Below are 140,725 nucleotides of genomic sequence, written 5' to 3' on the forward strand. Positions count from 1 at the left end.
TAGATTTAAGGTAAGGGGCAGGAGATTTAGAGGGGATTTGAGGAAAATCTTTTTCACTCAGAGAGTGGTGGGAATCTGGAACTCGCTGTCTGAAAGGATGATAGAGGCAGGAACCCTCACAACATTTAAGATGCATTCAGATAAGCACTTGAAACGCCATAGCACACAAAACTATGGACAAAGTGCTGGAAAATGGGTTTAGAGGAGAGAGGTGTTTGGTGGCCGGCACAGACACGATGGGCCGAATGGCCTCTTTCTGTGCCGTATGACTCTGTGACATGTCTGGCTTTTATACACAACAAAGGTGACCTGGTTGCTCCACCATTTGCATCTGTAGCCTCCAGATCTGAGATATCTGCAATACACCTAAAGAAACCATTGAAACATTTATGGTGATTGTAGGGACAGTGGGCAGTCTGACCCTTTGACTCATTGACATTAATTTCTCTCACAGCACAGAGGACTCAAGGTTATAGTAAGCAAGATTGAAAGGGAAATTTTTATTTAGCTGACCCGCAGTCGCTGCTACAATCAAATGTCGATGTTAAAATCTAGTATTTCTTGAAAATTGTCAGAACTTGCCGTTTGGCAAAATGCCATTTCCAGCAGAGAAGCTGGGCAGGCAGTGTCCTCCATCACCATCGTGACTCCTGTAAACCAGCTGGCCGGGTTATGCAAGTGTTACGAAGGGCAGTTAGGTTTAAACTCCAACCAGTTTACTAATTCTGCTACTTTCACAAATAACAGGTTTAATTAACGGCCATCAATTATTTACTAAAGTATAAAGAATTTGAGGAGAAGCAGATAATAAGCACAAAGCACTGACGGTTGTGTACTCCGGACGGTTATCCACCACCCATCTCAACGTTTTCTCCAACAATAAGTAAGTACCTGTACTCGAATATTAAGTTACCAAAATGCAGAACAGATATAGGAAATCACAGCATTATAAATATTGACATTGATGTCGGTTGTCAGAAATGTATAAAGAACTGAATGTTAAAGAAGTGTTTTCCAACTAGACTTTTAATATGCTTTCATGGGATGTGGGCATTGCAGGCTAGACAAACATTTATTGCCCATCCCTAATTTCCCGTGAGATTATTGGGAAACTATGAGGAGTAGACTCAAGATTTAACAAAAATTAAATGCATTAAAAAATTAGTGACCCACAGTGTATTCAATCTTCTTTATATGAGCGGCACAGTGGCATGTCATTAGCACTGCTGCCTCACAGCCCCAGGGACCCGGGTTTAATTCCGGCCTCGGGTGACTCTGTGTGGAGTTTGCACTTTCTCTCCGTGTCAGTGTGGGTTTCCTACCACAGTCCAAAGGTGGTTGGACCTCAGAGGTGCAGGTAAGGTGGATTGTCACAAGTAGGCTTACATTAACACTGCAATGAAGTTACCATGAAAAGCCCCTAGTCGCCACATTCCGCCGCCTGTTCGGGCCCACTGAGGGAGAATTCAGAATGTTCAATTCACCTAACAGCATGCCTTTTGGGACTTATGGGAGGGAACCGGAGCACCCGGAAGAAAGCCACGCAGACACGGAGAGAACGTGCAGGCTCCGCACAGACAGTGACCCAAGCCGGGAATCACACCTGGGACCCTAGAGCCATGAAGCAGCATTGCTAACCACCATGCTACCATTACAGGGATAGGGTGGAGGTACGGGCTTAAATAGGGTGCTCTTTCCAAGGGCCTGTGTATACCCGATGGGCCGAATGGCCAACTTCTGCCTTGTAAATTCTATGATTCAATGATGTCTCTCTGGATAACCATGTTATAAATAGTGCAACATATTGCTATAGTCTTGTCTCAAATTATAATGTGGTATTTCACTCCGCAATAGGTCCTTGTTGACCTTTGCTTGTGTTATAGGTGCCTTACAAATGAAAGTTGTTGTAAGATGCATAATGACTGATTTACTGGGCATTATGATTATATTATTGGATGACTAATCCAGAGGTTTGGACTATTGTTCCCTTTAAGGTGTGCAAGCTGTGCACAGGTTGGCCTCTTAAAATTACCATGGGTGCATCAAAAAAAAATGTAAGCCTTCTGCTTTAAATCGTCCATACACTGCAAAGGAACATAGCCTATACGTTGGTCTGGACTAATGATCCTGAGACATGAGTTCAAATCACACTATGGCACCGGGGGAATTAAATTTAATGAATTAGATAAATCTGGAATAAAACTTTAGTATCAGTAATGGTAAACATTTAAATACCAGATTGTCGTAATAAAATATTTCAATACAGTCATTTAAAGAAGGAAATCCGGCATCCTTATAACCCTGAGCAAATTTGACTCCAAATCCTCAGCAATGTGGTTGCCCCTGAGTTGTTCTCTGAAATGGCTTGGCAAGCCAGCAGTTATTAAGGTGGTTCACCAGACAATTAGGGATGGGTAATAAATGCTGCCCTTGCCAGTGATGCCAGTGATAAATTCAGGCATCAAACTCAATTTTAACAGACCAAGGTGCACAGGCGTTTGACTGGCTGGTTTTATTTGTTGTCTACTCGTATGTGCTGATTACAGACCCATGTTACAGCATTTTTGCTGATGCTGTAATCCACGTGCCCCTACAAATAAGCATTGCAGTCTATCACAATTGTTCCAATATAGCCATGCAAAAATGGTTAAGAATTCATCCTTCAGGGCAGCACGGTGGTGCAGTGGGTTAGCCCTGTTGCCTCACGGCGTCGAGGTCCCAGGTTCGATCCCGGCTCTGGGTCACTGTCCGCGTGGAGTTTGCACATTCTCCCCGTGTTTGCGTGGGTTTTGCCCCCACAACCCAAAGATGTGCAGGGTCGGTGGATTGACCACGCTAAATTGCCCCTTAATTGGAAAAATGAATTGGGTACTCTAAATTTATAAAAAAAAAGAATTCATCCTTCAATGGATTGTGCTTTCATGAGGGATCTTTTTCCTCATCATTAGTTACCTAAACATTGCTAGAATTGAATACTTTCCAGCTGAGGTAAGCTATGTGAACAGTTTAAGGCATTGATGACCCTTGGGAAGGCAGAAATAGATCAGAAATGTGGCACCTGTCTAACTGCTTCTTGATAAAAAAAAATGATTAGGATGCTTTCTATCCAATACAGTAGTTTGGTGCCTCTCTTATACAGACGGGTGCCCTTTAGTTTATTCCTCTTGGGGCCCCACCAACTGGTTGAAGATAATAGCAAAAATTAAAAACCAGAGTAACATTGACAATCATTTGCATTGTGGTCACAGTTACTGAAGCAATTCTAAAATCAGCAGTCATCATTTCACAATTCTCAATGCTTACCTTCTTAGAAAGCCTCAACCTTCTCAGGCACTGCGTCTGCTACTGGAATGTTATCCCTGCACATCCTCTCCCTGGGACAATGTGTTCTGAGGCTTTGCTCCCTGCGTACGCATTTCTAATATTCATTCCATTTCTTGTATGGCAATTCAAATGATGACAGCTGCAAAAGCTGAGACAGGCACAGATCACAGGTTCACGCAGGGTTTCATGAATACTTTGTCCTTTGAGCAATAGCTTACAATAAGTTGTTTGTATACCAGTTACACGCAAGGAGGTTAGTTCATAGGTTTCTTTAATTGCGTCCTACTGTACCAGTTAGTGGCCTTAATTGGAATTTTGCCAACAGCTTCACGAAAACATTTCCAGCAGCTGAAACACAGGAAACTTTAAACCTTGGTGACTTGTTGACAGCAAACACCTGTTTGAATGCATGTGCCATTGCATTTTCCAAGTACCTTTAGGTCATCCGAAATATTTACAAAACAGAATTTCCTCTTGCCCAATACCATTCCTCTCCCCAAATCAAAGTGTACGAAAGTCACAAACACAATAAAATCAGAACAAAGCAGGAAAATAAATTACATACAAATTGAAGAAAAAAATGATATGATGTTTCTGATTCTTTGATTTATTTCAGGTTGCTAAGTTTAACCTTTCTCATTCCCTATTCATAATTCATTTGTTGACTGTACCTCCCATCTTCCCAATCTCCTGTCAAAATGGGGAAATACGCAAACTTTTCTGTTTAACTGTAACATAAGCCCTAAAGTCATCAATCTGAGAAACGAGATAAATGGCCACCAAGATTAATCACGGTTTGGGAAATTTTCAGCAGTCGTTTTATGAGTTTCCAACCTGGCTGGCTCACATCTTTGCTCAGCACCCATCAACTCGACCATGACAAATGGCAGAACAAAGTCCTGCAGAGTTTGTCATTTTATGTCCTTTGTCAGCTAATTCCTGCGAGAAACAAGAATGCCCGTATATATGAGAGCATTGCCAGTTCCAGGGCATTAGCATGTAATCCAAGCTGACACTCCGAGGCCATGAACAAAGTGTGTAGTTAAGAGATTTGTTCATTCAGGAGTCACATAAACTGAAGCACTCACTGCTTCTTCCAGCAATTCAAACGGATGTGCAAGGACCTGTGACACAATTTAAAGAAAAGCAAGCCACTGTTGGTCTTGTTTCTCTTCAGTCCACCGTTAGTGGCCATAATCTGGAATTCCCTCTCTAAACGTCACCACCCCCCCCCCCCCCCCCCCACACATCCCCACTTGTTATATCCTCTTTTGTCTGTCTGTCCTAACATCTCTTTATGTGACTCAGTGCCGAATTTAGTTTGATAATGTTCATGACAGTTGCCTTGGGATGTTGCACTATGTTAAAAATGCTGTGCAAGTGGAAATTGTTGTTAGTGCATTTCAAGGGAATCAGTTCTATGTAAAAGGTTTTGAGATTTTTGGTACGATCATTTATATAAATAAAAACCTGCCTTTTCATCTCATAATCCTATAGCATTTTTGTTAATTCATGACTTTTGAGATTTTAAAAAAAATTTAGAGTACCCAATTAATTTTTTCCAATTAAGGGACAATTTAGAGTGGCTAATCCACTTACACTGCACATCTTTGGATTGTGGGGGTGAAACCCACGCAGACACGGGGAGAATGTGCAAACTCCACACAGTGACCCAGGGCTGGGATTCAAACCCGGGTCCTCAGCGCCTTAGGCAACAGTGCTAACCACTGTGCCACCGTGATGCCTGACTTTTGAGATATCTTGATGTGAATCGATAACTTTAATCACCCACAAAAAATCTTATTGGTTACTCAAAATCACTCTTTAACCAATTGTAAAAATGCATGCATCATAGTTCCATAGTACAGATTGCATTAAACACCACAAAACAGCAAAGATCACCATGGAACTAGACCTTCTGTTCCCAAAAAATGCATTTCAACATTTATATTATGAGTTTCACCAGAATATTGATCAGTAAATATCGGTAGCAACAAATAGGGATGTGTACTTATAGTACGAGAGGAGGTGAAAAGACAAATAAGTATTGTTTTTAACTATTGAGTTGGCAAGCATAACAGCCATTTTGCGCAGATCAACACAAATGATTCATTAATGTCCTTTACAGAAAGAAACCCACTGGTCTTTCTGACTGCAATCTGCCCTATATCTGACTCCAGTTCTACGTTGTTCATTCATAGAATTATAGAATTTACAGTGCAGAAGGAGGCCATTCGGCCCATCGAGTCTGCACCAGCTCTTGGAAAGAGCACCCTACCCAAGGTCAACACCTCCACCCTATCCCCATTCCACAAATGTTGATTGATTCTTAATTGCCTGATAAACTATTCTGTTCAAGGACAATATCAACCACCAGCTCTTGCACTAATTAGGGATGACAATAAATGGCAGCCACATCCCGCAAATGAATGAATAAAAAGTTATATGTGTTTATGTTTTCATATCCTCACTTTTTTCCTCGCTTTTGTTTTCTCTTGCTGTTTAGTGCCTTCTTTCCTCCCTTTCTCCCATCCTTATGCCCTGTCTCTCATCACACATGTCGAGAATCGATCCTCAGGTTGAAAAGCAGAAAGATGGCCGTTTCCACATCTCTGCCAATTGTGTTGTAAAACCGACTAACACAAAAGGGGAGATCAGTTTGAGGTATACAAGATGATAAAAGGTATGGGATAAAGTAGACGTGGAGCGGATGCTTCCTCTTGTGGGGTATTCTAGAACGACAGGGCAGCACGGTAGTATGGTGGTTAGCATAAATGTTTCACAGCTCCAGGGTCCCAGGTTCGATTCCCGGCTGGGTCACTGTCTGTGCGGAGTCTGTACGTCCTCCCCGGGTGCTCCGGTTTCCTCCCACAGTCCAAAGATGTGCGGGTTAGGTGGATTGGCCATGCTAAATTGCCCGTAGTGTCCTAAAAAGTAAGGTTAAGGGGGGTTAAGTGGATATGTGGGTTTGAGTAGGGTGATCATTGCTCGGCACAACATCGAGGGCCGAAGGGCCTGTTCTGTGCTGTACTGTTCTATAATCTTAGGATAAGAGGTAGCAAATTTAAAACAGACTGAGGAGAAACTATATCTCTCAAAGGGTTGTGGACCTGTGGAATTTGCTACCCCAGAATGCGTTGGTTGCTGGGACAGTGAGTACATTTAAGGAGGAGTTAGACAGATTTTTAATTGGTAATCGGTTGAAGGGTTATGGAGAATGGGCAGTATTGAATGGTTGGGCCAAATGGCTAATTCTGCTCTTATATCTTATAAACTTATGAAGAATGGTCTGGGATAACTAGCCCCCTTTTTCTTCTACCTCTCTTATTCTGTGAGACGCTTCATCTCCAGTTAGTACTTGTCCTTAATTCACTGTTTTGCATTCAATAACTCACTGTGGAGATTTGCAATTGTGAATTTACTTTTTGTCAAATCTATAGCAGAGCACATTAAATTACTGCTATTAATTTATTGGATAAATTCAGCCACTCTAGCTCTTCTAGCTGGGAACTGCAGTCAATCAGAACTGCAAAGCTGTAACCCTCTCTGATCTGCACTACCTTCAAGCACAGCTTGTCTGCTGAGAGTGTGGGAACTTGTCCTTTGTAATTGAAAACATTTGAAAGAAGACGATTAACATGGTGTGACAAGTGTTGCGTTGTGAGGTGATGCTGTTTGAACCCATGAAAGCAAAAATAGTTTTTTTAGATCTTTCTACTGAGGAAGAATGGTGCAGGCAGGGTTGGGGTAGGTGAAGGTGGGTATTGCTGTTGACAAAATCCATTCAGATATGTCTCAAAGCCAGATAGAGTATGGCTTTGCTCATTATATGTTTACCAAGAGTTTCACATCAATCTGTATTTACAGGAGTGTTTTTGTGGCTTTACACAGGTTGTATTTCTATAATAATTCACAACTCTGCACGAGGTATTAAAAATGAGTTGTGAATATGTTACACTTGCCACAGGGCTCAAAATGCCATTAGTTGGATTGGGAACATGGAAGAGTTCAGTTGGCCAGGTAGGAACCTTAAATTTGTTGCACACTTATCGATCAACTATTTGTTATATTTCACTGCATTTAACTATATTTTCCATATTAGTGGTTTATTTCCTTTTATACTTGTTAAGTTAAAAGATCCTAAATATTTTGAAGAAAAATATGTTAAATACATCTATCTGAAAGTATAGATAATGTACTTTGCTCACGTTTGAAGCTGTGTTACTTTGATTTCTGCAGGTGAAATCAGCAGTCAGTTGTGCCCTTGAAATAGGATACCGGCATATAGACTGTGCTTTTGGCTACAGCAATGAACATGAAATTGGAGAAGCTCTCTGTGAAAAATTACACGCCAGTAAAGTAAGGAAGCAGGAGCGTTTGTAGTATCTTTAAAGAAATATTAATAGTAATGCAAACCCCACCACCTCATAAACCAGGAGGCAAACTTGTAAAAATTAAGAGATTTGGTACAAAAATCATGATTTTTCTTTTCAGATATAATCAATATAGCTTGACAAGTTATAAAACCTCTTTGTGGCTTATCTAATCTCTAACAGGTTTTATGAAGCTACACTTAATCCCGAAGTTTATCTATTGTTATAAAAGCAGATCCAGAGGATGATATTCAAGATTCTTGATCTCCATATACCTTCTCTCCGTTTAACTCTCTTTGTGCTTCTAATCCAAATTCAAGCGGTTTGACATTCCCAAAAGGAAAGAAATAGAGTTTCATGCTTTGATTGGTTTAGAGGTTTTGGTCACCCAAGAGTAAACTTTGCATTGTTTCCCTAGGGTAACATTGCTCAAATTCTCTCCCTTATCCTGTCAGCTGGTCTGTACACTCAGACTTTTCTGGACCCATGATTCTATTGCTGGATGAAATAGTCCATTTTACAATGTAAACACAGGATGCCCCCAGGGTACAGGTGTCACTCTCTTAGAAAAAGAACTGTAAAAATGCCAAATATAAAAGCACTTTTCATTATCAATCCCCTACCTGATAAAACTGGGACTTGGGTGTATATGCTGGTCCGAGGAAACAGAAGAGCTCCTATGTGACTGCTTAGAGACAGTGGACTGGTCCATATTTAAGAACTCAGCGACCAACTTAAATGAGTATGCCACCACCGTCACAGATTTCATCAGCAAATGCGTGGACAACTGCGTGACAAAGGAAGCAGTACGTACGTTCCCCATGGCTCAATGGCTCAAACACGAGATTGACTCCCTGCTGAAGGATATGTCTGAGGCATTCAAGTCAGGCGACCCTGACCTATACAAGAAATCCAGGTACAACCTCCGCAAAGCCACCTGAGGTGCCAAGAGAGAATACCATACCAAGCTAGAGTCACAGATCAGCGTTACACTCTTGCAGCAAGGCCGAAACAACATAACAGGCTATAAAGTGAGCAGTATCCCCCAACAGCAGTGCACTCCTCCCCGATGAACTCAATGCATTCTATGCTCGGTTCGAGCAGGAAACCAACGATCCTCTGTCGAGTGCCCCAGAAGCCCATAATTCACCCATACCCACCATCATAGCTTCCGAAGTCAGATCGGCGTTCCTGAAAATGAACCCTCGGAAGGTGACGGGTCCGGACGGCCAGGTCGTGCACTAAGAGCCTGCGCAGACCAGCTGGCAGATGTGTTCGCGGACACCTTTAACCTGCCCCTACTCCGCTCCGAGGTCCCCACCTGCTTCAAGAAGATCACCATCATACCGGTGCCAAAGAAGAACCAGGCAACATGCCTCAATGACTACCGTCCGGTAGCCCTGACTTCAGTCGTAATGAAGTGCTTTGAGAGGTTGGTCATGAAGGGCATCACCTCCATTCTCCCAGAACGCCTTGATCCACTGTAATTCACATATCGCCCCAATCCGTGCACAGCAGACGCCATCTCCCTGGCCCTACACTCATCCCGAGAATATCTCGACAACAAGGACTCCTACATCAGACTCTTATTTATTGACGACAGCTCCGCCTTCAACAACATAATCCCAGCCAAGCTCATATCAAAGCTCCAAAACCTGGGACTTGGCTCCTCATTCTGCAACTGAATCCTCAACTTTCTAACCCACAGACCACAATCAGTAAGAATAAACAACAAAACCTCCTCCACAATAGTCCTCAGTACTGGGGCCCCGCAAGGCTGCGTACTTAGTCCCCTACAATACTCCCTGTACACACACGACTGCGTGGCAAAATTTGGTTCCAACTCCATCTACAAGTTTGCTGACGATACGACCACAGTGGGCTGGATGTCGAATAACGACGAGTCAGCATTAAGGAGGGAGATAGAGAACCTAATGGAGTGGTGCAGCAACAACAATCTATCCCTCAGTGCCAGCAAAAATAAAGAGCTGGTCATTGACTTCAGGAAGCAAAGTACTGTACACACACCTGTCAGCATCAACAGGCCAAGGTGGAGATGAAATGAAATGAAAATCGCTTATTGTCACAAGTAGGCATCAAATGAAGTTACTGTGAAAAGCCCCTAGTCGCCACATTCCGGCGCCTGTTCGGGGAGGCTGTTACGGGAATTGAACCGTGCTGCTGGCGTGCCTTAGTCTGCTTTCAAAGCCAGCGATTTAGCCCTGTGCTAAACAGCCCCTATGGTTAGCAGTTTCAAATTCTTAGGAATACACATCTCCAAAAGTCTGTCCTGGTTCACCCACATCGACGCTACAACCAAGAAAGCACAATAACACCTATACTTCCTCAGGAAACTAAGGAAATTTGGTATATCCACATTAACTCTTACAAACCTTTAAAGATACACCATAGAAAGGATCCTATCTAACTGCATCACAGCCTGATCTGGCAACTGCTCGACCCAAGACCTCAAGAAACTTCACAGCCCAGTCCATCACACGAATCTGCCTCCCATCCATTGACTCCATCTGCACCTCCCACTGCCTGGAGAAGGCTGGCAGCATAATCAAAAACCCCTCCCACCCGGCTTACTCACGCTTCCAACTTCTTCCATCGGCAGGAGATACAAAAGTCTGAGAACACGCACGAACAGACTCAAAAACTGCTTCTTCCCCATTGTTACCAGACTCCTAAACAACCCTCTTATGGACTGACCTCATTATCACTATACCCCTTTATGCTTCACCCAATGCTGGTATTATCTCGTTACATTGTGTATCTTGTGTTGCCCTATTATATATTTTCTTTTATTTCCTTTTCTTTTCATGTACTTAATGATCTGTTGAGCTGCTTGCAGAAAAGTACTTTTCACTGTACCTTGGTACACGTGACAAAATGCACCGTGTGATTCTATCTGTGTCACGGTGGGACTGGTTTGGGCCTTTTGACAATACTAAAGACTAAAACAAGTTTTCTACTGCAGTAATGGCCCTGACCTTGGACCTTATTCACCTATTATCTGCACTAAATGGATGCATCTGACCAGATCATTGGGCGTGTCAGTTAGCTATTTGTAGAAAGAAATCCTGATGGTAAAATATATTTACTTTATGACATATTGGTAATCAACAGTAATCAGCGTTCAGCAATAAATTACTTCATTAGAAATAGTCTAGGTTTTTTACATCACCTTTATGCCATTTGTCCTCTAAATATTAAACGTAGGATTAAAAGATAATATTTATTCTGTATATTATATGGTGCGCTATACCACAATATTCAACATAACAACAGCATATTCATTTTAACAAGTACATGCAGCTGGTGTGGTGATAACCATACATGCCAGATGCCATTTTAAACTTTGCCCATCTAGCAGCAATGCGTTAAAATTCTATATTTTGCCTCCATGCACTTTGGAAGGGGCATTTCAGCCAGGGTTTTAACTCTTAATCATCAGCTCCTGCTGGGTGTTAGTTGAGGATTTATTTGAGCTTGGCTGTTATGGTGTCCATGGTCAAATAACCTCCAGCTTAGATTTCTCTCATGGCTTTTCTCCATTTTCAGGCAAATTTGTCAGTAACTAGAAATGGAAATTGGTCAAGGAGCCTAGGTCCTGAATTATTACCCAAAAATCTTTAAATGCAATACTAACCATAATCAAAGGCCACTGCGTACAAGTTTTATTTAAATCGCTCTTTCATGGGGAACCTTGTATGTCCTTCCCTTGCTGCATGTGGCTCATCTCTCTGGTTGAATTTTTTTTTAATTCACAGGAAGTGGGTGTTGCTGGCTAGGTCAGCATTTATTGGCCATCCCTAGTTGCCATTCAGGAACTGCCTTCTCGAACCTCTCTCGTCTCTGAGATGTAGGTGCACCCATTAGAGTAAGAAGCAGCAGGTTTATTTGGTGGTTGCCAAAAGCCAGAAGTAGACATCAAGCTTGGAGATTCTGTTTTAGCTTTTACTTTGGTGCTGAGTACTTTTAGAAATTGTGTTTTTCCTGCTTCAAACCCTCTTAACAAGTTGCTTCTCGTGCTGTGGTGCTTTTTTCACCATTAGACATTTAGCACAGCACAGAATTCCCTTAAATATTCCACTTCATCTCTGCTACAATGAGAACGATGCGAAGGAGGATTGCATGGCTTTTTGAAATATTTCAGTCATTGCCTTATACTTTTCCTTTTAAAATGTAATTCTTAGGAGTGATTGTGTGAAAGGTTCGTACAGTGAAGTCACACAATTGCCTTGGGCAGCATGGTTGAGCATAAATGTGCTGATTTGATCAGCTGTCTCACAGAGCGGTAAAATTAAGGCACACACACAATCTCATCATTTCCAATCTTTAGCTTATTAATGAGGAGGACACTAGCCAGAAGACTGTTACTTCTGCAAAAGGAAAATGGGGAGGGATTCTCTAATCCCACAGCAGAGTGCCCACACCGTCGTAAACGCGACGGCGTTTATGACGGCATGAACAGGCCGCTGCCAGGACTAATTCTGGCCCCTACAGGGGCCAGCATGGCCGCTCCAGCTGCCGATCCTGACGTGAACTGTGCGCCGTGGGATCCGCGCCAGCGTAGTGGCGCCGGTGCCAACACGTGCATGCGCAGTGGCCTCCTTCAACGCACCGGCCCCGACGCAACATGACGCGGGGCTACAGGGGCCGGCGCGTAGGAATGGAGGCCCCCAGCCAGAGAGGCCGTCCCGCCGATCGGTGGGCCCCGATCGTGGGCCAGGCCACATCGGAGGCCCCCCCGGGGTCGGACCCCCCACAAGCCGCCACCCGACCCTTCAATGCCAAGGTGCCGCCAGCTCAGAGCAGGTTAGAACGGCGGCGGCGGGACTCGTTTTCTTTTATGGCTGCTTGGCCCATCCAGGCCAGAGAATCGCGGGAGGGCCGCATGGAGCGGCCTGTGACCGGCGCCGTGTCAACCATGCCGCCGCCGATTCTACGCACTGCCAATGTCATCAGCTTGACAGTAAGACGTAGGAACAGAAGTAGACCATTCAGCCGATCGAGTCTGCTCTGCCATTCAATATCTGATGTGAAAATTCTCAACTACAGTTTCCCCCTTTATCCTGTGGGGTCGGAGTGGACTGACACGGGGCATTATTTCCGGGGGCCTGCAAGGCAGCTATGCAGCTGCGCACTGTGAACGTAAGGCCGCAGGTCGAATGGGTGTCCACCCCCAGGCCATCCCGCAGGTGACCTCTGGCCCCGGCCAACCCATCAGCAGTATGGGCACACTCCAGCGCACCCAGTGCCATCTTGTTGACTGGGATGGTGTGTGGGGGGAGTGAAGTGTTTATATGCGGCTGCAGCTTGTCAGAGTCCTAAGTGTCAATCACGGTCCTGGCGAATCCCGCACTGTTTCTCATTGGAATCGATTGTGTTCCATGTAGCGCCGGTGCTAGCCCTTCAACAGTCGCTCAAACGGTCCATGAGCAACACCAGTTTTGCTGTCGTGGAAGCCCACAAATCCTGCCCGACTTCAACATTTAGTCTCAGAAACGGAAAATCTACCCCTTGTCTATATTATGATTTGACATCAGCCTTAAACCTGAACCTGAATTCCAATGCCACATTTATAAAACAACTATTTCAATTTTTTTTAAGAGGCTGTCATTAAAAGGCAGGTTTCAGTATTTTGTTCATAGTTCCTCTATATTTTAACATTTGTTTTGAATGTAATGTTTAATGTTTTGAACACAGGTACTATAAGAATAAAATATCTCCCCGTGGTACAGGAAATATAAAACTGCCATTAGGAAATAATGTAACTGTATCCTTCAGATAGTATGGTCCCTACACTGTTGGACTGCTGGTATGAGCCAGGTCTGGATCCACTTCTAGAGAAACCATCTGGCATGGCAGGCAATGCGCCCATGACTGTTTTGACTTTGGTATTCAATGACGTTGGACAGTGTCAGCTCTCGTGGTACTCATATTGCCATGCAGTTTAAAGTGCTGAGTGTGCATTGGAGTGACAGTTCATTTTCCACAGTTTGAATGAACATTCTCCTCCTCCTATTGCAGTTCAGTGCAATTCAAAAATGATTTATTTTCAGCAATTAGTCCTTTTATTTCTTGTCACTGTTAAAATATTTTTCAATCCCCTTTAGGTTCATACGGTACTGTCCAGTGCTTTAGAGTTTACTGTCACAATGCACAAATCAATTGATCAATGCACTAGTCAGTGCCCAATCATGACATAGCCTGGACACATGTGGTATCTACTCTTTATCTCAATGATATCTGTCAGCCACAATATAAAAACACTGCTGTAAAAAGGTGCTGCACCTTTAGAAATACAATGCTGCCTTTCCTTTATGAGCTGGAACCAAATTATGTACAGGTGCAAACCTAGCTGAGCAAAAACAAATCTCCACTCCCAATGTCAGTAACTTTGACACTATCTTGAGCCCACACCATTCGAATTCTACCACATAGTAGCCAGTGAAATGCACTTTAGTGTGAAAGAACATCATTGTCTCTGTGCTCTGAGCCATGATACTGGCCTAGATCTTGTTCAGAATAGGATGAAGCCCAGCCCATCTCCACATTCCTGATCTGAATCATTTCATGAGGCTTTGACACTGGTCGATGCCACAGTTCCCACTGTTCAGTGTTGACAAGTCCCATAACAACATTCTGAACCAACTTCCAATAGAATCTATCTGTTAAGCATTCTCCAGTACCAGGGATCTATTTATTAACAGATGAAATTTTGAACAACTTTACATATCTTAATACGCTGTACCCCACGCTCAGATTCACTTTTGAGATGGAGCAGTTCAATGTGCTCACTTTCCCTGATGTGCTAGTTGAGAAATCCGCTATTGGGTTCCACAACCACTGTCTCCCGCAAACCTATCCTCAACAGTCAATATAAGATTGGCCTTTTCAGCCATCTTGTAAATAGTGTCCTAGCCATTCGCTCACCTTGCAAACTTGATGCAGAAATAGTGCACAGCAAAGCCATCCTGATCGCTGTCTTGATTACATCATTGTTCCCTCTGTATCACGCAAACTCACAAATTGTGCCACAGATTGCCATTTTTGTACCTGCAAATAGCCTGGTCCAAAAACCCAAAAAGGTAATGCACCTCAAATATTTGAACAGCCAAGTTCAGGAAGTCATGTCATGCTGCGACTGTGCAATGGCTACACAAGTGGTATTTTCCACTAACAGGATGCTGCTTCAGTCCAAAAAAAATTTTGCTGCACAGTTGTGGAACAATTATATGAATTTCAATGCCGATGCAAATCCAGTTACATAAACTGTACATCCCAGCAATTGGCTGATTAAATCAAACAGCATGTTCTTTCAGTGGTAAATAATAGGCAGAGTTCAAATGATTCAATCAGCCCAGGTTGTGGAAGCCAAAACAAAATGTTTATTGATAATTGTGATTCCGCTCCTGGGCAGCACTTGCTGAAGAACCCTGAATGTATTAATACTTACGCTAACAACCAATTTAAAGTAATCAAACGAGTTTGTAACATGGCTCATTTATGTTTGCTAAAAGCAACATACATTCATGCACAGGGATCTGTTCCCTTCAAACAAAAGGAATATTTTCAAGGCTTTGTGCCTTTTTTGAATTACCCGGGAACTTGGGAAGCCTGTAGTCCTCGTTGCTTTCTCCACGGCCAATCAGGATTCACTTATCTTGCTCAGCTCTTATCAATGATTTCAGTCTCAGTCCTTCTGTTAGGTTTCTGTTTAAAATTTAGAAGTGAGGACAAAAACAAAACTGTGTATTTTTTTTTCTAAGAGTGCCAAATGGGCGTCTGCAAATAACAGAACAAGTGAACTAATATGGAGGGATTGGGATAGACAGCAGAATTCATCCTTTCCAAACAAAACCCATCGCTGAAAGTGGCACGGTGGGGCAGTGGTTAGCTCTGCTGCCTCACGGCGCCGAGGACCCAGGCTCGATCCCAGCCCCGGGTCACTGTCCATGCGGAGTTTGCACAGTCTCCTCGTGTCTGCGTGGGTCTCACCCCGCAACCCAAAAGATGTACAGGGTAGGTGGATTGACCATGCTAAACTGACCCTTAATTGGAAAAAAATGATTGGGTTCTCTAAAGTTATATTTTTTAAAAATTCTTTCCATAGCTGCAGTTTGGGCCTGAAACAGATATTAATTTCAATAATATTTATAAAGCCACTACTTTGAGTAATCCCTGTTAAATATTAAACAGTTTAGTGACTGTCAGTGTATCCAATCTGTTCTGATGGTTGAGTCTCTTTCTACTCCACCCCACCATTCCCCCATCAGTAGGACCCCTCTCTTTTTGACTACCACTGAAGATGCTGTGTGAAGAAGAAAGACTCCTGATCTTGTGGTGTCTTTTTTCTTCCTCATTGATGGATTCCAGTCCTACTGAACCGTTGCCTCAAGCCGTACACATGCACAATGCTAAATCAAATTGCAGCTCTAACATGCAATGAAGTATGTTCAACCATGTGCCAATGTGACCCAGTGTCATATTTATTGCATGTTTCTGATAAAAGTCACGATAAGGGTGTCTCTAACCATGTTGTTTCGCCAGTATGTGGATCCATGCCTGACAAAAGAGCAAAGATGATGTATACGGCCGAACAGATTTATTGTTATCTCATTGTCCTTTTCCAGTCGATCAAGCGGAAGGATATTTTCATTACATCCAAACTTTGGAACACCAAGCATTACCCAGATGATGTGGAAGCGGCCTGCCGTAAGACGCTGGAGGACCTACAGCTCGACTACCTAGATTTGTATTTGATGCACTGGCCAATGGCATTTGAGTATGTATTAATGTATCAACCTATTCAACATTTCTCTTATGTTCCAATTTGTTCAGCCACTTCCTTGGGCGCGGTTTTCCCACCACGTTGCACCCGGCTTCGATCCCATTATGCCGGGTACATAACGGGAGAGGCCAAAAACGGGTTTCGCACCAGATGTTAGCCGTGCGCGATGCACCCGACCTGCTATGCCCAACACGATCTGGATGATCCCCTCGCTGGGAGTGATCCAGATCAATATATTTAAATTAGGCCCATTTCAAAACGCATAGCCCGTTTGAGGCTGCAACCTCCGGCTCTGGGAATTCACTGGCAGCATTGTCCTAGTCTCACATCGGCACAAGTTAGTACTGGCGCAATCCACCGGCCGTGTTGCACTCTTTCTTGAGCGCGATGCGGCCAGTGACTGCCGGGAGAGCCCGCTCGCGGGCTTTCCAGCAGTCTGCACGCCTCGCGGGATTCACCCAAGACCAACGAGGCGAATGAATCTGAATCACTTCCAGAAGGGGTGTGACCTAACAGCGTGCGCCAAAGCTGGTTTCAAACCGACTTCGGCAAATTTACCCAGCATCTACCCCCCACCGCAGCAAGGCTGTAGCCGGGTGCCATTCAGTACTGGTCCACACAAATGTGGGCCAGGTGGATCAGCACCTGGGAGTCTCCCGGACCATCGGAAATACCTGAGTGGTCAGGGCTAGTGCAGTATGGCCCTCTGGAACGTGGGCACCTTGGCACATCCCAACTGGCACCTTGGCACTGCCAACCTGGAACTGCCAATGTGCCCAGGTGGCACTGCCAAGCTGGCAAGAGCACTGCATGGGTGCCAGGGCGGCAGTGCAAGGGTGCCAGGGTGCCAAGGTGGCACCACCAAGAGCCAGGAGGCGAGGGGGCCAAGTCCATGAAAGGAGGGTGGGGGGGGTTGAAGGGTGGTGGTGTGCAGGACAGGTAAGTAAGGCCCTCAGGGAGGCTGCAGATGGTGATGGATGGGGGTCCAGGGAGGGAGGGGGTGCTGTAAGGGGGTTTGGGGGGGTCTGAAGAGGGGGAACCCCCAGGAACAGCATAGCAGGGTGTCCTCACTTTGGGGGCTGGGGTGGAGTAGTCTCCATGTGTGTGGGGGTGTGGCATTTCCTATGGGTGGGTGGTGTGGAGGACACAAGCTCACTTAGAGATCGGGGAGCCGAGGCCGCACATAGCCCTGTATTTACAACGGGGAGCTCAGTTTGCCAGAACTCCCCGTTGTAGCGAGATCTTGGAACACCATTTTTAAATGGCGTCCGAATCTCCAAGGTCCTGAAAAGAATTCCTGACCTATCTCCCAACCCAAATGCAGCATGGGAGAGTCCCCCGGCTCCTCCATGCACCCCCCACTGTCAACCACAGCCCGATCGTGCACAAAATGCCAGCTTAGCAGTGCCAGGCTGTAATCTAGGTGGCACTGCCAGGTACCGAGGAGCCAGGGCACCACCATACCCAATGAGCATGCAGCTGGGGGCCTCCAATTCTCTTGGCGACCCACAAGAGTGCCGTTCCATCTGGTCCCTGTTTGTGGGGATCAGTATCAAACTGCACTCACCGAGGCAAAGGAGTTGAATCCCAAAGCCTCAGATACATTGGGAATCTGCACATTAGAGTGAGGCTCACTGTCTCGCTCGAATATGCAGATTTGCTAAAAGGTGATCCCGCCCAGAGCAGGCAGAAAACTCCCTGAAAAACCCGCCACAAATGAATTTAGAAAATTTTGGGGAGAATGGAGCCACTGGTCTCCAAAAAGGTAGACCAGACATGATAGCCATGTTGAAGGCTCGGAGGCCATGGTCATTGGAGCCCCAGAGTGGTTGGGGACAGGGCCCAGGCAGTTCCAAGCTGGCACTGAAGGGGTGCAGGTTGGCAGTGCCAAGGGGTGGGGCCTGGAGCTATGCCCATGAAAGGCAGAGTTGAAGGGTGCGGGGGTGAAGGGGGGTTATGAAGGATAGAGTGGTTTAATGGGCCTGAAAGCTGGGGGCCTTAAAGGTGTGGGTCCTCAGCAACCCCATAACAGAGTATACTCACTTAGGGAGGGGGGCAAATGCCCCTATGTCCACGAGGATGGATAGGTGTGGGGCCAGGTCATCCTCATGTCTAGGTGGTGTGGTGGGGGGAGGGGTAAACGGGTGCCGTCACATGGACTTTTAGTGATGGGGGGAACATTGCCCCTTTGGGGTAGAGGTTTAGGAGTGTTTATCTAACGTAAAGGCTCTAAGTGCCATTTGTGGTGGGTTTTACTGGGAGTTTCTCACCGGTTCTGTCGGCGCGTTCCCCACTGCTATCTAACCACAATTAGTCATTTATTGGGGCTCTTGGAAGTTTCTCCCCAGTCAAGACCACATTTCGAATTATTTTCCTCAATAGGGAGCTGAACTTGCTGGCCAGACCGGCTCCTCAGAGATCGGGCAACCATTTTGAAATGGTGCCCTGATCTCGAAATGGGCTTCTGGGTTCCCCCACACCCTCCACCCATGGGCAATGTCACCACACACACACACACATACACACACACACACACACACGGGTATTACCCCACAACCCCTCAAGTGATGACATCCCACTGTGGGGTTGCTGAGGCCTTTCCATGCCTCCTTTCCGGGCCCCCTTCCAGGACCCCACTCTTTGCCCCCAACCTTCCAGAGGACCCCTCATACTTGACCTGCACCCCCCCCCCCCCCCCCCCCTTCCTAACATACTCCTTTCATGGGCATGGCTCTCATGGGCAAGGCTCTCCCAGGCCCTGACCCTTGGAAGTGCCACCCTGACACTGGCACCCCGACAGTGCTCCTGGCAGCTTTGCAGTAGCACTCAGGCACCTTGGCAGTGCCCAGGTGCCCACACTCCAGGGGAAGACCCAAGGTGCTACCCTACCCTGTCCCTGACCACCCAGTGGCCTCCGATGGCCTGAGCGACCCTTCGGGTGCCGTTTCCCCCGGGTTCATGTTTGTGTGGTCCAGTGCTGAACGAGGCCCAGCTAGGGAGACCATTAGATGCCGGGAGCCCAGTACATCCGGGTGAGCAGCTTAAGTGGGTCAAAGCTGACTTAGGCGCATGAGGCTTGGTCACGGCCATTGTGGGCGGGACCCAGATCATGATGCTTTGCAAAATCTTGCCAGATCTCACGAGGTGTACTGGCTGCTGGGAAGCCCATGGGAGGTTTCTCCTGGTATCTGCATAAGAACTAGGAGCATGAGTAGGCCATCTGGCCCCTTGACCCTGCTCTGCCATTCAATGAGGTTATGGCTGATCTTTTTGTGGACTCTGCTCCACTTACCCACCCGCTCACCATAACCCTTAATTCCTTTACTGTTCAAAAATCTATCTATCTTTGCTTTTAAAACATTCAACGAGGTAGTCTCAACTGCTTCACTCGGCAGGGAATTCCACAGATTTACAACCCTTCAGGTGAAGCAGTTCCTCCTCAACTCAGTCCTGAATCTGCTCCCCTTATTTGGAGGCTATGCCCCCTAGCTCTAGTTTTACCCGCCAGTGGAAGCAACCTCCCTGCTTCTATCTTATCTATTCCCTTCAGAATTTTATGTTTCAATAAGATTCCCCCCATTCTTCTAAATTCCAATGAATATAGTCCCAGTCTACTCAGTCTCTCCTCATAAACCAAACCTCTCAACTCCAGAATCAACCCAGTGAATTTCCTCTGTGCCCCCTCCAGTACCAGTACCTCCTTTATTAAGTAAGGAGACCAAAACTGTACACAGTGCTCGAGATGTGGCCTCACCAGCACCCTATAAAGCTGCAACATAACCTCCCTGTTTTTAAATTCCATCCTTCTAGCAATGAAGGACAAAATTCCATTTCCCTTTTTAATTATCTGCTGTACCTGTGATTCATGCACAAGGACACCCAGGTCCCTCTGCACAACAGCGTGCTGCAATTTTTTACCATTTAAATAATAATCCATTTTGCTGTATTCCTACCAAAATGGATGACCTCACATTTATCAACATTGTACCACACCTGCCTAACCCTTAAATTATCTATATCTCTCAGCAGACTTTCAGTGTTTTGCACACTTTGCTGTACCACTAATCTTAGTGTCATCTGCGAACTTCGACACATTACACTTGGTCCCAAACTCCAAAACATCTACATAAATTGTAAGAATTGCAGTCCCAACACTGAACCCTGAGGCACACTTCTAGCCACTGATTGCCAACCAGAAAAACACCCATTTATCCCCACTCTTTACTAGTAGATTGTGTCCGGAAAGCAGTACAGCACAACGTGAACGGTAGATACTTGGAGATCCCACTTCCAGGATCTACCTGGCTCGCCATGCATCATAATATCTAACGTGATCTCGCAAGACTTCTCGATGTGAGTGCTGCCCATTGTGGGCGGGTTCACTTTCTGGCAAATCTGCATATTGGAGTGAGGCAGCTAATCTCACAGCGTTCCCGAGATCTAACCGAGGCGTGGAATTTAAGCCCCCCCACTATGGAGACCTCAGGCAAGCACTGAGTGGTGCTGGGCTCCACAAACAGGCACCAGAAAGAGCGGTACTCGTGGAGGTCTACCAGAGAATTGGAGGCCCCCAGGTGCATGGAGGGTGGTACCCTGGCACTGCTGGTGCCACCCTGCCCCTGCCCAGGTGGCACTGACAGACGAGCACTGCCAAGGTGCCATGCTGGCATTTTTTGCGTGACAGTGATTGGGCTGGGAGGGGTGCTGTGCAGGGTGGCCCTGGGACACCCCTATAGTGAGTTGGGGCTTGGTGGTTTCATCGGGGGCTTGAGAGATTGGAACGCTATGTAAAAATAGTATCCCGATCTCTCGCTGCTCTGAGGAATTCTGGCGGGTTTTGGTGGCGGGGCTAAGTGTGGTCTCACCGAGGGAGCACCCTGCTGAGGCCCCCAATCTACTTGGTTGCGTGTTAGATAGCGGGGTGTTTCTTGGCACTCCAAGTGCTAATCTCACACTATGGGACTCTGTCCCCATTGGTAGATCGCTCCCCAAGTGTAGGATTTTCCAGTGGAAAACTCCCCAAGCACCAAAAAGATGAATGTAGGTGAATAGCGGTCTAGATTGCGCCCAAACAGCTGGCAGGAATCACCCTGCGAAACCTGCCAAAAATGACTCTTTTTTGGGAGAATTGTCCCCATATGTTGTAATCCTAAATCATAATATTTCAATCTACAATTTTCTTATCTTTTCTTATGCAGAAGATGAAAGCCTAATACAATCTCGATCAAAATACATTTAATTTTCCTCATGTTTGCTTGGGCAATAACAATCCAAAATATAAACTTCTCACACCCATCTCACATACACACTCACCCCTCTCACACACACACACATTCACTCCATTCACATACACATCCACCCCTCTCACACACACACACATTCATCCCTCACACTCACCCCTCTCACATTCATTCCTCTCACATGTATACACTCGCCCCAACACACACACACACTCACACACTCACCTCTCACACACACACTCACCACACACAAGTTCACCCCTCTCTCACACACTCAGCCCTCTCTCACAAATGCTCTGCCCTCTCACACTTACTCCTCACACGCACATTCAACGCACTCACATACACATTCACTTCTCTCTCACACACATACACGTTCATCCCTCACACTCACCCCTCTCACACTCACCCCACTGGCACACACACAGTCACCCCTTACACTCACCCCTCTCACACACCTCTCTCACACTCACCTCCCACACACACACATTCACCCCTCTCACACACCTCTTTCACACTCACCTCTCACACACACACGTGGGCAGGACGGTAGCACAAGTGGATAGCACTGTGGCTTCACAGTGCCAGGGTCCCAGGTTCGATTCCCTGCTGGGTCACTGTCTGTGCGGAGTCTGCACGTTCTCCCCATGTCTGCGTGGGTTTCCTATGGGTGCTCCGGTTTCCCCCCACAAGTCCCGAAAGACGGCAGGTTAGGTGGATTGGCCATGTTAAATTGCCCTTAGTGACCAAAAAGGTTAGATGGGGTTATTGGGTTACAGGGTTAGGGTGGAGGCGTGGGCTTGGGTAGGGTGCTCTTTCGAAGGGCCGGTGCAGACTCGATGGGCCGAATGGCCTCCTTATGGACTGTATGTTCTACGTTACCCCTCTCTCACACACATTCATCCTTCTCTCACACACATACTCACCCCTTTCACACGCACACTCACCTCTCTCACATACACACACCTTTCTCTCGCACACAAACCCTTCTTCACACACACTCATCCTTTACACATATACTCACGCCTCTCTCACACACACACTCACCCCTCCCACACACACATTCACCCCCTCTCACACACTTTTGACCCTCTCAAACACACACACATATTCACCTCTCTCATACACACACTCCCCCTCACACACACACTCACCCCTCACACACACAGCCTTCTATCACACACACACACAAACCCCTCACACACACTCCTCTCTCGCACACACACACATACACACTCAACCCTTCATACACAATCACCCTTCTCCACACACTCACTCCTCTCTCTCACACACAGATACACACAGTCACCCACTCACACATACAAAGAACAGAGAACAAAGAAAATTACAGCACAGGAACAGGCCCTTCGGCCCTCCCAGCCTGCGCCGATCCAGATCCTTTATCTAAACCTGTCACCTATTTTCCAAGGATCTACTTCCCTCTGTTCCCCGCCCGTTCATATATCTATCTAGATGCATCTTAAATGATGCTATCGTGCCCGCCTCTACCACCTCCGCTGGCAAAGCGTTCCAGGCACCCACCACCCTCTGCGTAAAAACTTCCCACACACATCTACCTTAAACTTTCCCCCTCTCACCTTGAAATCGTGACCCCTTGTAATTGACACCCCCACTCTTGGAAAAAGCTTGTTGCTATCCACCCTGTCCATTCCTCTCATAATTTTGTCGACCTCAATCAGGTCCCCCCTCAACCCCTGTCTTTCCAACGAAAACAATCCTAATCTACTCAGCCTTTCTTCATAGCTAGCACCCTCCATACCAGGCAACATCCTGGTGAACCTCCTCTGCACCCTCTCTAAAGCATCCACATCCTTCTGGTAATGTGGTGACCAGAACTGCACGCAGTATTCCAAATGTGGCCTAACCAAAGTTATATACAACTGTAACATGACCTGCCGACTCTTGTACTCAATACCCCGTCCAATGAAGGCAAGCATGCTGTATGCCTTCTTGACCACTCTATCGACCTGTGTTGCCACCTTCAGGGTACAATGGACCTGAACTCCCAGATCTCTCTGTACATCAATTTTCCCCAGGACTCTTCCATTGACCGTATAGTCAGCTCTTGAATTAGATCTTCCAAAATGCATCACCTCGCATTTGCCTGGATTGAACTCCATCTGCCATTTCTCTGCCCAACTCTCCAATCTATCTATATTTTACTGTATTCTCTGCCAGTCCTCCTCGCTATCTGCAACTCCACCAATCTTAGTATCATCTTCAAACTTGCTAATCAGACCACCTATACCTTCGTCCAGATCATTTATGTATATCAGAAACAACAGTGGTCCGAGCACGGATCCCTGTGGAATACCACTAGTCGCCTTTCACCATTTTGAGACACTCCCTTCCATCACTACTCTCTGTCTCCTATTACCCAGCCAGTTCTTTATCCATCTAGCTAGTACACCCTGAACCCCATACGACTTCACTTTTTCCATCAACCTGCCATGGGAAACTTTATCAAATGCCTTACTGAAGTCCATGTATATGACATCTACAGCCCTTCCCTCATCAATTAACTTTGTCACTTCCTCAAAGAATTCTATTAGGTTTGTAAGACATGACCTTCCCTGCGCAAAACCATGCTGCCTATCACTGATAAATCTATTTTCTTCCAAATGTGAATAGATCCTATCCCTCAGTATCTTCTCCAACAGTTTGCCTACCACTGACATCAAGCTCACAGGTCTATAATTCCCTGGGTTATCTCTGCTACCCTTCTTAAACAAAGGGACAACATTAGCAATTCTCCAGTCCTCCAGGACCTCACCCGTGTTCAAGGATGCTGCAAAGATATCTGTTAATGTTCAAAGATAATACAGATAACAACACACGTTTGCCCCTCTCTCATGCACACTCACCCGCTCACACACACACTCACTCCTCACACACATGCATACACACTCACCCTTCTCACACGCACACACACACTCCTCACACACATACACACACCTCTCATGCAGACATACACTCATTCCTCACCCACACACTCACCACTCACACACACTCACCCCTCTCTCTGACACACACGCTCACTCCTCATACACACACATTCACCCCACACACATGCCTCATAGTCCTGTATTTGGATGGGCAACAATAGTAAACATTAGGTTAGCCAGGTATCTGGATTGGACGTTTACAGTAATTGATGTGGATAATCCCTATTGTTGGGTATTTAATGCTCCAGTTTTGCTAAGACTGATCGCAGCACGCTGTAACAGAATCTTAGTTGAAAATCCACCTATTGTATGGTTCAGGGACAGTGCCTCTGTGTAAACCCCCCACCCACTTACCCTGACTCACTAAACCTCTGGAGGAGAGAGAGCTGGAGAGAGGCCTGAGATATATTGGTGCCCAAAAGCGGGTGTGTTGGGAAGCAAAGAAAGCAGTACGAGCTGGAGAGAGAGAGCCTGTCAGCAGCAAACCTGGGAGAGAAACAGGCTGTCATTGGAGGATTAGCGCCTTGCTGTAATCAGTTTCACTGACCGGTCTGATGGGCATTTTGATCAGTGGCTCCAGGGGCCATACTGAGGGGCTCTGTGGGCTGCCAGTTGGACAAGCCTGAAGTCGAGGCCATAGAACTGAGGACAGCTAGGGAGGGGAGACATGATGCCAACCCTATCTTAGCATTTGTTACTCTAGTGCTGTGCTATCAGTCAAACGACAGCAATGCTTGAGTGTGATTTAAGTGTAAATTTCAATGTAAAAATAATACTTTCGCGTAAATTAGCAGTAAGATTTCGGAACATGTTTTCCACCCAACTGTGCCTGCACAAAGGAGGAAATACGGGCAGATCAAACTGTTCTCACAACTTAGCTTCTCACTCAGTTGCAAAGCCCTATTAAAATGATCTTGGTTTGAAAGATGAGGATTACTGACTGCTGGGAGAAGATCATTTACAGATTGGGGTGTGGAGGAAGGAACGATGAGTGAGATACTTCCAGTCCAAACCCACTTGTGATCTAAACTGAGTCGCCAAAATAAGTACTGATTGAAGAAACTCTGAACTCCAGTGTGAAGGTGAACTCCACCTCCTAATTATATTGTCTTCTGTCTCTGCAGACGTGGTGACATTTTGATTCCAAAGAATGATGATGGAACAGTGCGTTATGCTAATACTGATTACAAGGATACCTGGAAGGCCATGGAAAAACTACTGGAAAAGGGATTGGTCAAGGCAATTGGCTTATCCAACTTCAATGCAAAGCAAATAGATGACATATTATCTATTGCAATTTACAGGCCCGTTGTTAACCAGGTTTGTGCCAATAACAACGTTTGCAAATTTCCCCATGTCTTCGAAAACTTTTGTCATGAAACTGACTTATAGTGATGGGCATACATTGATCACACTGTGCAGTAAAACCATAATATATGCTAGGGTCAAACGACAACTGAAGAATTACACGCAGAATGGAATAATCCGACTTCCGGTGTGCACCATGGAGTGAGTGATCACACAGAGGCAGCTCCTGCCCAAGGTTACAGAAAAGAGCTCTTTTTTGGGCGGCACGGGTTGGAATTTCGATGAAAAGGCGTAGGTGAATGTTCGAGGAGTACTTTCCCCCAGGAATAGTATGTTTCTTGGTTATCAGACCCTCAGAAACAGTGCAAGATTGGGCTGAAGCAGCAGCAGACAAAAGCCTCTGCAAGCATGCAGGCGGGGGAAGGGCCAGTTTAGAGGCCTCAAGCTGACTTGAGGGCCTTTATGAAAGCTGAATTCTAGCAGCAGAGGGAAGAACTGTGAAAAGATCTCACCAAGGCCATTGAAGAAGCGGGGACGGACTTCCGGTAGCGGTGATGCGGAGCTAAGCCGCACGTTCAGTGGCTCCCGCTATTTTCGGACTTTGGGGCTCTTTTAAGGGCTCGTAGTGGTGCTGTTTGGACTTTTCCCCATGTGGGAACACTCCTTCTCAGATTCTCCACCGGTGGATGGCCTGGACTAGGAGTGGAGCGGTCAGAAAATCGGCTTTGGAAACTTCCGGTTGCGGCTATGTGGAGCTAAGCCGCACCGCAGCTCCCGCTACTTAAGGACTTTTGGGCCGATTTCAGGGCCCCAAACGGCACTGTCTCGACGAATCCCGGTGGGGGAAGGTGTCTAGAGGAGCAGTCCCCATAATTTATGGTGCTCACCCGGAGTGGGGCAAAGGAAAAAGCTGCAGCAGCTCCCCAAGAAAAGCGGGGGAAGAAGGACAAAATGGCGGCCGGCGGAACACCCGAGGACTGGTGGAAGTGGGCGCAGGAGCAGCAAGCCTCTCTTCTGCACTGTTTTGCGGAGCTGAAGGCTGAGTTGCTGGACTCCCTGAATGCGACTACCAACAAGCTGCTTGGAACCCAGGCGGCCCAGGAGGTGTACATTCGGGAGTTGCAGCAGCAGGCCGCTGAGCGGGACGAGGAGGCCCTGGTCCTCGTGGGGAAAGTGGAGTTGCACAAGGCACTTCACAAAAAGTGGCAAGACCGCTTGGAGGAGCTGGACTTTCGCACGAGGCGAAAGAATTTGAGGATCCTGGGCCTGGCGGAGGGGCTGGAGGGGTCGGATCTCCCGTCGTACGTGACCACGATGTTGAGCTCGTTGATGGGAGCGGGGTCCTTCCATTTGCCCCTGGAGCTTGAGGGAGCTCATAGAGTGCTGGCCAGGAGGCCTAAGGCAAATGAACCCCCGCGGGCGGTGCTGGTGCGGTTCCATCGATTTAGTGACCGAGAGTGTGTGCTGCGCTGGGCCAAGAAAGAGAGGAGCAGCAAGTGGGAGAATTCGGTAGTGCGAATCTACCAGGACTGGAGTGCGGAGGTGGCTAAGTGGCGGGCCGGGTTCAACTGGTCCACACAAAGCATGCCAAGCAGGTCAGATTTGGAATGCTGCAGCCTGCGCGTCTGTGGGTGACATATAAGGACCGGGCCCATTACTTTGAGTCCCCAGGGGAGGCGTGGGCCTTTGTACAGGCGGAGAAGTTGGACTCGAACTAGGGTCTGGCGACACACTATGGCCGTTGCTGTTTTCGCTGTTGCTGTTATTCAATTTTGACACGTGCTTTTTTTAATGCTGGTTTTCTTTTTGCTGTTTCCGGGTGGGTCTGTCTGGTGGGTGTGGGGTATGTGGGGAACGTTGGGGGTATGTGCTTTATATGTTCTCTTCTGTACGTGGCTGGGGGTTGGGGTGAAACTGGATTTTGGGGAGCTGCATCAGAAGGGTGGGGTGTGGCAGTGTGAAAACGCGGGCTTTCCTCTGGTTGTCCGCGCTGCGGGGCAGGGGGAGTGGAGCTGGAGGTGGGTGTGTGGCCTCTTACTGGTTTTCTTTCCCGCACTGAAGCGGTGCCAAGGAGGTGTGGCAAGAGGGGGATGACCCCATGCCGGGAGGGGATAGGTTTTGGCGGGAGCTGCCGGATCAGCAGAAGTCAGCTGACTCACGGAAGTACCATGGAGGGTGCGTCGCGGCTAGGAGGGGTCCTAGCCTGGGGGGATTTGGGGGGGGGTACCGGGTTGCTGCTGGAATGGCCAGGAAGGAGCTGGTGTGGGCCGGGGGGGTAGAGGAGAGGCGTTATCGCCATGGGGAACGGGTCAGGCGGGGCGAGCTGGCCTGGGGCGAGCAGTCGATAAGCTATGGCTAGCCGGCAGGGGAGAGGGGCGGGTTGCCCTCTGATCCAGCTGATTACCTGGAACGTGAGGGGGCTGAATGGGCCGGTTAAGAGAACTAGGATATTTTCTCATCTGAAGGGGCTGAAGGCGGACGTGGCTATGCTCCAGGGGACCCACTTGAAGGTGGCGGACCAGGTTCGTCTGAGGAAGGGGTGGGTGGGGCAGGTTTTTCACTCAGGATTGGACGCGAAGAACCGGGGTGTGGCGATTCTGGTGGGGAAGAGGGTGGCGTTCGAGGCGGCTGAGGTGGTGTCGGACAAGGAGGGCAGATATATTATGGTGAAGGGTCGGCTGCAGGGAGAGAAGGTGGTGCTGGTTAATGTATATGCCCCGAATTGGGATGATGCCGGCTTCATGAGGCGCTTGTTGGGCCGCATTCCGGACCTGGAGGCAGGGGGCCTGATGATGGGGGGAGACTTTAACACAGTGCTGGATCCCCCACTGGACCGGTCCAGTTCAAGGACGGGTAGGAGACCGGCGGCGGCCAAAGTGCTGAGGGGGTTTATGAACCAGATGGGAGGGGTGGATCCCTGGAGGTTTGGGAGACCGAGAGCGCGGGAGTATTCCTTTTTCTCCCATGTCCATAGGGTCTATTCCCGAATAGATTTTTTCGTCCTGAGCAGGGGATTGATCCCGAAGGTGCAGGATGCCGAGTATTCGGCCATAGCAATCTCAGACCATGCTCCGCACTGGGTTGATCTGGAGATGGGGGAGGCGCGGGACCAGCGCCCGCTCTGGCACCTGGATGTGGGGATGCTGGTTGATGAGGAGGTGTGTAGGAGGGTCCGGGGAAGTTTTGAGGGGTATCTTGATACCAACGACACAGGGGAGGTCCGGGTGGGGATGGTCTGGGAGGCTCTGAAAGCAGTGATCCGGGGGGAGCTGATCTCCATCCGGGCCCATAGGGAAAGGAGGGAGAGGAAGGAGAGGGAGAGACCGGTGGGGGAGCTCCTGGATGTGGACAGGAGATACGCGGAGGCACCGGAGGAGGGGTTGCTGGGGGAACGGCGTAGTTTGCAGGCCAAATTTGACTTGTTGACCACCAGAAAGGCGGAGACACAGTGGAGGAGGGCGCAGGGTGCGGTATATGAGTATGGGGAGAAGGCGAGCAGGATGTTGGCGCATCAGCTCCGCAGGCGAGATGCGGTTAGGGAAATTGGTGGAGTGACGGATAGGGGTGGGAATGTAGTGCAGAAGGGGACAGAAGTAAATGGGGTCTTTAGGGACTTCTACGAGGAACTGTACCGGTCGGAACCTCCGATGGGGAGAGGGGGGATGGAGAGCTTCATGAATAGGCTATGTTTCCCAAGAGTTCAAGAGGGGCTGGGGGTGCCGATAGAGTTGGAGGAGCTAGTCAGGGGGATTGGACAAATGCAGTCAGGTAAGGCGCCGGGGCCGGACGGGTTCCCGGTGGAATTTTATAAAAAGTATGCCGATCTGGTGGGCCCTCTGTTGGTGCGAGCCTTCAATGAGGCATGGGAAGGGGGGACTTTGCCCCCGACGATGTCGCGGGCACTGATCTCTCTGATCCTAAAGCGGGATAAGGACCCCTTGCAGTGTGGATCATACAGGCCTATCTCGCTCCTCAATGTTGACGCTAAGTTGCTGGCGAAGATCCTGGCCACCAGGTTAGAGGACTGTGTGCCAGGGGTGATACACGAGGATCAGACAGGATTTGTCAAGGGACGGCAGCTCAACACGAATGTGCGGAGACTGCTAAATGTTATTATGATGCCGGCAGTGGAGGGGAGGTGGAGATAGTGGTGGCGCTGGATGCAGAGAAAGCGTTTGATAGAGTTGAGTGGGTGTACCTGTGGGAGGTGCTGGAGCGGTTCGGATTCGAGGAGGGATTCATCAAATGGGTGAGGCTGCACTACGCGGCTCCGATGGCAAGTGTAGTTACCAATGGAAGGAGATCGGAGTACTTTAGGCTCTACCGTGGGACCAGGCAGGGGTGCCCCCTGCCCCCCTTGCTCTTTGCACTGGCGATTGAAACTTTGGCTATGGCGTTGAGGGAGTCAGGGAGATGGAGGGGTCTGGTGCGGGGTGGGGAGGAACATCGGGTATCGCTGTTTGCGGACGACCTTCTGTTGTATGTGGCGGACCCAGTAGGGGGAATGCCGGGGGTGATGGAGCTGTTAGTGGAATTTGGGGGCTTCTCGGGCTATAAGTTAAATTTAGGCAAGAGCGAGGTATTTGTAGTACACCCGGGTGATCAGGAGGAGGGAATTGGGAGGCTCCCTTTCAGGAGGGCAGTGAAGAGTTTCAGATACCTGGGGGCACAGGTGGCCAGGAGTTGGGGGGCTCTCCATAAGCTTAATTTTACCAGGCTGGTGGAGCAGATGGAGGAGGAATTTGAAAGGTGGGACATGGTGCCGCTATCGTTGGCGGGTAGAGTGCAGTCCGTCAAAATGACGTTTCTCCCGAGGTTCTTGTTCCTTTTTCAGTGTTTGCCCATCTTTATCCCTAGGGTGATGGGATCCAGGGTCAAGCCAGGATGGGGACTCGTGATTTTTGGGGTTGGGGTGGAGCCGGGAGTGCAGGAGGCGAAAGAGGCCAGTGTGCTGGCCTTTGCGTCCCTAGTCGCCCGGCGAAGGATCTTGCTACAATGGAAGGATGCGAGGCCCCCAAGCGTGGAGACCTGGATCAATGACATGGCGGGTTTCATTAAGCTAGAGAAGGTCAAATTCGCCCTGAGAGGGTCGGTACAAGGGTTCTTTAGGCGGTGGCAACCTTTCCTCGACTTTCTGGCTCAACGATAGGGTACGGGGACAGTAGCAGCAGCAACCCGGGGTGGAGGGGGGGAAAGGGGGAGGGAAAAGGGGGGGAACGATGACTATGTTTGTTTATTTAATTTTAATTTATTTTTAAGTTCTTTTGTTGTTCATTGGGGTTGGGGGGGTGGGGGGATGTGATACATGCATCGATACAGTCTGGGGGGTGTTACAGTTATTATGGGTTATTTTGTTGCATTTCATTGTTTGTCGTTATGTTTTATATTTTCAGTAAAAAATTCCAATAAAAATTATTTTTTAAAAAAAGAATGGAATAATCCATCACGAGTATTGGATGTATGGGATTCATTCCAGCTGTCCGTCGTTGAGGCACCACTATATTCCTGGCACTTGGGAAGACTGTGGAGGCAAAGTTAAGCGCAATAACCCCTGCTACAAATGATGGCAGTGTTCCAAAATGATGTTCACAGCATGTGTGCACACTTTTGATGGAACTAACGCATGCTGGTCACCACCTTGATAAACGTGTGTAGTTATTATCTATCGCAAATACAAGCAGAACAAGCAGATCATGATATCAATATTTGTGCAACACTAGTTTTATACCAGCCTTGCTATTTTCTAACTCCATGCTCCAGTCAATGCCTTCTCTAAACTCCCTGCCTCCAGCGTTTTTTCATGGATCAACTACTTACAGGTTAATTGCTGGTTCTTTATCTGACTGTGACTACAATCACACATGTTTTTGGTGCTTTCCATAATTCTTTCAAACTTTAAGAACTGTTCAGGGTGTGGTCCTGATCTGTTTTTTGCTGACTTCAAGGCTTTTGCACAAACATGGACACACTGGTAGACACTTCCCTCGGCATGACTGGGGGAACGAGCAGAGGCCACGTAGCACGAGACAAGCTACTAGAATAATAATCTTTATTAGTGTCACAAATAGGCTTACATTAACACTGCAGTGAAGTTACTATGAAAATCCCCTAGTTGCCATATTCTGGCACCTGTTCAGGTACACTGAGGGAGAATTCAGAATGCCCAATTCACGTAACAAGAGCGTCTTTTGAGACTTTGTGGGAGGAAACCCACGCAGATACGGGGAGAATGTCCAGACTCCACGCAGACAGTGATCCAAGATGGGAATCGGACCCGGGTCCCTGGTACTGTGAAACAACAGTGCTAACCACTGTGCTACCGTGCCGCCCTCGGAGGGGGGAGAATAACCCGGAGACTCTGGTGCCGGGACCGCTAAGTGGATGCAAATGGGTCATTAGGACGCATTTGCATCTATTAGCATGTTTCCACTGGCGCACAGGTGAGAACCCCAATCCCGCCACTAGCGGGGGGCTGGAGTAAAGCAGTCGGTTCAGCACCTGGTGCGAACCTACATTTCAGCCGGACGCCCGATTCTCCACCCGATCGTGATCTGCGTTACTGGTGACACAGGGCGGAGAATCCAGGCCATTGATAATATAGTTTTGGAGCTTTGATATGAGCTTGACAAGGATTATAGTTTGAAGGTGGAGCTCCAGTCAATAAATAGGAGTCTGATGTAGAAGTCATTCTTGTTGAGATGCTCCAGGGATAAGTGAAGGGCCAGGGAGATGGTGTCTGCTGTGGATCGGTTGCGGCGGTATGCGAATTGCAGTGGATCAAGGCGTTCTGGGAGAATGGAGGTGATACGCTTCATGACCAACCTCTCAAAGCACTTCATTACGACTGAAGTCAGGGCCACCAGATGATAGCCTTTGAGGCACGTTGCCTGGTTTTTCTTTGGCACCAGTATGATGGTGGTCTTATTGAAGCAAGTGGGGACCTCGGAGCTGAGTAGGGACAGGTTAAAGATGTCCACGAACACATCTGCCAGCAGGTCTGCGCAGGTTCTTCGTGCACAACTAGGGATCCCGTCCGGACCTGTCACCTGCCTTTGTGAAGTTCAGGCTTTCGTTTTGGTACCTTTTCCTTTTGTGCTTGAGATGGTTTTCTCTGGCAATGTTGTCTACTTACTCTGAAGACTCAGCATCATTTCAGGTTTACAGCAAAGAATGTATCAGGCACTTACTGCTTTCATAACAATAGAGCATTTCTTTCACTTCAGCCAGCAGCAGAGAGACTCTTCTGCTCAGTTCTCTCAGAAACGCGGAAAGCATCACGTAGGAACCAACCACTGACCGTTGTCAGGCACAACATTCTCCCTGGCCAACCCACCAGTTGTCAGTTAACCAATTGGACTGACTCCCTCCACAACCTGGTTCCTAAGATTCACTCTGTGCTGAGGAGTCTGGTTTCTCCTCTCCAAGATACAAAACCAGGGAACACAGTGTCCTGGCGAGCAGGCTGCTTTCAACTGTGAGTCTTCTGCTTAAAGGCACATCCCGATTATGGGTTCACAGACCAAAATAATAACAAATCCAAATGAAATAAAATAAATGGGAACAAAGGAAATAACTAGGTAGGGCTCTCACAAAAGGTAAGAACCAATATGCTCAAATCAAACCCGAAGCACTGGGGATCAGTTTTGGAATCCAGAAATCTCACTCTTCCTTTTTTAGATGGGAATTCATGCTCCTGACTGATCATTGACCACTCACCTCAATATTCAATCCACATAGATGTGTCTCTTTTTTTAGCTGTCAGCAGGATGAAGTGTTGGGCATTGATGTTGAATGCTCACACATATGACATAAAATCTGCTTTGCAGAGCCATGCAGATGGTCTTTCAAGGCTGCACCTACCAGTCAGCCAAAGAAACACTGTTCAGAAAGACATCTTTCACTTTCCACATGTGGAGAATACACCCATCACTTAAGTCCAAATCAAGAAGGCCACTCGAGTGGATCCAACATTGTCCAAAGTCATGGATCTGTGATGCATGGCAATTCTGTCCTCAACTTCCAAGTCACATCTGACCTTCTCCCTTATGTTTCCAGGAGGACGGAGTTATCAGTCACTTTAGGATGTTTGCTTTGGGGTATGTGAGTTATTATTCCGCCAACATTGAGGAAACCAGTGTTGAACCAACAGTAGTCAGGACACTGTGGAATAGTTTGCATGAAAGAGATCACCAGGAGATATTTTTGTTGGCCTGGCCTGGACCAGGACATTGAAGCCAAGGTACGATCTTGTTCTTCATGTCAGAGTGTGAGAAATGTGTCTCAATTGACAGGCCTGCATCTATGGGATTGGCCGGCAAACCCTTGGCAGCGCATCCACATCAATTTTGCTGGTCCGTTTGAAGGAATAATGTTCATGGTGGCTGTGGATGCTCATCCCAAATAGCCAGAAGTTTCAATGATGTTCCATTACTGCTGAGAGTACAATTCAAATGGCAAGAGAAATGTACAGTCATTACAGCTTACCAGAACAACCTGTGACAGATAATGGACTTCAAATTGTCTCACAGGATTTTGAGAGTTTTTTGAGATGTATCAGAATTCATCACATCACCTCGGCATCATACCATCCATCCACCAAAGCATTAACAAAGAGATTTGTTCAAACTATAAAAGATACTTTAAGGTCATCGCAAGGACATTATTTTATTCAAAAGAGTCTGACACACCGAAACACCCACATGTTATGACAAAAGCATCTCCAACATTTCTTTTAATGGGACGGCAACTGCGCACTTAATTTGATCTGCTGAAACCAACAAAAACATGACAAGTTGTGCAAGCTCAGCAGCATGACCAAGTGGAGAGCACAAAAGATCAAAGGCAAGAACTTTCTGTTCAGGACAACAGGTTCTAGTTTGTAATACTACTGAACGGTACCTGCCACTGGGATTGCTCAGACAGAACCTGTTTCATACACAGGCCAAACGGCGAATTATCTCACCTGGCAGAGGCATGTTGACCAGCTGTTGCCAAGTCGAGCTCCATCTTGTGGAAGAGCCTGTTTTCGCCACTTCCAGTGAGGCATCACCAAATCAAGGAATGCTGACTCCAGCCTCACCTCCTCAGTCTAGCTCGGTGGACAGTGAAGTTGGCTCACCTTCACCGGCATTAAATAAAACTTCACAAATTCAGCTATAATTCCTAAATTGTCATCAGTCTGTGATGAGCATTACCTTAAAAGCACATCAGATATCCGCCATAATCCATACCGACAGAGAAGACCTGAGCGTCTGAATTATGTTTAAGACTGATGCACTATCAATTACGCAAAGATGAGAGTAGGATGTAATCGAGGCTTTATTACTCTGAGATGTGTGACCTCCTACAGCAGCTGATGAAATGGCTGTTGTACGGGGAGCACATATATTTATACTCCACCTACTGGGCGGAACCAGTAGGCAGGGAACCAGCCCCGTACCTGTAGTACAGGGGCCTTACCGTAAAGCACCTATATCAACATCCTATATATACAATAAATACATCAGTGGTGACTACCACATTCACCCCCTGTTACAAAATGAGTCCGGCGGGGGTGGTGGAGAACTATATACAGAAAGTTGTGTTTTAAATGTACAGGTAATATTACAAGTTCAGGCGGTCCAGTGCCTTGATCTGTTGTCGAGAGTGCCATAGTGCTGGTGGCGACTCCGGCGGAGGCTTGGTCTTCGGTGACTCTGGGAGCATGTTGAAATCCTCCTCATCCCCGGGTGTGGGCAAGGGGAGGACGGTTGTCTCGGAGCGGGGGCTGCGGTGGGGTGCGCCGGGGGAAGGGAAGGTGGCACGGGGTCGGAGGGGAATGTGTGGGGAACCAGCTGGTGCCAGGTCCCTAAGGGAGACTGTGTCTTGGTGGCCGTCGGGGTACGCTACGTAAGGGTACTGAGGGTTGGCGTGAAGTAGCTGTACACTCTCAACCAATGGGTCCGCCTTGTGGAGTCAAACGTGTCTACCGAGGACAACGGGTCCTGGAGCTGCCAGCCTTGTCGGGAGTGAAACCCCAGAGGTGGACTTCCTAGGGAAGACAAAGAGACATTCATGGGGGGTTTCATTAGTCACGGTGCACAGGAGCGACTGAATGGAGTGACGTGCGTCAGGGAGGACCTCCTGCCAGCTGGAGGCCGGGGGAATTCTGGACCATAGGGCCAGCTGGATGGCCCTCAAGACCGTCCCATTCTCCCTCTCCACCTTCCCGTTTCCCCTGGGGTTGCAGCTGGTTGTCCTGCTCGTGGCAATACCCCTGTTGAACAGGTACTGGCGCAGCTCATCGCTCATGAATGAGGATCCCCGGTCGCTGTGGACGTAGGCGGGGAAACCGAACAGAGTGAAGATGGTGTTGAGGGCTTTGATGACGGTGGCAGACGCCATGTCGGGGCATGAGACAGCAAAGGGGAATCGGGAATATTCATCGACCACGTGTTGCGGTCGGTGGAGGGGAGGGGCTCTTTGAAGTCCACGCTGAGGCATTCAAAGGGACGGGAGGCCTTCACCAGGCACGCACGGTCTGGGCGGTAGAAGTGCAGTTTACACTCTGCGCAGACCTGGCAGTCTCTGTTGATTCCCCTGACTTCCTCGATGCAGTAGGGCAGGTAATGCCTCCAATGCCGCACGGCTTCAACGATGGCTTGGGCCACTTTTTCGACGGAGGAGTACCGAATTTCGGAGGCATGGAGGGTGCGGGAAAAGAATGCCACGGGCCTGCCTGCCTGGTTGAGGGTGGCAGCCAGAGCGACATCTGATGCATCGCTCTCCACTTGGAATGGTAACGTCTCGTCGACCGCGTGCATCGCGGCTTTGGCGATGTCGGCCTTGATACGGTTAAAGGCCTGGTGAGCCTCGACCGTCAGAGGAAACCAGTGGATTGAATGAGTGGGCGGAACTTGTCCGCATAGTTTGGGACCCACTGGGACTAATACGAAAAGAATCCCAGGCATCATTTGAGGGCCTTGGGGCAGTGGGGGAGGGGGAGTTGCATGAGGGGGAGCATGCGATCGGGGTCGGGCCCCAGAACTCCGTTCTGGACCACATAGCCGAGGATGGCTAAGCGGTTAGTGCTGAACACGCACTTCTCCTTGTTAAACGTGAGGTTGAGGAGAGTGGCGGTGTGGAGAAATTTGGCAAGGTTGGCGTCATGGTCCTGCTGATTGTGGCCGCAGATGGTGACATTCTTCAGGTACGGGAAAGTGGCCCGCAGTCCGTACCGGTCAACCATTCGGTCCATCTCCCATTGGAAGATAGAGACTCCGTTGGTGACACCAAAGGGAACCCTAAGAAAGTGGTAATGGCGGCTGTCTGCCTCGAACGCAGTGTACGGGCGGTCCGCTTTGTGGATGGGGAGCTGGTGGTAGGCAGATTTCAGGTCCACTGTTGAGAAGATCCAGTACTGTGCAATCTGATTGACCAAATCAGATATGCGTGGGAGGGTATCGTGAGCTGCGTGTACCGATTGATGGTCTGACTGTAGTCAACGACCACACTGTTTTTCTCCCCAGTTTTGACCACGACCGCTTGGGTTCTCCAGGGGCTGTTGCTGGCTTCGATGATGCCTTCCCGAAGCAGTGTCTGTTGACCTTCTCGTGTCTGTTGACCTTCACTTTAGTTGAAGCAGTCGTGAGGTTGTGGTCGAGACTGGTCAATCGTGACCGAGGCGAGACGCGGCTGGTCGTTGGCAGTTGCAGGCGATGAGCGGCCGGATGAGGTGTCCGACGGGCAAGGGTCCTGAGTCGGGTAAGATGGCGGCGCCCACGAGCCGCACGTGTCGTGGGGGAGGCAAGATGACAGGGCCCTGGGGCTGCACGTGTCGTGAGGAAGGCAAGATGGCGGCGCCCGTTGGTCCTGGGAGGAACAAGATGGCGGCATCCACTGGCCGCACGTGGTCCGAGAAGGGGAAGATGGCCGCGCCCACTTGTCGCACCTGTTGGGTGCCGGGACAATAGCGCCGATTGAGCGGGCCTGGCATACTGCAGCGAAATGTCCCTTCCTGCCACAGGCCTTGCAGAGTGAGCTCTGCACCGGACAGCGCTGTCGGCGGTGTTTTGATTGCCCACAGAAGTAGCATTTGGGCCCCCACCGCGGTTGATTGGCTGCCGCGCGGCACAGGCGTGGGGTTGGCTGGGGGCGGTCGCTGATGGGGTCCACAATGGGGCGGTCGCTGATGGGGTCCACAATGGGGCGGCCATCTGCGGAGTCCACGATGCACAAGGTGGGTGGGCCGCGCAGTCGGGGGCAGAGTACTGGATGTTGTGTGATGCGACCGTAAGTGAGAGCGCTAGTTTTTTGGTTGCCACGAGGTCGAGCGTGGCCCCCTCCAAGAGGTGCTGGCGGATGTAGTCAGACCCTATGCCCATAACAAATGCATCTTTTATTAGCAAATTTGAGTGTTCCGTGGCCGGAACAGCCTGACAGTCATAGTCTCTAATTAGGGAGAGCAGGGCGCGCCAGAAATCTTCCACCGACTCACCGGGAAGTTGGCGCCGCATGGAGAGGAGGTATCTGGCATAGATTTTGTAGATTTCGCTGAGCGTAGTTTTCCTTCAGTAGCGCCATGGCCTCTGTGTAGGTCAGCGCGTCCTGGATGAGTGGAAAAACATTGGAGCTCAGCCGCGTGTAAAGGATCTGGAGCTTCTGGAATTGTGTCTGGCACAGACCCGGTGTACGCTTCATAATAGGCTAGCCAATGTTCAAAGTCCTTTTAGGCATTGTCTGTTTGAGGATGCAGCTGCAGGCGATCCGGCTTGATGCAGAGATCCATCTCTGAAAACTCAGTAATAAATTGATGCACTATCAATTACGCAAAGATGAGGGTAGGATATAATCGAGGCTTTATTACACTGAGATGTGTGGCCTCCTACAGCAGCTGACAAAATGGCTGCTGTACAAGGAGCATACGTATTTATATTCCGCCTACTGGGCGGAGCCAGCAGGCATGGATCTAGCCCCGTACCTGTAGTACAGGGGCCTTACCATAAAGCACTTGTATCAACATCCTATAGATACAATATATACATTAGTGGTGACTACCACAAAGACAAACCTGTGTTTTTTTTTTGTTGAGGCAGTCTACCCTCTTTCCCTCATTGCATGGTAGCACAGTGGTACATGTACATGGTACGTGGTGCACAGTAGCACATGGTAGCACACTCTTGCTTCACAGCGCCAGTAGCCCAGGTTCGATTCCCAGCTTGGGACTCTGTCTGTGAGGAGTTTGCAGATTCTCCCCGTGACTGCGTGGGTTTCCTCCGGACGCACCTGTTTCCTCCCACAAGTCCAGAAAAACGTGCTTGTTAGTTGCATTGGACATTCTGAATTCTCCCTCAGTGTACCCGAACAGGCGTCGGAATGTGGCGACCAAGAAATTTTCACAGTAACTTCAAGCCTATTTGTGACACAGATAACGATTATTAGTAATTCAGAAGACATTTTGTTAAACCAACATTTCCAACAAGGAGAAAGGAATATGTTATGTATTGTATGTTTTGGCTGGCTTGTCATACTTTGCAAGCCAGAGCATTGTGGGATTGCCGAATCTATGTTTTCCTATTAGTTTGACTGTGACAGTAATAAAGGACTGCTTCAATGTTAATCATCCCCTATGTCTACTTGTGCACTGACTGATTTTGAAAGGTACCAGGACCAAATGTCATTGACAATTTGTGTATCGTCATTAAACTTCTTACGGCTCTGCATCCAGATTCTTGCAACCAAACCACTGGCATTTTCTCCTGAGGAAATCTGCACCCACGTCCTTCTCATCATGTGTCTCTTGGGCCTCCTGCCTCACTCATCTCTGGGATCACAGGACAATTCTTCTCCATTTCACCACCTCCACCAACACCTCCATTGCCGCTTTGGAAAACTTGGTACACACTCTTTCCCATTGTCAATCATTGTTTGCTGCACAGCACTATTCTGAATAACCCCCAGCAGACACGATGCACCTTCCCTTTAAGAGCTGCAGGTAACTTTAAGTAATGCTAGCAAGTAATGATATTGGGCCCCTGGTAATGTGTGCAACTAATGAACAGTTTTGTTAGCATTGGCTGCCCACAACAATCATTGTAATGAGCTCTAACTTGAGTAAAAAAATACTGTAAGTATAAAAGAGAAATGGATAAATATTTGGTAAAATATATTCTTATCGGGACAAATAGAAAGTCAATGTCCTCCTCCTGAAAATCCTACTGCCACAGAAACTAATGATTCATTGCACATGAGGCGAAGAAATGGCTGAAGGCACAGGACACAGCATAAGCTATGTGATCTTGCAATATGTCGTTATAGTATTAAAAATGTATGCTCCGAAACTCCCCCAGGCCCCTCATCAAGCTGTTCCAGTACAGCTTCAAAACTGGCATCTACCTGACAATGTGGGAAAATGCTCAGGTATCTCTTGCCCACAAAAAGCTGGACAAATCCAATCCGGTCAATTACCACCCCATCAGCCTACTCTCAACCATCAGCAAAATGATGGAAGGCGTCATCAACAGTGCCACCTGGTGGTATGAACAACTCCTGACTGATACTGAGTTTCTGGTCTGTCAGGGTAGCTCCAGACCTCATTACTGCTGTTATCCAAAGATGGAGAAATGAGCTGAATTCCAGAGACGAGTTGAGAAGAACTGTCATGACATTTCACAAGTGTGGCATCATTGAAAATTAAAGTCAATGGGGGAAATCTGTAGGGATGTGGTTGTCAGAGGCCGATCACTTTGGCCATCGGGGCATCATTAAAATTGTTCCTCAGAACAGTGTCCTAACCCAACCATTTTCAGCTGCTTCATCAACAACTTTCCCAATCATAAAATCAGAAGTAGAGATGTTCGCTGATGTTTGCACACTTAATGAGGAGACCATGCTTGCAGCAAGACCTGGACAACATTCAAACTTGGACTGATAGGTGGCAAGTAACATTCTTGCTGAACAAGTGTCGGACACATATGATCATCTCCAACAAGAGAGAATCTAATCATCTCCCCTTGATAGTCAATGGCATTAAAATCACCAAACCCCTACCTTCAACATCCTGGCGATTGATTAGGAACATCACTGGACAAGCCATGTAAATACTGTGGTTACAATAGCAGGTCAGAGGCTGGGTATTCGTTCACAAGTTTCTCATCTCCTGACTGCCCAGGGCCTTTACATCATCTCCAAGGCATAAGTCAAGAATGATGTGGAGATGCCGGCGTTGGACTGGGGTGAGCACAGTAAGAAGTCTTACAACACCAGGTTAAAGTCCAACAGGTTTGTTTCAAACACTAGCTTTCGGAGCACTGCTCCTTCCTCAGGTGAATGAAGAGGTTTGTTCCAGAAACATATAATAGACAAATGCAAAGATGCCAGACAATGCTTAGAATGCAAGCATTTGCAGGTAACCAAGTCTTTACAGATCCAGAGATAGGGGTAACCCCAGGCTAAAGAGGTGTGAATTGTCTCAAGCCAGGACAGTTGGTAGGATTTTGCAAGCCCAGGCCAGATTGTGGGAGATGAATGTAATGCGACATGAATCCCAGGTCCCGGTTGAGGCCGTACTCATGTGTGCGGAACTTGGCTCTAAGTTTCTGCTCATCGATTCTGCGTTGTCGCGCATCCTGAAGGCGGCCTTGGAGAACGCTTACCCGGAAATCAGAGGCTGAATGCCCTTGACTGCTGAAGTGTTCCCCGACCGGAAGGGAACATTCCTGCCTGGTGATTGTCGCGCGAAGTCCGTTCATTCGTTGTCGCAGTATCTGCATGGTCTTCATCTTCACACCGTAAAGTTTACTGGCAGTGCCAAAATCTATTGGGAGGTGTATGCATTATTCATTATAAATCAATTAATTAGCAGTTATTAATTAAGACACATTGGAGATGACAGGGCAGGATGTGGGAGCTTCTGAATACTGGTGTGATGAACGGAAGTGTTTGCAGATGCAGGAACTTGGGCTCAGAGTTATTGAGTTGCAGGCTGTGAAGCAAACACTGCAGCACATCAGGGAGGGGGAAAGTTTTCTGGGAGCTTTATTCCAGGAGACGGTCATATTCCTTAGTTTAGGATCTTCTGATCTGGTCAGAGGTCAGGGACAGGAAGGTGTGACTGCAAATATGGCAGGTAAGGGGCACAGAGGGCAGGAGTGTAGAAGCCTATTGCAATTGTCCAATGTGTTTGAGGTTTTTTCAGCTTGTTTGGATGTGAGTGGGGGCTGCAGGGTGGATGAGCTGACTGACCATGGCACCGTGGTACAGGAAGCCATTCAGTCATATCATGGTTGCTGCTACTTGGGGGGTAGTATTAACTACCCCCTAAGTAGCAGCAACCATGATATGACTGAATGGCTTCCTGTAGCTGTAGTAGGAGACAGAATAGTCAGAGGGATTGACACTGTTCTCGGCAGCAAAGTGTGAGTCTAGACAGCTGTGTTGCCCACCTCCTACTAGACTTCAGGACATCTGCTTGGGGTTTATGAGGAACTTACAGTGGGAAGAGGAGGACCCAATTGTTGTGGTCCATGTAGATACCAACAATATAAGCAGGACAAGGAAGGACATTCTGCATAGTCAGAATGAGGAGCCAAACACCAAATTAAGAAGCAGAGCCTCAAAGGTCACAATCTTTGGATTATTGCCTGAGCCATGTTTGAATTGACATAGGTCAAATCAAATTAGGGAGATTAATGTGTGGCTCAAAGACTGGTTTGGGACAAGTGGTTTCCCATTTGTGGGGCACTGGCATCAGTACTGAGGAAAGTGGGATCTATATAGTTGGGACAGTCTGCACCTGAACCATGCTGGGGCCAGTGTTCTTGTGACCAACATAACTGGTGAAGTAGAGAACATTTTAAACTAAGTTTAAAATAGGGTGGTCTTTCAAATGGTCGGTGCAGACTCGATGGGCCGAATCTGCACTGTAGGGATTCTATGATTCTAAGTGATAGGGGCAAGGGGTCAAATTTGGGAAGATGTGGTAAATTAAAGCATAGAAACGAGGCAAAAGAGAAAGGCATTATTACAACAAATGAGAAACAGACCTTGACAGGAAGGGCTAGAGAATACAAGTCTAACAGATGAGACTAGAGGTTATAAAAAGAATAAATGGATAAAACTAAAAGCACTGTATCTGGATGCATGAAACATTTGAAACAAAACAGATGAACTGAGAGCACACATAGAACTCAATAAGTACAATCTTGCCATTATAGAGACATGGCTGCAGGATGACATAGATTGGGATCTGATTATTGAAGGATACATGACATTTAGAAAGAACAGAAAACTAGGAAAAGATGGAGGACGTCTCTGTTAATTAATGATGCTCTGAGCACAATAGAGGGATGATCTAAGTTTAGGAAAGCAGGATGTGGAAACGGTTTGGAGAGAAATGAGAAATGGTAACAACAAGAAGTCGCTTGTGGGAGTTATGTGCAGGCCCCCTAATAGTAACTACATTGTAGGATAGAGCATAAAGGAAGAAATAATTGGAGCTTGTCACAAATGCATGGCAATAATCATGGGGGATTTTAATCTACATATTGATTGGACAAAATCAGATGGGCAAAGGTAGCCGTCATGAGGAGTTCAGAGAATGTTTCCAAGATTTTATTTTAGAACAGCATGATCTGGAGCTGACCAGAGAGCAGGGTATAATAGACCTGGTGATGTGTAACCAGATGGGATTAATTAATTACCTCAAGGCGCCCCTAAGCAGCAGCAACCATAATATGATTGAATTTTACGTTCAGTTTGAAGGAGAGAGGAGTGGTTCCAAGACCATGGGCGAGATTCTCCATCCTGGGAGGCCCGGATCACATTCCACGATGGGATAGAGAATCGGGCGTCAGGGCAAAATCAGGATCAACGCCGGACGCCAACCTGAATGCGATGCTCTGACCCCCTGAATTGAGGTCCATGCCACACGCCAGCTTTTCACAGAAACTGCTGGAACAGGGACATGAAGGGAGACTGCAGAGAGCAGATACCAAACTAAAGAATACAAAAGTTCCAGAAACCAGGGAACAGCAAAGGAAGACTAAGTGATCAATAAGGAGGGAAAATTTTGAGTACGAGAGAAAGCTAGCCAGAAATATAAAAACATATATTTAGAGTTTCCATAAATATTTAAAAACAGAAACGAGTTAACAAAGTGAGTGATGGTCCGATGGAAAATTAGTCTGGAGACTTGATAATGGAAAACAAGGAGACAGCAGATAAATTGAACCACTATTTTGTATTGGCCTTCACTATAGAGGATAAAAATAACATTCGTAAAGCATCTCTCAACCAGGAAATGGAAGGGAAAAAGAAGGGAGAAAGGAAAATTACAATCACCAGAGAAGTGGTACTGAGTAAATTGTTGGAGCTGCGGGGTGACATGTGCCTGGGTCCTGACTGACTTCATACTAAGGTCTCAAAAGAAGTGGTTTGTGAGGTAGTTGATGCATTGGTCTTAATTTTCAATATCTCCTAGTTTTGGTGAAGGTCTCATTAGATAAGAAAATAGCAAATGTAACTCATCTATTCAAAAAGGGAGGGAGCAGGAAACTATTAGTTTAACATCTGTTTGTGTACGGAAAATGTTGGAAGCTATTGTAAAGGTGTTGTGGCAGGGCACATAGAACAATTCAAAGAAATCAGGCTGAGTAAACATGGTTTTGTGAAAGGGAAATCAGGTCAAAAGACAAAGAGTCACCCAGACTCAAACGTTAGCTCACATCTCCGCAGACGCTGTCAGACCTACTGAGATTGTCCAGTATTTTCTGTTTTGTTGTATAAAAGTAGAGAGGTTATGCTTCAGTTATACAGAGCACGGGTGAGACCACATCTGGAGTACTGTGTGATGTGTTTGGCAGGTTGGTTCGATGTGGACTGCATTCGATGCAGGGAAGTTAGAAACAGACGTCTAACACTGGAGAAGATCCAACACTGTTTATTCAACGATAGAACTGCTATACATATTCAGCTGTGGGTCGACACTATACTGATCTGACTGGTGACCTTGTAGTAGCCTGACCAGACTTACTAGCTACCGCATGGTATTTGCACTTGCTAGCTCGTGGACTCTGACTGTCTCAGTAGCTGGATCCCAAGAGAGCGGGAAACCTAGTGCCCCCTGACTTTATAGTGGTAGTGTCCTGTCTGGTGATTGGCTGTACTGTGTTGTATGCTTACTGGTCATCCTGTGTGTCCATCACTGCCTGTCTGCATCTCATTATATACAAGAGTGGATATTATGACACTGTGTACAGTATTGGTCACTTTATTTAAAGAAGGATGTAAATGTATTGGAAGCAGTTCACAGAGGGTACCAGACTACCAGATTTACCGGAATGGGGGAGTGGTCTTTTGAGGAAAATTTGGACAGGCTAGGCTTGTATCTGCTGGAGTTAAGAAGAGTAAAGGGCAATTTGATTGAAACAGATACGATCCTGAGGGGTCTTCACAGGGTGGATGTGGAGAGGATGTTTTCTCAGGTGGGAGAATCTAGAACGAAGGTTTCATTGTTTAAATATGAGGGGCGGAATTATCTGATAATGGGGCTGATGCCCATTCTCTGCCCTGTGTCGAGCTCGATTGCGCCGTGGAGGCTCGGAGAATCCCAGCCAAGGGGTTGCCCATTTAAAATGGAGATAAGGTTAAAAACAATTCTCATAGATACGTGCATCTCTGGGAATCTCTTCCTGAAAAAGTGGTGGAAGCAGAGTCTTTGAATATCTTTAAGCAGAGATGGATAGATTATTGTTAAGCAAGGGGGTGATAGGTTATCAGGGATAGGAGAGATGCAGATTTGAGGTTACTATCAGATCAGCAATGATCTTATTAAATAGCGGAGCAGGCTCGAGGGGCAGAATGATCTAGTCCTTCTCCTCGTTCTTATGCAACAGCTCACCAAAGCTTCTTCTGAAACCCGCAAGCTTTACCTCCTAGGATGACAAGGACCGCAGGATTAGAGGAATACTAAGTTCACCTCCAAATCACATATCATCCAGACTTGGAAATATCTCACCATTCCCCTGTTCTTGGATATAAATATTCAACGCTCACAAGTCTGCCCATAACCCATGTAGCTTAAGAAAAGTGAGTTTGCAGTTTTGGAATAAATCATGGCTCGTCACTGAATATATTGTGAAATGAAAATGTGCCTTTGCTCGCCATTAATTTATCTGTTTTCTATTGCAGGTAGAATGTCATCCATACTTGGTCCAAAAGCAGCTTGTGAATCATTGCACAAAACAAAACATTATCGTCACAGCATTCAGCCCGCTCGGCTCACCTGACCGACCTTGGGCCAGACCTGATGACTCAAAGCTGTTGGAAGATCCAAGAATCATGAAAATTGCGGAAAAATATGGAAAATCCCCAGCTCAAGTTATTATAAGGTAAAGTTCCAATTTGATGTGTAAGGGTTAGATTTCATCGAAACATATTACATTTCCTATTTCATATTTACTTTACCTATGCACAAGATTATATTTTTACTAATTAAGCTCAATATTTCAATAGCTACCCTGTTCAACAATTCACACTGCTGCTAAGTTATTCCGTATTCCAAAGATGAGCATTGATAAAATGACATCATCTTCCATCATCTCTAGTTTGACTTTCTTCTTGTCGCTATTGAGTGAACTTAGGTTCACTTTTTTTTTAATTGAATGTGCACAATTCATTTTTTTTCCAATTAAGGGGCAATTTAGCGTGGCCAATCCACCTACCCTGCACATCTTTGGGTTGTGGGGTGAGTACCACGCAGACATGGACAGTGACCCGGGGCTGGGATCGAACCCAGGTTCTCACGCCATGAGGCAGCAGTGTTAACTTCACTTTATTTTCTTAGGTCAGGTTAGTGAGATGACAATGTTTTGATGCGGCTGATATATATAAAAATATATATATATTATGTAAACATACTTGAAAAGGGAACATTTGCAGGGCTATCTGGTTGGTACAAGGGACTAATTGGATAGTCTGTTATGGGCTGAATGGTCTCCTTCAATGAAGTAAAATTCTAGAATTCTATGATATAAATGTATGAGAACTGTTTACACCCACATTTCCCAGTTATAAGAAGAGTCAAGCAGAATTGTTTGAAAAATAAGTCAAGTATCTCAGAAGCCAAATCTCATCAAGTTCCCCATACACCACTTTCTGGTATATGTTCAAATATGCAAATTAGAAGCAGGAGTAGGTCGCTCGGCCCATCAAGCCTGCTCTAGCATTCAATAAGATCCTGGCTGATCTGATTGTAATCTCTCACCTACCCCGGTAACCTTTCGCCTCCTTGCCTTTTCAGAAAGAGAGCTCCAAAGACTCATGACCCTCTGAGAGAAATGATTTCTCCTCATCTCTGTCCTAAATGGGAGACCATAATTTTTAAATATTGACCGTGGTTCTAGATTTTCCCACAAGAGGGAACAACCTCTCCACATCCATCCTGTCAAGGCTCCTCAGGATCTTAAAGGTTTAAATCAAGTTGCCTTTTGCTCTTCGAAATTCCAGCTTGACAAAGAGTCACCGAGACATTAGCTCCCTTCTCTCTCCACAGATGGTGTCAGACCTGCTGAGATCATCCAGTATTTTCTGTTTTTGTTCTCCCGACCCAAATTCTCTACTGAGGATTACGACACTCCATATGCTTCCCCATGTCTATATCTATGTATTTACATTGTGTATCTATCATAGGCCCTATGTTGTTTCATGTATGGAACGATCTGTCAGGACTGTACGCAGAACAACACTTTTCACTGTACCTTGATACACATGGCAATAAAACCAAATCCAAATCCTGATACTGGCCAGGCTGAATCCAGTGAGCTGCCTTAGAATACCTATTTTTGATACCCCAAAGTACAAGGCCAAGCTTCAAAATGCTAACCACTCTTCATGAGATTGTTGGTATGCTCTACCACTCAGTCATCCAAAAATAAAATTATGTACCGAGAATTTAAGAACCAAGCTACTATGCACACTCAATGTCCTTCGATTTTAACCTTAGAAATGCGGCCATTCTCTTCATAGTTTGATGCCACTTTCTTTAAATATATTGTTTAATATCACTCAGTCACCCCTTGAGCACCAAAACATTGGTGACCACCACTCACTGAACTGTTCACTTATAAGCTTTGGCAGCTGGAAATTACAATTCAGTTGCTTTTCCTCAACAGGTTCAAACCATGGTCCTAAAGGGAACTATCTGAGTTTAATTGTATATTTATTAAATACACTGATGGCCAATATAACTGTTCAGATTAATAATTTACGCTTCGCTGTTACACAAAAATGACCACATTGAAAATCTAATCTTATTTCTTTCACCTCTAGGTGGCAAGTGCAAAGAGGAATAGCATGCATACCAAAGAGTGCTACTCCCTCTAGGATTAAGGAAAATATTGAGGTAACGTTTTGTCAATAGCACAATGCTTGTAAATTTCAAATCATTTTAGGAGTGAGCGTGCAACTAATAATATTTATCATGCTTCTGAATTAACAATGCAAGACCATTACAATTCCAGAAAAATGTTAAAATTGTACGCTTGACATAAGAACAAGAGGAACTTGCATTTATATAGCTCGAGGTGCTTCACAGAAGCATATTCAAAAATTGGATGCCATGATAAACATGGAGATATGGGGTAGGATTCTCCTTTCCGGGGACTAATCCCCACGCCAGCGGGAAAACCGGCGCGAATCACACCGGCGTCAACAGCCCCCGAAAGTGCGGAATTCTCCGCACTTCTGGGGGCTAGGTAGACGGCGGAGGGGTTGGCGTCGCAACAGCCGGCACCGAAGGGACTGCGCGAGTTAGCGCATGCGCCAAAGGGCCGGCATGATCTCGCGGATGCACGGAACCGCTGGCGTGGTTCCGCGCATGCGCAAACCGGCCAGCGTATTCTGGCGCATGCGTAGGGGGTTTTCTTCTCTGCGCTGGCCACAGCGGAGCCCTACAGGGGCCAGCAGGAAGGAAGGAGTGCCCCCACGGCACAGGCCCTCCCGCAGATCTGTGGGCCCCGATCACGGGCCTGGCCTGGTCGGGGTTCCCCCTGGGGTCGGATTCCCCTGCGCCCCCCCCCCCCCCCCCCCCCCCCCCCCGAGGACCGCCTCAGCCGACTTACTTGCCAGGTCCCGCCGTGTGGGACCATGTCTAACCCACGCCGGCGGGACTGGCCATAAACGGACGGCCGCACGGCCCATCAGGGCCTGGAGAATTGCCGGGAGGCCGCTGCCAACGGTCCCCGACCGGCGTGGCATGAACCCCACCCCCGCCTGAAAACTGGCGCCGGAGAATATGCGGGGGTGTCAGAGAATCCCGCTGCTGGTGTGATTCACCCAAAAAATGACTAAGTGTCTGTTTGGGCATGTTTAGCAGGATGTTTCTTGAGTATGTGGGTGTGATCCAGACCTGGATTCATCCACACTTGAGATGTTTCTCACCTTAGAAATTGTTTTCAGCAGTGGGGAGCCAAACTTACTTGCGAGGCCTGCTCCTCAGAGATTGTTGCCCCAATCTCAAAGTGAGCTTGAGGGTCCCCCACACCACCATCTATGGGGGATGCTATCCCATAGACATGGGAAATACCAACCCACCCCCTCCCGGGTAAGCACACTCTGCTATGTGGTTGCTGAGGACCCCCTCTTCAGGCCCCCTTTTACTCCACTTCAACCCATCCCTTTCATGGGAATGGCCCCCCCTCAGGCCCCAATTCTTGGCACTGCCAGCTTGGCATCCAGGCAGTGTCCCTGGAACCCTGGAAGTGCTAACCTGGCACTCTGGCAGTGCAAAGTTGGCACTGTCATGCTGCCAGATTGGCATTGCCAGCTGGAGTGCCAGGGTACTGCCCTGCCCATGACCACCCAGGAGGCTCCAATGGTCTCTGAGACCCACAAGGAGGCCACCATGCCTGATCTCTGCTTGTGGAGCGAGTACTAATTGGCGCCGGGTTGAGGCCTCGCCAGTGCGACCGGTGACTCCCGGGAGCCAGGAGAATGTGGCCTCAAATAGGCCACATATATTTAAATTAACCTAATTTAAATGATTACCACTGGATTCAAAAGTCTAATGATGACCCTGAAACCATTGTTGATTGTTGTAAAAATCTATCTGGTTTACTCATTTCCTTGCCGCCTTAAATGGTCTAGCATACAAGTGATACCAGACCCACTGCAATGTGGTTGACTTTTATTGCCTTCTGAAGTGACCCAGCAAACTACTCAGTTCAAGGGCAGTTAGGGATGGACAATAAATGGTGGCCCAGCCAGCGACACCCACATCCCATGAATGATTTTTTTAACAATGTAGGTCTTGCTGTCTATCTCCGACTACCTCCTCTCTCCTGCTCATTAAGGTGCTGCGGTCTGTTTCCAGGTCCTCCTCACTCCTTTTTTTAAAAAATTAGAGTACCCAATTCATTTTTTCCAATTAAGGGGCAATTTAGCGGGGCCAATCCACCTTTCCTGCACATCTTTGGGTTGTGGAGGCGAAACCCACGCAAACATGGGGAGAATGTGCAAACTCCACACGGACAGTGACCCGGAGCCGGGATCAAACCTGGGACCTCGGCACCATGAGGCTTCAGGGCTAACCCACTGCGCCACCATGCTGCCTGGTCCTCTTCACTCCTGATCATTGAGTTTTGCTATCTGGCTCCAGGTCCTCCTCTCGCCTGCTCTTTTAAGGAAGGATAATGCACCACACTCTCAGTCACAAATAATATTAATGATGACTTTGATTAGGATTATAACAGTGCAAGGGTGGAGATACCCAGTAAATGGGAAATGTGCAGTGACACAATTATTCAATTACCAGCATATATTTACAAAAAATATTCTATTCAGTAACAGCCACAAGGAACAAACAATCCAGTTTTCAAATTGACTGGCAGAATTATAAATGTTTCCCAAATCCATTTGGGGCATTCTTATGGAGCCCTGTAAATATATTTCTACAAAGGAAGAGTTGAGTGGAAAAAATAGTTTGCATAGTCCAATTAATTACACCAAAGTTTTGCTTCAGGAACATCACAGAATTGGGACAGTGGGACTCCCGAAGGAGTACTGGAAAGCAGAGTTTCTCATTTTAAGCCTTAATCCAGTAAACATTATGTAACAACACATTTAAGCAGTGAGTTCATAGTTATAATCTCAAAGTTATGAATCAGATGATAAACACTGTTTGTACTCTTCCGTTAATTAGATTGTGAGTCGCACTGAGACACTGGTTATTGTATATATGTTGAAGAATTGGGATTAGACATCTGAGGCAGAATGAACAATTTTAATAACAGGAATTCAGTGTTATAAATTGAAAATTGACTGAAATTCCCCAATAAAAATTAATTCTGAGGATGTGACTATCATAACCAAGACAGGCCTGGTATTGCCCATCTCCAGTGCACTTGAGATGGTGGTGGTGGTGGGTTGCCTTCTTGAAATGCTACAGTGGTGATGGGGCTCCTACAATACTGTTAGATAGGGAGTGGTGGGAATTTGACTTAGCAATGAGATATTGAAGTCAGAATTGCATGTATCTTGGAGACCATGGTGTTCCCATGCATCAAGACTGAACCTGAGATCAACATAATACATAGCCTGTGTCAGACTATTATTATGATCCTAAACAAGACCCCAACGTTTTCTAGGATACTGTTATGAAACCCCAATATCTTTTTTAATTTGCAAGGTGGTGAGGAAATGATACTTTGCTCCAAGAGTAATTCAATGCACAAATGGGAATATGCTGTATTAAAACAAACCTTATTATTAACACAATATTAAACTAACTTATTTAACATTGTTCAATAAATTGCGTACAATTACCAGTTGAACAATGCTTAACAATAAAATTATACATTTTAACTCCTAACTGCTACCTTTTTAACTCCAATTAAGCAAAACCAATTTGAGGTCAAAATCCACTTTTACATACAGTTTGCAAACCCAGGAATACTTGCTGCATGGAGATGTCTTGGATAAACCACTTTGAGAGAGATCGTTCAGGAAACAACCTTCAGATTCTATGTCACACTACTGTTTAACTTACCAGCATTTGGCAAAAAGCTCCTGTTCTGTTCACAGCAAAATCTAAACTGCAATTCCACACCTGACTGCTTCAGTCCCTGGCACCTCCCATTAACTACATCATCTTCATCCCACTGACTGGGTTATGCCCATCTTACTAAAGCTATCCACAGCCCGCTAATTATCTAAACCCAAGGGAAACTTCTTTCTATAAACAAAATTCAATCCGCCCATTTAGGTAAACACTATACATGGTTGGAATGAATGATGATCTTTTACGATGCTTTAATTACCCCTTCTGTAGCCACAGTGTCTGCCTGTCTTTTAAAGCAGAATTTTTTTAACAGTAGAGATGTACACATACTAAACCAGCTTTTAGTCATTACTGCACCAGATGCATATAATACAATATATTTATTTGAAATTCCTATATTCATCAAAGCTATCACAACAAATCAATCGATTGGTTATTTACTTTTCAGTTATTGTTTTTTCTTCAACAACAATGAGCCTACGACATAACTGAAAGAAGTTAAAAGTTTCCTTTAAAGTTTTGTGTATATTATTGCAGATACAATATTAACTGAGGTAATGTTGAATGTAATGTTTATGAAATAGGAACATCTGAAAACATATGTGTTATAAAACAGGTCTTTGATTTCATATTGTCAAAGGAAGATATGAAACAAATTGAATCGCTTGACTGCAACGGAAGAATGATAGTGCCAATGTTAGAAGTAAGTAAAAAAACAGGAAACTGCTGTGTTGTTAACTGGGGATGTGTATATAAATAGCAAAGTAAGCGACAAGCTCAAGTGGCCATGACCATGCAAATCTCAGGGCATCTTCACATCCGAGATTCATTGTCATCCTCAAGATGTGTCCCACCCAGAGGTGATGAGAATGGCTTGGACGTCAGTGGATAAGAGTGGGATTTTGGGTGCCATGAGCCTCCAGGGACCTGCTGAAACACATTAACATAAGCTCTTCCTGATCCATCAGGAAACTTGTTTGGACCTCTTTAAGAGTTAAAGTTGAAAGCTGATCTGGCAAGGTGGGATGGTCTCCCTCTGTCATTGGCGGGTCAGGTACAGGCGGTTAAAATGAACATGCTGCCGCTATTTCTGTTTATTTTTAATGCCGGCCAATTTTCCTGCCGTATTTCTCTATGTTCTAAAGGCATTTTCTAGAGAGATTGAAGGGGTGATTACCTCGTTCATATGGGGAGGGAGGGTGGCCAGAATTAAAAAGGTGCAATTACAGAGAGGAAGGCAGGCAGGGGGTTTGGGTCTTCCGAACCTCTTGTATTATTACTGGGCGGCGAATGTGGAGAAGATACGGAGCTGGGTCAGAAGGGTTGACTCCCAATGGGGCAAAATGGAGGAGAGTTTGTGTAGGGGGTCGAGATTGAAGGCGCGAGCGACAGTGCCACTCCCGACGGCCCCGGGGAGATACTCAGGGAGTCCGGTAGTAATAGCTTTGTTGAGAATTTGGAGGCAGTTTCGACAGCACTGGGGGGCAGGGTCAAGATTCGGGGGAACCATAGATTTGAGCCAGGGAAGTGGGATGGAAATTTTCGGAGATAGGAGGAAAAAGGAATTAAAACACTAAAAGGTTTATTTCTTGGGGGTCGTTTCGCGGGATTGAAGGAGCTGGGAACGAAGTATGGGCTGGAGCAGGGGGAAATATTTAGATACATGCAGGTTCGAGACTTTGCCAGAAAGGAGATACAGAGCTTCCCAGTAGAGCCAGCTTCCACATTGCTGAACGAGGTGCTGACGACAGGGGGACTGGAGAAGGGGGTAATATCGGCGGTTTACGGGGCTATTTTGGAGGAGGAGAAGGCGTCACTAGAAGGGATCTAGGCAAAGTGGGAGGAAGAGTTGCAAGAGGGTATGGAGGAGGGGTTCTGGTGTGAGGTGCTCCGGAGGGTGAAGGCCTCCACCTCGTGTGCGAGGTTGGGGCTGATACAGCTGAAGGTGGTATACAGAGCACACCTTACAAGGGCGAGGAGGAGCTGGCTCTTTTAGGGGGTAGAAGATGTGTGTAAATGTTACGGGGGAGGGGGGTGCCCGCAAACCACGTTCATATGTTTTGGTCCTGTCCCAAGCTGGAGGATTACTGGAAGGAGGTGTTTAGGGTAATCTCTAAAGTGGTGCACGTGAAACTGGACCCGGGCCCTCGGGAAGCCATATCATAGTATCATAGAATTTACAGTGCAGAAGGAGGCTATTCAGCCCATCGAGTCTGCACCGGCTCTTGGAAAGAGCACCCTACCCAAGGTCAACAACTCCACCCTATCCCCATAACCCCACAGCCCAGTAACCCCACCCAACACGAAGGGCAATTTTGGACACTAAGGGCAATTTATCATGGCCAATCCACCTAACCTGCACATCTTTGGACTGTGGGAGGAAACCGGAGCACCCGGAGGAAACACACACACACACGGGGAGGATGTGCAGACTCCGCACAGACAGTGACCCAAGCCGGAATCGAACCTGGGACCCTGGAGCTGTGAAGCGATTGTGCTATCCACAATGCTACCATGCTGCTACCGTCTAACCGGGGTGTTAGACCAGCCGGGTTTGGAAATGGGTGCGGAGGCAGATGCTGCAGCCTTCGCCTCGTTAATCGCCCAACGGCGGATCCTGTTAATGTGGAGATCAACCTCTCCACACTGTGCCCTGGCGTGGTGGGGGGACCTGCTGGAATTCTTAACACTTGAAAAGGTAAAATTTGAACTGAGGGGAAGGATGGAGGGGTTCTACAATTCATGGGCATTATTCATTATGTATGTGTTAATGGTGGTGACTATGGGTGACTCCCTGATTCCTTTTTGCCATTTGTTAACATGCGGGCCAATGTCTGGGGTTTGGTGGGAGGATGGGATCATTGTTATTGATATGGAGATTGACATTACATTCGTTACTGATTATTTTTTATCGTTGGGTGTAAATTTGGGAGAAAATGTGAAAAAGGAGGCGAATTTAAAAATATATTTTTTTTAAAGTTCCTGAAATGGAGAATCCCGCTCAATAAGACTAGCAAACAGAGAATACGTGATTAGAATGACAGTTAATGTAAAAGGGAACCCAAAAATCATCTAAATAGTAGGTAGGTAGTAAGAGGTGATTGGGGCTCATTAAGACTAAGTGGGTGACATATACTTATGGTGACAAGTGCAGGGCAAGGCTGGAATACCTTATGTGTATTGAGTACTGGTGTTTACTAAGAGGTGCTGACAAAACATTGGTAGAAATGGAAAAGGTATAGATCAGGCATTCTCAAAGTGGGGGTCGCAATCCGTGGGTGGGTCGCGAAGCCATCTATCACGGGCGCTCCCGATCATGGGAATTCAGGCACAATGGACACAGCAGCCAACTTTTCAAAATGCCGGCTGAGAGCAGCTCTAAAAATGACGGCCATTGCCGACTTTAAAAGTGAGGGCGCGCTGTGCATGCATGCCCACTCATCAGTGCGCATGCCCACAAGATTCAGTGTTTTGTCATTTCCCTCCCCACTCCTTACGTGGTCCCCAATTCTGCCCACTGCAGAATGCCCAACTTATATAGATATGGAAATGAAGCACAACAATTACCAAATTCTGATGAAAAGAAAACGCAAAACAAACCTGCCATGTTAGAAATCTATGAAACACAAAATGTTGGGAAAAATCAGTGGTACCCATCGCGAGAAGAGAAACATTAACATTTCAGCTACTGGCGGCATGCTGGCTCAGTGGTTAGCACTGCTGCCTCAAGGTGCTGAGGTCCCAGGTTCGATCCCAGCTCTGGGTCACTGTCTGTGTGGACTTTGCACATTCTCCCCGTATTTGCGTGGGTTTCGCCCCCCACAACCCAAAAATGTGCAGTGTAGGTAGATTGGCCACGCTAAATTGCCCCTTAATTGGAAAAAATTGGGTACTCTAAATTTATTTTTAAAACATTTCAGCTGCTGATTGACCAATTTATACGTCTGCTCCTGCGCAGAAATGTACACATATCTGAGCATCATTGAATAAATGTGAGACTTTCTAGAAAGACGAAAACCTGATTGATCTTTCTTTACTTTTGTAGAGAGGTGGAATGAGAGTTTGGAGAGATTCAAGTCATCCGTACTTCCCTTTTCACGAGCCTTACTGAAGGCCAATCAACAGTTTCAACAATGTCCACAACATATTTTAGAAATGTTTCTTTTTAAAACAACTTTAAAATGAACTCCTCTAAAATTGGTGTAACAATTAACAAAATAAAGAGAAATTATTGCAACATCATAGACATAAGCAGAAAATAATTAGATCTGGTTGGGTAAGGCGAGCTTCATTTTTAAGATGGCAAACCTAACAAGACTCCATAATTTCCAAACATTCAACAAACAAATTTCATAATCATCAGCAACTCTCTGGGTATAGATTTATAGTGGAGTTTTCAGGAACCACAATTAAGGCAGAGAACTTCCAATAATATAATAGTGTAGAATGTTAGTATGCACGCTGCTGGCACTGCAATATAAAAACTAAAGATATATAAAATCATTATTCTTATTGACTGTCTTGTCAAACATTAAAGAAATTGTTTGGAACCAGATACCAATATGATTTGTTCTTCTATTATATGCTGGTCCGCACATACGTTTTATGTAACCTTAATTTAAATACAGCACACTTGTGTTAAAGCTATGATTACTGCTGCAATTTTTAAATATAATTTATTAAGAGTAAACACTTGGGGCGGGAGTGAACCACTCCGGCGTCGGCCCGTCCCAAAGGTGCGGAATACTCCGCATCTTCAGGGGCTAGGCCGGCACCGGAGTGGTTTGCACCCTGCCGGCTGATGTGGAAGGCCTTTGGCGCCAGACCAGCTGGGGCCGAAGGGACTCCGCCGGCTGGCGAGAGTCCGCGCATGCGCGGGAGCGTCATCGGCTGCTGACGTCATCCCCGTGCATGCGCCGGGGGGGGGGGGTTCACCTACACGTCGGCCATCGCGGAGGCTGACACGGCCGATGCGTAGAGAAAGAGTGCCGCCATGGCACAGGTCCGCCCATGGATGGTGGGCCACCGTGGGGGCACCCCTGGGGCCAGATCGCCACCCCCCCCCCTCCCCAGGACCCCGGAGCCCGCCAGGTCCTGCCGGTAAGGGACCTAGTCTGATCCACGCCGGCGGGACCGGCAAAAAACCTGCAAGACTTCGGCCCATCACGGGCTGGAGAATTCGGGCAGCCCCGGGGCCCATTGAGTTGCGCCGGCCCCCGCCATTCTCCGAGGCGGGCGGTGCGATTCACGCCTTTTGGAGGACCAGAGAATTCAGAGGACGGTGGCGACGGGATTCACGCTGACCCCCGGCGATTCTCCAACCCGGCGGGGGGGGGGGGGGGGGGGGGGGGGGGGGTTGGAGAATCCCGCCCTTGATTCTTTGGAAAATGTGTAGCATTTCCAAAGATAATTTAAGTGAAACAACTTTTATATAAATAGCCATTTGGCAGTACGGAACTTGAGTATTGCTTTGTAATGGCTATAAGATCAGATCTATTAACCTCAATATTTGTTGTTAATTAATTTATTTTGTGCCGAATAATACATGCATTTACTGAAGGAGCCATTAATTTTGCCTTTTTCGCATTTTTGCCTCTTTTGGCCCAGTTTGCTGCTGTTTCTTATTGTTTGTACATTTTGTCCCTTCCTGTCACATTATGGAGATCATTATCTAAATAATCGTGCAATGCTGCCATATAATTTGCATTGTAAGTCTACGTATCCCCTCTCCAGAACCTTCCACACCACTATTCAATTTAAATCCCTCTCTACCTCACTAGTAATGCGGGTTGCAAGCACATTGGTCTGAGCACAGTTCAGATGTAGGCCGTTCCAGCGGTGCAGCCCCACTTTCTCCAAAAAAAAATTAAATTAAATTAAATTAAACTGATGGCAGTGCCCCACCAACTAAAGTCCACTTCTCCCACACCAGTCTTTGAGCCACAAATTCACCTCTCTAATTTAATTTTTTTAATTCATTCATGGGTTGTGGGCATTGCTGGTTGGGCCAGCATTTATTAAGGGCTTTTATGAGTCAGCCACATTGCTATGGGTCTGAGGTCACATCTAGACTAGGCCAGGTAAGGACGACAGATTTCCTTGCCTAAAGGACATTAGTGAATCAGATGAGTTTTTACAACAATTGACAATGGATTCTTGGTCATTGTTAGTCTTTTAATTGCAGATTTCTTTTTATATGTAATTCAAATTTCACCATCTACCACGGTGGAATTCAAGCCAGAGCGTTATCTTGAGTCTCTGGATTACTAGTCCAGTGACAATAGCGCTACACCACAGCCTCCCCTAAAGATAGAGGTGCCCTGTAACAATTTTCACTCGGCTAATTTAATAATACAAAGATTATAACCTTGGCGGTTCTGTCATTTAATTTCATGCCTAGCTCCTCAAACTCTCAATGCAGAAATTCTTTCCTCAGTCTATCTATGTCATTGGCACCTACGTGGACCATAACAATAGGATGCTCCCCTCCCACTACAAGTTCCTCTCCAGGCCGGAGCAGTTGGCCCGAACCCTGGCACTGGACAGGCAACACAGCCATCTGGACTCTGCCTCTTTACTGCTGAGAACATGGTCAATCCTCCTCACTGTACCCTGTACTGCCACTACATTCTATTGTTCTCCCCCCCCCCCCCCACCTTGTTGAATGGATTCCTGTACCTCGCTGCCATGACCAGTCAGCTCATCCAGCCTGCAGCCACCACTCTCATCCAAACCAGCTGAAAGAAGCTCAAACCTGTTGAGCAATTGCAGAGGCTGACACTCCTGCCTCCTGGGTCCCCTTCCTGACCTGCCTCAGCTCCAGTCACATTTCCTGTCACTAACCATTTTATAAACAAGAAGACCCTATCTTAAGGAGTGTGAGCACCTACTTTCAGCTCCAGGTAACTCTCCTCCTCCCTGATGCGTCGCAGTGTCTACAGCTCCGCATCCAGCTCAATAACTCTTGTGTCGAAGTTCCTCAAGCCGCAAACACTTACTGCAGACATGTTTGCCCTGGATCACAAGGTTATCCAGGAACTCCCACATGTTGCAGCCTTGGCACATCACCTGTCCTGCCATCATTAATGTGTTTGAAATAATAATTTATTTATGGGGCTTTTATATATTTTTAACTTACAAAACAGCAGTTCCTATACTATTTTAAATGGAATGAAATAAACTTTAACCACTTTCTGGATGCTCACAAACAAATATCTCCTCCTGCAGCAGAGCAAAACCACTTTCTGAAGAGTGAAGAAGCTAGAAGCTAGGCCCTGAATTCCCATTTTGATCCAAATTCCCAAATATACTCAGTTGGACTGTGTCTCACTCAGGTGAAGTCTCTCCCTTTTCTCGTGAGCCACACTGCGAGCCCAGTTGATCATCTTAAATTGGTTGTCAGTGCAATTCTTAGCACAATTAGGATTGTTTAGCAAGTGCTCTCGAATCGCAGAAGCACATCTAATGTTGGACAGCACTTGTTAAACCATGAATGAAATGGAACAAGCAAATAGGAGTTGGGGTTGAAGATCAGCCATGTTGGACTGGATTTAATGGTGAGAGGAGACTCCCGATGGCAGAAAGTGTAGCGTGCAGCCCGCACACCCTCAGGCAATATCTAGCCCAATTAAGTGCTGGCCACCCACTTACAGGCTGCCCGGCAGGAATGTTCATCAATTACTGAGGGTGAGCAACTTAATCCGGTGAATTGTGTCACGAGGGCACATCATCTGGCGACAGCGGGGTCAGACCAAGACCCAGAAGGAGGTTTGGCCCTAGTTTCAAAGGATCAGTTGAAAGAAAAAGAGGAATCCCGTGGAAAGAGAGTTCACATGATTTGGCCAGGAGAAACATTTCTTGAAGAGATTAGAGTAATGAGCTGAGGTGGTGACTGATAAATGAGGGACTAACATTGGGCCTGAGTGTCGCAAGTCTGAATCTTGATGATCTGATGTTTGTGAATAATTTGTCAATCACCATAACTTGAAAATTGGGTCAAATAATTGTCTTCTTTAATCTTTCCTCATTACTTTAATTCCTGATGTTATGACTTCACTTTCAGTAATACTGTGGAAAACAGAGGAGTCAATAATGTTTGGTTAGAAAACTGTTTACAGGGCAGTTTTTGTTTCTAGGTTTTATCGCACGTACTCAGCACAGACTAAATAAAAACTCACTATCAGCATGTAAACAGAGCGTAAATATACTGCTGTCGAGTGACTGCATTATTTAGTCTTTTAATGTTCTCAGTTTGTCCTTCCTGGAGCTCATTTAGGTTGGCCTGTCGTTTTAGGATATGTGGTGCCAAATTATCCTTCACAGTACACAGTGTGCATGCTACAGCTCTGCTAAGCGTCAACTAGATCCACCAAGAAACAGGATCTTTGTCGTGACACCAGCAAATGGGTTTAATCATAATGAAACCTTTTGTGCAGTTTGTGATTTTATTTTGGATCCACTGTGTGAATGTAAACATTCAAAATATGCACACAAAGCACATGCTTGTAGTTACTAATATTGTTGAACTTATTAAGTTCAAGGGATACCCTGACTGCATTGCCTGCATCCTTTGAGCGCTCTGATTGTTGTAAAACTCTCCATCTATATATATTTTAAAAATCAGTAACATTAGAATATACAGTATATCATGAGGAAAGTCACTAGCATATCCATTCATGTGTTTGCCAACTATATACAACAATACAATAGCTACCTCTGGAAATAAGCACCAATGCCAAATTTCAGGCTGTAAAAACAAAGATTTAATCTATATCGTTCCTGTCCACAATGGAACTATCTCTACCTCAATCAAGCAGTGTCCATTAGCTTAGTGCAGAATGGTACTTCATGTGCTATTGCTGACCTCGACAAACATGTTCCAGCACTGAAGAGAAAATTATTGAAAAGCAAAACAACAGAGTGCCCTTCGCTGCACCAGTAAAAGGAAGAAGCAAGTGGAAATCCCAGTTTACAGCAGCGAAATAAGTCAGAAACGATCAACAAAATGGGATGATTTTCAAAGGAAATAAATATTCAATTCCATTGCTGGCATTGTCATAAATTCTGTCTGGTCCACTGGACACTACATATGCACCAAATTACACCTCAAAGTGCATAGTACCTCATTAGCCAAAATTCTAATGTTTAGCTTTATGAAAATCCTATTGCACAAGAACATAAAAATAGGAGCAGGCATAGACCACTATCGAGCCTGCTCCACAATTCAATATGATCATAGCTGATCTTGGGGCTCAACTTGATTTACCTGCCCGCTCCCCATATCCCTTAATTCCTGGAAAGACTAAATATCTGCCTATACCAGCCTTAAATGTATTCAGCAATGCAGTATCCATAACCCTCTGGTGTAGAAAATTCCAAAGATTCACAACCCTTTGAGTGAAGAAATTTCTCCTCATCTCAGTTCTAAATGATCGGTGACTTATACTGAGACTGTGCCCAGATATTTCCGATTTCTTGACCAACGAAAACAATTTCTTATCATCCACCCTATCAAGCCACTTCAAAATTTTTATAGGTTTCAATAAGATCACCTCTCATTCTTCTAAACTCCAGAGGCTAAAGTCCAGTTTACTCAGCCTCTCATCATAGGGCAACTTGTGCTCTGGTATCTTGTTGCACGTTTTACTGTGGTTGTAAAACGCGTTTATTGGAGTGTATTAACACGCCTCCGTATTCGACGTGTGCTTAACACTACTAGGCTCTGTTCTATGTATTTATTCAGCTCTGGAGTCGCCAGGTGCCGTATAGACACCGTCACAAGTATTCCAAGGTCAAGTTCAAAGTAATAAAGACGATACACCGATTAGTAAGGTTCAAACGATCAATATTTATTATACAGTTATAATAAATACTCATACACACACTAAGAGACTAAGCTATAACTAAACTTAAGTGATCAGAATACTTATCTAACAGGAACAGGCAAGGTCAGAGAACGAGGCCTTCGTCCTGGTCTTGTACTGCAGCCTTCAGCAAGCGTTCTGGTACTGGGGGTCTAGTGGGCTTGGATCGCGTAGCGAGCGTTGAACTTACGGTTTCGGCGGCTGGTGCTCAACGGCTGGAGTCAGGATGCAAGATGTCTATCAGGGCCGGAGCACGGGTTTAACAGACCGGGCTAGATGGGGAATTTGCCTTTATACCCCTCTCTAATGTCCTTGCCCCCTTCTAGGCGGGCTCTACCTTTCGGTACCGATTGGAGCGTTTCCAAACGGTTACCTTCGAAATCCTCCAATGCGAGGGCCTTCCTCGGTGTTGGGGGGTGGTTTCGATATTCGTTACTTTGGTGCCATCCTGTCTGCGCAACCAATCAAGTGTTACATTGAGATGGAAATGTTGCCATTGTTCGTGCCTGGATCTGGGCTGCCTCATCAGAATGCTAAGCGCTTTGCCATTAACACCTTTGGCTTGGAGATCTTGCACCTGGCCAGAAACTGGTTTGCTGCTTGCAAAATGCTAATTAGTTGAGAGCAGACTGTCTGCTCTCACCACACAGGCTTTTCCTTCTGTCTTCCATTTTACTTTGGCTCAGTGTCCATTTTGCGTGGCCAGCATGGCTACAATCTAATGCTCCCACAAACACATCACCTGCCCTACCATCTTTATCATGTGTTGGTTAATTAATCACTTTTCCTTAATTAATAATTAATAAACCCTATTACTCTCAATAACCATTCCTGCTGCTAGTAGACCTTAAGTCTACTGTTGTATCTGCTAAATCTCAGATATTTCGACCAGTATATCAATCAAAGTTTTACCCAGTTATCCATAGTTGCAAGATAGACAAAGGACAAGCACAAGTAAAGGTTCAATAAGTTTATTAATAATAATACTATTAATCCTTAAATGACCCACATAAAACAAGAGGATACCCCAGATTCAAGTATACTATCCCCAAAGCTGGTTTGGTTGAACTGCAGGCCCGATTCTCTGAGTCACTCTGGTCCATTGTCATGGAGATGAGTCTCAATGGCAGTTTCTTCCTTCCTTCCTTCTCTGGTCAGTCTTACGGATGGTCAAGGTTACCTCCCTCGTTGAATCTTCACTGCTTGATGTGACTGAGATGCGTACCTTTATCCCCCTCCCTCCCCGCTTTTCCAGAAACTTCTCTGGTTTCTAAAAGTCGTGTTTGTTAGGTCAGGGGCTGGTTTAGATCACCAGGCTAAATCGCTGGCTTTTAAAGCAGACCAAGCAGGCCAGCAGCACGGTTCCCGTACCAGCCTCCCCGGACAGGTGCCGGAATGTGGCGACTAGGGGCTTTTCACAGTAACTTCATTGAAGCCTACTCGTGACAATAAGCGATTTTCATTTCATTTTCAATTGGACATTCTGAATTCTCCCTCTGTATACCCGAACAGGCGCCGGAATGTGGCGACTAGGGGCTTTTCACAGTAACTTCATTGCAATCTAAGCCTACTTGTGACAATAATAAAGGTTATTATTAAGGTAACGGCAGGAACTCTCGGTGACAGAAAGTCTGGCCTGATCTGGGCTTCTAACAATAGGCCAATGAATTTCAATCGGGTGCGATGATCTCCTGCTGGGCCTCAGTAGAGTGCGGTGATATTTTTTAAAAAAACATTTTATTAAGGTATTTGTAATTTTATAACAACACAAAAGAAAGCGAATCCAAATATAAACATAGTACATACATCATTTTCATCCGTAACAAGTCCCTCCTACCCTTAACAGAAAATAACCTAACCCTCCCCCACTTAGATTATTGCCTCTGCCGTCAGTTAATTTTCCCCGAAGAAGTCGATAAACGGCTACCACCTCCGGACGAACCCTAGCATTGACCTTCTTAGGGCGAACTTTATTTTCTCAAGACTGAAAAACCCAGCCACGTCGCTAACCCATGGCTCCGATTTTGGGGGCTTTGATTCCCTCCAAGCTAGCAATATCCGTCTCCAGGCTACCAGGGAGGCAAAGGCCAAGACGTCAACCTCTCTCGCCCCCTGGACTCCCGGATCTTCTGACACTCCAAAGACCACCGCCTCTGGGCCAGCACGGTGGTGCAGTGGTTAGCATTGCTGCCTCACGATCCTGAGGTCCTAGGTTCGATCCCGGCTCTGGGTTCCTGACCATGTGGAGTTTGCACATTCTCCCTGTGTCTGTGTGGGGTAACTGCAGATACCTGAATCCATTTCCTGCTGGCTGTTCAAACTTCTCCTCTAAATCCTTCAAACAAGGGAAGCTCCCATCTATGAATAGATCCCCCATCCTCTCAGTCCCTGCTCTCTGCCACCTCCAAAACCCCCCATCCAGCCTTCCTGGTACAAACCGATGGTTATTGCAAATCGGGCCCCAAACCGATGCTCCCTCCACTCTCATATGTTTCCTCCACTGCCCCCAGACTCTCAGGGCTGCCACTACCACCGGGCTTGTAGAGTACCGGGCCGGCGAGAACGGCAGAGGTGCCGGTATCAATGCCCTCAGATTTGTGTCCTTGCATGATGCCACCTCCACTCGCTCCCATACCGACCCACACCCACACTACCCACTTCCTAATCATGGCTATATTTGCCACCCAGTAATAGTTGCTAAAGTTCGGCAGTGCCAACTCACCCTCCCCTCGACTACGCTCCAGCAACAGATTCTTCACTCGTGGGGTTTTACCCGCCTGCACAAAGCCCAAAATCACCTTGTTTAACCGTTTCTAAAAGGCCCTTGGGATAAAGATGGGGAGGCACTGGAAAACGATCAGAAATCTGGGGAGCACCGTCATTTTCACGGTCTGTACTCTCCCCGCCAGTGACAGCGGGAGCATATCCCACTTCTAAACTCATCCTTTGTTTGCTCTACTAGACGGGTCAGATTTAACTTCTGTAGTGTCACCCATTCCCATGCCACCTGGATACCCAGATAGCGGAAGTTCCCTCCCATCACTCTAAACAGCAGCTCGCCCAGTCTTCCCTCCTGCCTCCTCATCTGGATCACAAACATCTCATTTTTCCCCATATTCAATTTATACCCCAAAAACCGGCCAAATTCACCGACTATCAGGTCGGAAATATACACGAGCAAGTCGTCGGCGTGAAGCGAGACCCTGTGTTCCACCCCCCCTCCCCTCCCCCCGGACCAACCCCTCCCAGTCCCTAGATGCTCTTAACGCCATCGCCAATGGGTCTATGGCCAGGGCAAACAACAACGGGGAGAGGGGACACCCTTGCCTTGTCCCTCGGTGAAGCTTAAAATAGCTGATGTCAACCGATTTGTTCATACACTCCCCACCAGTGCCTGGTACAACAACCAAACCCAATCAATGAAGCCCTGCCCAAATCCGAACCATCCTAACACCTCCCACAAATAATTCCACTCCACCCGATCAAAGACCTTTTCCGCGTCCCCCCCCTGTAGAATTCCACTGGATAGCCGTCCGGTCCCGGGGGCCTTACCCGACTGCATGGCCTCCAACCCCTCTACTATTTCTTCAATTCCAATCGGGGCTCCCAACCACTCCACCAATCCTTCCTCCACCTTCAGAAACTTCAACTCACTCAGGAACTGCCTCATCCCCTCTACCCCAGTTGGGGATTCCGACACATATTGCCTGCTATAAAACTCGTTAAACACCCCGTTCACCCCGCTGGGTCCAAGATCGCGTTCCCACCTCTGCCCTTCACTCTCCTATCTCCTTCCTTTTCCTCACCTGGTGCGCAAGCATCCTGCTGGCCTTCTCTCCATACTTGTATATCCCCCCTCGCCTTCCTCAAATGCTCCACTGCCTTCCCTGTAGATAACAGAACAGAAAACAGAGCCTCTGCCGCTCCTTCAGCAACCTCGCCTCAGGGGCCTCCGAATATCTCCTGCCCACCTGGAGTATTTCCCCAACCAACTTCTACATCTCTGCTCCCTGTGCACCCCTATTGAGATTAGCTCCTCTCTAACCACTGCCTTCAGGGCTTCCCAGATCGTTGATGCCGAGACTTCCCCAGTGTCATTTATTTCCAGATAGTTCTGGATGGACTTGCTCATTTGCCCTCACACCCCCTCATCCGCTAGCAGTCCCACATCCACCCTCCATTGCGGGCGCTGCCCTCTCTCCTTACTCACCCGTAAGTCCACTCAATGTGGCGCATGGTCCGACACAGCAATCGCCGAATACCGCCCCCGCCAGTAAAACCCTGTTGAGGCCTCCAGCTTGCGTCTCTTGTCTCCGCAGGTCCTCCCTCGGGCATCCACCGTCCTCGACCTCCCATTTGTCTCCTGTGGTGAATTATATGCATCGTAATCCACACTGTATTGCCTTGCGTTGTATTGTGTCCTTGTGGGCTCTGTATGTGAGCCGTTGCGCGGCTCTGCCCATAGGGGGAGATGAGGAACTTGTACTGGGCTCTGCCCTTGGCTCCGCCCATGGCTCCTCCCACTAACCAGAAGTATAAAGGTTGATGTTGAGAGCCTGCCTGCCAGTTCATCTGGAGTTCATCGCGTCACAGGCAGGCTCTGTTGTAAGACGATTAAAACCACTGTTCACTTCTAACCACATGTCGCGTGAATTGATGGTCTCATCAATTTAACCCTCAAACCTGATCGACTGGAACTCGACCCACAGGATGCAGAGGCGAAAGAAATCTTTTCACACTGGCTCCGATATTTTAAGGCCTACCTGGCTGAAGTAAGCACCACAGAAATGACGGAGGAGCAGAAACTCAGCCTACTGCACACAAGGGTGAGCCATCGTATATCTACTCAGTTAAATCGTACAGGCTCATATACAGAGGCCCTGGCCCTACTCGACAGAATGTACGTGAGGCCCGTCAATGAGGTCTATGCGCGCCATGTTTTTACTACTCACCTAACCTGCACATCTTTGGGTTGTGGGGGTGAAACCCACACAGACACTGGGCGATGCCCTTGTTGAGCAGGTACTGACGCAGCTCGTCGCTCATAAAGGACGAACCCCGGTCGCTGTGTACATAGCTGGGGAAACCAAACAGGGTGAAGATACTATGCAGGGCCCTGTTGACTGTGTGGGAGGTCATATCGGGGCACGGGATAGCAAATCGGGGCAGGGAATCGGGAGAACTCGCCGATGATATTCAGGAAGTACACATTCCGGTTAGTCGAGGGGAGTGGTCCTTTGAAATCGATAGCGAGGCGTTCAAAGGGCCTAGAAGCCTTGACCAGGTGGGCCCTGTCTGGTCTGTAGAAGTGCGGTTTGCACTCTGCGCAGATCGGGCAATCCTTGGTGACGGCTTTTACCTCCTCAGTGGAGAAAGGCAGATTTCGGGCTTTAATGTAGTGGGCGAGCCGGGTGACCCCCGGGTGGAAGAGGTCATTGTGGATGGCTTTTAAGCGGTCGCTCTGCGTGCTGGCGCACGTGCCGCGGGACAGGGCATCTGGGGGCTCATTGAGCTTCCCCGGTCGATACATAATATCGTATTTGTAGGTGGAGAACCCGGAGGAAATGGAAGAGGCGGCCATCGGCCTCGAACGCCGTGTAGTGGCGGTCCTCCGGGCGGATTGGGAGCTGGTGGTATGCAGACTTCAGATCCACCGTGGAGAAGATGCGGTACTGGGCGATCCGATTAACCATGTCTGCAATCCTGGGGAGGGGGTACGCATCGAGGAGCGTAAACCGATTAATGGTCTGACTGTGGTCCACGACCATGCAGAATTTTTCCCCGGTCTTGACAACCACCACCTGAGCTCTCCAGGGGCTGTTACTGACCTCCATGATCCCCTCGTGTAGGAGTCTCCGGACATCGGTTCTGATAAACACCCTGTCCTGCAGGGTGTACCGCCTGCTGCGAGTGGCTATGGGTTTGCAGTCCGGAGTGAGATTGGCAAAGAGTGGAGGGGGGTAGATTCGCAGCATGGCTAGGCTGCAGATGGTGAGTGTGGGTAGGGGTCCGCCGAAGCTGAGGGTGAGACTTTTGAGGTTACACTGGAAGTTGAGTCCCAGTAAGAGTGGGGCGCAGAGTTCGGGCAGGACGTATAGTTGAAAATTAGAGTAACTAGCGCCTTGGATCGTTAGGGTCGTGACAGTGCGCCCTTGGATGTGAACAGAATGGGAGCCCGAAGCGAGGGAGATAGTTTGCCGTGCAGGAAAAACAGGGAGCGAACAGCGTCTTACCAGATCTGGGTGTATGAAGCTCTCAGTGCTCCCGGAGTCGAAGAGGCACGGAGTACTGTACCCGTTGACTTGAACGGTCGTCATTGAGTTGCGGAGGTGTTTTGGACGCGACTGGTCCAATGTGACTGCGCCGAGTTGCAGGTAGTCGGCGGCTCGGTCCGCTGTGTTGGGGTGGCCCCGTGGTGAATGCCCGCTGAGGTCGCAGTCTTCGATCAGATTTTCTGAATTTGGAGAGGATGGAGCCCAAGATGGCCGCCCCCGTGGATCGCACGTGGTGGGCAGCGAGGAAGGTGGCGTCCAAGATAGTGGCCCCTATGGGTCGCACGTGGTGGGTGGGGGCAGAGTTGAGGTGTAGGCCGCAGTGTTACGGGGCCTGCGGGCCTGCAAATTCAGAGAACGAGTGCTTTGAGCCGCGGGAGGATTAGAGGCTGGGGCTTTCTTCGCCAGGCACACTCAAGCATAGTGTCCTTTGCGACCGCAGCTGCTGCAGGTCGCGTTGCGGGCCAGGCAGTGCTGCCGCAGATGCTGTGGCTGGCCACAAAAGTGGCAGGCTGGGGCAGCATAGTGGCTGGGTGGCCGCGCGGCGCAGGTCTGGGGCAGTCGCTGGTCGGGGGCCCATGACGGGGTCGGGGAGTCCGCAGGGAATGAGGCGAGGCTTCTAAATTTTGGGCCCCCTTCTCAAGCAGTCGCTGGCATATGTAATTGGATCTAAGGCCTGCAACAAAGACATCAGGTTCCCCATGTTCAGCAGCATTTATAGCCTGGTAATTACAGGCCCGGGATAAGGCTTTTAAGTCTCTTAGAAATTCTTCTAGCGATTCTGTGGGGCGCTGGTGGCGAGTAGTAAAAACGTGGTGCGCGTAGACCTCATTGACGGGCCTCACGTACATTCTGTCGAGTAGGGCCAGGGCCTCTGTATATGAGCCGGTACAATTTAACTGAGTAGATATACGATGGCTCACCCTTGCATGCAGTAGGCTGAGTTTCTGCTCCTCCGTCGTTTCTGTGGTGCTTACTTCAGCCAGGTAGGCCTTAAAACATCGGAGCCAGTGTGAAAAGATTTATTTCGCCTCTGCATCCTGTGGGTCGAGTTCCAGCCGATCAGGTTTGAGGGCTGATTCCATAGTCGTTCCTTACTGTTTCTTAAGATGATTAAATTGATGAGACCATCAATTCACGCGACACGTGGTTTGAAGTGAACAGTGATTTTAATCGTCTTACAACAGAGCCTGCCTGTGACGAGATGAACTCCAGATGAACTGGCAGGCAGGCTCTCAGCATCAACCTTTATACTTCCGGTTAAGGGGAAGAGCCATGGGTGGAGCCATGGGCGGAGCCAAGGGTGGAGCCCAGTACAAGCTCCTCATCTCCCCCTATGGGTAGAGCCACACAACTACACGTGATCCAATACAATATACAGGCTCAACACATGTTGTACAATACAGTGTGGATTATTAGTATTTATAATTCACCACAGTGGAGTTTGCACATTCTCCCAGTGTCTGTGTGGGTTTCACCCCCACAACCCAAGGATGTGCAGGTTAGGTGGATTGGCCATGCTAAATTGCCCCTTAATCGGAAAAAGTATTGGGTACTCTCAATTTATTTTAAAAATACCAACCAATCACTTACCTGTATCCATATTCATCGACCTTTGATTATTATTGTCGCCTCTCTCCCTGCTGTTTTACAATTAACTTTTAACTGACACCAATTTTAACTGACACTAATTTTCAATCTCCCGCTACTCTCGCCTCTCTCCAGTTTTTCCACTGCACCTTCCTTGCCACAAACTCCTGGGCTTTGGGATCCTCCCCAACAGCCCCTGCCTCAGGAATTCCCAATAAAGAATGTTCCAATTATGAGGAAAATTCCCGACTCATAATGACGTAGTAATAATGGCACATGAAGCACAAATGTCCAGGTTTGGATTATAGTTGCAAAAATTGAATAAGATAATATTGGAGTTTCCATCTTTTGGTTGAGACATTAAATCAAGATCTTATATGCCTGTGTTCCTGTGATTCAAGTTCTCACGACACCACTCATGCGGGCAGCACGTTAGCGTAGTGGTTAGCACAATTGAAAATGAAATTAAAATCGCTTATTGTCACGAGTAGGCTTCAATGAAGTTACTGTGAAAAGCCCCTAGTCGCCACATTCCGGCACCTGTCCGGGGAGGCTGGTACCCTGGAGCTCCAGGGTCCCAGGTTCGATTCCCGGCTGGGTCACTGTCTGTGTGGAGTCTGCACGTTCTCCCCGTGTGTGTGTGTGTGTGTGGGCTTCCTCCGGGTGCTCCAGTTTCCTCCCACAGTCCAAAGATGTGCAGGTTAGGTGGATTGGCTATGCTAAATTGCCCTTAGTGTCAAAAATTGCCCTTAGTGTCAGTTGAGTGGGGTTACTGGGTTATGGGGATAGGGTGGTGTGGATGTGGGTAGGGTGCTCTTTCCAAGAGCTGGTGCAGACTCGATGGGCTGAATGGCTTCCTTCTGCACTGTAAATTCTATGATTCTAATTAAGTTCTTCTGGTCTCCTAGTCAACATTCTTCCCTCAATCAACACCACCAAATTAGCCAGTCAATCCTCCCTTCACAACTTAGTGTAGAGATGTTGCTATGTCAAAATGGCTCCCATGTATGCGTACAGGTTTAAAATGTTTTTAAAAAAAAAAATTTAGTGTACCCAATTCATTTTTTTTCCAATGATGGGGCAATTTAGCATGTTCAATCCCCCTACCTTGCACATCTTTGGGTTGTGGGGGCAAAACCCACGCAAACACGGGGAGATTGTGCAAACTCCACACGGACAGTGACCCAGAGCCGGGATCGAACCTGGGACCTCGGCGCCGCGAGGTCTCAGGGCTTAATTTACTGCACCACTTTGCTGCTCCTTACATGTTTAAAATTGTAAGAAGTCTTACAACACCAAGTTAAAGTCCAACATGTTTGTTTCGAACACTAGCTTTCGGAGCACTGCTCCTTCCTCAGGTGGATGAAGAGGTATGTTCAAGAAACATATATATATAGACAAATTCAAAGATGCCGGACAATGCTTAGAATGCGAGCATTTGCAGGTAATTAAGTCTTTACAGATCCAGAGATAGGGGTAACCCTCCTGGGTTACCACACCTCTTCAACCTGCGGATGCAAAATTGATGGGTTTTTCGGACCCATCCTCCATTACATGAGAAAGTACCACCCCCACACCATAGGATGAGGCATCACACAACAGAATGAGTTTCATATCTGGATCAAAACAAACAAGATTTTTCGATTACAGCTGCTCTTTCACATCTTTGAAAGACCTCTTCTGTGCAGACACCCTATTTCTTTGTGCAAAAGTAGGTACAGTGGAGCCAATACTGTAGATATGTCTGGCAAAACTTACCATAATAGTTTATCAAACCTACAATGACCCGAACGCGGCCACCTTCTTGGAAGCTTCCTTAATCACTCAAACTTTCCATTCCACAGGAGATAAGTCTCCTTGTGCAGTGAAGCTGTGGCCTAGATACTTCATGCCCGGTGTCTGAAAAATACATTGCTCCACTTCAGATGCAGCCCCGCCTCGGAAAACCTTTTAAAAACTCGATTCAGGTTGCTGAGGTGGTCCTCAGTCTTATCCAAAAATGTCATTTAAGTAGACCGCAACATGAGGAATGCATGTTCCAGATTGTCCATCATCCTTTAATGATCACCGGACTGGAGGATACTCCAAAACCCAAAAGATTATAACCCTTTATGTGCGGTGATGGTCATATGCTGCTTTGAATCTTTCTCCAGCAAGATATGCCTGGCTCATGTCCAGTTTTGAAAACATCTCACCTCCTGCAAGGGTTGAAAACAGATCTTCTACCCTCGGCAACGGGTAAATGTCCAGCTTGGATACCTGATTAATGCTAAGTTTGTAATCCTCACATATGCGCACACTACCATCACTTTCAAGAACAGGATCATATTGGAGCTGCGAAACCTGAAAACAATGGCTCAGTGTTTCCTCGCCTTTGCAGCCACTCTTAACTCCTCCTCAACTGTGGCTCTCATAGAACATACAGTGCAGAAGGAGGCCATTCGGCACATCCAGTCTGCACCGACCCACTTAAGCCCTCACTTCCACCCTATCCTCGTAACCCAGTAACCCCTCCTAATCTGTTTTGGACACTAAGGGCAATTTAGCATGGCCAACCCACCCAACCTGCACGTCTTTGGACTGGAAAGAAACCTGAGCACCCGGAGGAAACCCACAAGACACAGGGAGAACGTGCAGACTCCGCACACACAGTGACCCAGTGGGGAATTAAACCTGGGACCCTGGCGCTGTGAAGCCACAATGTTATCCACTGTTATCCAATGCTACCCTCTCATGGCATAGGGCACTGTCCTCGGTTTGAAAAAGCAAGAGTAGCCCGAGGATCTATGAACAATTTAACTGTAGTGTCCCACAATGTACCTAGATTGTCTTTGAAAACCTCAGGACATTTCCAAATGACATCCTTTCACTTGTGTTTCATCTCACCCCACTTCAACTGAATTTTCCTGAGCCAGTCACACCCGAGTAGATTAGACCTGTGCCCTTTTACTGGAGCTGTACTCTTGCTTCTTGGCTATTATACGCAATGTCTACCTCTAACTCTCCAAGCAACGGTATAATCTCACCGGTATACATCCGAAGGTTGATTCCACACCTAATCCAAATTTTTCAATTCCTTTCTGTTATCGTAATTTGCCGTTCCCCAGTTTAGCACCTTAACACAAGGGTTACCCTCATCCCTGTCTAAATGTACCTAAAACCCAAGGCAAGAATCATACCCCTCGACCAACGAGCCCACCCATCAGCAATAGATTTAAATAAGAGGCTTAATAATACCTCTATAATAGATGGGGTGCCACGTTAAAGGCAAGGTAAGAGCACATGGTGTAAGGGGTAATATATTAGCTTGGATAAAGGATTGACTAGCTAACAGGAAGTAGGAATATATTGATATTTTCCAGGTTGCCAAACTGTTACTACTGGAGTGCCACAGAATCAGTGCTGGGCCCTCAATGGTTACAATCAATTGGATGAATGGTATGGTCGCTCAATTTGCTCATGACACCAAGATAGGTAAGAAAGTGATTTTTGTTTTAATTCGCTCGTGCTGGCTGGGCCCGCATTTATTGTCCATCCTCGAGGGCATTTCAGAGCGTGCACCTGAAGTCACATGGCCAGGCCAGGTAAGGATGAGAGATTTCCTCCAAGGACACTAGTGCAACAGATGGAATTTTTACGACAACCAACAACAGTTTCATGGTCGCCATTAGATTTTTAATTCCAGATTTTAAAAATTGAATTCAAATTCCACCATCTGCCCTGATGGGATTCAAACCCATGTCCCCAGAGCATTTCGCTGGGTCTCTGGATTACTCGTCCTGTGACAATGCCATTGCCTCCTTTGTGAAAAGATGATAAGGAGTGTGCAAATGGATATAGATAGGTTAAGCAAAAGTAAAAATTAAACTTGTCCACTTTGGTAGGAAGAATAGAAAAACAGCATACTATTTAAATAGAGATTGCAGAAGTTGGTGGTAGAGGGATCTGGGTATCCAAAAACTTAGTATGCAGGCATAGCACTGATTAGGACGGCCAATGGAATGTTGGTGCTTAGTGCAAGGGAATGAAATATAAAAGTCAAAGTTTTACTGCAGCTGTACAGGGCACTGTACACCTGGAGTACTGTATACAGTTTTGGTCTCATTCGAAAAAGGATATAATTGCAGTAGGTCAGAAAAGATTTATGCAACTCATTTGTGGGATGAAGGACATTTTTAAGAAACTCTGTGTAAGCTAAGCCTTCACCCATTGGAGTATGGTTCGCTACAATGTTCCAGTGAAGCCCAACATCACATGCAGGAACATCTCATTCTCAGATTAAGCACTTTATAGCCTTCTGGGCGTAACTTTTTGCACCTGAAGTTGTTCAACTCATGTTAATTGTTTTTCTTCCAGATGCTGTTGGAACTGGAGTTTCTCCAACATTTTATTTCCTCCCTTCTCTTCCTGACTGAGCCTTATGCTCACACTGACCAACTTCTCCTTTTGATTCACTCACTTCCTCCTAATAAACAGCCTTGCTCGCAGACCTCATGTGGGTTAGGATCAGCTTTCACCCCCTGTACACTGATGACTATCAGTCCCATTTCTTGCTGTCACATGGAATGAAAAATATCACCAACTTCGCTTCCAATTTCCACCCTTCTCTTGCCCATCTGACTCATTTTCTCAACTGCTCTTTCTCCATTTCTGCAGACAGGTTATCATAAGCCGACTCCCAGAGCTACGTTTGACTACACCTCCTTTTCATTCTGCTTCGTGAAAGCACTCTATTCCATTCTCCAGTTCCATCACATCTCCTCTGATGATGCCACCTTCTAGTACCTCGTTTCCCCCCCTCAAACAAGGATGCCTCTCCACCATGATCGACAGTGCCCTCGACGACTGTTTATTTTTCTTCTCTCATCCCTTCCGTTCCCTCCCAGAACCATGGAAGTGCTTCCTTGACCTCACCTACCTCCACATTAAACAGGTCATCCTCTACCATGATGCTGCCATCAAGCATTTAAAGATACAGTCCCTGATCGACACATGGGCCAACTTAATCACTCCCAATAGCCTCTTGTCCTTTTCAATGGCACCTTTACATGCAGACAAAGGAGATGAAACTCCTCCCTTCCCACCATCCAGAGCCCCATACACTCATTCCATGTGAAGTAACTTACTTGTACTTAGTTGAATTTAAGTACGTTCACTGTTCATTATGCTATCTCCTCTATAAAAGGGAAACATAGCCATTCATAACAATCTTTATTGTCACAAGTAGGCTTAAATTAACACTGCAATGAAGTTACTGTGAAAAAGCCACTAGTCGCCACACTGCAGCACCTGTTCGGATACACGAAGGGAGAATTCAGAATGTACAAATTAGCTAACAGCACATCTTTCGGGACTTGTGGGAGGAAACCCACACAGTGACGGGGAGACCGTACAGACTCCACACAGACAGTGACCCAAGCCGGAAATCGAACCTGGAACCCAGGTGCTGTGAAGCAACAGTGCTAACCGTTGTGCCACTGAGTCCACAAGTGTGACCCCAAGCTTTCGATCAACTTTCATCTTCCATCCACTCTGATCTTGGTCTCCTTATACGATTCATCTTTCGATGAGGCACTTTACAACCTTCCAAATTCAACAAGAGTTCAACAATTTCAGACCATAACCCCTGCCCCCATTATTTCCAGTAGCAGCTGTTCATGATTCTGCTACTTCCATTTATACCTTATTTAGATCAGTCTTTTGTTTTACTTGAAAACTGCAACTGGCCATGTTATTCCTGCCTTAGGAGTTCTCAATCCCGATTTCTGGTGACACAAATAGATTAAGTTTTCTATTTCATAGGGCCAGCACGGTGGCGCAGTGGTTCGCACTGCTGCATCACAGCACTGAGGTCCCAGGTTCGATCCCAGCCCTGCCTCACTGTCAGTGTGAAGTTTGCACATTCTCCCAGTGTTTGCGTGGGTTTCACCCACACAACCCAAAGATGTGCAGGGTATATTGGCCATGCTAAATTGCCCCTTAATTGGAAAAAATGAATTGGGTACTCAAAATTTTTCTTTTATTTAAATTTTCTATTTCACCATTGCGCATTTATAAGTGTATAAAGCAGCCAGGGAGAAAAATAAGCCCTACTCTAATCTGAAAGTCAAATAAAATTTTAAGTTTCCTCAACCTTTCATTTAAGATGAACTGAAACAATCTTATCCTTGTATTTTGTTTCGTTTAGCAACTGGCATACTTTGTGCTGATCAAAGAATTTAAACGCAGAGAAAATGTTAAACTATAGAATTTGTAATCTAAAGAAAATAAATATCAAAACTATCTTAAGCAAATAGATGTATCCTCATAACTTCAGAACATACCTTAACTCACAATAAGGGTCACCATTAAAATATCAAACTAAATCAAGTATCACTTAATTGAAATTTTGTAGTTCTACTTTAGGAGAGAAAAGACTATCTGTAATAAGTCTGTTTGATAACAGTATATTGCAGATAACCATGCTAATCTTTTAGGGATGTATTATTGATACAACATATTAAGCTAATAATTGTTTGGTTTTGCAAGCATTTAGTGCCTTACAAAATCCATGCAGTGGCTCAATTTTAAATAAATATAATTTCTTGCATCAATCTTAAACTATTTAGTCAGATGATAATCATTCCTATTTATTTTCATCTTACAAAAATTACAAAGGTTTTATGTTACAAGCACAATCAATTCTTCCTGCTTAAGAACATAATCTTGTTTAGTCACTATGTTCAAACACAATTGGATATTTTAAAGACCATCAATTACTCAGGTGGATGAAGAATTGCCACTTGGAGATCATTGGTTGTTCATGACATTTTACTGCAGTACGATCTGCTGGCTTCAAAACAGAAATAACAGGAACTGATCCCTTCTGGGACACACAAATCTTGATGCTGTTAATATATATTAGAAACCACTGGATTTTCCCCAAAATGTAGTAGTGAAGTCAGAAATCAAACTTTCAAAGTACTTGGATAATACTTAACTATTATTTAGAATTTGAGACTATTAAACAGGTGCCTATTAATAGTTGCCTTTTTGAAAGTAGTGGCCACCTTTCTGAACTCCTTCAGTTTCTGCGGTGCCATTGTTAGGGCAGGACTTACGACCCAGAGATAAAAGGAACAGCCATATATATCCAAGTGAAGACTGATGTGTGACTTGGTGAGTATAATGACTGTTCCAATGCTTTTGCCCTTCTTGGTAATGAAGGTTGCAGGTCTGTGTGGCTAGTACATATCGGTCATAGTGAATGTTTGAACAGGTACATGGGCTGCCAATAGTAGATACATTTTCTGTAAAACAGAAAAGGCCAGGAATGTCCCAGGAGTTTCCTCGCCACTACTTTTCCAGACATGGTAGAAATCCTGTTTAAGGATAATAAAGGGGCCTCACGGTAGCATGGTGGTTAGCATCAATGCTTCACAGCTCCAGGGTCCCAGGTCGATTCCCGGCTGGGTCACTGTCTGTGTGGAGTCTGCACGTCCTCCCCGTGTGTGCGTGGGTTTCCTCCGGGTGCTCCGGTTTCCTCCCACAGTCCAAAGATGTGCGGGTTAGGTGGATTGGCCATGCTAAATTGCCCGTAGTGTAAGGTTAATGGGGGAATTGTTGGGTTATGGGTCTACGGGTTACGTGGGTTTAAGTAGGGTGATCATTGTTCGGCACAACATCGAGGGCCGAAGGGCCTGTTCTGTGCTGTACTGTTCTATGTTCTAAACCAGGGGTGGGCAAACTTTTCCGTGCAAGGGCCACATTCAGAAATTCACAATTCACAAAGGGCCGCATAGTATATTAAGTAAAATAATTACTTCACCCGGTTATGATTCTGGGCGCCTCATATAGAACATAGAACAGTACAGCACAGAACAGGCCCTTCGGCCCTCGACGTTGTGCCGAGCAATGATCACCCTACTCAAGTCAACGTATCCACCCTATACCAGTAAGTAACCCAACAGCCCCCCCCCCCCATTAACCTTAAAAAAAAATTAAAAAAAAAAAAAAAAAAATTAAAAAAAAATAAATTTTTTTTTTAATGACTTGGTGGGCCGCAGAAATACCTTTGGCGGGCCGCATGCGGCCCGCGGGCCGTAGTTTGCCCACCCCTGTTCTAAACCATCTAGGAAAGTAAACAAAGTGAAGGATTTTCAATTTAGGCGTTGAGAATTGGGCAGCCATTGGAGATCACCATGGATAGTGGTGGATGAGTGGAGCAGGATATGGATAGAAGAGTTTTGAACAAGCTGGAGTTGTGTAGTGAGGAATTCCAGAGGTATATGGAGAACATTCAAAAAGTTATGTTTCAAGGTTAATAAAACCATCCAAAGTCTCAACTTTGGTGCACACTAAATTATCATCAGAGAAATGGGAGCACGAATAGAATCTAGATTGAGATTTGTTTTGCTTACTTGTGATAAATCTGCTGAACGGTTTTTAGGTTCCATTAATGTTTTTGAAAGGATAAATCCCAATACAAGCTGTAGCAACTGTTCTAATGGAACTGACCAGACTTCTGTATACCTCTTAGGTGCCAGGTATAGAGAGATCCTTGTAGCTAGAATTTATCCAGTTTTAACATAGAACATAGAACAGTACAGCACAGAACAGGCCCTTCGGCCCTCAATGTTGTGCCGAGCCATGATCACCCTACTCAACCCACGTATCCACCCTATACCCGTAACCCAACAACCCCCCCTTAACCTTACTTTTTAGGACACTACGGGCAATTTAGCATGGCCAATCCACCTAACCCGCACATCTTTGGACTGTGGGAGGAAACCGGAGCACCCGGAGGAAACCCACGCACACAGGGGGAGGACGTGCAGACTCCACACAGACAGTGACCCAGCCGGGAATCGAACCTGGGACCCTGGAGCTGTGAAGCATTTATGCTAACCACCATGCTACCCTGCTGCCCCTTTTAAGAACATAAGAACTAGGAGCAGGAGTAGGCCATCTGGCCCCTCGAGCCTGCTCCGCCATTCAATTAGATCATGGCTGATCTTTTGTGGACTCAGCTCCACTTTCCGGCCCGAACACCATAACCCTTAATCCCTTTATTCTTCAAAAAACTATCTATCTTTACCTTAAAAACATGTAATGAAGGAGCCTCAACTGCTTCATTGGGCAAGGAATTCCATAGATTCACAACCCTTTGGGTGAAGAAGTTCCTCCTAAACTCAGTCCTAAATCTACTTCCCCTTATTTTGAGGCTATGCCCCCTAGTTCTGCTGTCACCCGCCAGTGGAAACAACCTGCCCGCATCTATCCTATCTATTCCCTTCATAATTTTAAATGTTTCGATAAGATCCCCCCTCATCTTTCTAAATTCCAACGAGTACAGTCCCAGTCTACTCAACCTCTCCTCATAATCCAACCCCTTCAGCTCTGGGATTAACCTAGTGAATCTCCTCTGCACACCCTCCAGCGCCAGTACGTCCTTTCTCAAGTAAGGAGACCAAAACTGAACACAATACTCCAGGTGTGGCCGCACTAACACCGTATACAATTGCAACATAACCTCCCTAGTCTTAAACTCCATCCCTCTAGCAATGAAGGACAAAATTCCATTTGCCTTCTTAATCACCTGTTGCACTTGTAAACCAACCTTCTGTGACTCATGCACTAGCACACCCAAGTCTCTCTGAACAGCGGCATGCTTTAATATTTTATCGTTTAAATAATAATCCCGTTTGCTGTTATTCCTACCAAAATGGATAACCTCACATTTGTCAACATTGTATTCCATCTGCCAGACCCGAGCCCATTCACTTAACCTATCCAAATCCCTCTGCAGACTTCCAGTATCCTCTGCACTTTTCGCTTTACCACTCATACTTTGTGAAATATTGCTAACCAATAACTGTATTAAAAAAATTATTTTGTTCACAAATATTCAAAATCAGTTCTGCTTAGAATGCTAAATATGCAATTAAGTATTAAAAGTATTTTTACCACTGCTTGAAATCATTTCATTTCTCAGATTAAAAGCTATATATGATTACTGTCCCTTTAGAGGCAATAGTCAGAGTAATGCAATACATTGAAAATAATCTTTTATTCTGTACCAAGTCAAAAGCTGTAAACAGAAATGTTTTTCATTAATCATTTTGCTGGTTTAATCTAAACTGCAGCATAAAATTCAGGCAACACACAATTCATTATTGGAGGTGCAACAATTCAGATTTTATTATCAGTTCATATTAAGTTCCTTAACATTTCAAGACTTATCTCTTTCAACCGTATACATTTATCATGTCACCTACTGAAATAAAAAAAATGAAGTTCCATAAGCATTTTGTATTTTTCAGGCTACAGTTATACTCACTGCAAAAGCTGCTGAATCTGCCTCATCAATTAGAACAGAAGTTTCCCAGAAGGTAGTCATAGACTCTGCAGTGATTTAACAGTTATAACTTCACATCCAACATCAAGAATAGGTTCTTAGAAGAAACCCCTGTAACCAGATTATTGAAAGCTGCACATGCTTCTCTGACTGGACTGAAGGGGAGGAAAAGAAAAGCAACAGTCCAAGAAATGGAAATTGTACAACTTGGCCTGGTCATATTTGGTCCACAAATGTATGTTTAACCATACAGATCATCATCATTGTCTTCACTGAACATGTTTCCACCACTTCCTCCTCCAGTTCCTTGGCTTGGTCCTGCACCTGCTTGGCTACTAGATGGGAATCTGCAAGCAATAGAGGAAATTCAATAAGAGTATGAAGGTATTCAGAAGTACTGAAAATTAAGCAACACGTGGATTTTATTCACATCCATTTGATAAAATTAGAGGAGGAAATGCAATTTTACTTTACCCAAAATAAATGTTTCCAAGTTTATACTAAGCACTACATGTGGTTAGCATTATATAATATGCTGAAACAGAAATTGGTCGAGTTTGTGCTTGCTCATGTTATTTTCTCCCCCAACTTTCAGCTTTACTCATCTTCTGAAGGCGGTGACTCAAATAGCATTGGGTGTCCTTCCAGCTAAATGCCCATTCTTCATTGGGAAACTTAGATAAAGTGAATGTTTGTCTGTTAATTAACTAGTGGCGGTGTATTTGATCTCAGTCCTGTTCTGAGTCCCTCAATAGTGGGCAGATGGAGCTTTTTTTTAAAAAACTCCGTTGTTTGAAGATTATGCTAATTCAGCTGCCGCCATCACAATAGATAATATGACCCACTTCTTTATAGAAATGCTGGTTCAACCAGAATTGCAGTAGTGTGCCCACTTCTAGATACCACCCTTGAGGAAGGATGTGAGGCACTAGAGATAATGCAGAAATGAGGGATTTCAGTTACTTGGATGGGGATTGGAGAAGGTGGGCTGTCCTTAAAGAAAGGTTAAGAGGAAATTTGATAGAAGTGTTTAAAAAAAAGAGGAGTCTGAATGGAGTAGAGAAACTGATTGCATGGAGGGAAGGGTGAAGCACCTGAGGATACAGATTTAAACTGAACAGCAAAAGAACCAAAGAAAACATGTGGAAAAGCTTATTACGACAGCGAGTGATTTGGATCCAAAGTACTATGCCTGAGGATATGGCAGATTCAATCACGGATTTCAAAAGGGAATTGGATAATTATAAGAGAACAATTTGTCGGTCTACTGGGAAAGGGCTGGTAAAGAAAATCTGTAGGACTATGGAGAAAGACAGAGTGGAACTAGGTTGTTATCAGAGAGCCAGCATGGACCTGATGGGCAGAATGGTCTCCCTGTGTTATGTAACCATTATATGTTTCTAAGACGTTCCATGTTTCTTTGGCTCAACATAAAAGCAGCTACCCAGCATGTTTTTCTGATATAATGGATTTGTTAGTTGACCCCCAGTTCTAGATTCAGGGGAGACATCCTCAGCATTTATCAGGTCAAGCCCCTATCCAGACCCTATCACAAACTCTGAGCAAATCCCAGTGTCAGAACAGACCCATCAGATGTGGTCACAGTTTTGTACACTTCCTGTATATGTGATTGTTCAGAATCATGATGGTTTCTACATGCTGTAGTAGTGGCACACTTCCTGCACTGCCATCCCAATCTAACATTAGCTTATTTATTTAAATTAAAATTGATAATAAGATCATGGATGATCTGACTGTAATCTTGACTTTAAATTCCTCTGCCCCCTATCCTCAATGACTCCCTTGTACATCAGAATCTATCTCACTCAGCCTTAAAAATATTAAGTCACCCTGCCTCCACTGCTCTCTGGGGAACAGAATTCCATAGACTAATCACGCTCAAAGAAAAATTGTCTCCTCATTTCAGTCTTAAATGAGAAATTCCTTGTTTTTAAACTGTGCGCCCCAGTTCTAATCTCCCTCATAAGGGGAAGCATTCTCTCAGCATCCATCCTGTCCAACCCCGCAAAATCCTATTTGTTTCAAAAGATCACCACAATTGTCTAAACTCCAACTCATATAGAACCAACCTGTCCAACATTTCCTCACAAGGTAACCCCTTCATCCCAGGAATCAATCAAGTCAACTTTTCTGTGCTCCAATGCAATTATACTCTTCTTTAAGTAAGGAGATCAAAATTGTACACAATGCTCCACAACTATAGCAAAACTTATTCACTTATATATTCCATTTAGCTTACAACAACCTTCTATTTGCCTTCCTAATCATTGCAGTATCTGCATACTAACCTTCTGAGATTCATGTACCAGGACCCAGATTCCTCTGTACTGCAGAGTTCGGCAAATTCACTCCAATAATATGCTGTTATTCTATTCTTCCTGTCAAAGTGACAAGCTAATAGTTTCCCATATTAAACTCGACTGCCAGATTTTGACCATTCACAACCTATTCATATCCCTTTGCAGACGCCTCATGTTCCCCTCACAATTTCCTCTCCTCCCCGTCTTTGTCAGCAGCAAATTTAGCCACCATACATTTGGCCCCTTGATCCAAATATAAATAGTTGAGGCTGCTGCACTGATCATTGTGGAACTCCACTAGTTACAGCTTGCCAGCTTCCTCTTCCTGTTAGTTTACTAATCCTTTATCACTGCTAATATGTCACCGCCTACACCATGAGCTCTTATTTCGTGGAGTAATCTTTTTTTTATATAAATTTAGAGTATCCAATTAATTTTTTCCAATTAAGGGGGATAATTTAGCATGGCCAATCCACTTAACCTGTTCATCTTTGGTTGTGGGAGTGAAACCCACACAAACACAGGGAGAATGTGCAAACTCCACATGGACAGTGACCCAGAGCCGGGATCAAACCTGGGACCTCGGCGCCATGAGACAGCAGGGAGGAAGCAGGGCTAACCCACTGCGCCACCGTGCTGCCCTTCATGGAGTAATCTTTGATGTGGATTCTTATGAATGCCTTTCCGAACATCAAGTCCATCTCATCTACAGGTTCCCCTTTCAGGCAAATGACAATGAAAGATACAAAGAAAACTTGCCTGAAACTGCCAAATCCACGACTCTGCTGCAGTGTTTGTGCAAACATCTCATATTTCCGGATATCATTGTCACTGACAGACCGGCGTGCATAGCGCATAGCTTCCTCAAAATGGTCCTTGCGTATTTCAGGAACTGGATCATCTTCTTCAACCTCCTGCATTTCAAGCCACTTAGGTATTAATGAGCATCATTTAAAAAACAGAAGCCAATAACTGGTTTAGAATAAACCAGAGCAGATGTTTATATTTAATTAGCATAATGACTGCACCTACCATGGCTGAAGGGTTGCCCTGTCGTTCACGTTCTCGCCTGATCTCACTTTCAATAGATTCTCTGATTGCAAGCTTACAAGCTCGTTGACAGATCTCAGTTAAATCAGCTCCAGAAAACCCATTGGTGGTCTTAGCCAAATACTCCAAGTCAACTTCCTACAAATAAATTATATACATTAACTGGGTAACTTGCAAGGGTTAACTGAAACATCAACCTCAATGAATGTTACTTTAGAAGGTGCTTACTAACCTCGGAAGTAGTTTTTTAAAAAAATGAGAGTTTAAACTCTGTATTCAGTTACCAAGCAATATAGCTCGCATATGGTTTGTACTTACCACAATTCTGTTCAAACTGTAACGGCCCATGCAACGATACAAGTACATTGTCTCAAAACCGGCAACCTCAGGCCGAGGTCGTACTAGGTTTCAGATCTTGCCAGATTTAAGGTTCGGCAGTTTGGGACAAACCAGGTCAGGTTGTCAAGATTCACTCAGAGCACAGGAGGAGAGCTGCAGGGAAAGCAAATAACTCATCCAGCCCAGTGCCAAACCATACTATACCAATTGGTAAGTTAGTTTTTCTTAAATTTTGCATGACACATTCTAAAAATGACCAGTTTTTGGACAACTCTGGTTTGTGCATAGCCAGTTTTGAGACACTGTACCTGTAATTACATAACAGCAATCTGTTATTCTGAATGAACATATGCAAAATAAACTTTATCAGGTGCTCAAAAAGCATTATCTGCTCCAATTTAGTTTAAAGAAAACACCCGAGTAAGAACACATGAACAAGCAGGAGAGTGGCACGGTGGCGCAGTGGTTAGCACTACTGCCTCACAGTACCAGGGACCTGGGTTAAATTCAGGTCACTGTCTGTGTGCAGTTTGTACGTTCTATGTCTGCATGGTTTCCTCCAGGTGCTCCGGTTTCCTCCATCATCGAAAGATGTGCCGGTTAGGTGCATTGACCATGCTAAATCGCCCCTTAGTGTCAAAAAGGTAGGTGGTTTTTGGAATAGGGTGGGGACGTGGACCTAGGTTGGATGCTCTTTCAGAGGGTCGGTGCAGGCTCAATGAGCTGAATGGCCTCCGCCTGCACTGTAGTGATTCTATGATTCTAGGGTAGGCCATTCAGTCTCTCGAGCCAGCTCTGCCATTCAATAAGATCATGGCTGATCGGATAGTAACCTCAAGTCGGCAACCACCTACCCATCAGTCCCTTGCTTACCAAGAATCTATCTCTGCGTTAAAAATAATAAAAGACTCTGCTTTCAGAACCTTTTCAGGAAGAGGATTCCATAAGCACTCAGCCCTCAGGAGAAAAAAAGTATACCTCAGTTTTAAATAGGCAACCCTTTATTTCAAAACAGTGGCGCCAAGTTCTAGATTCTCCAACAAAAGGAAACATTCTCTCCATTTACCCCTGGCAAGACCCCTCAGGATCTTACATGTTTAAATTTAGTTGTCTCTCACTCTTCTAAACTACAGTGTATACAAGTCTAGCCTGTCCAACCTTTAGTCAAAGACAATCCATCCATAGAATTTCATACCCATTCCAGGTATTAGTCTGGTAAACCTTCTCTGAACTGTTTCCAACACATTTACATACTTCCTTAAATAAGGTGACCAACTCTACACCATATTCCAAATGTGGTCTCACTAGTGCCCTGTACACCTGAAGCACAACCTCCCTAGTTTTGTATAGACGTAATCAGGTAAGCTACTAAAGGGCGAGCATCAGGCACCATGGTAGCACGGTGGTTAGCACTGTGGCTTCACAGCACCAGGGTCCCAGGTTCGATTCCCCACTGGGTCACTGTCTGTGCAGAGTCTGCACGGTTTCCCAGTGTCTGCGTGGGTTTCCTCCGGACGCTCAGGTTTTCTCCCACAGTCCAAAAACATGCAGGTTAGGGGGATTGGCTATGCTAAATTGCCCTTAGTGTCCAAAATAGGTTAGATGGAGTTATTGGGTTGCGGGGATAGGGTGGAAGTGAGGACTTAAGTGGGTCGGTGCAGATGCGATGGGCCAAATGGCCTTTTTCTGCACTGTATGTTCTATGTAGAATGGCTGATTGCACAATATGACCAAAATTACACAGTAATTGTAGTAAAAATGTTTCCTGAAAACCAGGTTGATAAAAAAATTACAGATAAATGAGAGGTCTTACATTTTGGTTCGAAAAATAAGGTCATATATTACTTGGAAAGAAATCTTATGGGGTGGAGGAGCTAAAAGGAGCTAGGAGTACAAACACACAAATCACACAAGTAGTGATACCAGTGACTAAGGCCATAAAAATGCACAAACCAAGTTCAAGGGTTTAGTTCTAGAGTGAGTATTGAGAAGCAGAGAAGTTATGCTAAACTTATTGAACATTGGCGAGACCACACTTGGGAGTACTATGGATATTTCTATATATTACAAATACATTATTAAAAAAATACAAGATGCACTGAAGAGGATGCATACAAGGATGGTACCAGAAATGCAAAGCTTTATCTATCTAGGAAGGTTTGGTCTTTCTTCTCTTTAAAAACATAGGCTGAGAGGTCATTTAAAAGCGGTCTTTAAATTAAGAGGCAAGTTAGTTTTTGTAGGGGACTTCCGGTGACAGCGGGCTGGAGGCAGCCGCACATTGGAGGGCTCCCGTTTGGGAACAGCATTTTCGGGGATTAACGCCCGGTCCCAGGGGCTACAGAGGCGGCAAAAGCAGGGAGAAGGCACAGTGAAGAGAAATGTCAAAAACAAGTTAAAAAAAAGCAGTGAAAAAAGCAGCTGAAAATCCATCGGGGAGTGGAAAGGTCACCGCGGGGACGGCAAAGAAAGTGGAGACTGGGGCACCAGGGGAGGCCGCATTGCCCACGGCTGAAGAAATTACTACGGTGATGGCCACGGAACTCGAAAGGCAGTTCACAAAGCACATGGAGGCGATGAGGAAGGAGATGGGGACGGTATTGAAAATGCTGGTGGAGGAGGCGATTGCCCCGGTGAGGGCGGCGGTATTGAGCGCAGTGGCGGAGGTGCGGGAGCAAGGCGAGGCGCTGAAGGAAGTGGAAGGGACATTACTGCAGCACAGTGATCAAATTACCTCGATGGGGAAGGAGATGTGGAGGATGATAAGAGATCAACAAGGATCTGTGAGCCATAATGGATGACTTGGAAAACAGATCCAGACGACATAATCTGAGGATTGTGTGTCTTCCCGATGAGTGGAAGGCCCAAGGCCGACTGAGTATTTTGCCACGATGTTGGCGAAGCTACTGGGGGAGTGGGATGACCCCTCCCGATATGATCTGGATTGGGCTCATTAGTCATGGAGGCCTATACCAAAGGCGAGTGAGCAGCCAAGAGTAGTAACTCAGTACTTTTGTAGGTACAGCGTGAAGGAGAATGTCCTGTGCTGGGCAAAGCAGAAGCTGGTGGTGCAATGGGCTGGAGCTGGTATACTCATATCAGGACTACATAGTGGAGCTGGCGAGGAGGCGGGCTGCCTTCAGTCGGGTGAAGAAGGCACTGTACATCAGTAAGGTGCAGTGCAGCATAGTATACCCAGCGAAGTTGAGGGTGACCTACAAATCAAAGGACTTTTATTTTGGGATGGCAGAAGCAGCGGAGGAGTTTGGAAGTGGCCGAATTGAGAAGTGGACATTTATCGATGTAGCCTCATGTAACTATTTTTTCACTGCAGTTGGTGTATGTGCTAAATGAGCTAACGTTGTATATACATGGACAAGGGAAGAGATGGGACTTTCGCTTGCAATGATGGTTCTTTGGGGTTTGGGTGTGTATGCAGGGTCTGTGTGCTAAAGGGGTGTTCTTGGTTTTCCTGGGACCGGGCAAGGGGGAAAAAGACCCGGGCGGGGACCGCCACGCTGGCCGGTTTAAGCCGGCCAGTGAACGGGAGTGAGGTGGGGGGAGGGGCTACGGCCATCGGAGCCCGGGAGAACAGGGCCCAATGAGTCTAGCCGGGGTGGAAATGGAAATTGGGGGGGGGGGGGGGGGGGGGGGGAGAAATGGAAATTGGGGGGGGGGGGGGGGAGGAACAGAGGTAGTATAGGTGCTTTTAAGGGAATGCCAGATATGCATGTAAGAGAGCAGGGAATAGAAGGCTATGTTGATCATTAGATGAAGCAACGAGCAGGCTCAAATGGAGCATAAACATCAGCATGGGCTGATTTGGTCAAATGGCCTTTGTGCTGTATATTCTACGCGAACCAGGTAATAATGTCGTTAAAAAAAAACATTCAAACGCAAAGTAAAATCATGTTTCCGATCACAGGTTATAAAATCTAAATTTCTCAAAGAATGTTACAATGCAACAAGTTACTAGCCTTAGCAACAACAGCTTCTCAGTGTAATATTACTATAAATTTAGAAAAATTGCTCTTGAAACTTAATATGTGCAACCAAACATGCCTCTTCTCATGCTTGATGTCAAACAACATTAAAATTTAAAATTTTAGAAGAAATAAAAACCATACTTGCCTTAGCAATAGGAGACTTCCTCAAGTTAGCTTTCAGAATTGCACCACGAGATTTCTCATCAGGCAGTGGGATGTAAATCAGTTGGTCAAGGCGTCCAGGACGCAAAATTGCAGGGTCAATAATATCAGGTCGGTTAGTAGCACCAATGATAAAGACATTCTTTTTGGTGGACATACCATCCATTTCTGTTAGGATCTGGTTTATAACACGATCAGCAGCTCCACCACCATCACCAATGTTGCCACCGCGAGCCTTAGCAATGGAATCAAGTTCATCAAAGAACAGTACACAAGGGGCAGCTTGGCGGGCCTGAAAAATATGGAGGAGTACCATGTTATGTTATATGTTCATTATATCAAAGATTGGCCAGAGAACATTTGGATTTGGGGATCCACAAATAGCTCTAAAGTTTGCCATAAACAATTATTTAACAGAAAGGCCAACATTCATGAAATCTATTTGAGAGGAAATTAATTTTATAGAGTCATGGAACTGGAGTATTGCTGGCAAGGTCAGCATTTATTGCTTTCCCTTCATTGCCCTTGAGGCAGTGGTGAGCTGCCTACTTTCAGAACCACTGCATGCCACGTCGTATAGTTACACCCAGTGTTGTCAGAGAGAGAAAAAATTTGACCCAAAAAAGGTTAAGTGTCAGCTACCTATTTCCAAATCAGGATGGTGTGCAATTTGGAAGGAACTTGCAAGTGACATTCACATGCACCTGCTGCCCTTGCTCTTCTAGAGGTCATGGGTTTGCAAGGTGCTGCCAAAGGAACTTTGGCAAGTTATTTTTTGAAGATGTTACACAAGGCTGCCAGTAGTGGAGGGAGTGGACATTATAAGATAGTGAAGTGCTTATTAAACAGACTGTTTTGTTTTGGATGGTGTTTTCTTTCATCAGGCAGGAGATACAAAAGTCTGAGTTCACGCACAAACAGATTCAAAAACAGCTTCTTCCCCGCTATTACCAGACCCACGTATGGACTGACTTGATTAATACTACACCCGATACCGGTGTTTATGTATTTACATTGTGGACCTTGTGTTGCCCTTTTATGTATTTTCTTTTTATTTTATTTGCTTTTCATGTACTAAATGATGTTTAAGCTGCTCGCAGAAAAATAATTTTCACTGTACCTCAGTACACATGACAATAAACAAATCCAAATCAAGCGAGTGTTACTCAAACAGCGCTTATTCAGGTACATTGACAGTATTCCATTACAGTCCTGATTTGTGCCTTGCAGATGGAGGACAGGTGTTTAAGGGACTTCCAGTGGTGGCCATTGAGTGGTCGCACACAAGGTGGCTCCCCAATGAAAATTGCGAAAACAACCTTTTAACCCCATCAAACGGGCACCAAAAGTATGCACCTTCCCCCTCCCCCCATCCCGACCGTACCCCCGCAGACCATGTCAAAAAAGAATCCGAAGAGAGGAAATTGGGAAAGAGCCACCAGCCCACCAAAATGGTGGACAGGCTTTGGGGAGTCAGGAGGTGAATTACTTATTGCAGGATTCCCAGCCTTTGTCCTGGTCTTGTCGTCAATGTAAATAACCGATATAATCAAGTTTCTGGCCCATGGTTATCCCCAGGATGTTGGTGATCGGGGATTCAGCAATGGCAATGTAAAGGTGAAGTCCTTAAGATTCTCTCATCAGGATGGTCACTGTCTGGCACTTAAGTGGCAAGTAACATGCATGCCACACTTCAACCCAACCTTGAACAGTGTCCAGATCTTGCTGCATACAGCTTCCTTAAATGTGGAGTTACAAATGGTATTCAACACTATGCAATCATTTGTGAACATCCACACTCTGACATGATGGGGGTCATAGATCATAGAATTTACAGTGCAGAAGGAAGCCATTCGGCCCATCGAGTCTGCACCGGCTCGTAGAAAGAGGACCCTACTTAATCCCACTCCTCGACCCTATCCCCGTAACCCAGTAACCCCACCTAACCTTTTTGGACACCAAGGGCTATTTATCATGGCCAATTCAGCTAATCTGCACATCTTTGGACTGCGGGAGGAAACCGGAGCACCCGGACGAAACCCACGCAGACATGGGGAGAGCGTGCAGACTCCGCACAGAGTGGCCTCAGCTGGGAATCGAACCTGGGACCATGGAGCTGTGAAGTAACTATGCTAACCACTGTGCTACCGTGCTGTCTTCATTGTGAAGCAGCTAAAGATGTTGTGCTTTGAAAGGAGACAACTGAGCCGATTGTGAAGGCATTGGTGGTTATCTTTCAGCAATCACTGGAGGCAGGGAGGGTTCCAGAGGACTGGAAAATGGCTAATGTAACACCCCTATTTAAGAAGGGAGGGAGGCAGAAGACGGGAAATTGCAGGCCAGTTAGCCTGACTTCAGTCATTGGTAAGATTTTACAGTCCATTATTAAAAATGAGATTGCAGAGTACTTGGAAGTGCATGATAAAATAGGACTGAGTCAGCACTGAGTCAAGAGGTCATGTCTGACAAGTCTGTTAAGAGTTCTTTGAGGAGGTAACGAGCAGGTTAGAGAAAGGAGAATCAGTGGACGTGATCGATTTAGCCTTTGACAAGGTGCCGTATAGGGGGCTGTTAAATAAGTTAAAAGCTAATGGTGTTAAGGGCAAGATACTGGGGAGCGTGGCAGTGGTGCAGTATCTAGCACTGCTGCCTCAAAGAGCCGAGGACCTAGGTTTGATTCCGGCCCTGATTCACTGTCTGTGTGGAGTTTGCACATTCTCCCCGTGTCTGCGTCGGTTTCACCCCCACAACCCAAAGATGTGTAGGTTAGGTAGATGGCCACACTAAATTGCCCCTTAAGATACTGGCATGGATAGAGGTTTGGCTGATTGGCAGAAGGCAGAGAGTCGGGATAAACGGGTCTTTTTCAGGATGGCGGCCGGTGACCAGTGGTACTAGTAGTGTGCCACAGGGGTATGTGTTGGGACCACAACTTCTCACAATATTCATCTGGAAGGAGGCACTGAGGCCACTGTTGCCAAGTTTGCAGATGATACAAAGAAATGCAGAGGAATGGGTAGTATTGAGGAAGCAGGGGGGCTGCAGATGGACTTGGATAGGCTAGGAGAGTGGGCAAAGATGTGGCAGATGGAATACAGCGTGGAAAAGTAGGAGGTTATACATTTTTGGTTGGAAGAATGGAGGCAAAGCGCCGGAAAGGAACAGGAGATTTAAAAGAGCGCGGGAGAGGAGACGCTTATTAAAAAGCGCGCGGGAGGAGCTGGGAGATTTAATTGGCCAAGAGGGACCTGCTAAATTTGAATCCATTTGGTAGGTAGTGGTGATTAGCAAGTAATTTTTATTTCTTTACATTTATCTATTTTTTTTTGGTATTGAAGTTTTACAAGTTAACCTAAGGGATAAGATATGGCAGGTGATCCCAGACTCGTGTCGTGCTCCTCTTGTGCAATGTGGGAGTTCAGGGACACGTCCATTGTCCCTGGCTCCTTCATGTGCAAGAAGTGTGTCCAGCTGCAGTTCCTGTTAGACCGCTTGACGGCTCTGGAGCTGCGGATGGACTCACTTTGGAGCATCCACGAGGAAGTCATGGATAGCACGTTTAACGAATTGGTGACACCGCAGTTAAAGAGTACCAAGGGAGAAAGGAAATAGGTGACCAACAGGCAGAGGAAGAATAGGAAGGCAGTTCAGGGGTCCCCTGCGGTCATCTCCCTCCAAAACAGGTATACCGTTTTGGATACTGTTGGGGGGAGATGGCTCACCAGGGGAAGGCAGCAGTAGCCAGGTTCATGGCACCGTGGCTGGTTCTGGTGCACAGGAGGGTAGGGAAAAGAGTGGTAGAGATATAGGGTATTCGATCGTAAGGGAAGTAGACAGGTGTTTCTGCAGACGCAAACAAGACTCCAGGAAGGTATGCTGCCTCCCGGGTGCAAGGGTCCTACATGTCTCAGAACGGCTGCAGGACATTCTAAAAGGGGAGGGTAAACAGCCAACTGTCGTGGTGCATATAGGCACCAATGGTACAGGTAAACAAAACCGGGATGAGGTCCTACATGCTGAATTTAGGGAGTTAGGAGCTAAACTAAAAAGTAGGACCTCAAAAGGTAGTAATCTCGGGATTACTGCCAGTGCCACGTGCTAGCCAGAGTAGGAATGACAGGATAGACAGATTAATGCGTGGCTCGAGATGGTGCAGGAGAGAGGGATTCAAATTTTTGGGACATTGGAACCGGTTCTGGGAGAGGTGGGACCATTACAAATCGGACGGTCTACACCTGGGCAGGACTGGAACCAATGTCCAAGGGGTGGTTGTTTTCTAGCAGTAGGTTGTTTGCTAGCGCTGTTGGGGAGGGTTTAAACTAATGTGGCAGGGGAATGGGAACCAATGCAGGAAATCAGAAGGTAGTAAAGAAGGGATAGAAACAAAAGCCAGTAAGGAGAAGAGTGAAAGGCAGAAAAACAGATTGAACTGTATTTATTTCAATGCAAGAGGTCCAACAAGCAAGGCAGATGAATTCAGGGCATAGATATGTACATGGGACTGGGTTTTATAGCTATTACTGAAACATGGCTAAAGGAGGGACAGGACTGGCAGCTCAATGTTCCGGGGTACAGATGCTATAGGAAAGACAGACCAGGAAATGGGAGAGGACGGGGAGTTGCATTTTTGATTAGGGACAACATCAGAAGTACAGAGAGGATATGTCCAAGGGTAGAACTAAAAACCAAGAAGGGTGAGATCACTTTACTATAGGCCCCCAAATAGTCAGCGGGAAAATCGAAAAGCAAATATGTAAGGAGATTACAGATAGCTGCCGGAAAAATAGGGTGGTAATAGTAGGGGACTTTAACTTTCCCATCATTAACTGGGACAGCCATAGCACTAGGGGTTTGGATGGAGAAAAATTGGTTGAGTATATTCAGGAAGAATTCCTCATTCATTATGTGAATGGCCCGACTAGAGAGGGAGCAAAATTTGACCTCCTCTTGGGGAATAAGGAAGGGCAGGTGACAGAAGTGTCAGTGAGGGATCACTTTGAGACCAGTGAACATAATTCTATTAGTTTTAAGATAGGTATGGAGAATGATAGTTCTGGCCCAAAAGTTAAAATTCCAAATTGGGGGGCAGCACGGTGGCACAGTGATTAGCACTGCTGCCTACGGCGCTGAGGACCTGGGTTCGAATCCCAGCCCTGGGTCACTGGCTGTGTGGAGTTTGCACATTCTCCCCGTGTTTGCTTGGGTTTCACCCCCACAACCCAAAGATGTGCAGGTTAGGTGGATTGGCCACACTAAATTGCCCCTTAATTGGAAACAATAATTGGGTACTCTAAATTTTTTTTAAAAATCCAAATTGGATCAAGGCCAACTTCAATGGTATTAGGTGGGAAGTTTCAAACGTTCATTGGGTGAACTTGTTTGCGGGCATGGGGGCAGCTTGTAAGTGGGAGTCTTTCAAAAGTGTGTTAACCAGGGTCCACATTCCTCTTAGAGTGAAGGGTAAGGCTGGTAGAAGTAGGAACCCCTGGATGACTCGGAATATTGAGGCCATGGTCAAAAGGAAGAGGCAAAAGACATGTGTAGGCTGCTGGGATCAAGTGGATCCCTTGAAGAGTATAGAGCTTGTCAGAGTAGAATTACGAGAGAAGTCAGGAGGGCAAAAAAGGGACATGAGATTGTCTTGGCAGGTGAGGCAAAGGAAAATCCAAAGAGCTTTTACAGATGCATATAGGGCAAAAGGACTAGGGAGAGGGTAGGTCCTCTTTAACGATAAACAGTATGTACGGATCCACAAGGGATGCGAGAGGTCCTAAATGAATATTTCTTGTTAGTATTTACTTTTGAGAAAGGCACGAATGCTAGGGAAATAAAAAGAGATGTCTTGAGGAGTGTACATATTACAGAGGAGGTGCTGGAGGTATTGAAGCGCATCAAGATAGACAAATCCCCGAGACCTGATGAAATGTATCCCAGGACGTTGTGGGCTGCTAGGGAGGAAATTGTCGGCCCCCAAGCTGAGATATTTAAATCATCAACAGCCACAGGAAGGTGCCTGAAGATTGGAGGGTAGCAAATGTTGTGCCCTTGTTTAAGAAGGATTGTTGGGATAAGCCCAGGAACTACCGACCAGTGAATCTTACTTCTGTAGTGGGCAGGAACAGGTGCCAGAATATAGCGACAACGGGCTTTTCAGAGTAACTTCATTGCAGTGTTAATGTAAGCCTACTTGTGACAATAAAAAGATAATAATAATTATTAGACGGTATTCTGAGGGACAGGATCTACAGGCATTTAGACAGGCAGGGGCTAATTGGGGAAAGTCAGCTTGGTTTTGTAAGGGGAAAGTCATGTCTCACTAATTTGATTAAGTTTTTTGAAAGGGTAACCAAGAAGGTAGATGAGGGCAGTGCAGTAGGCATTGTCTATATGGACTTTAGCAAGGTTTTTGACAAGGTACCGCATGGAAGGTTATTGCAAAAGGTTCAATCTCACGGAATCCTGGGCGAGGTAGCAAATTGGATACAAAATTGGCTTGGCAACCGAAGCCAAAGGTTGGCTGTGGAGGGTTGTTTTCTAACTGGAGGCCTGTGACCAGCGGTGTGCCTCAGGGATTGGTGCTGGGCCTACTGTTATTTGTGAGATATATATAATATAATATAATATAATATAATATATAAAAATGATTTGGATGAGAATGTAGGAGGCATGGTTAGTAAGTTTGCAGATGACACCAAGATTGGTGGCATAGTGGATAGTGAAGAAGGTTATATAAGATTGCAACACGACCAATTGGGCCAGTGGGCCGATGAATGGCAGATAAGAGTTTAATTTGGATAAATGTGAGGTGATGCATTTTGTATGATTAAATAAGGGCAGGACCTGTTCAGTTAATGGTAAGGTGCCGGGGAGAGTTACAGAACAAAGAGGTCTAGGAATACAAGTTCATAGTTCCTTGAAGGTGGAGTCACAGGTGGATAAGGTGGTGAAGAAGGCATTCAGCATGCTAGGTTTTATTCGTCAGAATATTGAATACAGGAGTTGGTACACCTTGATGGAAGTTGTACAAGACATTGGTAAGACTACACATGGAATACTGTGTTCAGTTCTGGTCACCCTATTGTAGGAAGGATATTGTTAAACTAGAAAGAGTGCACAAGAGATTTACGAGGATGCTACCAGGACTTGATGGTCTGAGTTTTAGGAGAAGCTGGACTTTTTTCCCTGGAGCGTAGGAGGCTTAGGGGTCATCTTATAGAGGTCTACAAAATAATGAGGAGCATCGATAAGGTAGGTGGATGACATCTTTTCCCAAAGGTAGAGGAGTCTAGAACTAGAGGTCATAGGTTTAAGGTGAGAGGAGAGAGATACAAAAAAAGAGACCAGAGGGAACATTTCTTCACACAGAGGGTCGTGAGCATCTGGAACAGGCTGCCAGAGGCAGTGGTACAATTTTGTCCTTTAAAAAGCAGTTAAGACAGTTACATGGGCAGGGTGGGTATAGAGGGATATGGGCCAAATGCAGGCAAGTGAGACTAGCTTATTGATAGAAACTGGGCGGCATGGATCAGCTGGGTTGATGGGCCTTTTTCCATGCTGTAAACATCTATGACTCACAGACTTATTTTCTAAATGGGAAAAGGTTTTGGAAATCAGAAGCATAAAGTGACTTGGGAGTCCTAGTTCAAGATTCTCTTAAGGTTAACGTGCAGGTTTAGTCGGCAGTTAAGATGGCAAATGCAATGTTAGCATCCAGAGGGCAAGAATACAAGAGCAGGGATGTATTTCTGAGGCTGTCTGAGGCTCTGGTCAGACCCCATTTGGTGTATTGTGAGCAGTTTTGGCCCCGTATCCAAGGAAGCATGTGCTGGACTTGGAAAGGATCCAGAGGAAGTTCACAGGAATGATCCCTGGAGGAGTTGTTTTAAAGCCAATTTTCATTCCTGTTAAACCCTAAACATCATCTAATAATACGCCACTCCATTTTTCCTGCTGGACAAATCAGTGAAAGTGGCTGCTAGCAAGTGCTCAAACATTTCCAACCAGGAACCCTAATTGGGAGTAAGTTTAAAAGAAACACTGGCTCAGCGTACATAACACTGAAAACTTCTATAAAAATAAATTTAGAGTACCCAATTCATTTTTTTCCAATTATGGGGCAGCAATTTAGAGTGGCCAATCCACCGAAGCTGCACATTTTCTTTTTGGGTTGTGGGGGTGAAACCCACGCAAAGACGGGGAGAATGTGCAAACTCCACACAGACAGTGACCCAGAGCCGGGAATAACACTAAAAACTTGAAGGACAATGTCAACACACGATGTAAAAAGTAATATTTGAGTCAGAGTTGTTCTCTTCATGAAAAATAAATATGCAATTATTTCAAATAATTCTTTTACTACATACCTTATCAAAAATTTCTCGGACATTTGCCTCAGATTCTCCAAACCACATGGTAAGAAGCTCTGGTCCCTTGATTGAGATAAAGTTGGCCTGGCATTCATTTGCAATGGCTTTTGCCAGCAAAGTTTTACCACAGCCAGGTGGTCCATAAAATAGTACACCCTTAGATGGAGTCATGCCAAATTTCAGGAATTTGTCCGGGTGCTCCACAGGATACTGTTAAAAACAAACAAACGTGTTAGGTTTAAATTTTTCATGAAATAACCCAACCCTGGTAAAACACGAAAGTAATAGTATTCCTTCAGATATCATTTAATGCCCAGCTCCAATTAAAAATGCAATTATTCAATAAGTCTCTCAATAGCTACATGTGGGGTGACAGTAAACCACAAAGATTGGATGGTGCCAGGTTTATTTCCTGGACTATGGCTAAATTAATTCATTTCAGCTGGGCCGCTTCAATTCAACCCTGGGTTAGGGAAGGGGAATAAGAAAAATGTTTTCTGGATTCCCACTCGCAATTGCTGTGTAATGGCAACTACTGGAATATATCAGCACATATGTGACAACAATGAAATAGGCAAATACATTTACTGCCTAGACTCAAGACTAGGAATGTCACTTGGACAAGATACCAGAAGGGTATTTAGTCATTGTAAAACCATATTCCAGCAAGAATGTGTAACTTGAGAGATGGGGAAATGAAGGGGAAGTAAATAATATATTGCTATCATCAAACAGTCCCAACTTGGATATAATGAAGAATTTAAATAGTACAATTTGATTTGAGAGTCATAATTTTATGCTGGTTCATCAAATGGAAGAAAATTTCCTATCTCTATTTCAGGCCAGTAAACTTACCACTCAATTTGAAAATCCCAAAATCTCAGAACAACTTACTTGGACAAGTTCCTGAAGTTCCCGCTTCACATCCTCCAGTCCACCAATGTCTTCCCACGTTACCTGAGGAACCTCAACCACAGTCTCACGCAGTGCTGAAGGATTGCTCTGGCTCAAAGCCCACTATAAAACAAACAATGCACTAACTTATACTGCATAAATATTTGAAGTTAGCTCAAAATACAAACTGGACCACAATAAGTTTGGTATCTTTATTTAAAGAATATAGTCCTACCCTGAAATCATCCATGGTAACTGCAAGTGAATTCATAACTTCAGCATCAATGGTTTCATCTTCCAAGTCAATAACATCCATCTTTTTCCTAATAGCTTGAAGAGCAGCTTCTGAGCATAAGGCAGCCAAGTCAGCACCAACATGGCCATGAGTTTCATTCGCAACCTAACAGGAGAAAAAATGTTTACTAACCAAAACACATCCATCTTAACTTCCACTTCAAGGTTTTATGAGGAATGAGATGCTTTAGTAATAAGATAATTTAAAAAACTGCGTTTACCAAGGTGATTTATTTAGAGTTCAAACTTATGAGAAGTTTGGATAAGTAAAAACAGAAGAAACTGCAAATACTGCTCAGTACGTTGCAACTGCATAATGTAAATTTCAGATAACCAGAACAAAGGAAGGGGCGACATGGCGGATTATTAGGATATGAAATACACCACCAGAAATCATGGTGTAAGTGGAATCCATAATAGCTTTCAACGGAAAACTGGTTACCTATTGGATATTAAAAAGATACCAAAGAAAATGAAAATAGGACCAAGCGGCTAGCTTCTAGAGAGCTGACACAGACAAAATCGACCACTTCCTGGGTTGTAAAATATTGTACTACCCACATACCACAGTATGATTGGCGTCATTCTTAAAGCTAAAACCAGCCAGATATCCACAGAACGCAGACACATTACTGTATCTCTAAGCAGGTAAACAACTCCCTCTCCTGTAGGACTCTCTGCCCCAAAAACCAAAAGAGGTAGCACAGCAGCTGATAGAAAAAGCAATTGCAGGTGAATAGTTATTACACAGTTGCCATTGTAAAATAAGACATTAATTTATAATCAGAATATATTTTTAAAAAACAGAATATTCAACTTTAAAATGTGAACTAAACTATATCTGTGTACCCAAATTGTCTACTATCCTCTAACCAAGCCTCGCCTGAAGACCACACTTGTTCTTGATCCAGTGAGCACACGATGAGAAATCAACACATTTAAACAAGAGCAGACTCTTCCTCTCAAATTACTTTCTGCTGCCTAAATATTGTCATATTATTAATAAACATTAACCATTGACAAGGCAATAGCTTTTCATCATGTGCGACACTAGTGTTTCACTTTAAAAAAAAAACCCTCAACGTCATCCATAAATTTGTTTTCAATTAATGCTTTAGTAATTCCAATAAGCTGTGCAATTTTAAATTGAAACAGGCTTCTCAATTTTTGTTTCCTGTCCTCTTCTTCACCAACTTTGTCTGTTTCCCCCCTGCCCCTGCCCCCCCACCCCCCGCAAGTGACTCTGCTCCCATTTTCCCAAACAAATCTTCTACTCGAGCCCCAATCATTCAAATTGTTCTGCTTCGTAAGTATTGCATGTCTCATGCGATGCTTGTCCTGCAGTGTTGTTCTTCACCCATGTTGTGCTCTTAACTATGACATGGCTCCTCTGACCATTTCCCACAACAGCCATGGATGGCGAAAACTGTCATTAATATTAGTCTTAACTGATTACATTCTCTCTGTACTTGGAAGAATCAGTCTTTTACTTCACACCCTAGCTCAGTATTTACTTTCATAAATATCTTCCGAGATCTGTGAATATGCTTGCAAAATAATTGATATGCCATCTACAGCATCATATCATTCAAAGAAACACTGTCACCGGAGATAAATTGGGACATCATTATTCAACAATATTTTCCAGAGGTATTTCATATTCATATATTATGTATGGATTCATGTTATACATTTACTCTTCATTGCAAACCATCTCTTGATAACTTTAACAATTTGCAATTTAACTAAATTCCTGCTGCAGAAACTGTCAAAATATCAAATTATTTTTAGTATATATCATTGTTCTTGTTCAGCATATTAGACAGTTAAAAGTAGTTACTACATTTGTGTGTTAGACAGTGACATCTCCCGTTAGATATTTACAAACCTGTTCAAGGTCTACATCATCTGCCAACTTCATGTTCTTTGTGTGAATCTGTAGGATTTCCAGTCGACCTGTGGCATCAGGAATACCAATATCCACCTCTCTATCAAACCGGCCTGCAAGTCAAATTATTAAGTAAATTACTATGCACAAATACACACAGAACATGCGCTTCACTCACACAAACAGAAGGTTCAACCTACCAAATCGTCTAAGGGCAGGATCAATGCTGTTTGGGCGATTTGTAGCTGCCATTACAATCACATGAGCCCGTTGCTTCAAACCATCCATCAAAGTGAGTAGCTGTGACACAATACGACGCTCCACTTCACCGTGTGTCTATAGAGGTAAACAGTTAGAAAAAATGGCTCAATAAATTATCCAACATCAGCTTGGAAACAATCTTGGAAGTATGCAGTGGAAAGGCAACTTAAAAAAACTAATTAAATGAAGTTTGCTGACAGTATATGTAACCTAGGTAAAAGCGAAGAGCTCTGCAGCACGAATAAAAATACTGACTGGAAGGTAGGAAACAGAGGCAGAATAAAAAAGGGCCAGTATCAGATTGGTGGACAGTGACAGATTGTGTCTTCAAGAATCATGTTTGATCAGTTTTTATCTAAAACGTGGATTGGAAAATCAAGGAATTTATCCAAATTTGCAGAAAATATTACACTCGGTGTGGTGATAGCAGCGAACTGTAAAGAGACGTCTTAAAGCGTATTACAATAAGCAAAATAATATAGTATACACAATGCATGAGGAAAATTGAAGAATAACCAGGATGGGGGAAACCAACAGTATGGATGCTTTAAGTGGGGGTTCCAAGCAGATTTTTGAAAGTAGGCAAAGGGAACTGGGTAAAGAGATCCAGAGGGCAGGTGTGCAGTGGCTCAGTAAGTAACCACCAATGGTAGAGAAATAGCAATCAAGTAGAAGGAATCTAGTGTTGAGAATACACACTAGGAATGTAAGAAATAGATTGCAAAGGCTATGAAGAGGCACGAGTACAAAGATGGTCCACAATTTATGTCAAGGGGCAAAATGTGCCAGATTTAAGAGACTAGAATGTTGTTCATATAGTACCATTTTAGCGATGTTACCTATACTCCCTTGGGGCGACAGTGCAGCCAGTTGAAACCTGCGTTCAATGTGGCTACAGTAGTTTTAATCAGATGAGGTTTGAGAGATGCCAACTCAGAAATTACCAGATTGTCATATAGTACACTTTGAACTCAAAAACGGCAGGTGTGAGCATAACCTACCAAGGATTGACTATGGGAAAGAGGGGTGGCAAAAGTGAAATAATTAGGATTTCAAGTCCATTTACTGTAATATTACACTCAAATAAACCTTTTGCAATGATTACGTTTTCAGATGATACAAAAATTAGCCTCTGGTTGATAGTGAGGAAGGAAGATGTAGACTGCAAGAAGAAACCAATAAACTGGTCAGGTTGGCAGAAAACTGGTAAATGGAATTCAACCCAGAGAAGTGTGAGGTAATGCATTTGGGGAGGTAAAAGAGGCAAGGGAATACACAATAAATGGCAGAATGCTGAAATGTTTAAATGAGCAAAAAGACTTGGTGACCATGTCCATGGATCCCTGAAGATAAGATAAAGGGTTTAATAATGTGTGTGAAAAATATTCTATACCTCGACTAGTAAAGTATGAACTGGGAAGTTATACTGGAAGTGTTAAAAAAAAAATCTAGTTACGCTACAGCTGGAGTACTGCGCACAGTTCAATCACATTATAGGAAGGATGGAATCACAATGGATGGCGAAAGTGAGGATGGTGCTGGAATTGGAGAAATGTAGCTGTGAGAAGAGATAGGATAGGTTGGGATTATTTCCTCTGGAACAAAGAAAGCTGAGAGGAAGTTTAATAGAGGTGCATAAAATAATGAGGAGCCTAAACAGAGTGGATAGGAAATGAAATGAAATGAAAATGAAAATGAAAAATTAAATGAAAATCGCTTATTGTCACGAGTAGGCTTCAATGAAGTTACTGTGAAAAGCCCCTAGTCGCCACATTCCGGCGCCTGTTCGGGGAGGTTGTTACGGGAATCGAACTGTGCTGCTGGCCTGCCTTGGTCTGCTTTCAAAGCCAGCGATTTAGCCCAGTGTGCTGAACAGCCCCTAAGGACCTATTTCCCTTAATAACCAAAGGGCATAATGTAATTAGCAGAAGCATGAAAAGGACCTTTATAGCATTTTTCACAGGGGCCGGAGAGAGAGAGAGAGAGAAAAGAGAGAGAGAGAGAGAGAGAGAAAAAGAGAGAGAGAGAGAGAGAGAGAAAAGAGAGAGAGAGAGAGAGAGAGAGAACCTGCAATGCTACGGTCCAAGAGCAGGAGTGGAATTAGCCTGGATGGCTTTTTTATTTTATTTTCAACTACCGCACCCGTTACCAGTCAAATCCATCTTTATGTAAATTTTCAATGTTTCTATTTAATATCTACAAGCAATGCCCTCTATTTTTAATATTTTCTATTTCCCATCCAACGGAGAATGATCTTTAAAAGTCTATTGTTTTCTCTTATTCTTATCTTTGTATGGAAGCCCTCCCCATGCCAAACTGTGCATTTGTTTAATTATGTTTAACCTTTCCATTTACTTGGCTCTCTTTCCACTAACAACAATTTTTCTGTTGATCAGCTACACATTATCTTTCTCAAATCTTGTTCTGGACTTCCTGATCTTGCTTTGCCACTGCAATGTTATTGCCTCAGATTTCCATTCCACATGCTTTCTGCAGCCTCTAAACACCGCCTCAAATTCCGCCTTCTCTTGCATACCTCGTGGCATGTGAGTGATCACCCCACGAACAACCGAGTCTCCAGTCTCACTCGTGGTCCATGCTCCACATTACTGTCTTCATTCCTTGATTTTATCAACAGGCCTATGCCCCGCTCTCCAGAAATCTACACCAATCATATCACCTGCACACATCCCGACTTCTCCTTCACTCAAAATTACTGCCTTCTCATTCCAGTCCAACTAATCCTTTGCTCAATCATTGGGATTCCATATCTCCTGCAGAAAAAAGTAGTTACAACTGGAGTAAAGAATGCAGGCTGTGAGATACCATGTAACGACACAAAAGTACCCAACACTCCCGTTTCAGTGGCCATCTCAAAAGATCTGGCAATCCATGGCAGACTATTAAAGGGAGCCAGCTTCAGGAAAAAAAAACCACTATAGGGTGTAACTCTCTACCACCACCAACAAATGACTCAATAAACCATGCCAGTGACCATCAGTAGCTTCAGAGATGTTGGTGCCAACCTATTTAATACCAGTTGACAGCCGTTTCAATGATGGGAATATTAAAAATGCACATTAAACAAATTGTGCAAATGTTCCCTTTCCCAACAAAATGAGAGTTAAGAATGTTCAATTTGGTCGTACAGTCTCGGCCTCAACTTGGTGGTAGCACTCTTGTCTGAATCAGCACAAATTCCATTCAAAAACTGGAGCACATATTCCAGGCTGACATTCTAGTGCAGTACGGAGTGATTCACCGTCAAAGGAATTATTGTCCAGGCGACACACTTACTCAGGTCCCATCTGCCCTCACAGGTGGACATAAAGGATCTCATGATAATAACGGAGGAGCAGAGACATTCTCCTTGCATCCTAACCAATACTTATCAATAAGACAGACTCTCTCTCTCATCAGAACCGGATACATAATTTTTTGAACCAGGCTATAAACAGCAGGAAACAAAAATTCCCACTGGAAACATTTTAATTAAAAGCATGTTCAACAATTTGCTTGAGATTAAAGACAAGGGTGCCAAGGAAAATGTAATAAATGCTACATACTGGCTTATTTGCAAAGTCAATCTGTCAAAGTTCCAACACTGGATAGTAGCAGCTAAATTAGTCGCAGAATAAGGGACATGGCAAAATGCTGCATAAAAGATTCCTTCTATTGGAAATTTAAAACAAATTGAACATGAAGACACTATTTCAAATCTTCAGTGACTCTCAATTGAAGGTGATGATAAAATGTCCAGTGACAGATGTGGCTGCCACTCGTTAAAAATAAACACAGAGATTAAAGTTCGGGGACACAAATAATTAATTATATTAGAACCAAAATTATATTTAGAACCTACCTTCTCTCTCTTTGGAGCAATGGCATCCAATTCATCAATAAAAATTATAGCAGGAGCATTTTTTTCAGCCTCTTCAAATGCTTTTCTCAGATTGCTCTCAGATTCTCCTGCAAGTTTGCTCATTATCTCTGGTCCTAAACAGAAACAATTCAGTGAAGTTAGCCAGTATTTCACCATGTCATATTCAAAATTAACTATTAAAAAATTTCCTTAGCAACTTTTACGACGTAAACAAGTGTGAAATACTGCAGAGATGGGTAGCTACTTTCCTGCACCAGTGTCCTATTATTAGAGGCTCTATTTTGTACTGATAATACTAGCCCTCTAAAACACCACTCAAATGTTAATCTTCAAGTGTAAAACCATGTCAGAATTTAAACAGACCACCTATTCAAGCAAATAACTAAATGGTTAATGAATTTGAACACAAATTCCTGACTTGTATACATTTTAAAACCCAGAGATAACTGGTTAAAGATCATAAAAGGATGCAGTGGTTGATTATCACTCCCACTACACTGCAGTGTCTGGATATTAAACATCCTTGCCAACCCTTGCTGGAAAGGGGTGTGGTGGGAGGGAGAAAGGAGGAGAACCAAAACTAATTATAACATTATTTACAAAAGGTTATTTTCCAAACAAAACCTTGAAAAGAGCTATTAAAAGGTCCATCAATATTGAGCTTTCCAACATGAAGTATTGATGAAAATCTTTTCGTATTGCACTCATCAGGATGGAAAGCTTCAACAAAATGTATTTTTTCAACATTTGAATCAAACCATACTCCACATACTGAAGTTAAGGTGGGAACTCTGATGGCAGCTGTGAAGATCATTATAGATTCCACCAATGTGCAATATTATTAAATAATGAATGTCCCATTAATTATGCTGCACAATATTTTTTGCAGTTCAACAAGATTATCTATATTGTCAAATTAAGGTGGCACAGTGGCAATGTCGATGGACAATCTAGAGACCCAGGCTAATGTGCTGGGACATTGGTTCAAATCATATCATGGCAGTTGTTGGAATTTGAATTTATAAATAAATCTGCACGGTAAAGCTAGTCCAGTAATGGTGACCATCATTACAATTAAACTGGTTTATTAATGTCCTTTAGGGAAGAAAATCTGCCTGTTCTGGTCTACATGTGACTCTGAACTGCCCCCTGAAATGGGCAATTAGGGATGGGCAGCAAATGCTGGTCTTGCCAACGGCACCAATGTCATGAAAGAATAAAGAAAGAAAAAAATCACTGAATAAAAATGGCCACGCCGTCTCCACCTATATTGCATTACAGCATCACAAAAAAACGTGAAGGAAGTTTTTTGCAACCGAAATTGGTGCATTAAACCGTTAAGCTTATGATGTATGTTGTTAATTTCATCATTACAGGAAAAACTAGGCTATGGTACCAAATGCCTACTTCCTCAACACAATGTCTAAAGAAAAGCAGAATAGACTAAGTAAAAAATTGTAGCTCACAGGTAGCATTTTGATGCAGCTGAGAGCACAATGGGGATCTGAGCTGCAGGCTGAGGCAAAGAAGAGGGTTGGGACACTGCAGCATGAGAACAGGAAGGCCACAGACAAGTCTTAAAGCACATGTTTGTTTCTTGTCATTTTTCCCTTGGCTGCCACTCCTGAAACACAATGTGCATATAAAACCTCAGCTATCCTTCAGTTTCAATTGGGTTTTAGACATACCAATCACTATATTGAGCCACTTGTGCTTTCTAAGAAAACTTGGTACAGTTTACAGGCAGAAGAACACTTGCAATACACAAACCAATTTGTTTTATCAAGATTAGTTCAACTGACTCCCAACTTCAAAACCCTGGCATGTTTACTCCAGAAGTAAAATATTTAAATGAACTATTAATATCACCATCGGGAGTCCAGGAAGCATCGATCTAAGAACATAACATTTTGGCCTTTCAACACAGACGTACATGAACCCAAATATAAAACAGTAGCTTACCATTTATAAGGAAGAAAAATGCACCAGTTTCATTTGCAACAGCACGAGCTATCAGAGTCTTGCCAGTACCAGGGGGACCATACAACAGAATACCTCGTGGAGGCTACATTGGGGCAAAGGACAGAAACATGAGAAATCTAATATTTAAATTCTGCCAAATAAACGCCAAGTGAAGTACCCAACCTTGTTTAAATAATTACTAAAATAAAAGAGAACAGTGCAGACCTCTATTGTAGGGCTATGTACAAGTCTATCATTTTTTGTCCAATCCTCACTTTCCCAAAATATTGTAATGGGCCTTCTTAATCAGTGGAACTCACAGATGAAAGTGCTTCTAGCATTGTTAGATAGGGGATTCCGACATGATGACAATGGAAAATATGGTGTGCGTAAGTTGGATGGTGTGTGATTTGGAGAGGAACTTGGGAGGTGATGATGTTGCCATGCATATACTCTCCTTGCCCTTTTAGGTAGTGGAGTCAGGGTTCAGAAGGTACAGTTGAAGCCTAGGAGAGTTGCTGCAGTACATCTTATGGATAGTACACACTGCAACCACGTTGTGCCGGATGTAGATGTTTAAGGTGGTAGGTGAGCTGTTGATCAAGTGGACTGCTAGATTGCAGATGATATAAAGCTTGAGTATTCTTACAGCTGCACCCAATTAGGCAAACGGAGAGTATTTCATCAAACTTATGACTTGTACTTGGTGAAGGGGCTAGCATCAGAATCTAGCACAGACTGATGGAATCAAGGTTTCATCTATCAGGACAAAGACTCAACAGAATATGGGTTCAAACTCTAAAAATATTGAGAATCTGAATTATTCAAAAAATATGTTCTTCTACGGTTTGGTTAACAAACATTTGTGTTAGAGCAAATGAAGTTTTTTCTTTCACATGACTTCTTTGTGTTAAAATACATGAAGCAGGCACTTTTGATGCATACCAAATAAAGAGCTCAATATCCCTGCATAATGTTACAACTTAAATGAGCACAAAACTGAATTCAATAAGCAGTTGCTTGGTAATAGAGAATTTGAATATTGCTGAAGGAGAGACATGTTGCCGAAGCTTTTTGTCTTGCACTCATCAAGACAAACGCAAGAACACCAAATTTCAAACAATCACAACAATTTATACCACAAGCGAAACAAGTGCTGACTGGTTGGCAAGTTGACTTTGAAGAAAGCAATAGGAAATTATAGGCTCCCCAAAAACTTGGGTAATTCAAAATATGCACATAGTTTGAATGCAATCCTTTTATTTGTAGAGAACAGGTCCCTGTGTATGAATGCATGTTCCTTTCGGCAAGCATAGATGAATGAGATGACGACCTTGACAGATTATCTTAAACTGATCGGTTGTGTGGCTATTAACACACTCAGGATTGTTGAACAAGTGCTGACCAATTACGAAAGCACATCTAACAGTAGACATTTCGTTTTAGGTTTTGCAAGCATGTGCTGGTCGAGTACGGTCTGTAACCAGGGCTAATTTATGCTGGTCAGAAGTGGCATATTAAAACGCAGGGCCTCTGTTCTCTGCAAATAAAAGGAATATATTCAAGCATTGCACCTTTTTTGAATTACCTGGGAGCTGGAGAGCCCATAGTTCCCTGCTGTTTTTTCCATGGCAATGCCTCAGCCAATTCAAGTCAACTTGCTAACCAATCACCACCCTTTCCATCAGTCGTTTAAACTGTTGTGATCATTTAAAATTTGGCATTCCTGCATTTGTCCTAACGACTGCAAACCAAAATGTTTTGACATCATGTATATGTGTTCAGCAATATCAAATTTAAATAAATAAAATAAAACATTTTTTAAGGAGCTTCCAAATGCCCACCTAAAGAGGAAGATTAAAAAGGGAAAAATATTAATTATCTTACCTTGACACCAATAGCTTTGAATAGTGCAGGGTGACGGAGAGGCAGCTCCACCATCTCTTTGATTTGAGCAAGTTGCTTTCTGCACCCACCAATATCATCATACCCAACTTCATTCAAAGATTCTTCCTCATCCTTCAAAAAAAGAAAACAAATCACAGGTCTTTAAGTAGATAAAGCATCAAAAATTCATATCACTGAGGGATACAAAGGAATCATCAGCAGTTTTCTCCATGCCTCAAAATAATTTTAAATATATTCATTTAATATTTGAGCATCATTACTTCATTACAATAACTAATTGTTTCATCACATTTTCTTCACTGAACATTTAACAATGAAATATATGCATTATTACAGAGCAAAATAGTGATAAACATCCTCTATAGTTATTTACATCCCAGATAGCCAGAGGGAAAATAAAAACTGAGATACTTTAATAATGGCCCATGATATTCCCACCCTCCTTCTGGATTTCAGTTGTTCTTCTCATTGACCAAGTTTAAATTCGAATCAACCTACTCAACGCGCTCAACTACATTTGCATCACAGCAAACACTGGTGTTCCAAAATGAAGTTGCATCTGTTCCACTACATAAATTTAGACGTTAGCCAATTGAAATTCTGGGTTCATCTATAATTACTAAAGTTACTTTATTCTCCAGTATGAAATAAGTTCCTCGCCATAGTACATGTCTCTGCAACAATCAATGCCACATAGTTAACTGTACCTCTCGTTTGATGGGTTCACCTTCACAGTGAATGACTGTGTCTGGAGCAACTATACAGTATGGACTTGGATCCGTTTCCACCACTTTGAATTCCACAGCACGCATTCCACCACGAACCAGGAAAATATCACCTTTAAAATAAATCATAAATTAGCTAAGCAAGATAGTTGCAAAATTTAAATTATTTAGATAACCAAATATATGCCAGTTTTCTTGGTAATTCTTATTTTTACTCCAGATGCCTGGTCAGATCCCAACAGTATCTAAGGTGCTGGATCATAGTTGCAAAGTTACAGTGGTGCAGAAAGATCGATTCACTCCAGGAGTGATAATATAAAAAATAGGGATTGGCTCGTTCATAAACAAACTTTAATAAAACAAAAGAAAAATAATATTTAAACTTCAGCCCTAACAATAACGGATTACATGTAGTTTCTTAGCTCTGATGTGGAGATGCTGGCGTTGGATTGGGGTGGGCAGTTAAGAAGTCTTACAACACCAGAATAAAGTCCAACAGGTTTGTTTGGAATCACTAGCTTTTGGAGCGCAGCTCCTTCATCAGGTGAGTTTCTTAATCCTAACACACCATTAAACAGCACTTAAAATGAACATGCAGCTCTCGTTCCACTTACATAGGCAGGCATAGGCAATACATACATTTGCAAAGCAATATTTATTCGTTCAGAACCCTTTTCCAAAACCTGCCTCGGTGGCAACTTCCATGACCTGTCGCTTTCCAAAGCCTTCTCTCTGCCCCAGTTCAAAACAGGATTCTTTCTCCCTGTCTCTCTAAGCTCTGCCCAGCCCCTCAAACAAAGGTTCTCCCCTGGGGTTTCCAAACTTGAACCCATCATTGACTGCCCACTCCAATTTATACAAAACAGAGCCATGCTATTGATATGCAAGTAACATCCCACCGACGGACAAAGAGGCTATTAGACTTTGTTATGGGCTAATAGCTGGTCAGACAGAAGTATCCCCAAGAGCAATGGATCTCAAATGACTCACTAACGGAATAGGTCCATCCTGTGTACTAGAATGATAGAAGGCAGGAGGCCTTTCCGCCCGTCGAGTCTACACCAGCCCTTGGAAAGAGCACCCTACTTAAACCCACACCTCCATCTTATTCCCGTAACCCAGTAACCCCCACCTAACCTTTTTTTTACACTAAAGGGCAATTTATCATAGCCAATCCACTTAACCTGCACATCTTTGGACTGTGGGAGGAAACCGGATCACCCAGAGGAAACCCACCCAGACACGCAGAGACAGTGCAAACTCCACACAGTCACTTGAAGCTGGAATTGAACCCCGGATCCTGGAGCTGTGAGACAGCAGTGCTAACCACTGTGTCACCATGACTGACCACTAATGAGTTTAAGTCCAGATAGGACAATGTACCTCATACAAGATGTGGGCATATACCTTTTACTCTATTTTACTCCTCAGTCTGTTTAACCCTTAAATTGCCTACTACATCTGATCCCATTTCTGGACCCAATTTCCTAATATATCCTTCACATACCACCCTGTTATCACAAAAGCAAAGGAAGCATTAATATAAAAAGCAAGCCAAATTATCTATGAGGAAAATTCAAAGTTCCAAAAATATTTTTCAAGGGAAAACTAAAAGTTCACCTTTCCTTATTGGTCGATAAGCTTCCAGGAAATAGGGCTTGAGATAAACTTCAAATAAGTTTCCAGTAATGCCTTCAACTGTGTCATCAATAGGAAGTACATGGATCCGCTTGCCATACTTTACATCTGGGCATGGCTGAATGCTAAAGACAAAAGAAAATGTAAAAATTGCCAAGTCATATTGAATTGCACACCATTATTCATACAAAATAACTGAAGCCTTGCACAGAATTACATACAATAAAGAAACAGGCCATTTGGCCCAACCAGTTTTCCTAATTTAAGCCCATCACCGCAATCATCTATTACCGTCTCCCTCAAATGCTTGTCCAACATCCGCTTAAATAAATCTGTAAATTTCACATTCCTCCCACTTTTCGGGTATTAGGATTTCTTTCTTAAAAAATTATTCATTCGTGGGATGTGGACATCACCGGCTTGGTTGGATTTACTGCCCTTCCCTAATTGCCCTCAAGAAGGTCCAGGTGGTACACCCAGTGCTGTTAGGGAGGGAGTTCTAGGATTATGACCTAGCTGCCCTTGTCCTTCTAGATGGTAGAGGTCATGGGTTGGAAAGTGCTGTCTAGGAAGCCGTAGCAAGTTCCTGCAGTACATCTTGTAGATGATAGACATTGCTACCTGTGTGCATCAGTGGAGGAGGGAGTGAATGTTTGTGCACGGGGTGCCACTCAAGCAAGCTGTTTTATCTTGGTGTCAAGCTTATGTGGTTGGAGCTGCACTCATCCAGGCAAGTGAAGAGTGTTCCAAAGATGTGCAGTTAAGATGGACTGGCCATGCAAGTGTAGAGTATTCCAAAGATCCCCACGTCTGTGTGGGTCTCACCCCCACAAACCCAAAGATGTGCAGGTTAGGTGGACTGGCCATGCTAAATTGTCCAAGTGCCCAAAAGCTTAGGTGGGGTTACTGGGATAGAGTATGGTGCTTTTTCGGACGGTCGGTGCACTTGATGGGCCGAATGGCCTCCTTCTGCAATGTAGGGATTCTATGATCACATTCTTGACTTGCGCTTTTCAGGTGGTGGACAGGATTTGGTGTTAGGAGGTGAATTACTTGCTGCAGGATTCTTAGCCTCTGGCCTGCTCTTGTAGCCACAGTATTTTGGTCAATGGCAACCCCAGAATGTTGATAGTGGGGAGTTCAATAGGTGGTAACACTATTGCCATGGGACAATGTTTGGATTCTCTCTTGTTGGAGATGATCATTGACTAGCATTTGTGTGGACTTATTTGCCACTTGTCAGCTCAAGCCTGGTTATTGTGCAAGTCTTGCTGCATTTGGACATGGACTGCTTCAGACTCGTGGACAGTACTGAACATTGCACGCTGATGATTACACAATCATCAGCGAACATGCCCACTTCTCAACTTAAAGGGAAGGAATTCATTGATGAAGTAGCTAACATTAGTTAGGCCTAGGGCACTATCTGGAGGAACTCCTGCAGTGATGACCTGGCACTGAGATGATTGACATCCAACAAACACATCTTACTTTGTGCTAGGTATGACTCCAACCAGCTGAAGGTTTTAATATAGAATGATAGAAAGCGGAAGACGGCCATTCGGCCCTTTAAGCATGCTCCGCCATTAAACATGATCATGGCGGACCCTCCAACTTAATGGCTTTCCCCTCTTTGTCCTCAAATCCTTCAATGCCATTAAAATCTAAAAAAAAACTTTGTTGAATACATTCAGTGACCTAGCCTCCACCGCCTTCTATGGTAGAGAATTCCACAGATTCACTGCCCTTTGAGTGAAGAACCTTTTCCTCACCTCAGTCCTAAATTCTCTACTCTGTATCCGGAGATTACCCAACCAGGGAAAACACTCTCCTCGCATCTAGTCTATCCAGCATTATGACACCATTTGTTTCCGTCCTTATTTTTTCTGCCTTTGTTTTTTATTCTTGTTTCTCCTTCCTCTGTCTCCCTGCTCTAGTTCCCATCCCCACCACTCTAGTTTAAACCCTGTAACCTCCTTCCCACTGCCCCACCAAAGGCATTGGCCCTGCCCAGATGCAACCCGTCCAGCTTTAACTGGTCGCACCTTCCCCAAAACCAGAGCCAATGTCCCAGAATCTGTATCCTTCACTCCTACACCATTTTCCCAGGCACGTATTAATCTGGTATATCCTGTTATATTTACTCTCGGTAGCACGTGGCACTGGTAGCAATCCTGAGATTACCTCCTTTGAGGTCCTACTTTTTAGTTTCTGTCCTAACTCCCTATATTCTGCTTGTACAACCTCATCCCTTATATTAAACTATGTCACTGGTACCGATACATACTACGACCACTGGCTGTTCACCCTCCCCTTCCGAATGCCCTGTAGCCGCTTCAAGACACTGATACAAGCGAGGCAACACATCTGTCTGCAGAAGTGCCCGTCTGTTCCCCGTACTATTGAATCCAGTCACAGAAGTTCAGCCATTTTTCTTCCTCTCATCTTGTGCAGCAGAACGACCAAAGTGCCACAGACTAGGCTTCGCTCTTATCCCAAGAGGTCTTTCCGCCCCCCATCCCAAAACAACAGCTTAAAAAGGTATGCCTGTTAGAGAGGGGGAGAGTCACAAGGATCTGCACTACCTGCCTTCCTCTACTCTGACTGGTGGTCACCCATCCACTTTCTGCCTGTTTAGTCTTTACCTGCAGTGTGACCAGCACACTGTCCATGATATCAGCATTGTACCTGCCTCCCAACGAGTCTATCTGCCTCGCCAGCTCCAAAATGTGGTTATCAGTAATTGCATATACGGTCATCAGGGACACTGGCGAAGTCCCACATAGTGCAGCAGGAGCATATCATGGCTGATTACTTCGCTGCCAAGATCTCCCTTTAGTTTAAGCTAGTTAGTTCCTCCCCTGAGAACTTAATTATGCTTGGGACCCTATTTCACTCCAAACACTCCCGCTGCAATGCAAAGACCATGCCATAATCTTTGAGGACCTTACTTTAAGTCTTAATTTTCCTTCCTTCATGTTACTTTTGATAGACTATATTAGCCGTAACTTTCTCAGTTAGATCCAAGTACAATTACTTGTCTGTAAAGAAATTATATTTTTCTAATATACAGCAATTTGTAGACAATCCCGAACAGCAGTTTCTTACCAACCAATGAATTTATGCTTTACCTGTGCTATCATTATTTTTTCCAACAAGAACTGACTGCAGGACACTGCCTCTCTCCTCCCCACCTCCCCAATTCCCATGGACTTCAGTTTTGCTCAGGTCGCTTGATAGGACATTCAGTCAAATGCCGCCTTGATGTCAATTGTACTTTTTTGGCGACTATGGTATGATTGGCCTCTCGTTATGCTCTTCCCCACAAGAGGAACCATTCTCTCTGTACCCACTCTATCAAAGCCATAGATAATTTCAAACACCTCAATTAGATCTGTCCTCAGCCTTCTTTCTCCAAGCCTATCCAATCTTTCCACATACTTAAAAGTTCTCTAGACCAGCCAACATCCTCATAAATCTCCTCTGTATCCTGACTAGTGCAAACACACGTTTCCTATAGTGTGGTGACAATACCTACACACAGTACTCCAGCTGTGGTCTAACTAGTGTTTTAGAGTTCCATAACCTCCCAGTTCATACATTCTATACCTTGCCTAATAAAGGCAAGTACACCATATGCCTTAGCCACTGCATCAATGTGTCAGGTCAACTTCAGGGATTTGAAGGCATGCACTCTAAGGTCATTCTGTTCTATACGTTGCAATATGCTATGATTTATTGCGTCCCTTGTTAGCCTTCCCCAAATGCAATACCTGAAACTTCTCTGGATTTAACACAAATTGCCATTGCCCCACCTACCTGACTGGTCCATTTGTATCTTCCTGCAGCTTACATCTTCATCCACTTGGCCAATTATAGTATAGTTTTTAAACTTCTTAATTGTGTCTTCTACATTCAAATCCAAATCATTGATACCCATTATGACAAGCAAGAAATCTAGTACAGAATCCTGTTAGACACTACATGAAAGAGCCCACCAGTCATAAACCACCAACAGCCATTACCCTTTACTTCCTGCCTACTGAGCAAACTTTGGATCCAACTTGCCATTTTTCCTTGGTGTCATTAGTTTTTAATTTCATAACCAGTTTGTCATATGGGATTTTATCATAAGCCTTTCTAAAATCCATACAATCGTTACCAAATAATAATAATAATAATAATCTTTATTGCCACAAGTATGCTTACATTAACACTGCAATGAAGTTACTATGAAAAGCCCCTAGTCGCCACATTCCAGTGCCTGTTCGGGTACACAGAGGGAGAATTCAGAATGTTCAAATCACCCAACAGCACATCTTTCGTGACTTGTGGGGAAAACTGGAGCACCTGGAGGAAACCCACACAGACACAGGGAGAACATGCAGACTCCACACAGACAGAGATCCAAGCTGGGAATCGAACCTGGGACCCTGGAGCTGTGAAGCAACAGGGCTACCCACTGTGCTATCCGAATGCATTACCCTCATTAACCCTTCTTGTTAGCTCCTCAAAAAATGCTAGTCAGACACCACTTTAACAAATCCAGGCGGACTGTCTTTGATTAATCGGTGTCCTTCTCAATTAAGATTTATCCTGTCCCACATAATGGCCAGAATTCTCTGGCTGTTGGGATTCTCTTTTCCCTGCCAGAAGCGCACCCCTACCCGTGGGTTTCCCGGTGGCGTGGGGTGGCTTCAATGAGAAATCCTATTGACTAGCAGTGGGAAGAGAGAATCTCGCCGCCAACACCACCAAAAAACATGCGGTTAGAGGACCGGAGAATCCAGCCGATGTTTTTCGAATAACATTCCCACCACTCAATTTAGGCTGACTAGCCCATAATTCCTCACCAGGGGCTAAACAGCTGGCTTGTAAAGCAGAACAAGGTGAGCAGTGCGGGTTCAATTCCCGTACCAGCCTTCCCAAACAGGCGCCTGAATGTGGCGACTAAGGGCTTTTCACAGTAACTTAATTTGACCCCGACTGGTGACAAGAAGTGATTTTCATTTCATTTTATCCCTTTATCCCTCTTTAACCAACGGTACAATGTTAACTGTGCTCCCGTCCTCTGGCACAACACCTGCAGGCAGAGAGGATTGGAAAATGATGGTGAGAGCCGCTATCATTTCTTGTCTTGCTTTTATCAATAGCCTAGGTTACATTGGCCCAGACCTGGGATTTATTCACTTCCAAAGATATTAAATACCTGAAAACTTACTCTCTCACTATGTTAATTTCATCTAATAATTCACAGTCTTCCTAGGATTGCAATGTCTGTATCGGCCTACTCTTTTATGGAAACAGACACAGAGTATTCATTCAGAGACAAAACCCATGTCCTCCGCCTCCACTCACCGATTACTCACATAGATCCTACTCTTTCTTTAATTATCCCCCTTCTCTTTATACATTAAAATCTTTGGGTTTTCAATTTACCTGGAAATATTTTGTCATACCCTCACTTTTCTTTCCCAGTGTTTAATTTCACCCTATACCTTTTACACTCCATGTTTTCTGCAGTATCGAGCTCTCTGCATGATACAAGCTTCCCTCCCCTTTCTCCTCTCTTTTGCGCCCCATGATATTCAGGATGCCTTTAGATTTGTTAGTCTCACCCTTTTTCTTTAAGGGAACATACTTGCTCTGAGCTCTTAATATCTTTTCTTTGAATGCCTGTCACTGATCTGGTGCTAAGTTAGTTTCAAGTTGCGGTTTCCAGTCCATTTTAGCGAAATAACTTCTCATCTGAGTAAAATTAGATTGTCCCCAATTGAGAACTGTTATTTCTGGGTTGAATGTTTTCTTTTCCCAAACAGATAAATGTTTACCTCACAATGTCACCCAGTCTGACTCTTAAGTTGTTGCGGACAACCCTGTTCATGCGAACTTTCTCATCTGAACATGTATCATCTGATAGAACAATACAAACTGTCTCCCGTCTCTTCTTTCCTTTCAGCAATACCGTATCGCCTCTGAAAAGTTGAAGTTCATCCATCTTCGCCTGTTAAATAATAGATTTTAGTTCAGTAAATGAGAAATAACCATAAAATTGTTAATGCTTTTAGCAAATAGAACATAGAACATACAGTGCAGAAGGAAGCCCTTCGGGTCTGCACCAACCCACTTAAGCCCTTACTTCCACGTACCCCCGTAACCCAATAACCGCATCGAACCTTTTAAGTCACTAAGGGCAATTTATCATGGCCAATCCACCTAACTCGCACGTCTTTGGACTGTGGGAGGAAACCGGAGCACCCGGAGGAAACCCACACAGACACGGGGAGAACGTGCAGACTCCGCACAGACAGTGATCCAGCGGGGAATCGAACCTGGGACCCTGGTGGTGTGAAGCCACAGTGCTATCCACTTGCGTTACCGTGCTGCCCCAAGGCAAATCTCAAGGCATTGTTCACAGTTTAAGGTGCTAATGTTGCAAAGCAAATTTACTGGGAGATCAAAAAAAGAAAGGATTTATAGAGAATATTCTAACAAATCTCCTCAGAAATAATTTATTTAATCTGTCCTGGAAAATAGTTACACCAAAGTTAGGGAAAATCAGTTCTTTAATGCTAATTACATCTGGCTCCATATATCAAAGGCTGATTATGACAACAGTTGCTTGTTTTTAAAAATTTGTTAAATAAACTCTTTGTAAGATAGCATATTTAAGCAGAATGTTTTGGTAAAACTAAATTCAGGATATTGTTCTAATCCTCCAAACTGGAATACTCCAGTGGGTGCATTCCTTGCAAAAATTGCAATTTTTTGCAATATGAAAATGGGAATTTCTGCATTTATTTATGATACAATTGCCCCTTAGGCGGCGTCTAGGGATGTACAGGTTAGGTGGTGTTTTGGGGATAGGGTAAGAGAGTGGGCCTCTGTAGGTGAAGACTTAATGAGCCAAATGGCCTCCTCCTGCACTGTAGAGACTCTATGATTCTATGGACAAGACATTTGAGGGACTCAGAGAAGCACTCTCTCAAAACTCACAGCAAAAAAAAATTGAGCGGCTTCGAGCAATTCCTTTAAGATCCACTGGTTAGGTCTCAAAACGGAGAAAGCGAAAATGTCATGATCCACACATGCTTACTTGAAAACTGTAATCAGTTTCTCAGAGTTAGCAGGAGACCATTTTAAATATTCAAATAGCCCCTGTGGTTCCTATGGTCTAACAAAATAGATAACAATTCACATGATGCCACAAAACATTTCCCCTATTTCAAGAACAAAAGAACTGCTGTTCTAAGTGTATAACAAATTTGTGCATGCTAGCCAAACATGCACAAAGTGACCAACTTGTGGAAGTTGGAATGCTACTTGTTGGATGGGTCACAATGCACAATGTTTGGGTGGTGAAGCAAGAGCCAAAGCAGTGGAACAATAAAATACAAATATAACAAAAATGGACACAGATAGATAAAAGGACACCAAATTACAAATTAATATTTCACAGTTCAAAACTGATAAGGTGCCACATCAAAGGTTATTGCAGAAAATGAAAGTTCATGGCATAGGGGGCAACAATGGCGTGGATAGACGTTTGCCTAGCCAACAAGAAACAAGGTAGGCATATAGGAGTCTCTTACTGGTTGGCAAGATGTAAAAATTGGTATGCCACTCAGGAACGCTAATGGAATGTTGGCCCTTATTTAAAGGGGTTGGAGTAGGGAAGTCTTGCTGCAACTGCACAAGGTACTGATAAGACCACATCCGGAGTACTGCTGAGCAGTTTTGGTCCCCTTATTTAAGGAAAGATATTATTTCATTGGAGGCGGTTCAGAAAAGGTTCACTAGAATGGTCACCATTGTGGATGGATTGACTGAGGAATGATTAAACAGGTTGGGATCTATTCATTGGAATTTAAATGAATGAGAGGTGATTTCATTAAAATATATAGGATATTTCAGGGGCTTGACTGGGTAAATGTGGAGGGGATGTTCCCCCTCATGGGACAGTCTAGGACCAGAGGAATAAAAGGGTGCCAATTTAAGATTGACACAGGGCAGAGAGACTGATCTCAACCCCAACAGGACGTGCCTACGAGAGATCAGCGAGACGAAGGCTAAAATGTCTGCCTCCGAACATGCCTGCAACTTGGGCTGGTCAGACACCCCAAAGTTGGCTTCTAGGAGACCGGGCTCCACGTGTGTATGCAAACCCCCGACATTGTGCTAAATGCCTCCCGCCAATGCTTTTCCGGCTTCGGGCAGACCAAAACATATGAGCGTGGTTTGCGGGGCCTCTCCCACATCGCTCACAGACATCCTCCACCCCTCAAAACAGCCAGCTCAGCTTTGACTTTGAGAGGTGTGCCCTATACACGACTGACAGCTGTATCAGCTACAACCTCGCACACGAGGTTGAGACATTCACCCTCCACAGCACCTCACACCACAGTCCGTCTTCCATCGCTCCCCCTTCCACGTCACCTTAATCCCCTCCACTGACACCCTATCCTCCTCCAGATCCTCCCATAGATCGCCAATATGACCCCCTCACTGACAGCACCGCCTCCAGCAGCGAGGAGGCCTGCGCTATCAGAAAGGTCGGGAAAACTTTCCTTGCAAAATCTCAAACCCGGAGGTATCTAAACCCTTCCCCCTGCGCCAACCCGTACTTCTCTCCCAGCTGCTCCAACCTCGCGAACCGTCCCCCAAGAAACAAATCCTTCATTTCCTTAATCCCCCTCTTGTCCCATGTCTGAAACCTCGATCCATCCTCCCGCCTCAAACCCATGATTCCCCCTAAATCGACATCCCCCTGACCCGACCCCCAGCTTAAAATGTTGCCTAAACTGCCTCCAGATCTTAAATGACCACCACCACCAGACCCAACTTACCCAGTGCTATCGGGAGTGGCGCCGTTGCCAGTGCTCGAAACCCCGATCCCCTCTACGAGCCCTCCTCCATCTTAACCCATTGGGTTTTCCACTCCTTAGTCCAGCCCGCACTGTCTCCACATTTTCCGCCCAATAACAGCACAGTAATTAGCCCCCCCCCCCCCCCCCCCCCCCCCCCCACACACACACAATGAACAAGATTCATTTTTCCACCCCCTTGAAGGATTCCGGTAAAACGACCGGCAGACATTGGAACAGGAACAATAATCGTGGCGACACATTCATTTTAACTGCCTGCATCTGGCCCGCCAATGACAGAAGTAAGTTGTCCCACCGTGCCAAATTGACCTTCACATTCCCCACCAAACTAGTAAAATTATAGTATCCCAGGCCACCTGTAGCCCAAGCATCTAAAGTGGGTTGCCACCAGGCAAAATGGCAGCCCCCCCCCCCCCCCCCCGGAGACCATGAAATACTCACTCATGTCTAGGTTCAATTTATACCCGAGAACGTCCCAAATCTTTGGAGCAACCCCATTATACTCCTCACCAAAGTGCTCGGTTCTGAAACGTACAATAACATATTGGCAGATAAGAATACCCTATGCTCCACCCGCCACTCATTATCCCCTTCCACAACTCCGAGCTCCTAAGCGTGATGACCAAAGGCTCGATAGCCAGTGCAAACAGCAGGGGGGCGCAGGACACCCTTGCCTTGTACCCCGGTGCAGAGCGAAGTACCCAGAGTTCATATCATTAGTGCGGACGCTTGTTGGCTCCTTGTACAACAATTGTACCCATGCGGCGAACCTCAGCCTGATTGCAAATCTTTCCAATACAGCCATCAAATAACCACTCTAACCGATCAAACACCTTCTTTGCGTCCAGTGCCACCACCAGCTCTCTCCTATCCCGCCACTGGAGACAGGATCACATTCAGCAGCCTCCTCACATTCAGAAACAGCTGTCTTCCCTTCATGAACTCCGTCTGATCCTCTCCAATCACATTCGAAAGACACCCTTCCACAATCTTGCAGCCAAAACCTTTGCCAATATCTTAGCATCCACATTTAATATGTTTATGGGCCTATACGACCCACTTTCTACCGGTCCTTATCCTTCTTTTAACAGCAGGGAAATCGAAGCCTGTCCAACGTCTGTGGCAAGACACCCCGACCTATTGCGTACTCAAACATTCCCACCATCAGAGGCGCCAACTTATCCTTATATTTCTTACAGTATTTCACTGGGAAACGTCAGGTCCCACTGTCTTCCCTGCCCGCATCCTCACAATTGCCTCCTTGACCTCCTGCTCCCCTACCGATCACGACAAGCCTGCCCGATCCATTTCACCCAACCTTGGGTCATCCAACCCATCCAGGAACTCCCCCATCCCTCACTCCTCTGCCGGTGGCTCTGACCTACATGACTTCTTAAAGAACTCTTCAAAGACTTTATTGATCTGCTCAGGGGCCACCACCAGCTTCCCCATCTTGTCCCGCGACGGAACTATCTGCCTCACCGCGGCCTCCCTCTGGAGCTAGCCGGCCCCACCTTCTCCACATGCTCATAGACTGCACCCCCCCCCCAACCTTTCTCAACTGCCACACCGTTTTCCCTGCGGACGACTGGTTGAACTTCGCCTGAAGTTGGCCAGGAGGACTGGGTCCCCGCGTATCTCCTATCCATCTCCAGCATCTCCTCTTATCAATTTTTGGTGTTCCTCTCTCTCCTCCTTGTCCATCTTAGCCTTGAATAAAATCAACCCCCAACTCCATCCTCGTGTCTGCCTTCAGAACCTCCCAAACCACTGACTCCAAAACTTTCCCGTGCAATTAAACCCGACATATTCTTCGATCACCTTCCCAATCTTGTCGCAAAAGCTCCGGTCCCCTAACAATTCCACGTCCATTCTCCACCCTAGCCTCGGAGCCATTCCCTTTTCCAGAACCACATCCACCCAATGCAACGCATGGTCCAAAATCAATATCGCCGAATACTCTGACCCACTGATCCCTACCAATAACTCCTTCCCCAGCATGAAAAAGTCTGTTCCGGAGTACACTTTATGTACCAGGGAGAAAAACAAATATTCCCATTCGCTCACCCGACCCTTCCAAAACCTTACCTGGTCCTTCACCCTCAGATGGCTCTCCTGCAGCATTACCATATCAGCTTTTAGGCTCTTTAAATGTGTAAAGACCCTCAACCTCTGCACCAGTCCCCCTAATTCCCTCACTTTCCATGTTACTATTCTGACATGGGGGTCTCCCCCCATCCCTCCTATCGGCCATCATTGCAACCCTGGGCCCTGCCCATCAGGCCTGACTTGCCCCGTCCCTTTGTTACCGTTGAACCCCTCCCCCCACCCCCAGAATTCCCCACTCCCTTCCTCCTGAAAACACGTCTCCCAGTATTGATCCCACCCCACCACCTTTCACACCTCCCAGGACCATTCAATGATTGCGGCCCCTCCCCCGCACCACATTCCCATTCACTAGTCAACCTTTGCTTGCTAGCGTGGAGGCCCCTGCTCAGGCCTCCCTCCCCCCCAATGTCCTCCCTCATGACCCAATCTCTGAAAGCAAAGACACTCGAACATAACCAGTGTACAAAAGCCGCACCCAAAAAAAAATGCTATAACCCCCAAAGGCCTTGGGCAGCATGGTGGCACAGTGGTTAGCATTGCTGCCTTACCGCGCCGAGGTCCCAGGTTCGATCCCGGCTCTGGGTCACTGTCCATATGGAGTTTGCACATTCTCCCAGTATTTGCGTGGGTTTTGCCCCCACAACCCAAAGATGTGCAGGGTAGGTGGGTTGGCCACGTTAAATTGCCCCTTAATTGGAAAAAATGAATTGGGTACTCTAAATTTGAAAAAAAACCCCAACGCCCAATATTCTTGCACCACTGTAGCCGATAACAAAGGTACACCACCCTTACCCATCAACTAACCTAAAAACCAAGCCCCCACAAATACAAAATTACGCATCCTGAAACAAGAGATAAGGCTGTACACGACATTTCACCCTTCAGTCCGAAGCCAAGCCCCAGTCCCATCTCTCCTACCTGTGCAGAAGGAGGCCATTTGGCCCATCAAGTCTGCACCAGCCCTTGCTCCGATAGAGCACCCTACTTAGGCCCAATCCCTTTTTCCCATCACCGTAACTCCACCTAACCTTTTGGACAATATTAGCATGGCTAATTCAACTAACCTGCATATATTTGGACTGTGGGAGGAAACCGGAGCACGGAAGAAACCCACGCGCACACGGGGAGAAAGTGCAAACGCCACACACTCACCCGAGGTCGCAAACAAACCTGGGTCCCTGGTGCTGTGATGCAGCAGTGCTAAACTCTGTGTCCCACGACGCCCCTCTTATTTCAACCCCAGCCCTTCGGCTTTCACCAAGACCTTCTCTGCATCCGTCACAAAGTAGAAATCTCTTGAATTGTTGGTCACCGTCAGCTTTGCCGGGTAGACCACGCCAAACCTTACACTATTGCTGAAGAGTGCCGTCTTGCCCCAACCGAAGGCTGCCCTCCTTTCCACAGCTCCACAGTTAAGTTCATGTATACACGAATACCAGCTCCTTCCCACTTCACCTCATGCCTTTGCTTTGCCCAACTCAGGATCTTTTCCCCAACATGGAATTGTGGAAACAAATTATGACAGCCCTTGGCTGCTCATTTGCCTTCGGCTTGGGCTTGAGTGACCGATGAGCCCTGTCCAGTTCATACCAGGAGGGTTCTTCCCCCTCCCCCAACAACTCCTCCAGCATCTTTGCGAAGTACTCAGTTGGCCTCGGGGCCTTCCACCCACTCTGGCAAATTCTGCAGCCTTGACCTATTCTCCAGGTCCTCCACCTTGGCTCGGAGTCCTTTGATGGCCTCCACCACCCTCCGTAGCTCCTCACCCATTGAGGTGAACTAGTCACTATGTTGCGACAGAGCTTCCTCCACTCCTTCAACTTCTCTCCTTACTCCCTCAGTCAATGTCTTCAACATCGCTGCCTTCAGCAGGGCCATCGCCTCCTCCACCAACTCCTTCATCGCAGCCATCATGTCCTTTCGCATCATCATGTGCTTGGTGAACTGTCTCTCAAATTATCCCACCATCCCCTCGGTCAGAGTTTCCACTGTGAAGAAACTGCCCCTGGAACCGGGCATTAAACTCCAAAAACCAGAGCCTCGAACAGGAGCTACCCAACATGCGACTTCCATCTACATGCTGCCACCAGCAGTCCTGTAGTTACGTTTCTTAATGAATACTTTGTGCTTACCTTCACAAAAGAGGGAGCTGATGAATATGGTTATGGAGGAAAGGTGTGAAATGTTTGATGGGCTAAATATAGAGAGAGAGCACAAATATTAAAGGCGCAGATAAAATATATACAGTATTTTTTAAAAGGGCATGGGGGGGAAATTGCAGCAGCTCTGACATCATTTTACAATGTTCACTGCCTCCAGGGGTGGTGCCAGAGGATTGTCAATATTGTGCCATTATTTAAAAAGAGAGGGAGTGATAATCAGAGTAATTATGGGCCTGTCAACTGGTTAGAATTGCAAAATGGTTACAGCACAGAAGACAGCCACTTGGCCTGCTGCATCCATACTGGTTCTCTGCAAGAGCAACTTCCCCTAGTCCCAGTTCCCCACGGCACTGAAAATGCTTTCACCTCAGATAATTATTCAATTCTCATTTGATCAGACTCTCAGACTGAGCATTCCAGATCCTAACCATGAACTGCATAAAAACATTTTCATCTCGTCACTGTTGCGGGCAAATTATTCAAATCAATTTTTTAAAAATGTTTTATTAAAGTTTTAATTTTATAAAACACAAGATAAACAAATCCATACAAATGAAACACCGTTTACAAACCCTTCCTTGGAGAAAAAAAAAGTCCCCCCCCACTCGACTGTCACCAATTCCTACAGTTAAAAGACAACAGTCGCCACCTCCGGTCTGCTCGGGGCCAGGACCCGACCAAGACAGCCACCAGCCCTGCTTCTAGGACAAGGCATTTACAAGCCCTTAGATACACTCAGATGCAGCCACCCCCCCCCCCCACCCCCCCACACCACAATAATCCTGAAAGTTTTCCTTCCTCAAGCAGGTCCAACAAATTCAAATCAATTTTGAGAAGCAGTATATAAACCTTCATTTAGAAAGGCAAAAGGTGAATCAGGAACGGCAGCATGGATCTGTCATGGAATGATTATACCTGGCTAACCAGATTGAAACTTGAGGATGAAACACGTAGGGCACATGAGAACAATGGAGAAACGTGGTAGATATGGATTTTAGCAAGGCTTTTTTGAAAAGGTATCACTCAGCAAACAGCTTGGGGTAAATTATTAGTTGGGCAGAAAAATGGAATTCAATCTTGAGAAGTGTGAGGCAATGCATTTTGGGAGATGAAACACGACAAGGGAATATACAACAAATGGGAGATATTAATTGGTGTGGAGGAACAGAGAAACCTCAGAGCCTGTGTCCACTGATCCTTAAAAGTAGCAGGACAAGTCGATAATGTGGTTAAGATAGCAACGGCATACTTTCTTTTCTTAGCAGAGGCACAGAATATCAGAGTAGGGAGGTTACATGAGGAGTGTATACAACCCTAGTTGGACCACAAGCTTGAGTACTGTGCACAGTTCTTATCACCACATTTCAAGAGATATGATTTGCGCTGGAGAAAGTACAAAGAAGATTTACAAGGATGTTGCCATCACTGGAAAATTTTAGCTGCGAGGAAAGAATACATTAGTATGAACAGGAATAGACGATAACAGTGAATAGAGCCTTCTCCGCCATTTAATACAATCATGGCTGTTCTTTGGCTTGGATTGACTGTTTTTACTAAACAGAGCAGGTTGAGCAGTGACTGAATTGAGGTGTATAAAATTATAAGAAGCCTAAATAGAGTAAGAGGGATGGCAATTTACCTTAGCAAAGGTATCAAATGCTAGGTGGTTTGGATTTAAAATAATTAATAGAAAAATTGGAGGGAAAATTAGAAAACATTTTCCAGAGGATGGTTGGGACCTGGAACTCACTGCCTAAAAGGGTGGCAGAGGCAGAAACTCTCACTACATTTAGAAGTGCCGATTTGAAGAGCTGCAACCTGCAGATAATGGACCAAGTGCAGAAAGATGGGATGAGGCTGGGTAGCTCTTCCCGACTGTCACAGATGTAACGTCAGTAAAGATCTGGTTTTTGCTTCCACTCCTCCTTCACCCTCCTCTCCCCTAATCTATGGGATGCCATAATATCCGATAGTATGCAGGTTAAATTTGGCTTGTGAAGCAGTCACAGAGCTGACGAACCAAACCGCCTCCTCTTGAATCATACATTTTCTACAATTTTGCACACCAACTTACAGGAATTGCTTTTGGTGATTGTACATTCTAATAGCTTATCCACCCCAATCATTGCATTGTACTTTGTTAATAAAAATGTTTAATTTGCTCGTTTTAGCATACTGAGCAGATGCATAGCAAAGTAGTATAGAGCGAAACAAAATCGAAGTGGCCCAGGTTTGCCACTGCTTCACAAGCCAAATTCAATCTGCATACTATCGGATATTATGGCATCCCATAGGTCTGTGAGGAATGGAAGCAAAAGCCAGATCTTTACTGACGACTACTGCTGAAAAACATGGGCAAGATGACTTGGCCAATTCATACCCACAAGCAATATACAAGGTCACACATCAAGAAGAATGTCTACGTAAGAGGGGATGTTGGGCTACTGCCGTCCTTGTAACCAATATTCCCTGTAATAGTGCACAGCTCCTTTAGATTTTGTTTGTACGTGTCTTCATGGGAACTTTTGGGTTACTGCACAACTTCGCTTGAAACATTATTCTAGTACATTTCAAGGGATACCATAAAGAAAGAACATTAGAAAGGAAATATTTAAGCCTAGATTGTTAACAGATTTAATAAAGATTTGCCTGCTACATCTGCACTACCAATACCTGAGACAACGAAACCACGCTGTTGTCTTCATTAATTGCTTCATCAACAATTAGTCGATTGGGTCTGTGCTTCTGCTTCAGAATAGCAGTTGACAAGTCATCAGATTTGGACCTACAAAACAAAGAATTCTGTATTACACATTATGCATGGTCAGAAATACAAAAAGCTCCATCGTTCAATGGAGGATTAGCATTTTAGAAGGACTTTTTGGTTGGTATGTGAAAATTTCACAGCCATCCATTTTGACTGTGAAAACCACTCAACTGTTTCAATTTCAGCATTACTTTTAGTAGGCCTATAGTACCACAATTGGTAGTAAACATACCTAACAGTTTAGACGATAAGATTCATTACCACTATTACCAAATTCAAGCATTTTGAACAGATTGAACAGCATTATAATTTTTAAGAACAGCAGTCCATCATCATTCTTATTAGGCCACTACGACAGCATATCGTGAACTTTAATTCTACTGTATGTTGAAGTTATTATAGTCGCTGTGTACCGCAAGAAAAAAAATAATGAAAAATTACTTTCTAGTTTTGCTGCATTGATATAGATAATGGAGACAGCCCATGTAATTTCAAAATAAATGCTACGAATCGAGTAAGTTTGTTTTCTGGATGCCGGGAGCAGTTACTATATCCATTGTACAAAGGAAACCAATTTCTAACTCTTCGCATTATTCTCTTCTCAGATCTTATTTCACAAGTTATAACTGTAAGCATTACTAACTCTTTTCTTCCATTAAAATTGTAGATATATCGTAGTTTATTACATTTGGAAGTCATATTTAATTAATAAACTCAAATTATACACGGTTGAATCTAAATGTATTAAAGGAGATCAGATTAACAGAGGAAAATCACAATCAACCTCCCACGTATACCACAAAGCTTCATTTATTTTGGTCCTCAGTTTGGCAGCTTGCATATCGCAGGAAGTGGCTGATGGAATGTGAGACAGCAAATTTACATGTCACGTTTGCCTTCCAGAACCACTTGATGCTACAGCCAAGATGCAGCAAGTCCACAGCAATTCGGATTACAATTTTCCAAATTAAGCTATAACTGCACATTCATGCTCTTTCCAAATAGTGGTTTATGGGAAGTTATTATTATATATTTGCTTTTTGCTGGTCAATGAACATGCAAAACACATGGTTTGGCTTTGAAATAGAAGAGAAAAATGAGAGGCTGAAAAATATATGCAAAATGTACATAATCAGCCAGCTCCAAATATTCCTGTGATTCATTGGAGAGATCCATATTCAGTAATTTGGAGATTTTTTAACCACCAATAGGGATGAGGCACTTTACATGACAGCAAGATAAAGATGAACAACTTTAACATCTTGCTTCTGGACAAAAACAGTGCAATACTTATTTCTGCATCAGTTTCAGAGAGGCTCTAATAAATCTATGAAAACCCAGTTATTCAGCACATAAAAGGCATAAAGCATGGCAAAGCAAATAGAGATGGGGGTAGAACAAATAATTCTAGAAAAGGTACTAAAGTTAATGCGACATTTGCACAATTCAGTCAACTGAAAAGCTTCCTGAAACATGAAGCTAACACACTACTTACCTAATTTCCACAATGTTCTCTGTGAACTCATACTTTTTAAAATTAATTAATTATTTTTTTTAATTAAGGGGGCAATTTAGCCTGGCCAATCCACCTAACCTGCACATCTTTGGGTTGTGGGGTAAAACCCACCGACACAGGGAGAATGTGCAAACTCCACACACAGACAGTTAGCCGGGACCGAGATCAAACCCTGGTCCTCAATGTCATAACAGCCCCTTCTGTGACCTCATACTTGTATTTTAGTACAAACCTTGGAAACTGCAATTTTGCCTCCCAAAAACATACATGATTCTTTAGACAAGGTGGCAAATACCTGTAATTGCCTCCAACTATAGAATGCAAATCATACTGTCTAGAGGGAATATATCTGTCATCAATGCAAGGTGGTTTGGCAACTAATTTGTTGGTGGACATAATGACAGCAAGAAATGTGTAATGTACCGCAGGTTGAGCATCCATATCAGACACTCCGAAAAATTCCAAAAAGCCACTTTAAAAAAATAAATGTGCTGTGACATCACGAGTGGGAAATCCTACAAGGCTCCCGGGCGATGTGCCATTCCCAACGCGCGCCACACATGTGCAATCCCCAACGTTCCGCACATGCAGTCCTCACCACACAAACACAGCTCCCAAAGCACACCGCACATGTGCAGTATATTCCAAAACCTGACAAAATTCCAAAACCTGATACACATTTGGCCCAAGCATTTCGGATAAGGGGTTTTCAACCTGTACACTGTGATGCAGTACAAGTTTAACATGAAGCAACACCTGCTCACATATTAACATACGATTCATTAACCCTCAAGCCAGACAAGTTCCAGACATGAGAGGGAGCGAGAGAGAGCAAGAGACTAAACCATCTAAAGACACAACTCAGTAGTGTGATGGAATAGTATTCATTTTCCTGCACGAGCACAGCCCCAACAATCTTCAAGAGGCTCAACACCACCCAGAACAAAGGAAGTCACTTGAAGAACCCTGTCCACCGCCTTAAACACTCACTCCCTTCCACCGTCGAATCTCAGTGGCAGCAGCGTGTACAATAGACAAGATGCACTGCAACTCTGGGCAGCACGGTGGCGCAGTGAGTTAGCCCTGCTGCCTTTGTGGCGCTGAGGTCCCAGGTTTGATCCCGGTTCTTGATCACTGTCTGTGTGGAGTTTGCACATTCTCCCCGTGTTTGCGTGGGTTTCGCCCCCACAACCCAAAGATGTGCAGTGTAGGTGGATTGGCCACGTTAAATTGCCCCTTAATTGGAAAAAAATAATTGGGTGCTCTAAATGTTTTTTTTTAAAAAGATGCCCTGCAACTCATCAAGGCTCCACAGCACCTTCCAAACCTGCAACCTCTACTATCTAGAAGGACAAGGGCAACAGATGCATGGGACACCATCATTTGCAAGTTGCCCACCAAGCCATGCACCATCCCAACTTGGAACTATACCATTGTCCCTTCATTGTCACTGGGTCAAAATCCTGGCACTCCCTTCAGAAAAGCACTGTGGGCATACCTATAAGCACATAACTGCAGCTCACCACCACCTTCACAACGGAAATGAAGGATCGGCAACCAATGCTGGTTCAATCGGCAATGCCCACATGCCAATTCATGTGCAGTTGGCAACTTATTGCCCCATGGTTTTATTTCTTTTTAATGTGTTTTATTTGTTCAACTTTTCCTTTTCGTTCTACTAATCTTCTAAAATTTAATAAAGTATTAGTTCTTTTTTGAAGCTATTTTTATAAAGTCTGGTGATGGCAACGTTTCAGTTTCACATCAAACAGCTTTGTTTCAGTTGGAAGTATTTCATCTCACCTCATTGCTTGTACCATGGCAGGACCACTTATCCAAAATTTAAATCTATGTTTTCATTGATTGCATATATCTCAAGTCGCTCATTATCCAACAACGGGTTAACACTCTTAATAAACCCATAAAATTAAAATTAGCAAAAGCAGCAAGGAGAGCTATCAACATCAAAAAAAAGGACTGAACGGTCAGTATGGGAATCATTCCACAGTCCATCTTTAATGTAGTCTATTGCTACAGGTAAGTAGGGAATAAGTATAGATTAATAGAAAATAAGTTAAATCTTGTAATTTAATTGTGGTGTTTCCCCCCCCCCAACAGTAATCAGATATTCTTTATTCAATTATACATGTATAATTCTTTCCATTGTATCCATCATTGGTGATCAAGAATGTGCAGTTATATAGCACCTTTACATAGTAAAATGCCCCACAGTACTTTACAGGAGTGTTATCAAACAGAATTTGACACCAATTCACATATGATGATATTTGGGCAGATGACAAGGGAAAGAGAGAGATAGAGAAGGAGATGGGATTATGGAGGGCAGTTTACAGCCAAGGCAGCTGAAGACACAGCAGTCAATGGTGCAACAATGAAAATCAATGATGCTGTAAGTCCACAGAGGCAGAAGTCCCGTCACCAGAATTCCTTTTATTTACAAACCCAACAGCTGAATAGCCATGTCCATTTAGTCTGCTGTCTACACCGGGAGTGCAGTGGATCTGGCACCCCCTATCATCTACACAGAAAGGGGTTGCCTGATTGGGCCACTAATCAGGGAACTCTTATTCTATTTGGCCAATCTCAAAGGCCTGGGCTAAGACATTACAGAAGCGAAATAGGCTAGAACTGGAAGAGTGATGTCTCAAAGGCGTAGAGCTGGTGGAAGTTAGAGAAATAGGGAGGGGAAAGATCATAGAGGAATTATAAAAGTTGAGACACTGCTCAAATCAGAAGTCAGCGAGCGCAGGAATGAATGGGTCATGGTACAACTTACAACTGGAGCATCAGTTTTGGATTAGGTTAAATTTATGGAGAACGGAAGATGTGAGGCTCGCTGGTGTGCATGGAACTTGAATGCATAGTTTGTGAACATTCAAAAAGTAAATAAATAATGATCCATATTGGATAGAGAGTTTTTTTAAATGTGAAATAATTACAGTACTACCAGCAAATTATATTTCACAATACTGGCTCAAAAACATCAGCGTACAGCACCCCATCAAACACGATTTGCTGCTTAAAACCTATAAACATGAATAAAGATATCCACCCTTTATGCAATTTTACAGTTTGTATTGATTTTTGGGGAACTTTTATCAAGGACGGAGATATCAAGGTGAAATCCATTACTATCCTCACTGACATGCATACAGATCCGTGCAAGAATCATTCCAATTTCAAATACCTGACTTTTAAAAATTACAACCTACAACTCACATTTCACTAAGAGACTAATTAATAAATAAGAATCCTCAGTGATTTATTCCTGGACAGCAAAGGCTGAAACGGCAAGGACCTGGGTCGGGTGTGGGACAACTTCCAGTGGGTCCGAATGGAGGAGAGAGTCTGTGTAGGGAGTCAGGGCTGAGGGCATTGGCAACATCACCACTCCTGATGGCCCCGGGTAAATATTCGGTAAGTCCGGTGGTGGTGGCAACGTTGAAGATCTGGAGGCAGTTGAGGCGAAGGCAGCTGAGAACTTTTAATTGTGGACGGGGTGCCGAAGAGGGGGAAACCATAGGTTTGGGCCAGGGAAGTGTGATGGGAGTTTTTGGAGATGGGAGTTAGGGTATTAAAGGATTTATTTCTAGGGGCCCGTTTTGCGAGGCTGGAGGAGTTGGGGAAGAAGTATGGGTTGGGGTATGGGGAGGTATTTAGATATCTGCAGGTCCGAGATTTTGCCAGGAAGGAGGTTCGGAGCTTCCCGATAGTACCAGCCTCCACATTGCTGGAGGAGGTATTGACAGCAGGGGGAAATGGAGGGGCAGTGGGGTCGGTTACTTATGGGAGGGTATGGAGGAAGGGCTGTGATGTGAGATGCTCCCGAGGGTGAATGCCTCAACCTCGTGCGCGAGGTTGGCGCTGATACAGTTGAAGATAGTATATGGTGTGCACCTCAGGAGGACGAAGATGAATGATTCTTTGAGGGGGTGGAGGATGTGTGTGAGCACTGTGGGAGGAGACCCACAAATCGTGTTCACATGTTTTGATCCTGTCTGAAACTGGAGGGGTATTGGAGGGAGGTCTTTAAGGTCATCTCAGGAGGTGGTGTATGCGAGGTTTGAACCAGGGCCCCTAGAAGCCATATTCGGGGTGTCGTACCAGCCTGGGCTGGTTGGTGCGGGTGCAAATATCTTGGCCTTCGCCTCGCTGATTGCCCAAAGGCTCCATTGGGGGTGGAGGTCAGCTTCTCCGCCCTGTATCTCGGCTTGGCGGGGAGGGGGGGGGGCGTACAGGACCTTCTGATTTATAACGCTGGAGAAGGTAGAGCTGAGGGGAAAGATGGAAGGGTTCTACAATTCATGGGCATTGTCCATCATGCCTTTTCTTTTAAGAAATATTTTTATTCACAATTTTCACTTTTGTTCAGAATTTGCACCCCGCCAACTGTAAAACGGTAACAAATACAATGTCAACCCCCTCATCAACAACAACGATGCCATTCTCCCACCACCCCAAACAGCGGCTCACGTGGCAATACAGGCATCACATAAAACAAACCCTCCCAAGGTGGGAAAATAAAGAAACGGGAAAAAGAAAAAGGAATCAGGAATAGTCTATGGTCACCACTGACATATACAGTCCAACCCCTAACCACCCACCCCCATAATATTTAATGCCATCCAATCCCCAAAAGAGTACCGTGAATGACACCCATGAATTGGAGACACTGCCACCCCCACCCAGACTCCTCCTCTTCACTTCCTCTTGTAAACCCCTCCCCCCAACCTCAGCGCCTTCCACCAACTTTTCAACCCGGCTAGACTCACCAGAACCTCCGATGGCCGCAGCCCCTCCCCCCACCCCACTCCCATTCACTGGCCAGCTTAAAGGCCCCCCACCCGGGTCTTCTTCCCCCTTGCCCGGTCCCAGGAAAACCAAGAAATCCCCTTTAGCACACAACCCCCGCATACACACCCAAGCCCCAAAGACCATAATTGCAAATGAAAGTCCCATCTCTTCCCTTGTCCAAATATATACAGCATTGACTCATTTAGTACATACACCAACATGCAGTGAAAAAATAAAGTTACATGAGGCTACATCGGTACACGACCAATTCTCAATTGTGCCAGTCCATCTGCCATCGCAAACTCCTCCGCTGCTTCTGCCATCCCAAAATAAAAGTCCTTCGATTTGTAGGTCACCTTCAACTTAGCTGGATATACTATGCCGCACTGCACCTTGCTGGTGTACAGTGCCTTCTTCACCCGCTGAAGGCAGCCCGCCACCTTGACCGCAAAGTCCTGGTATAAGCGTATACCAGCTCCAGCCCACTGCAACTCCCGCTTCTGCTTTGCCCAGCACAGGACTTTCTCCTTCACGCTCTACCTATAGAAACAGAGTTACTACTCTTGGCGGCTCACTCGCCTTTGGTACAGGCCTCCACGACCGATCGAGTTCATATCGGGAGAGATCGCCCCCCCCCCCCCCCCCCCCCCCCCCCCCCCCCCCAATAGCTTCGCTAACACCATGACAAAATACTCAGTTGGCCTCGGGCCTTCCACCCCTTCAGGCAGACCCACAATCCTCAGATTCTGTCGCCTGGATCCATTTTCCAGGTCTTCCATTTTGGCTCAGACGCTTGTTCCCATCGAGGTGAGTTGATCACTGTGCTGCGATAATGCCTCTTCCACTTCCTTCAGTGTCTCACCATGTTCCCGCACCTCCGCCACTGCGCTGGATACTGCCATCCTCACTGGGGCAATCGCCTCCTTCACCAGCACTTTCAATACCGTCCCCATCTCCTTCTTCATCGCTTCCATGTGCTTTGTGAACTGTTTTTCCAAGTTCCACAGTCATCACCTTGGTTGTTTCTTCTGCTGAGCGCTATGCGGCCTCCCCTGGTGCTCCAGCCTCCGTTTTCCTTACAGTTCCTGCGCTGACTTTTTCATTCACCGGCCGTTTTTCTCCCAAACTTGGATATTTCTCCTCCCTGTGCCTTCTTACAGCCTTTTCAGCTTCCGTTGCCCCCGGGACCGGGCAGTAAAACGCCGAAATTCCTATCTCCGAGCGGGAGCCCGCCGTCACCGGAAGTCAATGTCTTTAAGAGAGAGAGAGCGAGAGAGAGACCTGGGCCAACCTTTGCGGAGTCTGCACCTTCCCTGGATTCACTTCCTTTCCCTTCAGTTGCAGCAATTGACCAATTGAAGGTCAGAATGAGAAAAGAAATGGAAAGGGGGGGGAATGGAATGTGTTTTACTCACAGATATTGGAGACAGGAGCATCATGCATTTTCAAGAATTGGATGCCATCGAACATTAGGAGGGGGTTGAGTGTATGGTTTATTGGTTATTATGTAATGGAAGACTGTGGATTCTCTTTTTCCTTCTCGTTTTGTATTTGGGTTACTGGGGGAGGTTGGGGTTTGTAGGATGAAGGGGATGCTGATCAGGGATTGCCATTGTATTTGTTATTGTTGGTTATCTGTTGTTGGGTATATATTTGGTGAAAATGTGGAAAATGAGGAGAATAAAAATTTTAACAAAAGAATCCTGAGTGATGTGGAGGAGCAACGCTGAGTCACAACAACTTAACTATACAAAGCACATGGGACCAAGACGGTGTTTCAAACAGGCAAGCAATCACCCTAGAGAGTGGATCAGTAGAAAAAATGGCAATATTAAAGAGCTCTCTATATCAGGAAACCCTCATTATAATTGTTCAAAATAAACAGATACTATAAAATATAGCACAACAGAGGAACATGGAAGCTATTTCCACTTAAGCCGCCGCCAAACTTCCTCGGGTATTGGCCAAGCAACCGTTTATTTTAATTGAAAAAAGCAATACGTCAAGGTTTGTTTAATTCAATGACAAATTTAGAACTACAGACTCAATCTACTTGGGAGATTCAAGACATTGGTCAACTTTTGGCATGAAATGATATTAAGAGCATCCTACATCATCAAAGGAAACAAAAATAGAAACAAGTTCCCTGATAATTATTTGGAGTGCATCCGCAGGTGAATCCACAGTGATATTTATGTTGCCAAGCAGTAAACTCCTTGGCAGGCTTCACAGGCAATTTATGTAAACATGTAGTTTAAATGTACACCTCTCAAAGTATACTATAGTCTACAACATGGCGCTTCCAGGCACACAGGCTTTTTTCAGGGTATGGATCAATGGATGAAGCTATTCATTGATAATTCTTCAGGAAGGCTTAATCATAGCCTTAAGATTCCTAGGCAGGTGGTCATTGGTAGCACAGACTAACCGTGAGAAAGATCGAGTGCCCGGGCCTATATTTCGATGGGAATGGAGTATAAAAATAAGGAATTCTTGCTAAAACTATACAAGGCATTACTTAGACCACACCTGAATACTGTAAACAGTTTCAATCCCCTTATCCAAGGAAAGATATACTGGCATAGAAGGCAGTCCATAGAAGTTTCACCAGGTTCATCTCGAGTCAGGAGGGATTTTCTTAAGAGGAGAGATCTGTAACCATTGGCGTTTAGAAGAATAGAGGTGACCTTGAGATATATAGGATTCTTGGGGGAGTTTGACAGGGCAAATGCCCAGAGAATGTTCCCTCTTGAGGGAGTCTAGGACATAATTGGAGAGTGAGCTGTCACCCAATTAAAACAGAGATGTGGAAGAATTACCCCTCTCAGGGGGTAGTGAGTCTGTGGAATTATTTTCTGCAGAGAGCTGTAGAGGCTGTGTCGTTAAGTGTGTTCAAGGTTGAGATAGTCAGATATTTAATCACTAAAGGAATCAATGGTCATGGGGATAAAGGGAGGGGGGGGGGGGGGGGAGAAGCGAGTTGAGGATTGTATCGGATCAATCGTGATCTCATTGAATGATGGAGCAGACTTCATGGGCCGAATGGTCTACTTCTGTTCCTATGTCTTGGCCACACCTTGGAATAATCGACTGTGGATAATAAAAGCAAAATACTGAGGCTGCTGGAAATCTGATATTCAAAACAGAAAATGCTGAAAAGGATCAGCAGATCTGGCAGCATCTGTAGAGTGAAAAATTGAGTTAATGTTGAGTCCATATGACTCTCCTCAGCTCTGAAGAGGAGTCACATGGACTTGAGACATTAACTTGGTTTTGCTTTCCACAGATGCTGACAGATTTTCTTCAAGCTGTTCCAGTACAGCTACAACACTGGCATCTACCAGGCAATATGGAAATTTGCCCAGGTGTGTCTTACACACAAGAAACAGGACAAATCTAACCCAGCTAATTATTGCCCTATCTGCCTATTCTCCATCATCAGCAAAGTAATAGGAGTCATCAACAGTGCTATCAAGCAGCACTTACTGAGCAATAATGTGCTCACGAACGCTCGGTTTGTGTTCCACCAGAGTCACTCAGCTCCTGACCTCATTACAGGCTTGGTTCAAACATGGATAAAAGATATGAATGCCAGAGGCGGGGCGAGAGTGACTGCCCTTCGACATCAAGGCAGCATTTGACCGAGTTAGCATCAAGGAGCCCTAACTAAACTGGAGTCAATGAGAATCAGGGGTTGCAGTCATACCTGGCAAGAAGAAAGATGGTTTGGTGATTGGAGATCAATCATCTCAGCTCCAGGACATCACTGCAAGAGTTCCTCATGGTGTCCTCGGCCCAACCAGCTTCAGCTGCTTGATGAATAACCTCTCTTCATCTTCAGGTCAGAAGTGGGGACGTTTGTGGACGACTGTAATATTCAGCACCATTCACGACTCCTCAGACAATTAAACAGTCCACGTCTACAGGACGTGGACAATATCCAGGCTTGGGCTAAAAAGTGGCAAGTTACATTTGTGCCACACAAGTGCCAGGCAATGACCATCTCCTACAAGGGAGGACCTAACCATAACCTCTTGACATTCAGTGGCATTACCATCACTGAGTCCCCCACAATCAATATCATGGGCGCGACCATTGATCAGAAACTGAGCTAGCCATATTAACAATGCGGCCACCAGGGCAGGTCAGTAGCTAGGAATCCTACATGTTACTCACCTCCTTAATTCCCCCCCCCCCCCCCCCCCGCCCGCCCCCCAGAAGCCTGTCCACCATCTAAAAAAGGTACAAGTCAGGAGTGGTATGGAATACTCTCCACTTGCCTGGATGAGTGCAGTTCTGACAACACTCAAAATGCTCACCACCATCCAAGACAAAGCAGCCCACTTGATTGCTCCCCCTTCCACAAACATTCAAACCCTCCATCGACAAACAGTGGCAGCCGTGTGTACCTTCTACACAATGCAACTTGGGTTGAAGTAAACTTTCAGGCCTCTGGGGATTTTCTGGCTGCATATGTAATTTTACTGCTGGTTCCAAATTTGAATGCATGTTTAATTTTATGCCAGCATGAGACAGGCAATCATACACATACAACACACAAGAGAGCACATTATTGTTTGGTGGTAAGCATGAAAGATGGAAGTTGAAAGATGAAACTATTCACTAAATTTATTTCAAAAATTCTTTACGCAACATGCACGAACACTATAATTATACTGGTAAAATATGACTACTTCATGGTTACTAATTAACCATGGTAATAAAGAAATTTCTCTCAACTAATTGTAAATGCAAAATCCCAACTCAAAATGGAAACGCTTACGGAGATATTAATTATTTTCACTTGTCTTCCTGTCGGCCTAGCCATAATCATTTTTATTTCTGCGTCGGCTCATAACGAAGGAGTGGGAAAAATCGAACATAAATGTCTGCACTTGAAAATAACGTGAACGGGTTTTAATCGTTCACAAAACATTGCAAGGGCCGTCCTTCTGTGGGTCAGGCTGGGTGTTTAAAAAATGAACCAAAATACATCAAATCCCATCTCGATCGTTACAAGATGTCAGCAACGACAACGGGGGCAAACGCTACGATGCTCCACAGGGCAGGCAGGCCTTTTAAAAAAATCCACCCGTCATCACTCGGGAAACAAATACCCGTAAAAGAACTGCTAAGCGATTTTTTAAAAACTGTATTCGCGGAGCGGGGCTTTGACGCAAAATAACTTCAAGGGCAGAAACTCAGCTCTTGAGATTCGGCAGCTTCAATAAGTTGTCGGCCTCTCCCAACTAGGCCTGGATGACACAGTGAAATTGGACCAGGAACAAGCCAGCCTCTCCCTTCCCCCCCACCCCCGGCCCTGCTGCAGTGGATGAGGAAAAGCCTAAGGCCTACCGGCCTTCAAAGAGAACGGGCACCAACACGCCGGGATATACTCACTCTCCTCCCGAAGCCATCGCTGATCAGTCTCCCCTCTGCCGATTACAGCGACTGAATTCTCTGGCCCTCTGCTGAAGCTTTATTTTGGTTTCTTTCTCTCTCTCTCTCTCTCTCCCCCACCAGCAGTCTCAATGGTCCCTTCTCACTCGTTACCCAAAAAGAAAAAACACCCGAGCAGCCGCTCCGCCGCGTCACTACCAGCTCACAACGAGGCTGCCCAATCCAGAACCTTCTCCCCGAGTCCTGACCTGCGACCCCGCCCGCGCGCGCACACCGCCGGCTGCCCGCGCGCGAGCCCGCCTCCAGCTGTCAATCATGGCACCCGGAAAGGCCGCTGCACAGCCTTTCTGATGAGTCATTACTGGGAGCACTGCTTTCTGCCAGGACACTGGGCTGATGCACACATCTGTCAATGCCCCCACTCATATGTGTTCACATGTTCAACCCGTTTTGCATTAGGCCGAACCGTTACATGTTTTAAATGGCTTTTTCACTCCTCCTCACGATTTCCAATGGTCGTTCTAATCCCCAGGATTTCCAGACTGTCCTTTGGTTTGCTAGGTTTAACGGATGGAAGCTTGTTTAATGAGTGGAATCTATCCTTTCCTATTGCTGTAGCAAGCCATGATTCACTGGAAGATTAAGCGAGCGGGTGAAAGGTTTAGGGGTGGTGGGAATGTGGAGTTGAGGCTAGAATCAAATCCACCATAATCTTCCTCTCCGGAGGAAGGAGCAGTGCTCCCAAAGCTAGTGTTTGAAACAAACATGTTGGACTTTAACCTGGTGTTGTAAGACTTCTTACTGTGCCCACCCCAGTCCAACGCCGGCATCTCCACATCATTATTAAATGGTGCAGCAGGCGCAACTGGCTTACTGCTGCCCCTAATTCATATAAGCAAGAGTTGTATTTTATTCATTCAATCGATACGCAACATGCATTTATGCACAAAACCAGCATTTATTGCCACACTCCAGCAACTGTTCGGGTACACTGAAGGAGATTTCAGATTGTCCAATTCACCTAACAAGCACATCTTTTGGGACATGTGGGAGGACACCAGAGCATGCAGCAGAAACCCACGCAGACATGGGGAGAACGTGGCCTCCAGACAGACAGTAACCCAAGCAGGAATCGAACCTGGGACCCTGACACTGTGAAGCAACAGTGGTAACCCCTGTGCTACCATGTTGCCTAAGGTAGACCAAACACAGTTGGTGAGACAAATTATAATTGTATATTGTTAGTTGCTTTATTTCAATCAATTCAATGCATCTTCAGATGATAAATCATAACAAATGACCAGATTATTCCTCTTCAAATTGGTGGGTAGTCTTGTTTTAAACAGAAGAATAACTGCTGCATTCTGACCTTCATCCCACTGATCTCTTCTATTTCACCCTTTCCTCTTAGTTAAACAAAGAACAAAGAAAATTACAGCACAGGAACAGGCTCTTCGGCCCTCCCAGCCTGCGCCGATCCACATCCTTTATCTAAACCTGTCTCCTATTTTCCAAGGTCTACTTCCCTCTGTTCCCACCCATTCATATACCGGTCTAGATGCTTCTTAAATGATGCTATTGTGCCCGCCTCTACCTCCTCCGCTGGTAAAGCGTTCCAGGCACCCACCACCTTCTGCGTAAAAAACTTTCCACGCACATCTCCCTTAAACTTTCCCCCTCTCACCTTGAAATCGTGACCCCTTGTAACTGACACCCCAACTCTTGGGAAAAGCTTGTTGCTATCCACCCTGTCCATACCTCTCAGAATTTTGTAGACCTCAATCAGGTCCCCCCTCAACCTCCGTCTTTCCAACGAAAACAATCCTAATCGACTCAACCTTTCTTCATAGCTAGCACCCTCCATACCAGGCAACATCCTGGTGAACCTCCTCTGCACCCTCTCCAAGGCATCCACATCCTTCTGGTAATGTGGCGGCCAGAACTGCATGCAGTATTCCAAATGTGGCCGAACCAAAGTCCTATACAACTGTAACATGACCTGCCAACTCTTGTACTCAATACCCCGTTCGATGAAGGTAAGCATGCTGTATGCCTTCTTGACCACTCTATCAACCTGCGTTGCCACCTTCAGGGTACAATGGACCTGAACTCCCAGATCTCTCTGCACATCAATTTTCCCCAAGACCCTTCCATTGACCATATAGTCCGCTCTTGAATTTGATCTTCCAAAATGAATCACCTCGCATTTGCCTGGATTGAACTCCATCTGCCATTTCTCTGCCCAACTCTCCAATCTATCTATATTTTGTTGTATTCTCTGACAGTCCTCCTCGCTATCTGCAACTCCACCAATCTTAGTATCATCTGCAAACTTGCTAATCAGACCACCTATACCTTCCTCCAGGTCATTTATGTAGATCACAAACATCAGTGGTCCGAGCACGGATCCCTGTGGAACACCACTAGTCACCCTTCTCCATTTTGAGACACTCCCTTCCACCACTACACTGTCTCCTGTTGCCCAGCCAGTTCTTTATCCATTCTATGCTGCTCCCAACCCAGAGCAAAATCTAATTCAAATTAACAGATCTATCATAGTAGTGTGATCAATGGATATGAAAATATTTTTAATTGCCTTCAATAACCTGGTTCAAAAAATCCATCGTAAACCTAATCCCAGAGCCCTGCTGCTTTGTAAATTTAACCTCTTTAAGGCTAGGTTTATCTCCATGGTAACATTTTAAATGTTTTCCCTTAAAGATGTTGGATTAACTGAAATTTTGACGGCTGAACGTGACAAATTTTGGCAAGAGGGATAGAACAAAGATGGGCAAATGGAGTAGAGGTGCAAATCAATCCGCACCCAAATGCAGGACAGAACAGGCGCAAGATGTTGAATTCTGCTCTTATGGACAGAATTACAGATTTCTCCCATGGGCCCTGCCAGTGAAGTCAATGGTTGGGGGAGAGAATTTGGTCAGAGTCCAAAAATCGGTTTCACGCAAGTGTAATTTCGCCGTGGGATCGTCCACTGGTGCCTGCCATGGAAGATTGGCAAACCCGCTGGAGGCTGGTGCGACATTGATCTGCATCCTGCTAATGCCTGACTGAAATTTTCCCCTAACTCCCGAATCTCTGTGATACCAGTGGGAAAACACACCTGTCCAAAACACATCTGGAACCTGGCGTACATAAGTCGGGACTCACCTGAACAATACCTGGGGCTGCCTCCAGAGTTCAAGATGGAGGCCACCAGCGACCCACAGCAGTAGGTACGGGGAGCATCCAGATTCAGTGTCATCATTGAGGTCCACCTTCTATCCTCA

General features: G+C 45.3%; 2 protein-coding genes across 4 annotated transcripts; one reads left to right on the plus strand and one right to left on the minus strand.

Annotated features, from left to right (window-relative positions):
* Nucleotides 1-362: 362 nt before the first annotated feature.
* akr1a1a (aldo-keto reductase family 1, member A1a (aldehyde reductase)) lies at nucleotides 363-75,064 on the plus strand. 3 transcript variants are annotated; one of them, XM_038790788.1, is made up of 10 exons: nucleotides 363-883; nucleotides 5,831-6,007; nucleotides 7,216-7,344; nucleotides 7,564-7,683; nucleotides 16,343-16,494; nucleotides 25,831-26,026; nucleotides 46,181-46,380; nucleotides 48,320-48,392; nucleotides 52,663-52,749; nucleotides 73,113-75,064. In XM_038790788.1, exons 3-10 carry the CDS (start codon nucleotides 7,261-7,263, stop codon nucleotides 73,386-73,388), a joined length of 1,188 nt encoding a protein of 395 aa, XP_038646716.1. In that variant the 5' UTR covers nucleotides 363-883; nucleotides 5,831-6,007; nucleotides 7,216-7,260; the 3' UTR covers nucleotides 73,389-75,064. The 3 variants fall into 3 exon arrangements, with proteins under 3 accessions (XP_038646716.1, XP_038646717.1, XP_038646718.1); XM_038790789.1 differs by having other exon boundaries at nucleotides 5,831-5,988; XM_038790790.1 differs by lacking the exons at nucleotides 5,831-6,007; nucleotides 73,113-75,064 and adding an exon at nucleotides 56,092-56,283 and having other exon boundaries at nucleotides 366-883.
* Nucleotides 75,065-79,922: 4,858 nt separating this feature from the next.
* LOC119962764 (valosin containing protein) lies at nucleotides 79,923-137,650 on the minus strand. Its single transcript, XM_038790795.1, has 17 exons — nucleotides 137,439-137,650; nucleotides 125,614-125,725; nucleotides 115,616-115,788; nucleotides 109,767-109,909; nucleotides 108,129-108,259; nucleotides 107,401-107,532; nucleotides 105,514-105,616; nucleotides 103,531-103,664; nucleotides 99,608-99,743; nucleotides 99,408-99,520; nucleotides 97,461-97,625; nucleotides 97,226-97,348; nucleotides 96,329-96,541; nucleotides 87,949-88,257; nucleotides 83,461-83,616; nucleotides 83,188-83,342; nucleotides 79,923-80,454 (listed from the first exon to the last, which is right to left on the minus strand). The coding sequence occupies exons 1-17, from the start codon at nucleotides 137,453-137,455 to the stop codon at nucleotides 80,349-80,351; spliced, it is 2,421 nt and encodes an 806-aa protein (XP_038646723.1). The 5' UTR covers nucleotides 137,456-137,650; the 3' UTR covers nucleotides 79,923-80,348.
* Between the last annotated feature and the right edge of the window lie 3,075 nt (nucleotides 137,651-140,725).

Source organism: Scyliorhinus canicula, chromosome 3 (assembly GCF_902713615.1).
Source record: "Scyliorhinus canicula chromosome 3, sScyCan1.1, whole genome shotgun sequence".
NCBI lineage: Eukaryota > Metazoa > Chordata > Chondrichthyes > Carcharhiniformes > Scyliorhinidae > Scyliorhinus > Scyliorhinus canicula.

What these genes read in the sequence shown, in the direction of transcription:
- akr1a1a (XM_038790788.1), top strand. Translation starts at nt 7,261, where the DNA reads ATGAGTTGTGAATATGTTACACTTGCCACAGGGCTCAAAATGCCATTA. An exon ending in GGAAGAGTTCAGTTGGCCAG is followed by an intron (nt 7,345 to 7,563) that starts GTAGGAACCTTA and finishes TGATTTCTGCAG; the next exon opens with GTGAAATCAGCAGTCAGTTG. An exon ending in CCAGCTCAAGTTATTATAAG is followed by an intron (nt 46,381 to 48,319) that starts GTAAAGTTCCAA and finishes TTTCACCTCTAG; the next exon opens with GTGGCAAGTGCAAAGAGGAA.
- LOC119962764 (XM_038790795.1), bottom strand. An exon ending in TTACCATGGATGATTTCAGG is followed by an intron (nt 97,349 to 97,460) that starts GTAGGACTATAT and finishes TTTGTTTTATAG; the next exon opens with TGGGCTTTGAGCCAGAGCAA. An exon ending in AACTTCAGGAACTTGTCCAA is followed by an intron (nt 96,542 to 97,225) that starts GTAAGTTGTTCT and finishes TGTTTTTAACAG; the next exon opens with TATCCTGTGGAGCACCCGGA.